General features: G+C 38.6%; 12 protein-coding genes across 12 annotated transcripts; 4 read left to right on the plus strand and 8 right to left on the minus strand.

Moving 5' to 3' along the window:
• Positions 1–3,301: 3,301 nt before the first annotated feature.
• Positions 3,302–6,147, plus strand: LOC131335746 (pentatricopeptide repeat-containing protein At3g62470, mitochondrial-like). The gene has a single exon (XM_058371242.1). The coding sequence runs from the start codon at positions 3,496–3,498 to the stop codon at positions 5,935–5,937; it is 2,442 nt and encodes an 813-aa protein (XP_058227225.1). The 5' UTR covers positions 3,302–3,495; the 3' UTR covers positions 5,938–6,147.
• A 1,033-nt stretch (positions 6,148–7,180) lies between these two features.
• Positions 7,181–8,308, minus strand: LOC131317349 (F-box protein At5g07610-like). Its single transcript, XM_058346910.1, has one exon. It carries the CDS (start codon positions 8,306–8,308, stop codon positions 7,181–7,183), a length of 1,128 nt encoding a protein of 375 aa, XP_058202893.1.
• A 2,534-nt stretch (positions 8,309–10,842) lies between these two features.
• Positions 10,843–13,028, minus strand: LOC131335767 (F-box protein At5g07610-like). Its single transcript, XM_058371272.1, has 2 exons — positions 11,657–13,028; positions 10,843–11,538 (listed from the first exon to the last, which is right to left on the minus strand). Exon 1 carries the CDS (start codon positions 12,974–12,976, stop codon positions 11,864–11,866), a length of 1,113 nt encoding a protein of 370 aa, XP_058227255.1. The 5' UTR covers positions 12,977–13,028; the 3' UTR covers positions 10,843–11,538; positions 11,657–11,863.
• Positions 13,029–16,182: 3,154 nt separating this feature from the next.
• Positions 16,183–17,370, minus strand: LOC131317363 (F-box protein At5g07610-like). Its single transcript, XM_058346920.1, has one exon. The coding sequence runs from the start codon at positions 17,368–17,370 to the stop codon at positions 16,183–16,185; it is 1,188 nt and encodes a 395-aa protein (XP_058202903.1).
• Positions 17,371–24,360: 6,990 nt separating this feature from the next.
• Positions 24,361–25,542, minus strand: LOC131317390 (F-box protein At5g07610-like). The gene has a single exon (XM_058346949.1). The coding sequence runs from the start codon at positions 25,540–25,542 to the stop codon at positions 24,361–24,363; it is 1,182 nt and encodes a 393-aa protein (XP_058202932.1).
• A 2,631-nt stretch (positions 25,543–28,173) lies between these two features.
• LOC131317398 (F-box protein At5g07610-like) lies at positions 28,174–29,337 on the minus strand. The gene has a single exon (XM_058346957.1). It carries the CDS (start codon positions 29,335–29,337, stop codon positions 28,174–28,176), a length of 1,164 nt encoding a protein of 387 aa, XP_058202940.1.
• Positions 29,338–47,415: 18,078 nt separating this feature from the next.
• Positions 47,416–48,716, minus strand: LOC131335586 (F-box protein At5g07610-like). The gene has a single exon (XM_058371020.1). It carries the CDS (start codon positions 48,650–48,652, stop codon positions 47,480–47,482), a length of 1,173 nt encoding a protein of 390 aa, XP_058227003.1. The 5' UTR covers positions 48,653–48,716; the 3' UTR covers positions 47,416–47,479.
• A 2,187-nt stretch (positions 48,717–50,903) lies between these two features.
• LOC131317405 (F-box protein At5g07610-like) lies at positions 50,904–52,852 on the minus strand. The gene is made up of 2 exons (XM_058346963.1): positions 51,650–52,852; positions 50,904–51,233 (listed from the first exon to the last, which is right to left on the minus strand). The coding sequence occupies exons 1-2, from the start codon at positions 52,850–52,852 to the stop codon at positions 50,904–50,906; spliced, it is 1,533 nt and encodes a 510-aa protein (XP_058202946.1).
• Positions 52,853–56,661: 3,809 nt separating this feature from the next.
• On the minus strand, positions 56,662–57,504 carry LOC131317413 (F-box protein At5g07610-like). Its single transcript, XM_058346971.1, has one exon. It carries the CDS (start codon positions 57,502–57,504, stop codon positions 56,662–56,664), a length of 843 nt encoding a protein of 280 aa, XP_058202954.1.
• A 379-nt stretch (positions 57,505–57,883) lies between these two features.
• On the plus strand, positions 57,884–82,074 carry LOC131317420 (ankyrin repeat-containing protein BDA1-like). Its single transcript, XM_058346978.1, has 3 exons — positions 57,884–58,035; positions 59,074–59,689; positions 81,288–82,074. Exons 1-3 carry the CDS (start codon positions 57,884–57,886, stop codon positions 82,032–82,034), a joined length of 1,515 nt encoding a protein of 504 aa, XP_058202961.1. The 3' UTR covers positions 82,035–82,074.
• A 7,939-nt stretch (positions 82,075–90,013) lies between these two features.
• Positions 90,014–91,706, plus strand: LOC131317428 (ankyrin repeat-containing protein BDA1-like). Its single transcript, XM_058346985.1, has 2 exons — positions 90,014–90,583; positions 91,227–91,706. Exons 1-2 carry the CDS (start codon positions 90,014–90,016, stop codon positions 91,704–91,706), a joined length of 1,050 nt encoding a protein of 349 aa, XP_058202968.1.
• Positions 91,707–94,066: 2,360 nt separating this feature from the next.
• On the plus strand, positions 94,067–98,820 carry LOC131317433 (ankyrin repeat-containing protein BDA1-like). The gene is made up of 5 exons (XM_058346990.1): positions 94,067–94,484; positions 95,390–95,478; positions 98,080–98,378; positions 98,474–98,535; positions 98,714–98,820. The coding sequence occupies exons 1-5, from the start codon at positions 94,067–94,069 to the stop codon at positions 98,818–98,820; spliced, it is 975 nt and encodes a 324-aa protein (XP_058202973.1).
• The last annotated feature ends 8,148 nt before the right edge of the window (positions 98,821–106,968 follow it).

Here is a 106,968-nt window from a genome sequence, read left to right on the forward strand (position 1 = left end):
CATAAATAGGAGGAAGCTATGGTACACAGGATATACCGTATGCCTAAATTATGACAATTTGTGATTTTCATTATGCCAATTTTTGGTTTTCTAATGCATATTTATGATTCTAGTTACGACTTGTACATTAAAATTTACCTATTGAACAGGTCATTAGCAGGTTACCCATAATTAAAAAATATTGTTATTATGTAACCATAATTATTCGTACCGAAATTCATAATACTTGTACCCTAACCAAATATATGCATACAATATCAAAAATTAAATAATGTTACCCACAAATGTTATAACAACACCACAAATTGGCATTATCTTACCACAATGAATCATACCAAATTTTTTTGACTCGGATGATATTCCGTAACAAAATCAAAATATGTCGTACCAAAATCAACAATTGTTATACCCGTGCCAAAAATATTTGTAAAATGCCACAAATTTTAGAAAATAACCACAATTATTATGACAACACCTAAAATTGTCATTTTCTTAACACAACGTGTCATATCAAAAGAAAACATATTTAAATACCACAAATTTTATAACAAACCATAATTGTTATGACAATACCATAAATTGACGTTTTCTTACCACAATGTGTCGTACCAAAGGAAATTAATTAAAATATTCCGTAATAACACATGTCTAAAATACAACAAATTTAGTAATATAACCAAATTTGTTATGACAACACCATAAATTGACGTTTTCATATCCACAACGTGTCGTATAAAAAAATTCAATCAGAATGGTCAATTAACGGGAGTTATAATCAACAAAATATCATACCTCAAATTCAGTAATATAACCAAATTTGTTATAACAACACCATAAATTAATGTTTTCATACCTACAACGTATCGTATAAAAAAATTCAATTGAAATGCTCAGTTAACGATAGTTATTATTAGCAAAATACCATACTGCAAATTCAGTAATATAACTAAATTTGTTATGACAACACCATAAATTGGCATTTTCATACCCACAACGTGTCGTATAAAAAAAATTCAATCGGAATGTTCAGTAAACGATAGTTATAATTGACAAAATACAATACCACTAATTATTTTCAATTCCCGCCACATTATTTTTTCAAATTTTAAAATTTTCACCATATTGTCTTAATTTTCGATTCCCTCTACACTAATTTTTCAAATTCTTATTTGTCCCTACACAATACCTCAATAATTTAAACTAAAAATGAACTTTTCGCACAAAAATTTCATCCAAGAAATTCACCAAAAAGTAAGTACTATACCCAAATTTTAGAATACAACTACAATTTCCTTTCAAAATATTAGTATAAATCAAATTCTTTTTCTACAAAATTTAATTCAAAAAATCACAATTCCTTTGTGGAAAAATGAGAGGTCACGAAAAAAATAATTATCCAACTGTCTCAAATGCATATACTTTCAACACTAAAATGGAGTACAAAAAAATAAGTGTGAATATCAAAAAATACAGTGTGAAAATTACTCTCCTTTTTGTAATTGGTGAAATTAATTATATTAATACCCAATCTTATCAATATTTAGGGCGATGCACTTAACAATTGGCACTATATATTTAACACATGAATCTGTGTCAAACCTTCACCCTATGCGTACCAATCCAAATTTAATGGTGGTCCTTTGAACTAGGTCGTGGAAGTAAAATCTAAATAATTTTGTAAATTTATTGTCATTGTACTTTCTTTCAATAAAAATTATTATAGTCGATATTTTGATTTACACCAATGACATAGCTATAATATGATCTACAAGTGCAGGCCCATCACTAGGACGGAGGCATTTGAGGCTTCTGTCTTCTCAAATTTTTAGCCTGAAAATAACGCCCTTACATACAAGAAAATATTATATAATTAATAGCCTTTAGAATTACAAATTCTCAATTGTGTACCATAGTGATAAGGTGTTGGAGTTTGGACATTTATCTAAAAGATCTGGGGTTCAAGTCTTAAACCCTTCGTTCCTTTTTTTTTTTTTAAAAGAATGTTATTATTTTTTAGAATAAATCACATAGTTAGTACTTGAAGTTTGATACTTCAACAAATCTCATCGTTCAATTTCAATACAACATTAAAATATAATAATGCACCATTTGAGCCCCACGTAAGGTGTTTATTTTATTTTATTTTTTATTTTATCAAAATCGTCTATCTTTTACATAATATTAATTAGGTCATTCGTATCAAGAATGAAATTGATGGCTTATAGCTAGACACTTAATTGGATGAAAAATATCATTCTATTATTCAATTTGCGTGCCGATGATGGAGCTTCTTAAACTTGATTGAGACAAAAAATTACGTAGGTGACTTAATCAACAAATATAAAAAATTCAACGGATTTGATCGTCATTATTGTGTCACAGTCGCATGACTACATTACATTCAACTACAATAGAGGACTAGGTTTCATACCAAATATAAATTGACTGTACAATCTAAATGTCATTAGTGAGTGTATTTTTAAAATGATCGATCAGGACTGTTAGAAGGTTAAGTTATACAATATTTAATTTGTGATATTTTAGACATGTATTTTGTTTGGGTATAATAATTATTGATTGTGCAACGATATATTTTGGTCTTGTATCTAGTATCTTTTGATCGATTTCTTTTGGTACGACACATTGTGGTAAGAAAGTGTCAATTTTTTGTGTTGTCATAACAATTGTGGTTATGTTATATAATTTGTAGTATTTTACACATGAGGGAGAGGGAGAGAAAGTCAATGAAAAGAGAACAACCTGTTACCTGCTAAGCCATTTTTTTATTTTATTAATTGGTTTAATAAATGGGTGGTCCGGATTATTTACTTTGAAATCCAAGAGTTTAAAATCATGATGCGTACGGTACACCCCTTAATAAGGGGTGTGTACCATAAGACTACCCTCATAAATATGCATTAGAAAACGAAAAATCGGTATAATGAAAATCACAAATTATCGTAATTTAAGCATACGGTATACCCTGTGTACCATAGCTTTTCCCAAAACTCATTGTTTAGATTGGAGTCAAGATACGAGTTGTTTGCACAAATTTCATTTTTCAGTAAAACAAGCAAAGATAAGTCCGAAAATTCTATCGTTCACAAGTGAGATTATTCAGTCGTTCTAGAACACTATCACAGCGTGGTGTTTCAAATCTCTTTTTCACCATACATTATTGTCGAATCCACACACTCTTTCCAAATCTCACAACAATGTTCGATGGAGAAGGGGTTTGCAGCGTCACGTGTCGGGTTACCGACCGAATAATTTTTCCTCGTTGACTAAGAAAATGTGTGATGTAAAAACCGAAAAATAAAAGTGTTGCGTCAACGTATCACCAGATCTTGTAAATGCTCCCAAGATCTCTCTCCCCGTTCTGATTATTTTGCCTATTTCTCTCCAAGATCTCTCCAAAGTCCAAACCACTTTCTCGTTGCCCAATTCCTCACATTTTGATTCTTCTCCTTCCCCAATTAATGGAGTTCACTTCAAATGGGTCTTAGCAATCTGAGAATACCGAACCTCAATGGCCAACTCTTCCACTTCTCCGCCGCCTCCGCCGCCGTTCTACGCCCTATCTATCACGGACAAACCACCGCCGGAAGAGGACAGCAAGTGCGCCGCTTGCTTTACGGTATCCCTCTGCCCTTGCCTCGTCTGCTTCATTTTACTCATGATTATAGTCTCCATGTTACTGGTATTCAAATTCCACATCTTTTGCCACACCCATCTCCACCCCCTCTCCTCCCTCCTCGACAAGAAACACTGCAAACCCTAGCCCCAAACTTCACTGCTAACAGAGATTTTTCTAGGGTTTCAAAGGGGTATTCAAATTCTGATGGTAATTCAACGTTTCAAACCCTAGCACCATACCCTGGTACTCGTAGTGGTTTTAGTTTCATTTCAAATGGGTATTTTGATTCTGATGGAAGTTCATCATTGGAACCCCTGGCCCCAAACTTTACTAGTAACAGAGATGTTTCTAGGGATTCAAATGGGTTTTCGAATTCCGATGGGTATTCGACGTTTCAAGCTCGAGCCCCAAACCCTGGTACGAGGAGTGGTGTTGGCAGCATTTCCAATTGGTATTTTGATTCTGATGGAAATTCATCAATGGACCCCCTAACCCCAAACTTTACTAGTAACAGAGATGTTTCTAGGGTTTCAAATGGGTATTCGTATTATGATGGGTATTCTACATTTGAAGCCCGAACCCCAAACCGCGGTACTAGTAGTGGTTTTGGTGGCATTTCAAATGGGTATTTTTATTCTGATGCAAATTCATCATTGCGATCCGTCACCCCAAACTTTACTACTGGAAGAGATTTTTGTAGAGTTCCATGTGGGTATTCAGTTTCCAATGGGTATTCAAAGTTTGAATCCCTAACCTCTAACTTTAGAACTAGGAGAGGTTTTTGCGTTGTTTCAAATGGGCGTTCAGATTCCGATGCCGATTCTGAGTCGGATACTGAGAATGTTGAGAAAATTGAGGCAGGAAATGTTGAATCTAAGGCAGATTTGAAAGAAGTGGAGAGGGTATGCAAGGTGATCGATGAATTGTTTGCTTTGGATCGGAACATGGAGGCGGTTTTGGACTCGTGTGGTGTCAATCTTACCCATGATTTGGTGGTGGAGGTATTGGAGCGGTTCCGCCATGCGAGGCGGCCGGCATTTCGGTTCTTCTGCTGGGCAGGGCAGAGGGCGGAATATTCTCATGATTCGAGGACTTACAACAAGATGATGTTTATACTCGGGAAGACTAGGCAATTTGAGACTATGGTGACAATACTTGAAGAAATGGGTGACAAAGGGTTACTCACAATTGAAACATTTGAGATTGCTATCAAGGCCTTTTGTGAAGCAAAAGAGAGGAGGAAAGCAGTTGGGATTTTCGAGTTGATGAAGAAATATAAGTTTAAAGTTGGAGTTGATACCATCAACTGTTTGCTTGATTCTCTTGGAAGAGCGAAACTTGGTAAGGAAGCTCAACTTATGTTTGACAAGTTAAAAGAGAGGTTTACTCCAAATTTGAGGACGTATACGGTTTTGCTAAATGGGTGGTGTAGAGTGAAGAATTTAATGGAGGCAGTGAGGGTGTGGAATGAGATGATTGATAAAGGTTTTAAGCCGGACATTATTGCCCATCATACAATGCTTGAAGGTTTGTTGAGGTGTAGAAAAAGGTCTGATGCTATCAAGCTGTTTGAGGTCATGAAGGCCAAAGGTCCAAAACCTAATGTTCGAAGCTATACAATCTTGATTCGGGACTTGTGCAAGCAAATGAAGATGAGAGAAGCTGTTGATTATTTTGAGGAGATGGCTAAATCTGGCTGTGATCCGGATGCTGCAGTTTACACTTGTTTGATTACAGGGTTTGGGAATAGAAAAGAGATGGACAAAGTTTATGGGCTGTTGACAGAGATGAAAGAAAAAGGGCTCCCACCAGATGTGCAGACTTACAATGCGTTGATAAAATTGATGACGAACAAGCGAATGCCTGACGATGCAGTGATGATTTACAAGAAGATGATTAAATGTGGTTTGGAACCAACAATCCACACTTACAATATGATGATGAGGTCCTATTTGGAGACGAGAAATTATGAGATGGGTTATGCAGTTTGGGAGGAGATGAATCGGAAGGGTTGTTGCCCTGATGATAGCTCTTACATTGTTTTAATTGGAGGGCTTATAAGGCAGGGAAGATCACAGGAGGCTTGTCAATATCTAGAGGAAATGATAGAGAAAGGAATGAAAGCTCCTCAACTTGATTACAACAAGTTTGCTGCTGATTTCTCTAGAGCTGGAAAACCTGATATATTAGAGGAGTTGGCCAGAAAGATGAAGTTTTCAGGAAAATTCGAGGCCTCCAATGTCTTCTCCAGGTGGGGTGAGATGATGAAGAAAAGAGTTACGAGAAGAGATCCTGTTTAAAGTGGTTCGCAATGTGCCGAATTACTGGCTTTGGCAATACGTGAGTGATGGACGTTGGAGATTGCCTTTGTTTCTTTATGCGTGTAAGCAGTTGTTTGTGTTGGATAAATTTGGTTGCATCCTCTCTTTAGGCATTGTAAGTCTTTATACGATTAAATTGTACTGCTGTTTTCTTGCAGCACATATCTCAATTTAATTGCTCGTTCTATAGATGTATCATTTGACTGCTGTCTTCTTGCAGTATATATATGTCACAGCTTTAAATGGATTCTACACTTGCTTTCTTCCTTCTTCTTGCTTTAGCTTCTCACGCCATCGAAGAAGCTGGTGGGTATTTCATGGTGAGTTTTGCCAAAGCCAGTAATACTTTCTTGCCATGAGCTGTGCACCACACGAAAGCAACCTTGGAAAAACAGGAATCATATAGTTCACCCATGGTGGTATTTCATGGTGAGTATTGCCAAAATAGCAATACTTGAGTACATTTCTCATGGATCATATAATCGATCCACGCTCTCATCAACCTCACCTAGGATCGCGATTTTACGAACCATTGCAGCTGTTCTTCGACTTCGAGGAAAAGACACCAAAGCTCTCCCAATATGCCCATGAAACCCAGATTTTCAGCAACTTTAATATAATCTGAATTAATGGTCCTCAGGCATCCTTCTGTGTTTGCCATAAACTCCCTCAAGAAATTTCCACGGATTGATATTTTGGCAAACGCCATTCATGGAAGAACGGAAATCCTATATCACACGCTCCGTCAAAGAATGTGTACCGTATGCAAATGCCTTGAAGTTAAGGAGTTTTGGTCATAAATCAAATTAGCGACCGTTATTACACAAGATACTGGTGTAACCAGGAGATTTCTTTCTGAACAAAATATCACATACCTCACCAATACTTGAGCAGAGGAAAGGGCGTCCATCAGTTCAAGAAATGAAAGATCAAGAGCAAATATATTCCTTACGTTGCGTAACTCCAAATGACAACATGGTACTAACCTATTCAATGTCTCCGGAATCAAGTTCATTAAAGGACACTGATTTTGGCGCTCCAAAAATGTATGCAGGCTCTTCACTTTGCATTGGATGTTACTGGTAACATGCAGTGCAAAGTGGAGCGCCTGCGTACAAAAATAGAGCGCGAAAATCAATTTCCTTCGTTAAAATGTTTAGTACAAGTTAAACAGGGAGAAATAACAAAAAAGAACTCCAACATGTATTCTGAATGACATTTCTCAAAGAGGGTATAGGGATTCAACATAGGGAAAAGCAGTATCACAAGAATCTAAAGGAGAAATTCGTTGACCTCGAGGCACATGAAGCACATTCCATGAATTCCATGAATTGCTCTTCAGATTATAGCAGATTGTCTTCTCCGGAAAAGTTAACACGAGTTCGAAATCAGTTTCCATCTCGCCCTTCAAAACATACAGAACATAATACTTGCAGTATTCGCTTTTCAACTGAGGGGATACAGATTGCAAGGGTCCAAGATGGACAAAACACTTCACAATCCAGCGACAATCGTCCTTGTCCATCTCAAGGATTTCGAATGCCATGGCACACCGGTTTGGAGTCTGAATAAGAATCAAACGGCCGCCACATTCTCCGAAGTACCTCACTTGCATGGGTCGAACTTCCAGAGGTTTTTTCATTTCTATCATCTTCTCCGAATCAACATCAAACCCCGACATAACAGTCTCATAACCGAACCAATAGATTACTCCGCGACAAAACACCGCTTGTAAAAGGCTTCTACAGGGTGCACGAATCTGTTTCCAAGATGCACTCTCCGAACAATAGATATCGATTTGAACATAGGAAGTTCCAACACGTTGATAACAATAACGCAGAAACACAACTTTATAGCGAGGCAACTTTGAAGGATCAAAAGCCAATAAAGCATGTACCCCAGATGAAAACACGCCGGGTCTGGGTTCATGAATTGCTGTATACTTCTGTGTAGTTGGATTGCAAACAAGGTAATGATCAATGTATACGTTAAAAACAGAACATAACAGCAGTCCGTTGGAAGAGCAAACAATCTTTATTCGGTATACAACTCCATTGCGGTGGAGGTAATCGAGTGAGGGCCCAGTCGGGTCGCCCTGAAGCGAGACACACTTGCAGCTTTGATTAGTATATTTCCAGCCCAAGAAAATGCCCGAAATCGAGGGCCGAGGGTTTCGGCAGTGGTGTTTGGCGGCGAATCGGGAGTCGGATACGAGAGATAGCCATTGCTTGGACACGGACTTGAATCGGATCAGGGATTTGGCCGGCAAAAATAGAAGGATCTGAGTAAGGAGATCAACGTTATTGGCGATTACTTCGGCCGTGGGTGGAAGGTCCGACAAAGCATCCATGGAATCGATGAATGGAAGTGACTACAGGAGGAGGGTTTTCAGTTTGATCGGTTGATCATTTTGGGGTTCATTTGATTTGATGTTAACGAAGCTGGTGAGCTTCATTGCTTTTCCCCCATTGACTTGCGCGGTTTCTTCGTCAAAGAGTTCATATGCATTTTATGGCATGGTTACCTATTGTGTTTGATTAGTAGCATGGTTACCTATTGTGTTTTTATGTATTTTAATGTTTTGACAATATGTATTCAATTATAATAAAATTAATTTTATTTCAATTTATTATTGTTCATTACAAGTTATTTTTATTATTCATTGTTAAGACTAATTAATTAACTAATTAAAATAATATAAATTTATTAAGTATAAAGTCAATTTTAATTGAAAATAGAATTTGAGTTAACCAAAAAAAAAAAAGAAGGGAGGTAAATGAGAAAAGAAACAAATAAAGAAAATAATTGAAAAATAAAAAAATAAAAAAAAGATTCAAAGTGGAAGGACATAAAAGGAAATAAAGAGAAAAAAAACGAAAAAAAAAATTCAGCAGAAAAGAAACAAAAGAAAATAAAGAAAAAAAAAAAAAGCAAATAAGCGGAAGGGGGAGCAGGAGACGGGGCGGGGGGGGGGGGGGGGGGGGGGGGGGGGGGGGTAACGCGCGCGGATGCAGGCCTCGCTGGTGAGCTTCATCGCTTTTCCCCCATTGACTTGCGCGGTTTCTTCGTCAAAGAGTTCATATGCATTTTATGGCTCTACGGAAAAAGTCTGACTTCTTCAATTTTCATGTAAAATTCATAGTTTTTTTTTTTAATTTCTTTTATTTTTCTAGTTGAAATGAACTCTATAACATAAAAGTTTAACACAAAACTAGCAAACGTGAATTTTTTGTGAATAAATACAAAATAAAAAAGCTGTAGAGCAGTTTATAACTTTTTGATTAGTGGAAACGCTCTTTAAGTAGATCGAGATTAAATTCTTTTCATCGGTAGTGGAAACGGTGGGTTTTCCATCACCACTGTTGTGACCCCACCATGCTTTTATTGTTATAATATGAACCGTTCATTTTTCAGGGCCCACAGATTAATCTAATCACGCAAAAAAATCAATTTGATCGGATATCGATAGATATAACCATTTAAAGCCTCGACATATATACTGCAAGAAGACAGCAGTAGTCAATGATACATGTACAGAACAAGCAAATTTTGAGATACATGCAGCAAGAAAACAGCAATCAGTAATACGCTAGTGTAATATGTCAAAAAGTTGGAGCGGTACGACTGATTTGATTAAGTTCATCAGAGTTTCTTACCCAGCGACTACCTTTTTAAGAACTAGTAAATGATGAGATAGTTGGCAGTTACTTTGGGACTTCGGGTTTGCTCTGCCTGAATGTTCCAATTTCGAGACCTCTTGGAGCTATCAACTCTTATGAGATCAAATTATACGAAACTTTGTTTCGGTTTCAATTGAGCCTTTCTATGTGGACAGTGAAATTAATCCTAAAATTAATCCATACGTGCATAAACTAGATCGAATACATAACTAGCTTCAAGATTGTTTTTAATCCACTCTTTTTGCCCGTTTAAAGAGGCAGAAATTGATGTACCGGTCTTTATAATGGATTCAGCTCCTCTCCAATTCCTTTTTTCAGTTGCTAAAATCTGAACTTTGCTATTGTGGTCTAGTGTAACAAGTCTTTTTCAAATTCGTTTTAATGATTGAAACCACTCTTTTTTTTAGAATTTGTTCAAAAAACTTCAACAATCTCAGATGGATCAGAGATTTTGTTTGTTGATTCCGTTGCTTGTACGTAGCCCCGTAGGCAAGTTCAATGGCAAGACCTTCCATCACAACACGGAATAGTGAAGGTATTTGCTTCGCATCTTAGGGAGTACAGAAACCAAGGGTCCAAGATTGAACCAAAACATCACAATCCAATGGCAGCAGTACTTGTCCATCTCAAGGATTCTGAACGTCACGGTAGAAGGAGGTGTATGGTTCTTAAGAAGAACCAAACGGCCGACTACATTCGCCAAAATACTTGTTCTTGTCCGCTGGCAAAAATTTCGAAGGGTTTGGCTTTTCTATCGTCTCCTCTGATTCAGCATCAAATCCCAATTTAACATCATCACTACTTAACCAATAGAGTACACTCACCTAAAATTATAGTTAAACATGTCCTCGTATATGAGGTTCACATCAAGTCCCACCTAGATAATAATCAAATCTAATTATATCATTCTTTCAACATTTCATGCAAAAGATCAGCTTAATTTGAGTAGATCAACAGCTGCGCGATTGAAAACCTTCTGTAAGGTGGTGTTTGACTCTCTCTATGTTGGCATCTCTTGTACATAAATTGAACTTTTTCGTCAAGCAGAAACATACGAACAAAGCTAGTAAAGCATGCAACGAATTAGCATTATTCCAAGGAGTTAGTAATATATCAACGTTTGACAAGAATGGCTGGTTAAAATTGAACGGCAGGAACTCGACTCTTAGTTTCATAGCTATGTTTGATAGTATATCATACAATAGGACACTAACCAATGCGATATCCTTGCACACGACCCTATCCGAATCCGTACGATCAAGGGAAAGAAACATTAAGGGAATGCCGCCCGTATGCACAAAGAGGGCCACGAACAAAAAGGATACACCACGGTATGATATGAAATGAAAAACTCAAACCATTCCAAAAATTGATCAAGAGAGGGACTGCATTCTCCCATGAACCGACTATACAAACTACTAACCACAAAACTTTGTATTCTAAACAAAGACTTTTCGACCCTCTTCAAGACATCTCGAATTTCTTTCACTCCATAGTCCACATCAAGCAAAGAGGTATCATGGCCCTAACACTCTTTCTTCTCTTGCCCACTCTAGCCCCGCTCCAAGCAATTAAAACTTCCATGACACTCCTAGACACGGCCCATTGAATCCCAAACCAAGAAAACACCACAGACCAAAGCTCTCATGCCATCGGGCAATGGATGAGGAGGTGATCCCTGTCTCGGCATTCCTTTTACACATACAACACCAATTAATAATGATTCTCCGCCTTCAGATCAAGTTAACTGTTGATAGTAAGGATCTTGCCTTGCACCACGCACCAAGCAAAAAAACTCCAACTTTCAAAGGCGTCACTATTTTCCAAATCGCTTGCCAACGAAATTAGGCATTTGCATTCCCACATAACGCTTGATGATAAGATTTCACCTGAAAGGATCCTGATTTGGACAGATTCCACTGCATTTGGTCATAAATCAAATTAGTGATCTTTATTGCATAAGAAGATAAGATATTGGTGTAACCAGGACATTTCTTTCTGAACAAAATATCATATACCTCACCAATACTTGAGCAGAGGAAAGGACGTCCATCAGTTCAGAAAAAAGATCAAGAACAAATATATTCCTTACGTTACGTAAATCCAAATAGCAACATGGTACTAACCTATTCAATGTCTCCAGAAGCAATCCTCCTTAATGTTTCGGACACGTTAAACAGGGGGGAAAAAACACGAGCTCCAACATGTATTCTGAATGGCAGTTCTCAAAGAGGGTATAGGGATTCAACGTAGGGAAAAGCACTATCACAAGAACCTAAAGCACTATCATCACGAAGCACATTCCATGAATTGCACTTCAGATTATAGTAGATTGTCTTCTCTGGAAAAGTTAACACGAGTGCAAAATCTTTTTCCGTCTCACCCTTCAAAACACACAGAACGGACTTGCAGTATTCGCTTTCCAACTGAGGGGATACAGATTGTAAGGGTCCAAGACTGACCCGACACTTCACAATCCAACAACAATAGTCGTTATCCGTCTCAAGGATATCGAATGCCATAGCAGACCTGTTTCGAGTCTGAAAAAGAATCAAACGGCCACCACATTCCCCGAAATACTTAATCCTGTCCACCGAATGAATTTTCAGAGGTTTCTTCATTTCTATCATCTTCGCTGAATCAACATCAAACCCCGATACAACATTCTCATAACCTAACCAATAGATTACTCCGCTACAAAACACCGGGTGTATAAGACTTCTACAGGGTGCACGAATCTGTTTCCAAGATGCACTCTCCGAACAATAGATATCTATTTGAACATACGGATTTTCAACATAGGGATAAAGACCCAGAAACACAACTTTATAGCGAGGCGATTTCAAAGGATCAAAAGCCAATAAAGCTATACACCCAGATGAAAACATGCCGGGTTCGGGTTCAGGAATTACTGTATACGTCCGCGTAGTTGGATTGCAAACAAGGTAACGATCGATGTATACATTACAAAGAACTTGACTATACTCACATAACAGCAATCCGTTGCAAGAGTGAACGATCTGTGATCGGTATACAAATCCAATGCGGTGGAGGTAATTGAGTGAGGGCCCAGTTGGGTCGCCCTGAAGCGAGACACACTTGCAGCTTTGATTAGCATATTTCCGGCCCAAGAAAAAGCCCGAAATCGAGGGCCGAGGGTTTCGGCAGCTGTGTTCGGTGGCGAATCGGGTGTCGGATAGGAGAGATAGCCATTGCTTGGACACGGACTTGAATCGTATAAGGGATTTTGCCGGCAAAAATAGAAGGATTTGAGTAATAAGATCGACGTTATTGGCAATTACTTCCGCCGCGGGTGGAAGGTCCGACAAAGCATCCATGGAATCGATGAATGGAAATGATTACAGGAGAAGTGTTTTCAGTTTGATCGGTTGATTTGATGTCAACGAAGCTGGGGGTTCACATGCATTTTATGCGGAAAGTCTACACACAGCAGATCTGTGCACAGATTGTGTTGTGGAGCCCACTACGGGTTCCATATAAATCATCCGAGCCGCTCATTAAACGTAAAACATTTTTTCAAGGGTCCCCGTAAAAAATAAGCTCAATCCGATACCTATAGATACTCGATCCAACCATATAACTTTTCATTATCCGGAGATCTAAATGAAAAGTTAGATAGTTGGATGAAACACTTATAGGTATCGGATTGAGCTTTTTTTTTTCAGGGGCCCTTACAAAAATGTTTTACATTTAATGAACGGCTCGGATAATTTGTGTGGGACCCGTGGTAGACCCCACAACGAAATCTGTGCATAATCTGTGCACAGATCTGCTGTGTGTAGCAGGGGGTCCTTTGTGGAAAAAAACTGAAAATTTTCTTGATATTTTTAAAAGTATTTGCGTAAAATTCATAATTTTTTATTTTTTATCCTTTCCGTCGAGACAAATCATATTAAATAAAAATTTGGCACTCCATTTTTGTATAATGACACTCCAAAATTTGTCTTTTAATGTGTAGTGTATCTTGTTATTTAGGAGTATAATTTTTGCACTAAAAGTAAAAAAATAGAGTGCCAAAATTATTTGCCCTATAACCTATAGCCTATAACAACATTGACAAAACATTAAAACGAGAACACAACAAACGAAAATCACAGAGCCATAGAGAGAGACGGACAAGCCTTCTCTGGCTTCAACAGAGCTAGTATATGATGAGATAGTTGGCGGTTACTTTGGGACTTCTGGTTTACTCTGCCTAACTGTCCCAATTTCGAGACCTCTAAGTGCTATCAACTCTTATGAGACCAAATTATACGGAACTTTGTTTTCGGTTTCAATTGAGCCTCTCCATGTGGACGGTGAGATTAATCTTAAAATTAGTCGATACGTGCATAAACTAGACCAAGTACTTAAGTTATCAAAAAGAAATTAACTTCAAGATTTTTTTAATCTTCTCTTTTTCCCCATTTAAAGAGGCAGATATTGATACAACAGTTGTTATAATGGGATCCAGCTCCTCACCAATTCCTTTTTCAGTTGCAAATCTAAACTTTGCTAGTGTGGTCTTTTGCAAGTCTTTTTCAAATTCCTTTTTAATGATTGAAGCTACTCATTTTTTAGAATTTGTTAAAAAACCCTTCAACAATCTCAGATTTTGATCAGAGATTGTGTTTGTTGATTCCCTTGCTTGTAGCCTTGTAGGCAAGTTCAATGGCAAAACATTCCGTAACCAAATTAGGAAATCTTTGCTTGGGCTGAAATGAGTCGCCATCTCTGGGAAATTTTTTTTTTTTTTCGCATGAGGTGTTTAATCGTTAGACGGAAACAATATTTCTCCATGATACAGTGGTAACACCGTTGTTCTTTCTCCTCAGCAAGGAAAAGATTAGTTCTAGATCAAAGAAAGGAAGAAGAAAAGAAATCAGTCCGGTGACTAGTTCCCAGTATCTGGTAGTTGAGCATTCAGCACAACCATTTGGTGCAGTTCACTTGTTTGAAGGAGAAAACACCCACCGGCCGCGCATTCTGAGATGAACATATTCAACGCTTCAGCCAATAATTGAAAGGTTTGGGCCAAGTTAAACAGGGGAAAAAAAAAAAACATGAGCTCCAACAAAGGAGAGAAGGGATCAAAGGTTTCGGCTCTTTTTCTGTTTGGGGTTCCCTTGTTGACTGGCATCGGGGTGTTCGGGTTATGGAGTTAACCTAGCTTTTCTACTTTCTCGGGTTTAGTCTCTCGCTAGGAACTATGAATTCTAGTTTCAAGGAATCTTCAAATTAGATCGAAATTGCCATCACATCTACTTCCCCCCCCCCCCCAAAAAAAAAAAAAACAAAAAGAGGAGGGGGAGGGGAGGATGATCATATGAAACTGATTAACCCGGAGCCAAATCACTAAGCATGTCTATGTCTTGTACTTCAGATTATACGATATTACTTTTCCTGGAATAGTTTTCTTTTGAAAGGCAAACAATTTATTAATCTTTGAAAACAAATTACAAAGAATAAAAGGATCCAAAACAGCTTCAAGCTGGAGAAGAGAAAACCCACAAAGGGAAACAACACCAGCAATCATAAGCCGACACGGACCCAAAGAAAGAGAATAACAAACCAAGGTTGGCAAGAAACCAACAAATAAACCACTCCCAAAGAGACACCTAAGACCCAACGCGAAACCCAAAAAGGACACACCCAACCAAGCAAACTTCACCCAAAACAAAGCCTAAAAAGTCAAAACCCCTGGAATAGTTAACAGGAGTGCAAAATCTTCTTCCTTGTTTGTTTGTTTGTTTTTTTTATGGAGAAATCCTCTTCCTTGTCCCCCTTCACAACACAACACGGAATAGTGAAGGTATTTGCTTCGCATCTTAGGGAGTACAGAAACTAAGGGTCCAAGATTGAACCAAAACATCACAATCCAATGGCAATAGTCCTCGTCCATCTCAAGGATTTTGTACGCCACGGTAGGAGGTGTATGAGTCTGAATAAGAATCAAACGGCCACTACATTCACCAAAATACTTTTTCTTGTCTGTTGGCAAAATTTTCGAAGGGTTTGGCTTTTCTATCATCTTCTCTGATTCAACATCAAATCTCAATTTAACATTATCATCACTTAACAATAGAGTACACTCACCTAAAATATAGGTAAACATGTCCTCGTATATGAGGTTCACAAGGATTGTAAGTACCATATCAAATGGTGTTTGATTCTGAGTGTTTAATATAGGTAAACACGTCTCCTCATGTAGTCCTTGTCCAACTGAAGGATTGTAAGTGCCATATCAAACGGTGTTTGATTCTGAATAAGGAGATTTCTTTGTAACTTGACGAGAGGAAAATTCTAAGGCTTTAACCAAGGGACATGTCACATACACAAGTTCAAAAAAGAGCATAGTCTTTTACATTATATAACTCGAAATAGCAACCATCTGGTAACAAAATGATAATATTGCAATCCACCTATTTGAAGGAAAAAGAGCATAGCCTCACTTAAAGTTGCCATCTGAGACATCAACATATTCAATGTTCTAAACAGGAAAAAACAAAACACGAGCTCCAACATGTATTGTGTTGGAAAATGCTCAAAGAGGAGATAGGCTTTCAATATACGGATATGCAGCTACATAAGAATTTCTATAAGAAATTGATTCACCTGGAACCGCATCATAAAGCACGTTCCATGTCTTGCACTCCAGATTATAGGATAGAATTGATTTCCCTGCGAAAGCTAACACAAGCTCAAAATCTTTTTCCTTGTCCCCCTTCACAACACACTGCACAGAACAGTCAGAGATGTTTCTTTCCTTCGAAAGTAAGGGTCGAAGTTTGACCCAAAACTTCATAACCCAGCCTCTATAATCCTTGTCCATCTCAAAAATTCTGAACATCTCAGGAGACCATGGATGATCCCGAATAAGAATCAAACGGCCACCACATTCTCCAAAGTACTTGATCTTGTCCACGGAAATAACTTCCAGAGGGTTTTCCGTTTCTATCATCATTTCTGAATCAACATCAAATCTCAATAAAACGTCCTCATCACTTAACCAATGCAAAACATCACCACACAACGCCACGTGTCCAAGCCTCAAACCGGGCGCACGAATCTGTTTCCAAGATGCTCTCTTTGAACAATAGACATCAATTTGAGAATAGAGTTTCTCAGAATCGGGATCAAGACTCATAAACACAACTTTATAGCGAGGCGATTTCGAAGGATCAAAAGCCAAGAAAGCACGTAACGCAATGGGAAAACCCAAAGATGAAAACGCAGGGGGGTCGGGAATTAATGCATGTGTCTTTGTTGTTGGGTTGCAAACGAGGTAATGATCTGATGAGTAGATACGATAACGAACAAGATAACGATACGTACACAACAGCAATCCGTTGCAAGAGTGAGCAATCTGTGCTTTCAATAGAACAAATCCAGCGCCGTCCAGAAAATCGAGCGTGGGTCGATTTGGGTAGCCCTGAAGCGAGACAGACTCGGTGTGCTCATGCTTATCAAACTTGCAGAACAAGAACAGACCCGAGGCCGGGGGGATAGGGTTCCGGCGGGAGTGTTTGGCGGCGAATCGGAAGTCCGAAATGTGAGATTCCCATTGTTTGGACACGGACTTGAATCGGATTAGGGATTTCGCCGGCAAAAGTAGTAGGATTTGTGCGAGGAGGTCGACGTTGTTGGCGATTACTTCAGCCGCCGGTGAGATCTTCGACGAAGCACGACTGATGATGGGGTTTGTTGTTACACTGGATCTGGATGCATCCATGGCCTCTCGAGTCTCGAGGTTTAGGTTACGAGGAGGGTTTTTTTTTTTTGAAAATGGGGGGAGAGATAAAGAAATTGGAAAATGAAATAGGAATAAAACTTGTACAGAGAAAGGTTTTGATTCTTCATAAACCAGTGTGCTCGTTCAGTGTTTTTGAACAATTCGAATTTAGAGAGAGAAAATGAAAGAAAAAAAGTTGGAGTGAGAGAAAATAAAGAATTTTAATCAGAATCGTTCAAAAGTATTGGACGACTCACATATACCGAGCAGATACTAGATATATATATCTATTTGGCACCGAAAAATTCCTCTCCAGAGCAAGCACAGTCCAGTTTATTTTCCTATTTATTTATGGAAAAATTACCAAGACCACAACCAAGGTTTCTAAAAACTCCGGATTGACGTTTGAAAATTTTACTCATTTGTTGTGATGGATCCGCTAGAAAACTCGACGTAATCAAACTGGCATCATCAACTTCTAATTACATTGTATCCTAATTACAAGAGACTACATTCACTCCTCTGCTGCCTTCCGCAAACTACAAATGTACATCCATTTTTATTTCTATGATCGGCTCCGTTCCGAAAACCTTCTTAAAAAATAAGTATTTATTTTGCCACTTCTAATTTAAAAATAAGAAGGGGCATTCCACAAAATCCTTCTTAAAAAGTTCATTTCACATTTTCAAACTCAAAAATAATATAAATGAAAAAAAAAATTCAATTTTTTTTGCACCGTATTAAAGATCTCAATGAGATCTATCAAACAAGATCCATAGTAGTAGGAAAATTATTTGCGTAAACACATGATTTTTGAGCTTGAAGTTGCCTTATACAAAAAAAAAGACTGTTGCTAAGATAATAGGCGCCGGCGGAAGGGAAATCGTACCGGCGGCAGCGCCGGGCTGTCTCCGACCACCGGACGACCGATCCGAGCCGTCCAAAAATTCTTAAAAAAAAAACCAAGCGGGCCTTATGCGGGAATCAATGGCATCCGAGGTGTGTAGGGTGCTTGATCCGAGCACCCCTTTTCCGTGTATATATGATGATTCATATATACACGGAAAAGGGGTGCTCGGATCAAGCACCCTACACACCTCGGATGACGTTGATTCTCACGAGAGCCCCCTTGGTTTTTTTTTAAGAATTTTTGGACGGCTCGGATCGGCCGTCCGGTGGCCGGAGACGGCCCGGCGCGGTCGCCGGTACAATTTCCCTCCCGCTGCCCATTGGTACCTATATAAATTCTACCAAAATAATTACCCTCCTTCTTATTTTCCAGAACAACCCTTCTTATTCAACAAAAAATAAGTTCTTTTTTTGTTTCTGGAACCCAGCTCTAATAATGTTGACAGATTTCGTCTAATTTTTTCCAGTGGCCACATTATGACAGGAGATAATTTGTAAATTTTCTAACATGAGGGTCAATTTATAATTTGCAAAAACCTTGAGGTGGTTTTGGTAAATTACCGTTGATTTATTGAAACTATAAGGAGTTGGCTCGTGGTAAGTGGTGAGATGTCTCTATTTCAAAACTCTACGGTGCTATTAATTCTTAAGACAAGTCTATACATAGGATTTTCAAATTTTGTTCCGAATTTTTTTTTTGTGTACATCCCGTAATGGACGGTTGTATTTATTTTAAAATATAATTGAGGTGCATGTGCATAAAATTGCTCGAACAACTTTAGTTATTGAACGAATTAGCTGCAGATTTTTTTCCCATAATTGATTTTCGTTCTCTTTTTCAAATTAAAGAGACAGAAGTTGTACATTGTAACAATCTTTATAATGGATCCATCTCCTCTCCAATTCCTTTTTCGTTATGTTTTCTATTTCTTTTCTTTTTTTGTTTTGCTATAAGCAATGGTAAATCTGTATATGTATGCAACCGGCATATGAAAACGACTCCAAATTAAATGAGATATACCACCTACACATCAAAAATCTTTAGCCAAATTCAAGAATTGTTTGAGGGACGGGTTTAACCAAGCTAGAGAACCAACTGCAGACGAATTCATACTAGCATTTCGATGTACAAAACCATGCCGAGCCACTCAAAGAGTAAGCCCTACCCACGTACGTGCCAAGAGGCATAATGAATGCAGCCTCAACCAGAGATCAACCTGCACCTTCGATTCTCGGCTCTGGAGAATGTACTTGAATGCCAAAAAGAAGGAACTTAATCTCTTCAAATCATGCATTGTGTTCGCCCCCATAGAATCCTCATCAAAGCTGGTGTAACGAACCTCCAAGCCTCCTTCTTCTGACTCTCGAAGAAGCTCCACCGCTTTCCAAGTAAAGTTCACTCAACATAAAACAATGAAGGTGACTCCAATCGACTTGCTCTCAAGCTGCCCCAACTAACATTTGTTTCCTACAAATCAAAATACCAACGGAAACAATCTTTCTTACCATGAGCTGCACACCACAAACAAAAAGAACCTTGGAACGGCCCTTACGGTGCTCAGCTCCCTTTTCCAAGGGAAAGAAAGCCTCCTATAATTCACCCAAGGTAGCTTTTTTTGGTAGTAAAATCATACATTTCTCATGGATAATGAGATCGATCCACCCTCTCACCAGTCCCACGTAGGATAGCAATTTAAACAACAACTACTGCTGTTGTTCTCGGAGGAAAAAGCTCTCTCCGAGAATGCTCATGACACCAAAATTTTCAGCGACTTCTCGTATGGATTAAGGGTCCTCATGTATCTTTCTTGTGCATTTTTACCATAAACTCCCTCCAGAAATTTTGACTCCTGATATTTTGGCAAACACAATACATGAAAGTGTATAGGGCCCTTTTGTCTCGTGGCCTTTTTGTATACGGGCGGCATTTCCTTAATGCCTTCGTCTACATAATTATTTACTTATCAAAAAAAAAAAAAATGAAAGAAAGGAAAATCCTATATCACATAATCCTTCAAAGAATGTGTACCATATGTAAATGCCAAGAACTCAAGGAGTTTTGGTCATAACAGGTAGTGTTCATTGTTATTTAAATGAATGATGTAACGGTGGTGTTTAGGATACAAAATGACTTGGTACCTGGTGGTATCTAGTCAAGAGATGAAATAGTGATGGTTAGGCGAGTAAAATCTTACTTTTAGTTAATAGTCTATATATTATCGCTTACTATAGACAAAATAGTATACTCCATGGATCCCTTTTTCCCCCGGTATGTGTACTTCCATTGAAAAACCCACACCCACATACAAAAGAAGCAAAAGTCATATGCCGTATGTCCTTGCATCAAAGATCCTTCAACATGTCCAAAAACCCAAAAATACCGACTGAAAATAGCAAACTACATCAATAGAAGACTAAAACACAGCTAATGAAAATTGCAAAGTGGTAGACTCAAGAATTTTTGGGTGTATGTGGATCTTGCTAAGACTAATGAACCTACCCCAACTCCAAATTTTGCCCGTAAATTTCATGGCTTGTAGGCAAGTCGATGGCAAGACCTTTCATAATTAAATTAGGATGCTTGCTCGGGCTGAAATGAGTTGACTCCAAATTTTGTCTGCAAATTTCATGGCTTGTGGGCAAGTCAATGGCAAAACCTTCCATAATCAAACTGAAATGAGAGATAGCCAATACTTGGACACGGACTTCAATCAGATTAGGATTTCGCCGGCAAACGTAGAAGGATCTGTGTGAGGAGATCAACGTTGTTGGCGATTAATTCCGCCGCCGGTGAGGGTTTCCGACGAAGCACAACCGACGATGGTGTTTCTTCGTTTACGGGATGCATCCATGGCCGCTCTGTGATGGAAGTAATTACAGGAGAATCCAGCTCCTCTGCAATTCCTTTCACTTGCTACAACTTGGTCTTGGTGCAAGGAACTCGATTCTCTCTGGACGGTCTAAGTTTCGGCCATTTTCGGGTTCATTTGGTCCCGTCCAGTTGCACAGGATAGAAAATAATAGGACTGTAACTTTCTGTGTGTTGAGTTATAAGAAAAATTGTAGGACTCATACCTTTTAACTTTTTCAACAGAAAACATTTTTCTTGCCAAAACGAATGATTTCTAGTCTTTCAGTGAGATTTTTTTTTCAACAGAACACATACAATAAATTAAATTTCATTTTTCTTTTTTACTTCACCTCACTTCGCTTTTTCCTAGAATGAATTTCCTACACAATATTTTCAACAATTGAACGGAGCCTTTATTGACCCAAATAGTTTCAAACATCGAGAATATTGAACACACTAGAAATCAGGATGGTTGAATGCCGGTTGATATTGTTTAGGAAAGCCCTTTATCTTGAAAAAAGAAAGTTTATAACACTGTGTAAAAATCCATTTAACTCATTCATCTCTTAATATATGTGTTTCAAAATCATCCATGGGTATCCGATCAATATGACTTTTGGCATGGTCTAGGAGAGGAGATCGTAAATGTTAACGGTTTCGATTATCAAAATGCATGAGGCTTGGTATAAGCCCAAAAACTAGATAGTTAGACGAGCCATTTAAGATTGGAGGTCACGGCGAGACGACCTATTTATCATTAGGATAACTGTCAAGTGGAAGATGGCCTTCAACAACAAAAAAGTGGAAGGTGGCAGTAATGTACGCAGCTGAGGCATTCGTTTTCATGTTCATGGATTGGCCAGAGCTGATTCCTTCTTGTAAAGTCTTTAATTTTTGGATTCAAACTACTCATTTTTTAGAGTTCGCCGAGAACATTAGGCATCTAAACGATTATTTTAGTAAGATGTTACACATAATTGCGATACATTTACAAATACGGGCTCATTTTTTTTCAAGAGAAAAATGTTTTGAAATTATAATTTTCAAAAGCTGAAGTGAATAATTTTTTGAATGTTGATATTCTTGACAAAATCTAAAGATGAATGATCGATCTTGATCGTTAAAGTAGACCCGAGAAGTGGACCCAGAAAGAGTGATATTTGGTTAATTGACTTAAAAATTAAGTAAGCCTGAGTCATTTTGTATGTTTCGCCTATATCAACTTCAGTTCCTTGTTTACCATGAGGTGTTCTATTGTTATTGTTAGATGGATATAATATATGTCAATGATAACGTGGAACCATGGTTGCTATTTTGCATAAGCAATTCAGATAAGAAGAGCCCCCTATGAAAAAAACACTTGATCTATGACAAATTAAGGGAGAAGATAAGGAGATTTCTTCACAACTTGAGCAGAGGAACATTCAAAGGCTTTCACCAAAGGGACATGTCACATAAGTTCAATAAAGAGCATAGTCTTTACATTATATAACTCGAAATAGCAAGATGGTCCTAACCATCTGGCCCGGAAACAAAAAGATAAATATTGCAATCAACCTTTAATCACTGGGATGTTTTGGCTCGGGCAACCAAATGGTATTTCACGGTACACATGATTAGTAGCCCGGTCCAGTCTTCGCATAGTATGGTTGGACGGGAGGAAACCCCGCCCCCCCCCCCCCCCCCCCCCACACCCACCCACTTGGTGTACTAATGATAAATACAGATGGAGCCGTTGACAGATTGGGAAACGCGGCAGCAGGGGGATTGATTCGGGATCATCTTGGTACAACATCATCATTATAACAGACGCAATAGTTGCTCTGAACTCTATTCAAGATACCCTTTTGCCGGGATCTCATCCCTTGAGTGCTCTAATCCTTGACTGCAGGTACCTTTTGGACAACATACCGAGAGTTACGATCAAGCATGACCACCGGGAAGCCAATATGTGTGCTGATATATTGGCAAAGGCCGCTCTCAATCAACCGCTTGGCTTTATTTCCTTTACAGTTGTTCCTCCTATTCTGCCTTTTATTTTTCATGAAGACTATGTAGGGGTTAAAGACCCCAGACTTAGGGCCTGTTTGATAAAACTGAAAACTGAAACTGAATGTTGAATTTTTTAAGCTGAAAAGCTGTTTGATAAACATATTAAGTATTGAATTAAAAAAAAAAATTAATTTTAGTTCCGATTCTCTTTTAAACTGCTCGTTTTAAGACTTTGCTAACTTTTCAACCATATCAAAATCATATAGATCTGATATCAATAAACATATAAAGTAAAACATTTATCTCGAGATCAAAAGGTTCTGATTTGGTGAATAAACCACAAGAAATTGCAAGTAAACTGAAAATAGCAAACTACAAGAAGAAGACTAAAACATAGCTAAAGAAAATTGCAAAGGGTAGACTCTAGAATTTGGTATATATGGACCTTGTTAAGACTCTGAACCTACCCGAGCTCCGAATTTTGTGTGTAAATTTGATGGATTGTAGCTAGGCAAGTCAATGGGAAGACCTTCCATAGTGAATTTCTTTCTTTCGATAACCAGATGTCCATGATAGCATGCATGCACCTCGAGTAATTCTGGAGCTTTATGATAATGACTGAGCATAACCCCTAATGACCCTAAGGTTTAGGATGGTTGGCATCCGTGAGATTTGAACATGCGACCTCATGGTCAAACACTTATTGTTTTCTCATGTCCACTTTCCCTAATTCTTGGAGTTTCACATTGAAATTAGGAACCTTCCTTGGGCGGATCAAATGATTTTACAATCACTAGGAGAAAAAGAAAATCATCTCATGAGGTGCTCTATTGTTAGATGGATATAATATATCTCAATGATAACGGGGACATTTCTTCATCCTAACTTGAGCAGAGGAAAATTCAAGGGCTTTCACCATGGGACATGTCACATAAGTTCAACAAAGAACATAGTCTTTACATTATACAACTTGAAATTGCAACATGGTCCTATATAACCATATGGTAACAAAAGGATAATATTTGCCTATCAAAAAAAACAAAAAAACAAAAGGATGATATTGCAATCCACCTTTTTGAAGTAAAAGAGCATAGCCTCACTGTAAAGTTGCTATCTGAGACATTGTTCATTTTGAGGTCTCAAAACTCTTGGACAAAGTTAGGGACATTGACACATTCAATGTATTAAGTAGGAAAAAACAAAACACGAGCTCCAACATGTATTGTGTAGGGCAATGCTCAAAGAGGGGATAGACTTTCAATATATGGATATGCGGCATATGCCAAACTATGAGAAACTGATTCACCAGGAGCCATATCGGTAAGCAGATTCCATATCTGGCACCTCAGATTATAGGATATTATGGTCCCTCCCCAATCTAACACTAGTTCAAAATCTTTTTCCTTCTTGTCCCCCTTCACAACACACAACACATGATAGCTGCAGAATTCGCTTCCCATCGAACGTAAGGGTTCAAGATCGACCTGAAACTTCACAATCCAACGACTGTTGTTGTCCTTGTCCATCTCGAGGATTTTGAGCTTCACAGTAGACCATATATGAGTTTGAATAAGAATCAAACGGCCATCACATTCCCCGAAATAGATGATCTGGGCCACACAAGGAATTTCTGTGTTTTCTATCATCTTCTCTGAATCAATATCGAATCCAAACACAACGCCCTCATCGGTTAGCCAATATATAACTCCACCACAAAACACCTCTCCACGGCAAAGCAACTCGTCTTGCCTTCTATCGGGGACACGAAACCGTTTCCAAGACGCCCTCTCCGAACAATAGACATGAATGTAAAACTTCTTAACTTTGGAAAAATATTCACACAGAAACACAACTTTATAGCCAGGGGATTTCGAAGGATCAAAAGCCAAGAAACCACCAGACGAACGGGGAACAAACCCAGGCGAAAAATCAGGGGGGTACTCGGGAATTAATGTATGTGTCTTTGTAGTTGGATTGCAAACAAGGTAATGACCTGACGAGGGAACAGAATAATGGTACTTACATAACAGTAATCCGTTGCAAGAGTGAGTAATCGTTGGTCGAAGCTGAGCGACTCCAACGCCGTCGAGGAAGGCGAGTGTGGGTCGATTTGCTTGGCCCTGAAGCGAGATGGACTTGGTGTGTTCAGTCCCGCAGTCCCGAAGGCGCAAGCATAAGAACAAACCCGAGATCGACGGCCTTGGGTTTCGGCGGGAGTGTTTGGCAGCGAATTGGGAATCCGAGATGAGGGAGAGCCAGCGCTTGGACACGGACTTGGATCGGATAAGGGATTTCGCCGGAAAACACAGGAGGATCTGTGTAAGGAGATCGACGTTGTTGGCAATTAATTCCGCCGACGGGGAGAGTTCCAACGAAGCAGAACCGATGATGGGGTTTCTTCCTACACCGGATACATCCATGGCCTCTCGCTGAATGGAAGTGATTGCGATTTTCCCAATCACTCTCTTATAGCATACTTGCACCGCCTTTAGGGTTTCCAATTTGCGTGGAAATTACCAAGACCACCTCCGAGGTTTCTGAAAACTATATATTGTCCACTCACGTTTGAGGAATCACAAAATATCCCATGTCAGCACACCGAATTACTCATTTGTCGTCTGTGTTCTAAAAATGGCTTGATGCTAGTTGAGCGAAAGAGGGGCGCCTTGATTTTCTGCTTGACCAAAAAAAAAGAAAGAGGGGCGCCTAGCTAGGGCCGACTATTCGATCGGTTGCCTGGACCGACTTTTCGAACTTGACGGAATATATCTGACATCGTCATTAGTTTCATTTATGGGATGGAAGATACATCATATGGATGTGAAGATAGCCTTCCTTTCAATGGACCCCCATTCAGTCCCTCTTAGGCCCCGTTCAATTGTCAGGAAACTACAGGAAAGGATGGGAAAATCAACTTTCCTTTAACTTTTGTAGTGTTTAGTTGCCAGAAAAGTAGTGGGAAACATGTTCTTAAGTTTTCCTGCAAGATTTACTTTCTTGCAAAAGTGATCCGGCCAAAAGTATAGGATTTTGCATCACGGGAAAGTTTTCTCCATTGTGGGGCCAAAATAATTAGTGGGTAAGAAAAAAGCGAATGATGCCAATACTAAAAAAATACGAATTAGGTTCTTAGAAAGGCACTTTGAGATTTACGTGAGCAACAACAATTTTGGCTACTGTGGTGGTTTCTGAAATTATTGTTGTGGAAAAAATTAATAATTGGTTTTTTTTGAAAGTATTTATTTATCTTGTCATTAGTCTTCAGTTTTGTTTTATACTTACTAATCATCAGTTTATCAATGAGTTTTTGTATAGGCAACTAATCAAGCATAGTTGTTTAACATTTATTTATTTAGTTATCACCTACTTATTTTTTAAGCTTCATTTTTTAAACTTCATGTTAAGGCTTTGCATTAAATAAAATACATTTTCCGGTATGTGTTAGCTCTCAAAGTTACTTTTAGCCAAGAGAAATAAAGAAGTTTTTCATAAGTGTCTTTTCCCGACAAATGAACCACTAAACTTTAGTTTTCCTGCAAAAAAATTTTTGTCAAATGAACACTCACAGGAAAATAGATTTCTTTTTCCTTTACTTCACTTTACTTGACTTTTCTTGAGAATAACTTTCCTGTACAACTTTCCTGATAACTGAAAGGAGCCTTAGTGTTCAGTTCCGGCCAGTCGGCCACTTTCAGGCTAACATTGGTTTTTGTTCAATGATCGGATCCGTTTATATCGTAAATCTCATCGAGACTCATAACCATATCAAAAATCATGTCCATCACATATCGTTCAATACACAATCATAACACATTTATTTTGGAATGTGTCTCCATGAGATGTACAATATGAACGAATCCGATCATTGAACAAAATCGACGTTAGCCGAAAAATGGTTGAATTGCCGAAACTGGGTAGTAAGGGGGCTGGGCGGGAGCCAGATCCGCATAAGGCTATTTTCTAATGGCTAGGTTACGACAGGGGATAATTTTGTCATGCAACAAGGGATAATTTATAATTTCTCAAACATGAGGAAGAACGTTTTCCTTCAAATCTTGTATTGTGTGCGCCCCATAGAATCCTCATCAAAGTTGGGGTAACGAAACTCCAAGCCTCCTTCTAACTCTCGAAGAAGTTCCACCGCTTTCCATATAAAGTTCACTCAATAGAAAAACAATGAAGAAGGTGTCAAAAATCGACTCTCTCACCATAAGCTGCACATGACACACAAAAGCAATCTTGGAAGCAGTGACGGAATTAAGATTTTGTAAACGTAGGGGCCAAACAATGCACAACAAGATTTTAAAATTTCAAGATTCAGGAATCTAATAGTTTGTTTGGTTTAGGTTTTTTTGTTAATGAGAGAGAGAGAGAGAGAGAGAGAGAGAGAGAGTGAAAAATGTGATTAATAATTGAAGAAACAACTTATGAAAAAGGAATTGGGTTTTGGGAACCCCAAATGATAACATTCTTAAAATTTTTAAATGTCTAAATAACATCCAGTATAAATAAAATACAATATTTAGGTGATTTTAACAAACAAAAAATAACTAATATTAACATTGAAATTTTAAATTAATAAATAAAAACAACCTGGGGGCCTCGGCCTCATACGCCCATGCATGTGTAGATCCGTCTCCGCGAGTGAAAGAAAGCCTCCTATAACTACCCAAGGTAGCTTTTTCATGGGCAGTAAAATCTTACATTTCTCAAGGATAATGCAATCGATCCACCCTCTCCAGTCCAACGCAATTTAATCAACCAATACTGTTGTTCTTTGAGGAAAAGACAAGAAAGCCCTCTCTGAGAATGCTCATGACAACCAAACACAATACACGAAAGATATATAGGAAAATCCTGTATGGCTATATCACTTATTCTTTCGAAGATCGAATGTGTACCGTAAGCGAATGTGAGAAATGGCTCTTGGTGGTATCTGGTCAAGCGACGAAATAGTGATGGTTAGGCGAGTAAAATCAAATAGGAACCATGGTTGTATTTTGCATTATGTCAATGATAATGTGGAACCTTGGTTGTATATATAACAATGCTTAAAGAGGGGATAGGCTTTCAATATATGGATTTGCCATATAAGAAACTGATTCACCTGGAGCCATATCATTAAGCACATTCCATGTCTGGTTCATCACATTATAGGATACAACTGTCCCTCCAAGATCGAGCACAAGTTGAAAATCTTTCTCCTTGTCCTCCTTCACAACACACAACACGCAATAGTAGGAGAATTTGCTTCCCATCGAACATAAGGGTTCAAGATTGACCAGAAACTTCACAATCCAACGACTGTTGTCCTTGTCCATCTCAAGGATTATGAACTCCAGAGCAGACGTTATATTTAATTGAACAAAAATCAAATGGCCGTCACATTCCCCGAAATACATCATCAAGGCCACACCAGGAATTTTCGGCGGGTTTGTACTCTTTTCTATCATCTTCTCCGAATCAATATCGAATCCCAACACAACGCCCTTATGACTTAACCAATATATAACTCCACCACAGAGCACCTCGTGTGTATGCCTTCCATCGGGGACACGAAACCGTTTCCAAGACGCACTCTTCGAACAATAGACACAAATGTATAAATTCGTAACGCTGTTGGAATAACACTCACCCAAAAACACGACTTTATAGCCAGGGGATTTCGAAGGATCAAAAGCCAAGAAAGCACGTGACGAACTGCGAACACTCCCGGACGAAAACTCAGGGGGGTCCGGAATTAATGTATGTGTCTTTGTAGTTGGATTGCAAACTAGGTAATGATCTGACGAGTGAGCAGAATAACGGCACTTACATAACAGTAATCCGTTGCTAGAGTGAGTAATCTTCGGTCGGACCAGAGCAACACCAACGCCGTCGAGAAAGGCGAGCGTGGGTCTATTTTCGTGGCCCTGAAGCGAGACAGACTTGGTGTACTTTTCAGTCTGGCAGTTCGGAAAGTGCCAGCTTAAGAACAGACCCGAGATCGACGGCCTTGGGTTTCGGCGGGAGTGCGTGGCAGCGAATTGGGAGTCCGAGATAAGGGAGAGCCAGTGCTTGGACACGGACTTGAATCGGATTAGGGATTTTGCCGGAAAAAACAGGAGGATCTGCGTAAGGAGATCGATGTTGTTGGCGATTACTTCTGCCATAGGTGGGAGATCCAACGAAGCAGAACCGATGATGGGGTTTCTTCTTACACTGGATGCATCCATGCCATCTCGGTGAATGAAAGTGATTAGGGTTTTCTCGATGTTCTCTCTTATACAATACTTGCACCGCCTCGCTTGCATGGAATCAACAGGTCTTTTTTCCTATTTAACTAATTATTTATGGGTAAATTACCAAGACCACCTCTGATATTTCTAAAAACTATAAATTGTCCTCTCACGTAAGAGGAATCACAAAATATTCCATGTCACATAACTCTTAAACTACTCATTTGTGGTCGGTAGTCTAAAATCCGCTTGGTGCTAGTCGGGCGGAAGAGGGGCACCTAGGGCTAACTATTCGACCGCCTAGACCGACTTTTAGAACTTGACAAAATATATCTGACATCATCATTAGTTTCATTCATGGGATGGAGGACACATCTGTGAAGATAGCCTTCCTTAATGGGATGATTGAGGAAGAAGTGTCAAGAATCCTAACTGCAATAGACCTTATTAGCTAGCTTGTTGTAGCTTCTAAAAGGCTATTTTCGCATTGTTCTAGCTTTTCACATACTACAAAAGCAAGTGTCAAATGGCCAATTCTTCCACTCCTCCGCCATCACCTTTCTACACGGCTGCATGCAACCTAAGAATTTGAGATAGAGCATTGGACATGAGATGATCCACTTGTTCGATATCGTGTAGAAATCATCATTACTTTATGCTCTCACCGTGATTATGTAAACCAAGTACTGTCAATCATAGGGAATGATTGAATGATGGATTGCGTAAACAATGTAAATTGGCATAAAACCGTAATGTGTGCTACTGCAGATCAAGTAGGGTAACAGAGGATCACATAACCGTAGATTTCACAAACATTGAAAATTGGTGTAAAATCTTATTCTAGCATTAGCACCAGTAGATCAGTACGATCACAAGTGGATTACCCAGGTTCGTGTAGAATATGTTTCCTGAGAAGATGTGTTTTCAAGTGCTATATTGCTCCCGCTGCTAGATGGTTTACTTCCATTGCTCTGCTGCGGTTGGTGATGAGGTCGTAATTTGGATATTTCAAGAAGTTCAGCTCCTTTGAGTGTGGCGATATGGTGGTTTCAAAGTCACTCCTTTTTGGTTTACAATGATGCTCCTGATGATGTATTTCGTTTATAGTTTTCGGTCACGGTCTTGTTGTGGTTGGCTTCGTTTATAGTTTTCGGTCACGGTCTTGTTGTGGTTGGCTCCTTGCCAACTCTTTTCTTTCTTTGGTAGCAGATGGCATATGATTGTCCTTAGCCTAGGCTCAACATAGTTGGGATGTAGATTTTTGGTTGCGATGCCTTTTTCTGTTAAATCTTTCTAACTTTCTGTTCCGAGATTAATAAAATTCTTTTGCCGATTTAGAAAAATAAATAAAACAATCTTTCTTACTATATAAGCTGCACATGACACACAAAAGCAACCTCGGAAGGGCCCTTACGGAACCCTACTCCCTTTTCCAAGTGAAAGAAAGTCTCACCTAAGGTAGACTTTAATTTCATTGGCAGTGAGATCCTACATTTCTCAAGGATAACAAAAAACCCAAAAATACCAACTGAAAATAGCAAAACTGCATCAATGGGTTGTAGGCAAGTCAATGGCAAGACCTTCCATAATCATCTCATGAGGTGTTTTTATAGTTAAATTGATATAATTTATGTACGACAATGATAATTTGGAACCATGGTTGTAGTTCGCAAAATGAATTCAGATACGAAGATTCCACTATGAAAAAAAAGTACAAGATCAAAATCATTTTCCTCGTCCTCCTTCACAACACACAACACATGACAGGAGCAAAATTTCTTTTCACCGAAAGTACGGGTTCAAGATCGACCCGAAACTTCACAATCCAACGACTATAGTCCTTGTCCATCTCAAGGATTCTGAACTTCACAGTAGACATTGTATGAGTTTGAATAAGAATCAAACGGCCATTGCATTCCCCGAAATACATGATCTCGGCGGCCACACAAGGAATTTTCGGAGGGTTTGCCTTTTCTATCATCTTCTCTGAATCAATATCGAATCCCAACACAACGTCCCCATCGCTTAACCAATATAAAACTCCACCACAAAAATCATGACAACCGAACACAAAAATCATGTATGGCTATATCACACGTTCCTTCAAACAATGTGTACCGTATACAAATGCGATTAGACCTTACAGGGAATCTAGAAAAACAAAAATACAAACTGAAAGTAGCAAACTCCATCAATGGCAAGAACTTCCATAGCCAAATAGGAAACCTCCATACATCTCATGAGTAGTTATATAGTTAGATGGATGTAATATATGTACGTCAATGATAATGTGCAACGATGCTCGTATTTAGCACTATGAATTCAGATACGAAGATTACACTACGAAAAAAAAAAGTACGAATGTATTAGAAAGGAAGAAGATCAGGAGATTTCTTTACAACTTGAGCAGAGGAAAATTCAAAGGCTTTTCACCAAGGGACATGTCACATACATAAGTTCAAAAAAGAGCATAGTCTTAAAATTATATAACTCGATATAGCAACATGGTTCTCACCATTCGGTAAAAAAAGAATAGTATTGCAATCCTCCTTTTTAAAGGAAAAGGAGCATACCCTCACTGCAAAGTTGTCATCCGAGACATTAAGATCCTGTTCTGTTTGAGTTTTGAGAAAATTTATTGGGGACCTCGCACAATAGTTTTGAGTATCCCAAACGAACAAGCCCTAACATTTTCAAAGTTTTAAATAGGAAAAAAACAAAACACGAGCTCCAACATATGTTGCGTAGGAGAATGCTCAAAGAGGGGATAGGCTTTCGATATATGGATAAGCAGTTGGAGAAGCATGACTATAAGAAGTTGATTCACCAGGAGCCATATCGATAAGCACATTCCATGTCTGGCACCTCAGATTATAGGATATTACTTTGCCTCCCAAATCTAACACAAGTTCAGAATCCTTTTCCTTGTCCCCCTTCACAACACACAACACATAATGGTCGCAGAGTTTGCTTTCCGTCGAAAGTAAGAGTTCGAGATCGACCCAAAACTTCACAATCCAACAACCGTAGTCCTTGTCCATCTCAAAGATTCTGAACTTCACTGCAGATATTGTGCGCGTTTGAATAAGAATCAAACGGCCATCACATTCCCCGAAAAACATGACGTTGTGCACACAAGTAGATTTTGGCGGGTATGTCTTTTTTATCATCTTCTCTGAATCAATATCGAATCCCAACACAACGCTCTCATCAGTTAACCAATACATAACTCCACCACAAAATGCCTCGTGTGTAAGCATTGTAGCGAGCGGATTTCGAAGGATCAAATTCCAAGAAGCCCTCTCCGAACAATAGACATAAACATAAAACTTCTCAACTTTGGAATAACAGTCACCCAGAAACACAACTTTGTAGCGAGGGGATTTCGAAGGATCAAAATACAAGAAAGCACGTGACGAACGGGGAACACACCAAGACGAAAGGGCAGGGGGGTCGGGAATTATTGTCTGTGTCTTTGTAGTTGGATTGCAAACAAGGTAATGATCTGAGGGGTACTTACATAACAGTAATCCGTTGCAAGAGTGAGTAATCTTCGGTCGGAACTGAGCAACTCCAATGCCGTCGAGGAAGGCGAGCGTGGGTCTATTTTCGTGGACAGACTCGGGGTTTTCAGTTTGCCTGTTGCACAAGAACAAACCCGAGATCGACGGCCTCAGGTTTCGGCGGGAGTGTTTGGCAGCGAATTGGGAGTCTGAGATAAGGGAGAGCCAGTGCTTCGACACGGACTTGAATCGGATTAGGGATTTCGCCGGAAAACACAGGAGGATCTGCGTAAGGAGATCGACGTTGTTGGCGATTATTTCTGCCGCCGGCGAGAGATCCAACAAAGCAGAACCGATGATAGGGTTTCTTCTTACACTGGATGCATCCATGGCCTCTCGCTGAATGTAAGCGATTTCGGTTTTCTCCATGTTCTCTCTGATAGCATACTTGCACCGCCTCGCTTGCATGGAATCAACAGGGTTTTTTTCCTATTTAATTATGGGTAAATTACCAAGACCACCTCCAAGATTTCTAAAAACTATAAATTGTCCTTTCACGTTTGAGGGATCACAAAATATCCCATGTCGCATAACAAACTACTCATTTGTCTTCGGTAGTCTAAAAATCGCTAAGTACTAGTCGGAAGGAAGAGTGGCACCTAGGGCCAACTATTCGAACGCCTTGACCGACTTTTAAAACTTGACGAAATATATCTGACATCATCATTAGTTTTATTTATGGGATCATCATTAGTTTTATTTATGGGATGGAGGATACATTAGATTGATGTGAAGATATCCTTCCTTAATGGAATCATTGAGGAAGAAGTGTCAAAACTCGTAATTACAGTGGACTTTTTTTTTAATATCTTTTTGTAGCCTTTAATTCTTATTTTTGCAGCCTTTCGCGTACTACAAAAGCATAGTGTGGTCCAGTGTAATTAGGATTTAATGATGTCGGACGGATATATTCCGACATGAGATAATTTCGTTACTATTAGATAGCGGATAATTTTGGATAAGATCTTTAGATTTTTTCCCCCCCCTTCTTTTGTGCTGTTGTATTTATTACTCGTCCACAAGGAAAAAAAAAAAAAACCCACACCATTTCTTTGAAAATTCATTTTTTAGTAGTACCAGTCCAATTGGAACAACCACAATGGCCAATTCTTCCACTCCTCCCTACCGCCTTTCTACACAGCCACGTGCAACCTGAGAACCTGAGATAGAGCATTGGACATAATCAGATGATCCAATTATTCTGTATCGTGAAGAAATCATCCTTACTCAATGCTCTCACCGTGATTATGTAAACCAAGTACGGTCAATCATAGAGAATGAATGAATGATGGATTGCGCAGACAATGTAAGTTGGCATAAAACCGTATTGTGTGCTACTGTAAATTATACAACCATAGATTTCGTAAATGATGAAAATTGGTGTAAAATCTTATTCTAGAAGTAGCACGAGTAGATCAGTACGATCACAAGGGGATTACCCAGGTTGGTGTAGAATAAGGCGGATCTTTGTACTCCGATTTTTCAAAAAAAAAATTTTGGCTGTAAGCAATGGTTATATGTATGGTGCCAAGGGAGTGCAACCAGCATATGAAAAAGGACCCCAAATTAAATGAGATGTACCATCTGCACATCAAAAGTCTTTGCAAACATCGTGGCCAAATTCAAGAACTGTTTGAGGGACGGGTTTAACCAAGCTAGAGAACCAACTGCTGACAAAATTCATACTTGAGCAAAGGAAAATTCAAAGGCTTTCACCAAGGGATATGTCCCCAAAGTTCGAAAAAGAGCATAGCCTTTACATTATATACCTCAAAATAGCAACATGGTCCTAACCAGTAACCATCTGGTAACAAAAGGATAATATTGCAATTCACCTTTTTTGAAGGAAAAAAAGCAAAGCCTCACTGCAAAGTTGCCATCTGAGACATTGACATATTCAATGTTTTAAATACTAGGAGAAAACAAAACACGAGCTCCAACGTGTATTGTGTGGGAATATGCTCAAAGAGGGGATGGGCTTTCAGCAAACGGATATGCAGTTACATAAGAATTTGATTCACCATAAGCAAAAGGAAGAGGAACTTGTATTGCATTTGGTAATCTGATTATTCATTTGCAAGGATAAATATATACAAATTGTTGGAGACAAACTAACAAATGAATACATTTGGTAGCTTTATGGAAATGTGTGTGTTGGTGTTCTTGAGATGCACAATATCTTTAACATCCCCCTCAAACTCAAGGTGGTAAAGCAGATACCAACTTGAGTTTACCACCTTGAGTTTGGAAACTAGGTCATAAATTTGTCCCGGTGGATGCGCTTTGGTAAAAATGTGAGCGGTCTGATCAAATGATGGAACAGAGACAAGACAGATAGTGCCATGAGTGACATGAGTCGAACAAAATGACAATCAATCCCTCATCTCTGTGTTTTGTGCCATCATGGAAAACATCATTATGAGCAGTCTGAATGGCACTACGGTTGTCACAATGAAGGGTAGTATCAGCAGAATGGACAACAAAATAGCAATAGCAGAAACAAAATAGCAATAGCAGAAACAAAATAGTAAATCCAACCTTGCAACCAGGAAACAACATACAAAACTAACCAGACCACAAATCACCGAAGTCCAAAGGATTGAAAAACAACGAAGCAGTAACAAAGTCTTAAAGGCCTCAATCACTTAGGAGACAGCTCCACCTATCTAGCGACAGACTTTTACCACAAAATGTTCCAATCCACAGATAACTTCCTATTCAAGGGACCTTCCTACTAGAACTTAGGTATCGTTTCGCATATATGTGGATTTCAAATGAAGGGTTAGTGTTCAATTTCTCCTATATTAGAGGTTTAGCTACAGGTGGCTCTTGAAACTAGAGAAGAGGACCTAAAAAAGGTAGAATTAATTTACTTTTTGGATCATGTATAACCATAATCCGTAACATGACGGATTTCATAATGTGATTAAATAGTTAGTTCGTATTCATAATGTGAAAGCTCTAAACCTCAACATCAACATGGAAAAAAACCAATTACAAAACAAGTATATATGATCCCACCAATGTTCACTATAAGGAAAATATAAATAACACTAAAACAAAGGAAGAAGGTAAAAAAATCATTGTTGTGACTCGTTCCCAATATCTGGTGTTCCCAATATCTGGTATTTGAGCATCTGAGCAGCAGCACAAGCATTTGATGGTGGACAGTTAAGTTAACAATTTGATAGTGGAAATAAAACCGATTATTATACCAAAGTATCCAATTCCACCTCATTTTGGGCGTGAAGTTTCATAAATCAAGCCAAACAATATACGAACAGAGAAGCAGAATTCAAACAGGGAGTAACCAAAGACCTCTCACAACTTGAACTCTAATACTATGTTACGTTGGCAGTTGTCTCAAAAGCTTAACCTATTAGGAAATACTAAATAGCCGAACAATATAAACAAGCTATTCAACAAAACATCCTCACCAATGAATAAAGGTAGGATGATAAAAAAAAAAAAAAAATATATATATATATATATATATATATATATATATAAAAAGGTAGGATGATAAAAAAAAAAAAAATATATATATATATATATATATATACAGTCAAGTTCCGGTAAGGGATCCCTTACTTTTTTAAAATGCGGGACTTTCCTTCCCGATTGAATTTCGATGATCCGAGCCGCTCAAAGTGATCAGAACGTGATTTTAAGGGTCCCCGCGAGAAATCAGCAAAAAAAAAGACCGGGAAGGGCTTCATCCGAGCAGTTTTCATTGAACGGTTCAAAAAAAACTGCTCGGATGAAGCCCTTCCCGGTCATTTTTTTTGCTGATTTCTCGCGGGGACCCTTAAAATCACGTTCTGCACACATTGAACGGTTCGGATTTTCAAAATTTGATCGGGAAATGAAAGTCCCTCATTTTAAAAAAATGAGGGATCCCTCACTTGATAATTTGTGTATATATATATATATATATATATATATATATATATATATGAATAAAGGCAGGAGTTTTCTTTTAAGAAATTCTCTTTTACCTCACAATACTTGAGCAGAGGAAATTCAAAAGCCTTCGCTAAGGGACATCTATCCATTAAAAATATATATATATATATATAGGGAAGCAAAACAAAGAGCATATAGCCCTTAAAAAATATATAACCATTTGGTAACAGAGATGTGTAGGACAATGCTCAAGGAGGAGATATGCTCGCAATATAGGGATAAGCACTTGCATAAGGGTGATGACAAGTAATTGATCCACGGGTACGAAGCACTTTCCATGTCTTGCACTCCGGTTTATAGGATATTACTTTCCCTGCAACAGAAAACACGAGTGCAAAATCTTCTTCCTTCTCACCCTTCAAAACACACAAAACGGAATATCGGTCACCGTATTTGTAACCCAACTGAGAGTATACACATTGTAAGGGTCCAAGATCGGCCGGACCCTTCACAATCCAATGACAATATTCCGCGTCCACCTCAAGGATCCTAAAGCCCTTATCAATCAATTCATGAGTCTGAATAAGAAACAAACTGCCACCGCATGCACCAAAATACTCGATCTTGTCCAGAGAAAGAATTCCCGGAGGCTTTGGCATTTCTATCGTCTTCTCTAAGTCAACATCAAATCCCAATACAACATTATCATCCCTTAACCAATAGATAACTCCACCACAAAACACCCCGAGTTTAAACCCTCTACCGGGTCTAGCATGAATCTGTCTCCAAGATGCACTCTCCGAACAATAGATATAAATTTTGAGATAGGGTGAGTTTAAATCAGGATCAGGACCCATAAACACAACTTTATAATGAGGCGATTTAGAAGGATCAAAAGCCAAGAAAACACGTAGTAATGCACGAGGAGTAAACTCAGCCGGTTGAGGAATTAATGTATATGTCTGCGTAGTTGGATTGCAAACAAGGTAATGACATGGTGAGTAAAAATTAGGGCCGGGTCGAGAATACTCACATAGCAGCAACCCGTTGCAAGAGTCAATAATCTCTGCTCGCAATCGAAAATTTCCAACGCCCTTGATGAAATCGAGGGTGGGTACTCGATTTGGGTCGCCATTAAGCGAGACAGACTTAGGGTCAACCTTATAGTTCCAGTACAAGAACAAACCTGAGATTGAGGGATTAGGGTTTCGGATGGAGTGTTTGGCGGCGAATTGGGAGTCGGATAGGAGAGATAACCAGTGCTTGGACACGGACTTGAATCGGATTAGAGTTTTCGCCGGCAAACATAGAAGGATCTGTGCAAGGAGATCAAAGTTGTTTGCAATGACTTCCGCCGCCGGTGAGACCTCCGACGAAGCATTCATGGCCTCGAGAAGGGTTTCCAATGTGACCGATTTATTTTCTCTTTTTTTCCCCATTCGAAGTAAGAAGAGAAAAATGTGAATAAGGGAAGGGTTTGTTTGGAACGAGAAATTTTTCAGTGTCAGGTGGGTATCAAGTGCTGTTCGTTCGGCATATCCGAGCCGTCTAATGCAATTTTGGACAACTTAAATTTGGAGAGAGGAAGAGGAGAGAGGAAGAGAAGGGGTGAGAGGAGAAAGAAGGTTCCAATTTGAACCGTCCAAAAGTGCATCGGATGTCTCGAGAGTCGGAAGTGCCGAACGGACACCACGTGGGATATACCAACTCGACATCCACAAATTTCTCATTTGGAACCCATGAAAAAGTAAGAAAGAAGCAAAATTAAATTCAAAGGGCGAACAAAATTAAATTCAGAAGTACTGAGACAAATAGCAAAACGTAGAATTAAGCACACTGAATTTTTCAATACAATTTTATAAAGGCTGCACAATAATAGACCCACAAAGAAACTACTAGACTTCTCGTTGAAGAAAATATTAGCCAAGTTAATTTCTGTATTGATCTCTCCACTGGTATAAATAGATTAGAATATAAAGATTACATTTGGTGTTTTATATCCTCGGTTACAACAAATAATTTGAACGTGTTGCTATGTTCATCTTCTGAAATCACTATCAATTTTAATTTCTCTTTTCGTTTAAGAGGGGATTTTTCTTTTTTTTTCTTTTTTTTTTTGGTACATAAGAGGGCCTAGATCCTAAGAAACAAAAACACTTGACGTAGTAGTTCGATGAACTCCAAGACCATCGCAGTCATTGCGCAAAGCCTCCGTCACTGTTGATGGGGTTTGATCAAACACTTGCTCTCCTCCATTTAATTGAAGACCCAACCTTGCTAGATCATGAGCGCAACCACTAACCTCTCTCCAACAAAATATCAACTCACACATGTCCAGCTCATATTACGTAGCTCATTGATCAACATAATCAGGTTGTAATTGGGATCAGAAGGATGCTGGCAAGGGCGGAGCCAAGGGTGGGCTGGCCTAGGCTATAGCCTAGGTGAACTTAAGAAAAAAAATTAAATTAAATGTAAAATTTTAGCTCATCAATTTTAGCCTACCTCACTTTCTTGTACATTCTATGATTATTTACATTGAAAGAGAATTTGTTAAAGATATCGACTCAGATTTGGATAATAAAATGATCTCTACTCATTAAAACATCGTAGGGCACAACGATGCTGGCAAGGGCGGAGCCAAGGGTGGGCTGGCCTAGGCTATAGCCTAGGTGAACTTAAGAAAAAAAATTAAATTAAATATAAAATTTTAGCTCATCAATTTTAGCCTACCTCACTTTCTTGTACATTCTATGATTATTTACATTGAAAGAGAATTTGTTAAAGATATCGACTCGGATTTGGATAATAAATGATCTCTACTCATTAAAACATCGTAGGGCATAACTTCAGTAGGGTGCAAATTCAATAGTGTACGATTTCTTGTATTTTTCTTTCATTCTTTTTGAACATTTACATATCTATATATATGTACAAGTTTGCTGGACATTAATTATAAAACTCTTCTTAGTTCATGTATATAAATTTTGTGTTAGCCCAGGAGAGATTAGATTTCTGGTTCCGCCATTGGATGCTGGTCCGAAATTGACCGGAGCGCCACTTGCCCCATATCTCATGCAAGTTTGAGACCTCTCCAAATACCCCCAAGTTCAGCCCTTTAAACATCCACATTACCAATTCTGCAAGCGAAACCGCTAATCCAATTCCCATCGCCATCCCGAACTACCCCTCCACCCGCAACCTGACTTGGACTTCCTGAAGTAGGACAAAAAATTTCAATTTTTGTATTTTATTTTTATTGTTTTAGAATAAGATTTTGACTAGGAATATTTTCGTTTAGGTTATAATTATTAATTTTTTGTATTTGAACAGTATACGGAAAATTATCAAACCGAATACAGAAAATTAATAATTCTAACCTAAACGAAAATATTCCTAGTCAAAATCTTATTCTAAAACAATAAAAATAAAATACAAAAAACTCTCAAATTTTGTCCTACATCACTTCCATTGGAGGCTCCATCGACATTGACTTTGAAAGCACCATTGGGCGGGGCTTGCCATTTCACAACTACCCTTTTAGTATTGAGAGATTGTTGAAAGGCTAGAGCATCAAACACTTCGGCCACTGAACGACGAATCTCCAATATTGGATCTCGGGGATATACAAACTCAAAATCCCACAATTGTTTATTCCGCCAGAACCATATTTTGTCCACCGCTGCTGCAAAAGTAGTGCCCCAACCCTCTTTTTCAGTTCTAGACCAAGGAGGGTTGGCAAGGTTCATATCCACCCATTGTTGCATGGGAAATGAGAAGAACAAGCCCCAAAACTTCACATCCACCACCATACCTTTCCACAAGCTTTTCGTGATTGAGCAATCTCTAACGGCATGGATTATTGATTCATCCTGCTGTCCACGGATATCACAAGTCCCATAATGAATACGGCCCCGTTTCACATTAAGCTGAACAATTCATCATCTAAGAATGTCGTACACCACAAAATCTGGCAACCACTACATCAACATGTGAAAGATTCGCACGATGGGGAAGAAACAAACAACTCATAGCAGTGACAAGCATTTTACATTTGAACCATCCTAACCTTAACAACATAGCTGCGATTATGTGGTTTTGAGATCCATAAATTCCATAATATTTCAAGTGATGTAAATCTAGACACAGAATACCAAGGAAAATGCAAATCAAATTAGTCTAGCACAACACCAATTTTGCTAATCCTCAACTATGGCATAAACTTGCGATCAAAGAAGAAAAGACGCCACAAATTTGCATAAGCTTACCATTTCAGAGATCCATTTTAGTTGAAAATCTAGCATCAATAAGCGCAGCATTTAAATGGTGAAGCATTCCGAGATCCATGACATTCATCCTGCGGATTATAGGAGCATTCATGTGCTATTTGAGAGGTGCACTTATTTTGTTCCCACCTAACGTTTTTTTTTTTGACAAGGCTACTTATTAGTATTCTGAGCATCTCATTTAGGTCCTTAAAAATTCCAACTTTGATTTCTTCAGTTCGTTAAGCCAAATTTGTAAAGCACTTATTTCTTTTAAGACAAAGAGTTGACCATACTCTCCTCTGGCAATCGGTAATCATACTCGAGTTAATGTGACAGAAGAAGTAGATTAAAAGCCTCACATATGAAGCAATGGACATTGGACAATGACGTACATAGGCCAGCTTCAAAATGAATGTCATGTCAGGAGTAGATATTTGCATTTGGGATCAACAACCTACCAAACACTTGAGCATAGGCAAACACTAGAAACAGTAGAAGGGAAACTTACACATCTGAGCTTTTGAGCATGAGCCGGCATCATGAGATAAATCGCAATTGATTGGGCACAATGGGCAGCCTTTGTATGGAGATGTACATATACTAGTCAATTAGTTGCAGTTAGCAACACAAAACAGGGATTGAAATAAAGAAACCTAGCTAAGCAGAAATCAATTCGGTAGAATACGATATCTGTATGTCAACTGAAGATATTAAACCAACATGTCCAACAAACACCACTATTGCAAAATTCACCTCTTCAACACCATTGAAACGTTGTAACACATGCTTCAACATGGAGGATATTTGTTCAGACAGGAAATAGGGTTTCAACAAATGGATAAGCACCACCATCATATGACGCACTTGGACATAGACCAGGAAGCACATCCCACGCCTTGCACCTCAGCTTATACGAAATAAACCTCCCTGGAATAGCTAACACTACAACAAAATCTTTTTCCTTCTCTCCCTTCAAAACATATAGCACTCTAAATCCGAAAAACCTATAGCCCAGCTTGTGCATCTCAGGGAATTCAGATCTTAAGCGCGTAAGATCGACCCGACACTTGACAGACCAACCAGAGTAGTCCTTGTCTAGCTCAAGTAATCCGAATGCCATGAGGAAGCCTGAACCGGACTGAGCAAGAACCAAACGCCCACCGCATTCTCCGAAATACAAAATGTTGCGAGAGGGAAGGATTTTCGGTTTCGTAGGGCTCGGTATTGCTATCATCTCCATCTCATCAACGTCGAATCTCAAGAGGCCATTCCCATCAGATAACCAATGGATTCCTCCATTCCAAAAGACCCCTTTGCTATTAAAACATTTATCTTCAACAAAAACATGGCCCCAAGATGCATCGTGCGAGGAGTAGACATCAACACAGTAAAGTGGGGAAGTGGACATACTTATCAAGACAACCTTGTAGCAAGGCGAATTGGAAGGATCGAAAGCCAAGTAAGCAAGATGAGGTGGTTTTGAAAAACAACCAGGTGGTAGTGTTTTGCATTTCTTTGTGGTGGGATTACAAACTATGTATGAAGTAGTTTCATCATCAAAGTGTCTAAGCAAAATCAATCCGTTGAGAGAGTGTAGAATCACGGGTTTAGAGTCATTATTACCTCTGAGGCCATCGAGGGAGATGAGAGAGGGGAGATTGTGGTGGCCGCGAAAGGAGACGGTGTTGAGTCTCTTACAGCCCCTTTGGATGGAGGGGTGAGAAAGGAGAAGAAAGGGAAGCCTTCTCCATTAATGGCGAGAAAGGAGAAGAGAGGAGAGTGATTTCTCACTGTGCAATCCAAACAACCGGGAGAAATCAAACCCTCTCCGGCGAGAAACTCTCTCCGGCGACCAATATCTGTAACTTCGGCGACCAAGATCTGTAAACTCCGACGACGAAGCTTTCTCCGGCGAGGATCTCGCAACACCGACGACGAGCTAGCACCTCCGGCGACGAGCGAGCAACTCCGGCGTGGCCCGCACGCGCGCCTTCCTTTCCTTTCTCACGGAATCGCGCCACATCCGGCGCGATTCAGAAATGGGGTCCTGTGAGGAAACGGTTTCTCTCCTTCCCCACCCCTTTCTCGCCTGATGGCTCTCCCAAACGTGGATGAGAGTCGGATTCCTCACCCTCTCCTTTCTTCTCTCTCGAATCCCCTCCAACCAAACGAACTGTTAGAGTTATCAGAAGTAGAAATTTCATAGGAATACAAGCCTGAGACTGAAGGGGTAGAGTTTCGGGAGGAGTGGGTGGTTGAGAAGTGGGAATCGGATATGAGAAAGATCCAGTGCTTGGACACGGACTCGAATTGGATTAGGCATTTGACCGGCAAACGTACGAGGATTTCGGAGAGGAGGTCGAGGTTGTTGGCGATTGTTTCCGCCGCCGGTGGTCGCCTTCGGTCTTTTGTTTGACGATGATGATTTCCTGGCCATTGTTGCAGCGAAGTGATTGCAGGGAAAATTTGGGGATTTAAATGTAGTCACGCCGAGTGGAGAGAAAGCCCACTTTCTCCTTTCAGTACTCGATTTGTAAAATTATCCAAGCTACTCAAAATCTGCTCGTGTGCGCTCGATTGAAGTTTGTTTGAGGCTCTATTGAGATGCAAAAAAATTTCGGTGCCGGATGGATATATATATTACATAGTATCTCCTCGGCACATCCGGATCATTCAATATGTTTTTGGATAGTTCAGATTGAAATCATTTCTCCTCTTATTCTAACACTTTCTCTTTCCTTTTTGTCTCTTCAAATCCGAGCCGTCCAAAAACTCAATGAACAATTCGGATGTGCCAAATGGGGGCACTGAAATTTTTTTCCATTGAGATGAGTTTGTTTCATAAACACTAGGGATGGCCATTTCAATTCCCGATCCGTTCTAAACACTAGGGATGGCCATTTCAATTCCCGCCCCCGAACGGATCGGCAATTTGGAGATCTGTTTGAAACTTTGGGGATTGGGTAGGATATGAGAATTTTTTTTGAAAATTTTCAGAGATCGAGTAGAATGCGGAGACAAACATATCCCTGTCCCGAATCAAACCCAAAATCCCTTTCCCCTTTTGCTCCCTACCCCATCCCCGATTTCCCAAGGTATATGTACACTTTTTAGACTCCTAAAAATAATGTAAATTTAATGAACGATTCGAATTATTTTTTTGGGACCTAGATTTGACCCCACATCACAATCTTCACATAATTTGTGCACAAAAAAATCTGTGCACATAGTCGGGTTGTCAATCAACACACTCATTAGTTGGAAGCTTCATCACTACCGAAATGCGCGCAAATAGTTTCTCTAAACAAGAGACTTACACAACAATCCAAACACAATCTATTACATATACGTGGGATCCACATAATAGTATGTATGATGCCCACATGTATGTGACAGATTGTGCTAGGATTATTGTATGAGTAGCAATTTTTGTTCTCCAAAACTGACCCTAAGTTTAAATTACATGGTGCACCCTGAAGTTTCTGATAAATACACTAGTCACACTTGTGGTCTAAGAAAATAGAGTAAAGGGAAATTAGGACAATAGCTTTTAAGTAAGGGAGATATCAAAGATTATAGAGGAGGTTTCTCAATTTTTCAAAAAATTTAAGGAAGATCGGTAAACTTACCCAGTTAGAATCTGCATGTATAAACACACATACCTAACTAAAGTCCAAAGGCGCTATCATTTTTGGCCTGTTTTTCAGATGGTTAAAAAAGATAGGACAAATGATGGTGATAGCAAGAATATGAGGCGTTTACGTGATAATAATGAGATTATATAGATTATGGGATTCGTCGAACTGTACTTATTAGTTAGAGTAAGATAAAGACGAAATAAAGGTGAAAATTATTTTTTACAGATAGACAATTAGCCTGCCTCGGGCTAATGTCCAAGCGGCGGCCATCTTAGGCCCCTAAAATAGTATAAAAATTAGAATCTTAACTATTTTTAACACCGAATATGTATTATGCTCAAACAAAAAAACTTAGTACCCACCTCATAAGCACAAAATGGAAAATTTAATGCTCCTCATTCCGAATTGGCTTTAGGGCTCCAAAATATCATGGCCGACTCTGAATTGGCCTTAGGGCTCCAAAATACAATATTGTATGCAACAATAAGCATCATTTCCCCCGCCTATGTAGCTTATAGCCACGTTAAGAAGATCCATAAGTTGCACTATAGGCACGACGAATAAAACGCTTTATAGTCTACCAATATAGGCAAAGAAAAAACATGATGCAGAACCTGAGTTTCACTACGGATTTTGCCAAGTTGAGGGAGAAATTTGATTTCAATTCCATACACAGGTAACACAGTAACTACGAGCCAATTCATTGCATTTTTCATTGAAGAGAAACAATGCTAGTCAATATGGCAATGATACAGTATCAACTTGCCAATCATTCTTACGTCTTCCCCTCTCCTTCGTAAAGCATCTAATGTCATTTCACGAAACTACTCCACAACAAGGATATAAGAGCTGAGTAGTTAACAAGATGAGTGCACCCACTCTAGTTAATGAGTGGCATCATAAAAGGCGCACATATGAAGCAACAGAAGTGACATTTTAGGCATGCTGAGGTACAGCCAAAGGGAAACAATGGCCATTCCCCAACAAAGATATAGGCCAAATTCTAAGAGCTTTTAAACATACAAAAGATGATATTAGAACTAGAAACCAATAACCTAATCAAACATTCAGCAAGAGGGATACTTAGAATCTGTTTTCATGGGCTGTAGACATTAGGAAAGAAAAAAGAGAAACTGCGGAGTGTGTTGTAATTTGAGATCCGTTAAATTCTTCATTGTATTGTGTTTGTTCCATGTCATTCTCATATTTAGGAGGTCCATAGTGAAAGAACTAGGCTAATAAGGAAAAAAACATGCCCTAAGCATGAGATTAGAATATATACAGTACATAAATTCAATGTGATAACAAAAGATGATGTAGTACCATGAAACTTTTAAAATGCTCAAAACGAGCACTTCCTCTATCTAATTACGTCACTTATAGTGCATGCACAAACTAAACTGTTCGCAAAGATATGTTTTGTTAGATTCATTGAAAGAAAAAAGCGTAAATATCCTGAATCTTGAATCATCGGGAAAGCCAACAAATCTGTTCCTAGCCTTAGCAACTGAAAAATAAAGTTATTTTAGCACAACATTTTGCCAATCCTTCACTGTATAAACTTACAATCGAAGAAGAAATGACACCACAAATTTCCATAATATCCCCAATTAAGAGAATCTACCTCACCCTGTAGCACCATTTGAGAAATCCATTTTTGTGGAAAATCTAGCATCAATAAACTCAGCATTTAAATGGTGGAGCATTCCAAGATTCATGACACTCATCCTAAGAAGCAATTCTGTGTAGGAGACGAACTAGTTCAAGAGTAAGAGCATGCTGCGGATTATAGGAGCATTCATGTGCTATTTGAGAGGTGCACTTCTTTTGTTCTCATTTGAGAGTAAGAGAATGCCGTGTTCTCATCTTACTAGTATTCTTATGCTTAAAAAGTTAAAAATTCCTACTTTACTTTCTTCACTTCATTAAGGCAAATTTTTAAAACACTAAGTTTTTCCATTTTTTAAGGACAACGAGTTGAACATACTGTCTTGGCAATCGGTACTCATACTCAGAGTTAATGTGAGAGTGCTAGACTAAAAGCCTCACATAAGAAGAAACAAAATTGTAATCACTGGCATCCTCCTCTAGTATAGCAGGGTGGGGAAGTGAAGCAATGGACATTGGACAATGAAGAATATAGGCGAGCTTCAAAGTGAATGTCATGTCAGAAGTTGAAATTAGCATTAGGGACCAACAACCTACCAAATACTTGAGCATAGGGAAACAGTAGGAGATAAATCGCAATTGATGTCGCAGCCTTTGCATGGTAATATGATAAAGTACATGAACTAGTCAATTAGTTGTAGTGAGTTACACAAAACAGACAATGAAATAAAGAAAGCTACCTAAGGGAAAATCAATTAGAATCTGGGAATGACGTAACGAAGGGGAGATAGAGAAGTTTGTCCTGATTCGAGTTTCCTTAGTTCAAGTTCTTCATGTTCTGAGACTTGGTAGAACGAACTTCAAAGCTTTTGATAATCTATTTTTCTGAAAACCATCCAATCTCCTTTCTTCTTTTACTTGTCTTCTTTGGTTCATCTAATGTATGCTAACGAAGATATATAACAGGCTTAACAGCTGCTGAGATGAAGGAAAATACTAGTATAATTATTGGTAGAAAATGACACCTGTATGCCAACTAAAGATATTAAACCAACATGTCCAACAAACTCCTACTATTGCAAAATTCACCTCTTCAACACTAAGGAACAGTATCATAGAAAAGTTGTAACACATGCTCCAACATGGAAGATAATGTTCAGACAGGAAATAGGGATTCAACAAATGGATAAGCACCACCATCATATGACTCACTTGGAAATAGACCAGGAAGCACATCCCACGTCCTGGACTTCAGCTTATACGAAATAATCCTCCCTGGAATAGCTAACACAACAACGAAATCTTTTTCCTTCTCTCCCTTCGAAACATACAGCACTCTAAATCCGGGAAACATATAGCTCACCTTATCCGTCTCAGGGAATTCATTTCTCAAGCGCCTTAGATTGACCCGACACTTGACAGACCAACCGGAGTAGTCCTTTTCTAGCTCAAGTATTCCGAATCCCATAGGGAAGCACGAAGGAGACTGAAGAAGAACCAGACGCCCACCACATTCTCCGAAGTACAAAATCTTATCATAGGCAAGGATCTTCGGATTCCTAGGGTTTGGCAGTGCTATCATCTCCCCTGCATCAACGTCAAATCTCAAGAGACCACTCTCATCACTTAACCAATGGATTGCTCCATTCCAAAAGACCCCATCGCTATAACAACATTTATCCTCAACGAAAACATAGTCCCAAGATGCATCATACGAGGAATAGACATCAACACAGTAAGGTCGGGAAGTGGACATACTAATCAAGACAACCTTGTAGTGAGGCGATTTAGAAGGGTCAAATGCCAAGAAACCATCATGAGGTGCTTTCGAAATCCAACCACGTGATAGTACTGTGCGTTTCTGTGTGGTGGGATTACAAACTATGTATGAAATAGTTTCACTTTCCTCATCCAAGTGACTAAACAATAGCAGTCCGTTGAGAGAGTGTTCAATCCTGGGTCTGGATCGAGTGCCTCCGGGGCCGTCAACGAAGGCGAGAGAGGGGAGATTCCCGGGGCCGTGAAGGGAGACGGTGTTGAGTCTCCTAGAGTAATCAGAAGTAGAAATTTCATAGGAATACAAGCCTGAGACAGAAGGGCTAGGGTTTCTGGAGGAGTGGGCGGTGGAGAATTGGGGGCGGGAGATGACAGAGAGCCAGTGCTTGGAAACGGACTCGAATCGGACAAGGGATTTCGCTGGCAAACGTAGTAGGATTTCTGTGAGGAGATCGACGTTGTTAGCGATTGATTCTGCCGCCGGTGAGATTTCCGACGAAGTAGCGCCGGGAATCTGCTTCGTTCGTTTACTGGATGTTGATTTCCTCGCCATGCTGCCTTGGTGTGGAGAAATGACTACGGGGACCGTGAAGTAATTTTGTGGGAGAACGCTGAAATTCCAAAGCCATTTCCATCTTCCAAGTTTTCAACAGCCAAAAAGATTATAAAAAAATAAAAAAATAAAACCGAGATGGCATCTGAACCGTTCATTACCAAATGCCAAATATATGAACGTTTCGGATGGGGCCAACACTTATGTTATCGAGGGTCTCCGGGTTCTTTTGAAATTGGGCCTAAATGAGTTTCGATCGTGTTTAATTTGGGTGAAAAGTTTTTTGAAAAATAGTAGGGGTAATAAGTGAAGAGAAATAGAAAGAGAAATGTTAGAAGTAAGAGGAATCAAGGAGGAATTTTTTGAAAAATTCTTTTTCAAAAAGCAAAAAGAATAAATTGTTTATTTTGTAGATTTTGTCGAGAAAATATCAATGTAGAATATGATTTACAATATAAACAAGTCGCGTTTGTGATGGGAAAGAAATCCAAAGGAGTATGATTTACAGCTTCAAGATTCTATTTTTGATTCGTTGTTGTACGAAAAAAGTTTGATTAAACCGATTTTCACCTCAAATATTTTATCAACGAGTTCTATAAAATGAACAATTGTGATAATATTTTTGGGCTTGGAACGGACCTAGAAGAACTGAAAACTTAACTAACGGCACTGGACACAAATTAAAGGGGAAAATGACGGCCTAAGACGTGTTTTGATAATTAATACCCGCCAAGGACAAGCTAAGAACATTTGTTAGTACTGAACATGTCATTAGCGGGTATTAATTATCAAAATACGTCATTGGCCGTCATTTTCCCCAAATTAAAGTGAACAACAGGAACTCATGATCTCCATCTAATAGTGAAGATGGTAGAAAGAGGAACAAAGAGAAAATACTGCTACCTGCGTCTTGAAATGTTTGTTCGGTTCACATAACGAGCACTTAAAACTAACACATTGTTTTCAAGAAAAAAAGAATTAAAATCTGCTAATGGTTGTTTTTTTTGAAAGTTCTCTTGAATTTTTATTTTTTTATTTTTTTATTTTTTTATTTTTAACGTTTGGGCGTACTTTTTGAGATAGAGGGAGTGAAAAACTAATTTTTCTCTTAGCAATTCGTTTAATCTCAAAAGTAAAAAACTTTTTGAGATTCACTTGTAAACTTGGTTCGTGCAAAAAAAGGAAGAGAAAGACTCGGATTGCTTACCCATTGACGCGGGCAAATTATTCGGTACTCCCGGAACGTGGTATTGCTAACAAATAGGAGATTGCCACCAGGCAATGCGGGTCAATCTTTGTTTCTCAACCAATCAACAATAGTAAAATACGTGTCCCTATCATAAAATTTACCGCTACGTAGATGATTGGGAGTGTCACATTAGATCATCCATTTCGAAAAAGGCAGCTTTTTTGTATCTCGAAGTAAACCAAACAAGGTTTTGTTGAAAATCTAGCATCAATAAGTGCAGCGTTTAAATGGTGAAGCATTCCGAGACCCATGACACTCATCCTACGGATTATAGAACCATTCATGTGCTATTTGAGAGGTGCACTTACTTTGTTCTCATCTTACGATTTTTGACAAGGCTACTTATTAGCATTCTGAGCATCGCGTTTAGGTCCTTAAAAATTCCTGCTTTATTTCCTTCGGTTCGTTAAGCCAAATTCGTAAACCACTTATTTCTTTTAAGACAACAAGTTGACCATACTCTCTCTGGCAAATTGGCAATCGGTAATCATACTCGAGTTAATGTGACAGAAGAAGTAGATTAAAAGCCTCACATATGAAGCAACAAAGGGAAGCAATGGACATTGGACAATGAAGTATATAGGCCAGCTTCAAAGTGAATCTCATGTCAGGAGTTGATATTAGCATTTGGGATCAACAAACCTACCAAGCATAGGGAAACAGTAGAATGTGCAGTGATGGGAGTCTTACTACAGGAAAGAAGAAGGAAACCTACACATGTGAGATTTTGAGCATGAGCCGGCATTATGAGATACTAAATCGCAATTGATGGGGCAGCCTTTGTGTGGTAACATGATTTAAGTACATGTACTAGTCAATTAGTTGCAGTTAGTTACACAAAACAGGGACCGAAATAAATAAAGCTAGCTAAGCGGAAATCGATTGGAATCGGTAGAAAATGATATCTATATGTCAACTAAAGATATTAAACCAACATGTCCAACAAACACTTATTACTGCGAAATTCACCTCTTCAACACTAAGTAACTGTAGGATATTTGTTCAGACAGGAAATAGGGTTCCAACAAATGGATAAGCACCACCAATATATGACCGAATCGGACGTAGACCAGGAAGCACATCCCACGTCCTGCACCTCAGGTTATACGAAATAATCCTACCAGGAATGGCTAAGAAGACAACAAAATCTTTTTCCTTCTCTCCCTTCAAAACATATAGCACTCTAAATCCGGGAAACTTATAGCCCACTGATGCCATCTCAGGGAATTCAGATCTTAAGCGCCTAAGATTTACCCAACACCTGATAGACCAACCGGAGTAGTCCTTGTCTAGCTCAAGTATTCCGAATCCCATAGGGAAACTCGAAGGGGACTAAACAAGAACCAAACCCCCACAACATTCTCCGAAATACAAATGTCTTGCACTTCAGATTGTAGGAAATGACTTTTCGGTACCAATTTTCCAATTGGTCAGAGACAAAATGATACGGATCAATTACGTTGTTTCAAGCTCTAGAGACATTAATTCAGAAAACATAAAACAAGTATAAAAAACAGACAAGAGATAGAGAAGTGCATTGTATTGTATGAGAAATTCATCAGTTCAGATTCTTAAGAAAATATCTGAGTCTAAGACTCTGATTGCAAGAGCTAGTAGAGCAACATGTGCAACAAAACACTTATAGCCAGGGAAATATTCAACTTCTCAACACTAAGATGTTAATAAGTTGAAAAGTTCTTAAGAAAACACAATTGCTCCGATGTGAAGGATACTTAATATATTCAAACAGGAGATAGAGTTTCCACAAAGGGATAGGCAAATCCAGTTTCACCATGATAGATTAATTCACCTGGCACCAGATCACCAAGCACATAAAATGTCCGGCGATTCAGATTGTAGGAAATGACCCTTCCTGGAATCGCCAACACCAGCGAGTAATCTTCTTTCTCCTCGCCCTCCAAAAAACACAGCACAGAATATTTGAAATCGTCTTCTATCTCAGGGAATGCAGATACTATGGTTCTAAGATCGACTCTGTACTTTAGAACCCAAGTTACCCACTGGCAGCTTTTGATATCCAACTCTAGGATTACGAGTTTCTTAGCAGGGATTAAAAGATTCTGTATTAGAATCAGACTGCCACCACATACTCCGATATACTTGAAAGTGTGTTCAGGTAGAATTATAGTCCCTTCAGGGAGTGGCAAAGTTAGCATCTTCTCGGTATGGACGTCAAATTTCAGCAGACTAGAACGATAACTCAACCAATAGATTGCTTCACCACAACTACAAGAAAAACTTCGCAGGAAAAAAATCTCTTTCCAATCGATACTCCCCAAATTGTAGACATCAATGTCGATATTTTTCCAACTACGAGTCTCCGAACTGTAGACATCAATTTCGAAAGATTCTTCTTCGTAGCGACTGACCACGACAACTTTGTAGTGAGGTGATTTCGAAGGATCAAAAACCAGGTAAGCGCCACGATAAAGGTAAGAAAATCGAGGTGAAAGTCTAGCTATGGGAAGTATTCTGTAGTTCTGCGTGGTCGGATTACAAACAATGTAGAGCGTCAATATGAAACCATAAGGATTTAAGTAACGAGTATCGAACAACATTAAACCGTTGCAGGAGTGTTGAATGGTAGTTGGGGAGTATTTGCCTTCAAGTCCTTCGAGGAAGCAGAGAGACGGGAGGAGATTCCGGTTGCCACGGAAGGAGACGGAGGTGAGCCGGAATTGGGTGTAGATATAGAGGCCTGAGATTGAAGGGCTACTAGGGTTTCGGGTGGAGTAGTTGGAGGCAAAAACTGGGTGGGAGATGAGAGAGAGCCAGTGTTTGGAGACGAACTTGAATCGGATCAGGAGTTTCAATGGCAAAAGTAGTAGGATTTCTGCGAGGAGGTCATCACTGTTGGCGATTTCTCGGCCCGCCGGCGAGCTTTTCGGCAGAGTGGAACCGGCGACGGCCTTTGCTGCTTTCCCGGACATTTCGGAAGGAGTATCTGAAGAACTGATCACAGATTCAGAGGGAAAAGGAAAAAGGTGAAATCGAAGGGAGCGTTATCAGAGTTCAGAACCAACGCTCCAATGAAAAAACGTCAGTGATGAACAGGCCTTAATAAAAGGCTTTACCCTAATTACGCCGACGGCGGACTTCCTATAGAGTTGTAATGCGACCGATTGGACGGCTTGGATTTTATTGCAAGAAAAAGACTCCTAAAACGTTTCAAACTCGAGAGGCGAAAAGTTTCAAGAGTGGGTATGATAGCCTAATTCAATACTTAAAACTAGGAGTGTGCAAAAAACCGAGTCCCGACGGACCCGACCCGACCCGAAGGGTTTCGGACGGGGCCGAATATATGGTTCGGTCGGGTACGGGTACACTTTTCTAAAAAAATCAGTTTTCAGTTCGGGGCTCGGGGTGCTGTTTTTCTTATCCGACCTGACCAAAAGACACAAATTCATATAGTTTACTTCGGTTTTGGTCGGACCCGACCCAACCAAAAAAATCGGTTACACGGACGGGTATCCCCCTCCTTCGGTTCGGGTCTCAAAAAAGTGATAACCGACTAGTCAGGGTTGGGTCGGGGCCGAACCCGACCCGCCCGACCCGTGCACACCCCTACTTAAAACTGAATAGGTTAAGTGAAAATAAAATAAATTGATTTGATAACCACAAAAGAGTCCATTGAACACGCTTAGTGGAAGTAAATAGTTAAGAGTAGAAAAATAAGTAGGTCCCCCCCACTTATCACTTATCGTTGAACACGTTCGGCGTGAGCCCGACGTGTTCAGCAAATTCCATACAGAGTACAAGGAAGGGGAGAATGTTACCAAAATATGCTTGCTATATGTGACTTTGATATGTTGTTTACATGTGTGTGGGCTGGTCGGGAAGGGGTAGCACATGACTCATGGGTACTAAGAGAAATTATGAGTGATCCAGCTAACAACTTTCTAATTCTTCCTCTAGGTTAGATGATTGTTTTGAATTATATGCTAATATTTCCTAACATAATTGTTATTCTACTGTGCAGGAAAATACTTTTTATGTGATGCAGCATATACTCATACACGTAGATTTATGGCACCATATCGGAATGTGCGATATTGGTTAGCTGATTTCCAAAATGGTTGGTGTCCTAGGATTAAAGAAGAGCGATTCAACCTCGCACATGCGAGGTTACAGAATGTGATTGAGCGTGCTTTTGGAGTTCTGAAGTCTCGTTTTCCAATATCATATCCTTTTGTAGTACAAAGAAATATGGTGATTTCTTGCACAACTATGCACAATTTTATTCGGAGGACTTGCATTTCAGATCAATTTCTTGATGAATTTAATGATCCAAATGCTTCTTACGGCAATGCTCAACATCATGTGGATAATTTCGAAGCAAGTGGAGGATCAACCCAAGCTGATCAGATTTTTATGCACACCTTACGAGAGCAAATTGCAATGCAATTGAATGCTATAAACTACTCTTGAGTGTTAAATTTGATTTTGCTACTTTAATATTTGATGAAGTTTCAATGATCAACAATATTTAGAATAGTTTTGAGTGTCTTTCTAATATTTTGTATATAATGTTATTATTTTGATAGCGGTATCTTTGTCTATATATATAATTGATTGTGATTTACTAGTCATGAATGTATGAAGGGTAAATTTGGAAAATTTATGACTTTCAGACTTTAGCTCACTGGACAGATCAAACAACTTATTTAATTTAGTGCTTAAAATTCAGTACATATCAAATAGCTTGTTAGCTTTAACAATTCAATATTCAATACTTATTTTTCAATTTTCAATTTTATCAAACAGAGGGGCTTACTATAAGAACAAGACTCCTATTACAAGAGGAACTCTTGTTCGTATTTGAGGGGTGCACTTCTTCTGTTCTCATATAACCAATATACATTTCGTCAAGGAGGCCAGGTACCAGCATTTCGAGCGTATTGGGAGGTCCTCTCAAATCACTGCTTTATTTACTTTCGATCGTCATACCAAATTTGTGGAGCAATTTTTTTTTTTTTTTCCCAACAACACACATCGCACCTCTTCTGGCGATTGGACATTATACTTGAGTTATCATGTGACAGCGGTCATGTAAAGTTCAAATTGTATTGCAGGGCATGCTTTCGCAGAGTGAAAATTTAAGCATGAGCTGCCGTTAGGAAGATGAATTGGAATTCATGATTTATATGGCAGCTTTTGTATGGTAAGATGATAAAATAAATGTACCACTTAGTATATGCAGGTCACCACACAAAACAGGGACTCAAGAAGGAAAGATAGCTGAGTGATATTCCATTATAACCTGAGAATTTGTATCCTTCATAAGTTACAAAAGAAAAGCATGGGCTCCAACATGTAGGATATTGTTCAAACAGGAAACAGGGTTTCCACAAACGGATCAGCATAACTGTTGAATGCGAAATTAACAATTTCGCCTGACGCCAAATCACGAAGAACCTTCCATGTCTTGCACCTCGGAGCATAGGAAACAATTTTCCCTGGAATGGCTGAAACCAACCTTTTTCATTATCTCCCTCCATTACACAAAGCACCTTAAGTCTATCAAAAGATTTTTTCCTTCCCATCTCAGGGAATTCAGAAAACAATGGTCTAGGATTGATCCGACACTTCACAATCCAACCACAATAGTTCTTGTCCAGCTCTAGGATTCTGCATTCGAGAGGATAGCATGAACGAAACTGAATAAGAATCAAATCGCCACCACATTCTCCAAAATACCGAATATCAGGTTGATGAAGAATCTTGGGCGTTCAAGATACCCAATGGATTGCTATCACCTCCCCTGCATTAACGTCGAATCTCAAGGGACCATTCTCGTCAGATACCCAATGGATTGCTCCCATTCCAAAAGACACCATCGCTATAACAACATTTACCTTCAACGAAAACATAGTCCCAAGATGCATCAATAAGGTCGGGAAGTGGACAGACTAACCAAGACAACCTTGTAGTGAGGCCGTTTGGAAATCCAACCAATTGATAATAGTGTGTATTTCTAAGTAGTCGGATTACAAACTATGTATGAAGTAGTTTCATCAAAGTGACGAAACAATAGTGATCCGTTGAAAGAGTGTTCATTCGTGGGTTGGAGATTGTGGTGGTCACGAAGGGAGACGGTGTTGGAAATACAAGCCTGAGATTGAAGGGTTAGGTTTTCGGCTGGAGCGGTTGGTCAAGAATTAGGAGGGGGAGATGAGAGAGAGCCAGTGCTTCAACACAAACTTAAATTGGATTAGGGGTTTCGCCTTCGTTCTTTTGCTAGATGCTTTCCTCATCATGATGCCTTGGCTTGGTGTAGAGGAGAAGTTCTCTTTGGTTTTCAAAAAGCATTTTTCAAAAAATATCCCTTAGATTTTTCTTATTTTCAACATTTCTCTCCCTATCTCTCTCCACTTATTACCCCTACTATTTTTCAAAAAAAATTTCAAAACCCAATCCAAACAGATCAGAAATTCAAAAAGCCTTTTCATCTTACAGGGAATGAGGATTTCTTCTCTGCTTTAGGTGGGAAGTGGGAGCAGAATAAAAACAGCGTCGTTTTATGGTTGAATGCAGAATCAAAACAGTTAACAAAAACATGGTTTCAAGCTCTAGAGATATTAAATCAGAAAACATAAAAACAGGTATAAAACAAAGAGAAGAGATCGAGAAGTGGGTTGTGATGAGAAATTCTACAGTTCAGATTCTTGTGATAATATCCTTCTACTTACAAGAGTTATCAGAGCAACATGTGCAACAAAACACATCACTAGGAAAATATTCACAACACTAAGGCGTCAGTAATAAGTTGAAAAGCTCTAAGATCGACTCGGTAGTTCTCAATCCAATGGATGTTGTCGCCTTCCAACTCTAGGATTCGGCATATCTCAATTGAGAGTAAATTTGTCTGAACTAAAATCAAACCGCCACCACATTCTCCTAAATAGCTTATATTGTTTTGAGGTAAAAGAGTAGGCCTTTGAGGAAGTGGAAATGTTAGCATCTTCTCGGCATCGATGTCAAACTTCAACACACTATTGTTACTACTCAACCAATGGATTGCTCCATTCCAAAAGACACCACGACCGCAAGAAGTCTTTCCCGGGAAAAAAATATTTATCCAATTCCGAGTTCCCAAACTGCGGACATCGATTTCGATATTTTTCCAATTCCTAGTCTCCGAATTGTAGACATCAATCTCGAAAGACTGCGTATGGTAGAGACTGACCACGACAACTTTGTAGTGAGGCGATTTCGAAGGATCAAAAGCCAAGTAAGGACCGCGGCGGCGACAAGCCAATCGAGACGAAAATCCAGTTTTAGGAAGCACTGTGTGTTTGTTCGTGGTCGGATTACAAACAATGTACAATGGTAATAAGTAACCATTACGATCTACGTAGCGAGTGTGGAACAACAGTAAGCCGTTGCAGGAATGTTGAATCGTGGCTGGGAAGTGTTTACCTTCAAGGCCATCGAGGAAGGAGAGAGACGGGAGGTTCCGGCGGCCGTGAAGGGAGACGGAGCTGAGTCGGCCGTTGGAGTAGAAATAGAAGCCTGAGATGGAAGGGGTAGGGTTTCGGGTGGATTGGTTGTCAAAATATTTGAGGGCGATTTCCTTGCCCATTCGAGTGACTCTAAATATCTGGGATTTTTGCGGGAACTAGTTCTAATTGCAATCTGATTGGAGAACAAGTTTCGGTACCTAAAAACATCTCCAGCCTTGACTCATTTTAAGACTCAAATTTAAAAATGGAGCAAAAATCACAAAAATCTCTCTTCAATTTTTGACCCAAACCCTTTCCATTTTGGGTTTTACCCATTTTTTTGCCCAAATTTGAAACAACTTTTGCCTTAACCAATTTCTCCAACGGCTAGTTAGAGAGGGAGAGAAAGAGGGAGATGTGTAAAATTTGGGTTTGATGGTTAGAGATGTGTCAATCCAAAATGGGATTTTACCTAAAATTTGACTCAAATTTAAAAAAAACTATGGGTGAAGGCTGAAGATGCTCGACGTTGCTCCTAATCTTCAATACCTTCAAAAGGAGAATACTATGCTGCGTAAGCGTAAAGTGCTAGCTGAGAAATCTGGGTCTACTTTGCCTCTTACTGTGGATAATGGATGGTTGAGAAATCTGGGTCTACTTTGCCTCTTACTGTGGATAATGGATGGTTGGGTTTATCGAGGAGTTGGTTGACAACTTTTGAAAACATTTTTTTCGCTTTCATTTGTTTTTATAACATGTTGACACAAACATATTTTTCGCTTTCACTTTTTTTTGAGAAAAATTAGAAATTAATTTCAGCAAATAGAAAATAAGAAACAGAAAAGTGGCAATGTTACCAAACAGAACCTAAATATTCAACCTATCAAAAAAAAACATATCATCGTTTATTATCAATAACTAGTGTTTGCTCGTGCGAATATTAATTATCAAAACACGTCATTGACTTTCATTTTCCCAAATCCAAAACTAACATCCCAATTGCATCCAGTGGCCGGCCCACATCGATCAACCAACCCACACAACAGTAAATGATGGCATTTGGACAATTTCACAAATGATGATCTTAACCATGAGCTTGCATGTCCAGAAGAGAGACAAAATTTCAGATCGGAAAGGAAAGTGCTGGAAGTGTATGGGGGCGTTATCACCTCAATGGTCGCAGCAAGTATTCTATTTATCTCAAGAAAATTACCACAGATTACGTTGAATTTACTTATGTAGAGGGTTTGTTACAATAAGTTGCGTACAGAGAGGAAAAAATTATCGAAGCCGGGGACGGACAAAGTGTGATTAGTTTTTTCAAGCGTAAACAAGTTGATTTCCTATGTTTTTCTACACAATTCAAGTGGATGGCAAATTTTTTTATCAAAGATTAAATGTACCGGCTCATTTATATATATATATATATATATATATATATATATATAAAACACATCGGTGTACAAAAACAATGAATAGTTACTCCCGGCTTTTGGGGACCCATCTTTGCCTTCAACATACGTTATTTCTTTTTGGATCATCGTCTTCAAAACCACATTGCAAGCAAATAATCTATTCCATATATTCTAAAAGAGTATATAGTTGACTGAAAGTAAGTAATTTATGCTCTCTCTTTCTCTTATACATTCTTTAACAATATTCCAAGCAAAGAATTTACCTTAATTAATTATCATCTCTTGTATGTGTAGAGCATTGAGCCCGTCTTGTGCAAACTTATTTTTAGAGAGCGAGAGAATGGAGGAATTGCTTTGTGATGCAGCTATGAGAGGGGATCTAGAGTCGCTACACAAAATAATTGCGAAGAATAATTACATTCTGGATAAAGTTTTGGTGGGATATTTCAAAGGAAAAAATCCGCTTCACCTAGCCATATCAATAGGGCAAGTGGAATTTGTTCAAAAACTTCTAGAAATCAAACCACAGCTTGCTGAAGTTGTAGATGCGGAACTAGGTGCGGCCCTTCACATAGCATCCGCTAATGGGGACTTAAAGATTGTGGAAGTTTTAGTGAAGCTTAGCCCTGGGATGTGCATGGCTCGTGATCGAGATGGAAATAACCCTCTTCATATCGCTGCAATGAAAGGTAAGGTCGACGTATTGAAAAAGTTGGTTAAAACTTGCCCCTGTGCAGCTCAAGTCATTGTAGATGGACGCAACACCATTTTGCACTTGTGTGTAAACTATAATCAGCTTGGGAGTCTGAAACTATTGCTAGAGATGATTAGAGATCCTGAATTTGTACAATCTAAGGATGCCAATGGCAATACCATATTACACGTAGCTGTTTTCGGAAAGCAATTTTTGGTACGTCCATATTCATACTTTTTGATTGGTAAATTCTAGGCTATTTTATTTTATTTTATTTTTTTGATAGCTAGGCATCATTACATGCGTAAAGAACCCAGCGACACATATCGATGAACCTAAAATACAAACATAAGAACAAACAACACTACAACAAAACATAAATAAATCAAGCTAGAGACAATAGTACAAGTCAATGATAGCCTAAAGTCAAATTAGAATTGCAAAATCTCATCCCAAAAAAAAAACCCGAACTCCCTAAGTATTGGCGCTGGCAATTTGTCTTTGGAACACCATCGCCACTACTGCACCACGCTCCCCAATCGATGGATATCCACCACGACTATTAAAAGCTTGAACAACACCTTGGTGATGAAAGATAAATCCAAAGAGAGGAAAAGAAGGGGAAAATGCAAATAGAGATAGAAAGAGAAGATCCCATGAAAAACCTATGAAATAAACTCGTACATCGGATCAAAAAAAAAAAAAAAAATCGTAGATCTGAGATTGAAAGAGAAGAGCCCTGACATTGGGAGAGAGGCCTTGGGCTGTTGGCAAATTAATTATTAACGTTATTTAGCTCAGGTTTTGACTAAAACAATTTTTTAATATACTATTATTTTTTAAAATTTTTTGTTAGTTTTGCTTCGAATTGTACATATTTCTGATTAGTCTTGAGGAGAGAATTTTAAGAGGTAAAAATTTATCATCAAAAGAAAAAAAAAAAAAAAAACGTTCACTAAGTTAAAATATATACCTTATTGACTTTGTCCTTTTTGTGTGTATCTATATCTTCTTTTGATTTTATCTAATCGTGAAACGAGATTTATACATATTTCAGATTATCGATCATGTATTGGCCAGTACTGAAATAGATGTGCATGCATTAAATGGATCTGGGTGGACGGCGATGGATATTTATTTCTTTGTGCAAAATCGTCCTCATTGGGAAGAAGTGGATCTTCATATCCACAAATTGCTACATTCAGTTGGGGCTAAGACACAAAAACAGATTTGCGTGGTGTCCACTCCAAGCCAGCAGAAACTACAGCAGATATTAATGGTTGTAGCATCATTGTTTGCGACAATGGCATTTCAAGTGGGAGTGAACCCTCCAGGCGGTGTTTGGCAAGACGATTTAAAACATCCACTAGCCAGAAAAGCTATACTTGCTTATAAATATCCGATATCATATTCGTGCTTCATGTGTTTCAACATGGTGGGATTCCTTATGTCTTTGGCTTTGATCTTATTGCTCCTAGTGATTGCTGTGCCATCAACAAGAAGTCCTTGGGGGCTGGTTCTACCTGTGATGTCGTTGTTGACGATCATGACCAAGGCGTTCGCTTATACATATTCCATAATGGTTGTCTCGCCGAAGCATATCATGGCCGTAGCCTACAGCATTTTGTTTTCTGTGGTCGTGTGGGCCTGCGTGATGTTACTTTTGTCCGCAATGATCGTGTCCGCCAAGAACCGTGGGAGACTAATGCAGGCGCCAAGGATTTTCAGATTATTATCGAGAGATATACGAAGGCGGGGACTTTTTAACAGCGGAGACTTTTTCCGAATGCATGCGGAGACTTTTTCCGAATGCATGCGGGGACTTTTTCAGAACCGTGGGAGACAAATCATACCCGTTGTTTGATCATTTTCATGCTCAAATATGTCAAGATGTAAAAACTATCATAGGGTAAAAAAAATCTTAAATATTAGTCGTGTACCATAGACACAATTATGTCATCATCCTAATTGGTTTGATTCATTATATAAGTTGTAATCCTGAAATTTTGAAGTTGGCTGAAATTTTTGGCTACTTCAAAAATATGATTGTATGCGAGAGTGTCAGAAAAGGCTTGTAATTATCATTTTAAGATTTAACTTATAAAAGCCAAACTTAATCAGGCGATTGTGATGTCGGTTCAATTACCTCAACGAAGAGGATTTTTATTTATAAAAGTATTGAAACGGCACGACGATATTCACTAGAAATTCAACAATCAACGAAGAACAAGATACATTGATCAATTCAAAACAACTTGCTTTCCAAATGATTCTCCAACTTCAAAATATCACGAATAGAACAGATTACAGTGTGATTATTACTACTATGAACTACTCTTAACTACTTCGAACTAAGTCTAAGCTCAAATTACTGCCTATGGACAAATCAAGCATAGCATAGCTGTTTGCTTGATGATTTGTCTGGGGGTTTTCCTTCTTTCATTTCTTCTATTTATTAGCAAACATTGAAGATGCACTGCAGAGTGAAATTCTGCCTACGGGAGAGTCCTCACAGAAAGCTAAGCCAGAGACCTATTCTAGAAATAGTTGTAACACCCATTTCGAGCATGCACGTGCATCGCATACGACATTTAACTTTATATTGCATAGGTCATGCTATTTGATACACGTGTTGTGTTATTATTCATTAATTGTTTAGCGATACATGATTTAATTTGAGGGTTTACTTAAGTTAATTTAAAAGGATTGGACTTGGTAGGTGGAATGAAAGGTAAAGATGAGTTTTGGCCCATTGAACCCATACACCCAACCTCATGGGATAACTTTTCCCTAATAAACCTTCTATGGTATTCTATACCGTTCTACCGTTCCCGTTTTTTTTTGTATCACGTAGAGAGAGAGAGAGAGAGAGAGAGAGAGAGAGTGTGAAGAAGAAGAAGAAGAAGACGAAGAAGACGGGAAAAAAATTGGGGAAATCTAATTGAAGAAGAAGAAGAAGAAGAAGAAGGGAAAAAAATTGGAGAAATCTAATTGAAGGTAAACTCTATCTTATACCTAATTTATGTTTTGGGTATTGATCAAACATGTATATTCCTGCATATTCATGTAGTTTAAACCCTAATCAGGTCATAGGAGAATGGATTTTGTGTAGTTAAAGTAGTTTAGAACAAAAATTGCTTGGTTTGGAATTCTGCATAATTGGAGAATTCATGTTTGCCTGATTTTTGGGAATTTTATTAAGATAGTTCGAAAGTTCTGAAATTTCTGAGAATTTTTGTGAGAGTTTTTTTATGAGTCTTCTATCTACAGTAAAAATTTCAGGATCTAGTTCAAAGTATTGAGCTCTATAGAAATTTTTAACCTAGCATCACTCAAATTCGGAACTGAGCAGTCTGCACCGACACAAGTTGGAAAAACAGTCATATCTTCTAGCTTGAGACTCGAAAACACATTCCGCTTGCTTTGCTGAAAACTAGACACGTAGAGCTTTCCAACGATGCAACCCGTGCCCTTTGGTTATGCCTGAGCAATAACAGATTTGCTGTTAAAGTTGACCCAAAATCTGTCTCTGCACCAATTTTAGTATTTGTTAAGTTATAATCGCGAGGCCGTAGTAAGGTTACCCGAACTCCGTTTTTTATGAATGACCTGTCGATTTGAAGAGGAAGAAGTTTACTTTCAATGGTTAAAGTGTCATTCTTCAAATCACGTTTATGTTTTGGATACGGTCAGAACAATACATGTTGGTTATGGTCTAAGTCTTATTCTTGGGAATTCTTGTATCAAATCTCATTGAATCATCTTTGGAGCATTGAAGCACATCACCCTTCATTTTTATTGCATTGGTCTCATGCAGTATCATACTAGGGATGGAGATTAAAAAGAAGATCACATGCTAGACTTATTGATGCATTTTACTTGCATTTTATCATGAGTTGGAGTATGAAATATACTAAGTATAGTGTCATCATATTCTAGGATCGGGGGACGAGTCTCCACCTCAAGGTTGAGAAGGAGGCTTTTCGCTTTTGTCTTTTGGATCTCTAAGGTGAGTGTGCTATTTCATTGAAGTGGCTAGCTAAAAATAAACTTATACTTTTTCTGCTAATGTTTGATGAATTTTTGACGGTTGTGGATATGGATCAAGTTGCTTGAAACATGATTTTATTTCAAGAGCATGCCGTAGCTGTATTGTTGGTTGGAATTGTTTTCTTCTTGATGTACACAAGAAGGGTATAAATTGTCTGTTTGCTGTACACAAACAGGGTATAAATTGTAGGAAGTACCATGTTCACAGGGTCACGGTACCGTCATAACTCCTGGTTACGAGGGAAGCAACCTTATGGTTTCTTGAAATATTGTTGCTTACTTAATGGTTTGAGAAAAATAGTATGTTTCTTGCTAAATATAATTAGAAGCATTACTCGATCCATGTTTGCTCGTGTAATTTTTTTTTTATGCTTTCCGCTTGAATGAAGTAGTAACACTCACAATCCTTTCAGGTAACTGAGGTAGAGTTTTGGTCCACTACTAGTCTGACAGGCTGTAGGAGTGGAGGTGAGGGGCGACTTGGTGTCCTTCTAGCGTAGTACATTTTATGATACAATTTTTTTGGGAAGTTGTTGTAGTTTTTGTGGATGTGAACTCATCTTGTATAGTTCTCTTGTAAATTTTATTTTGGAAGCCAGTTGTAATCTACTTAGTCGACATTGTCTTGCGTTTATAGAATGAATTTTATTAAGGTTGATATTTAGCTTTTATTGAGACAGATTATGTTAATCCTTTCTAGAGCGGGTCGTTACAATAGTAGTGCGTTGTTTGGTAACAGCAACTACTCCAATACAACTACAAGTCGAAGCGATGCTTCAGCTTTCAACTCCAATCGCATTGCCGATATCAATCAAGTTCAAAATGCTCAAAATATATAGCCGACTCCGAACCCAACCTCGGAACTTCTCTGCCTTTGAGGCTCCTTTGTCTGATGTGATGGTGTTTACACGATATTTCACCATCTGTCGATGATCGACTGAAAGGTGATAATTATGAGAATGCTTTATATTTTATTATTTCGTATTAATAATATAACTAGTTTTTATTTCCTTTATTTGCTTGTATTTTAATGAAATGCAGGACACTTGATTTGCTCCTATATATGTAGAAGTTAAAAGGACAATGCCTACACATTTGAAGGGAAGTGGAAAGTATTTTGACAAGTGGAAGCAAATGATTGAATGAAGACAAGTGGAGAAGTTAGGAAGTTATTTCCTACATTTGTTGTTTTCTATAAACAGTCTTTTAAGACTTCATTGTAATCTCTCTCCAACAAATCAAAATCTTAACTTTGTTCATAATTTTTGGCACTACAAACCCATTCTCGGGTTATAATTAAGAGTAGGAGTAGAATTTCATATTCTAAGCTTAACTTAGGATATTCGATGTGTCGCCCACGGCGATAGATCAATCGTTGAAGATTGATGGAAGAATCTCTTCCATTCGTCTTCTTTCTTATCACCAATCTCACATTTGACTCGACAGCCATTTCTCTTCGGTGAGTCCTGAAATATGGCGTGAAACCATGGATCCGTCCTGTGAAGACATAGCCGCATTCGCCCTTATTTTTGTTGTTGGCATTGTTTCCCGAAATCTCTGTCGATTTCGACTGAGGAAAAAATTGATAAACAGATGGAGAAGCTTTTCTAATCCGAGCATCGCAATTCTTTGACCCCAACTCCCTTACCCAAAGTTCTCCTTGCCAACTACAATGCCAACCACTTCTGTGTCTTCCATCAAATGCCTGGTCATATCACTGATAATTGCTTGCATCTCTTCCATGAGATACAAGATCTCATTGACTACAACACTGTTCAAGCTCTTACAAAGCCCAACATCATTTCCAACTCCTTGCCTCAACACAAGTCTGACCCTCTGGCCGGTTAGATATCTATCACCTCCACTGAAATCAACCTGAGCTCCACCATATTCAACCCTAGCCACTATATCGTCCCTCAAAATCGACCCAAACCAACTGTGGCTATCCCTTCTGAGCCCAAGGTTAGCATGATGGCCGTAGGTTGCAGAGTAGAAGATGAGACTGAAAGCTAGAAAACACTGGCCGATGATTTGATCGATCAAGTAAAGGAGCGGACTGACGGGTTGAGATCCATTGATCAAGGGAGCACCGAGTAAGTTTGGTCGAAGAAGCTGAGGAAGCCGAAGTGATGTTGCTTGGACCTGACATCCTCTAGATCCTAGGTTCCTAGTCCTAAAATAATGGGTTGCCCCAAGCGTAGAGCTGAAACCAACGTAGCACAATATCCGATAAGTCCAGAGTCAAATCCACAAAGACGATGATGTGTGCTGACTTAAAAACTCGGGTTGTTATAATTTAAACGGGCTCTTAGGTAGCCAGCCCTTATCGATTGATTGAGATTAACTAAAACCTAGAAATTGATTATACTTTCAAATAATTAAAAGAAAGGTACGATCGTGAGGTTCATAGCACTCACAACCGGTCCGAACTCATCTGCTCCAATTGGTGTTATTTAAAACGTTTGACTTTAGACTAAAAAAGATACTACACAAGATGCGAAGCCTTATGGTCGCCGTTTACCCATGCGCAGCGCATAATGAGTTTTGGACCACCATTCCCCCATTCACATGAGTTCCAACAATGCCCAGGTTTGTCTACATGAAGTATTTTACCAATCTAAAATTATTTTTTACTTTTTTTATTTCAAAATAGGAGCAGAACGCGTCCGAATCGGCCATGGTGTGCTAATCACCTCGCGACCCTACCTATACGACTACCCACTCATTATTAAGTAATAAGAAACAAAAGAAACCTTAGTTTGAAACATGCTTCTATTGCGCGGGATGAAAAGTAAACAAAAAATATCAACTAATGAAATACTAACGAATAACTTTTATTAAAAAATAGAAATTAAACTAATTACCGGAGTACGAATAATTAAACAAAACTTGAAAACTAAACAATATTGATGGCTGCCCCGTTCTTCATGTGCAGTCAGTAGCCCCCATTCTTCCTATTCTTCCGTCCGAAAAAACTTTCCACGACAGCAGCCTAAAAGCTGCTCAGTCAGTAGGGTAAAACATTGATTTGCTCAGTCAGTAGGCTAAAACATTGATTTTATAGGGATTGAAGGTATTAATCACATAGTGAGTTTGGTAGGTGAAATTACCATCTTGCCCTCTCTCCAAAAAAAAAAAGGTATTAATCACATAGTGGTCCTTTGGATTTTGTCTAATATTAAATTGACCATCTAAAATTCCAATGTACTTTGCACTTCAATCCAAAACTTTTGCTAACTTCCATCTTTACCCAAACATCATGAAAACCGAAATCGAGCAACCTGTAAACATAAAAACACATAATAAATGCCAATTAACAAATATAAAAGACTAGTAACTATAGATTGGAGGGCCAAAAGCACTTATCACCAAGGGTAATTAAAAGTTGCATTTTCAAATCGCGTCTATTTTGTATTGACACTTTTGAGTCTGAGTTTGACACCGAGTCTGTCAGGTTTGTCTAAGTCTAACTCTGAGTCGGAGTTTATGCCTCTTGGCCCTCCATGTCGTATCTATTATTTTCAATTCGAGTCTTTTGTTGTACTTGACAACCTCGAGGGGCTTTCTTTTTGAATGAAATATCTTGCTTCTAAGTACTTCACTGGTTTCTACATAAACTATGTCGACTCTTACGATAAAGGGATAGATTTCGACGGGGGCACTCCTAAGGAAATGTGTTCCCTCATCAAAAGGGAAGACAAAAGATATGCTCAGCCAGTAATTGAAATAGTAGTTTTAAATAAACTTGGAAGATGAGGGAGACCCTTGGAACTCTTTGACGAATTCAAATGCATCAATCCAACGGTCTACCGTCCACTGGCAAATGGGGCAGTCGAAGCAGCAAAAGCGCTCTAGACCCAACGTTATCAAAGCCATTCTATCTGGGGGTGCAGCCAAGATCCTCGATCGCGACAGCAATGAATTCTCTACTTTAGTTTTGACGAATTCAAATGCATCAATCCAACGGTCTACCGTCCACTGGCAAATGGGGCAGTCGAAGCAGCAAAAGCGCTCTAGACCCAACGTTATCAAAGCCATTCTATCTGGGGGTGCAGCCAAGATCCTCGATCGCGACAGCAATGAATTCTCTACTTTAGTCAACCTGGATCAACTCAAAACGTTACTATCCTTGAGAGAGATTAGAGCAAAGTTCTATATGGAGCTTCATTCTCAGGAATTGTTATAGGACATGTTTCTTTTTTCGTTATGCTGCGAATTTATGGTACTCACAGCCCGTTTGGATACGGGATAAAAATTGGAGGTATTAGTTAATAAAAGGGATAAGATAGTAGGGGGTATTATTAGTTAATAAGGGATGACGTAGGGGGTATTATTAGTTAATAAGGGATGACCCATATTGATGTGATCTTTATGAAGGGGGATTAAATAGTACGTTGTTGGAATGAAGTATTAGAGAATGGAGATTAAATAGTACTTTGTTTGGATGGAGAATTAATAGAGGGTATAGGGAAGAGTAGATGATGTAAAAAGATGTTAAATGACCTTTTTAATTACCCTTGTGCAGTCCCTAAATTAATTATGTATTACGTTTTATATATAATTGTAAATTTAATTATTCTTTCACAATTTAAGCCGTAATAATTTATTTTACTAATAAGTTAATTAATTTAATAAGTATCAAACTGCGCTTCTTCTTCTTCTTCCTTTCTTCTTCTTCCGTCGTTCTCTCTCTCTCTCTCTCTCTCTCTCTCTCTCTCTCTCTCTCTCTCTCTCTCTCTCTCTCTCTCTCTCTCTCTCTCTCTCTCCGACAGTAACAAGGAGATTAGGAGAGTAAAAAGGACTAGGAAAAATTATTCAGTGCATATGTGCCCATGCAACCCCACCCATCCATTGTGCTTAAAAAAACGAAATAATTGCTTGCTTTTGATCCAAAATAAACGAAATTATAAAATAAAACACTTTAAAAAAACAAATTATAATTCTCTCTCAATTTATTTTCCATTTTCCCCAATTTGGGTGTGCATGTGTGTGATAGAGAGGTCTACAAAAATGGGAGGTTGGGGATGAGGGAAGGGGGATAAAGAGGGGTAGAATCGTCACATTTTGAGGGGGCTTAGGGGGTATAACTTATGGACACTTCAAACCCTCGCCGAAAATAAGACCGCCCATTGCCCTGTTCTCTGGTCTTACACAAGGAAGGAGATAAACTAAGGTTCCGTTCCAGAAACCTTCTTAAAAAATAACTTATTTCACATTTTCAAACTCAAAAATAATATAAATAAAAAATATTTTTTTAATTTTTTTTGCATCGTATATAAAATCTCGATGAGATCTTTCAAACAAGATCCATATTGCATATTTTTAGATTTCAACAAGTCCATAATTTTTGAGTTTGAAATTACCTTCTTAAAAAATAAGGGCTTTTTTTCATTTCCGGAACGGAGCCTAAGAGCCCTTGTGCTTTCGCTTCCCAAACCAGGGCTTAGAGATGGGCCCATGTCTAAGAGAGGGGTGATAACTTATCCCCCTTCCTTCTCGGGCATCCAAACGACCCCCTCAGTGTCATGTATTTTTGTGATGCGTGTTATGAATGGAGATACAAGAGACATGTGTGATTCCTGTGATAATTGATGAGAATATGACTCCATTTGTTTGTATTTATAGTATAGTTTATTTAGATTACGTACTTTAAAAATATTAATGAATAATTACTTTAATTAATGTAATAGTGCTTATGTTTAGTAATTACCCACGCTTCTCCTATGAAAAATCCATACAAGAATATTTTTAACCCCACAAGACCTGGCAACCACGAGTACAGCTGTGCAAGGTCAATGCTTTTTGCAATTGCAATATTTAATTTATTACATTTTGTGGCATATTCTCCTATTATCTCCAGTTAGCTGTAGACCATAATGTTTAGTGAAACATAAGCTTCGAATTTTAGTACATGATAGAACACGACATCCAAAAATAACAAACAATGAACTGATTAAAAAACAAACCTAAAGTATATTTTGATTTTTAAGGGGAAAATATAAAGTTGTGGATGCCTAGTTGATTTTTCAGAGACACCAAATCCTAAACCAAGTCAATACCTAAAATGGGACGAACCATGTATTATGCTATTGGGGCAACTCGATCGACGCCATTGAGGCCAACAAACCGTGCCTTCGCAAAAAAATTGTCCCCCGTTATCTCAACTTTCGGAGTGCACATGGGTGCAAATGAGCAAGGTCATGAGTTTTACAGTGCCAAAAAGATACATTAACCGTAACGAACTAAAATTTTTGGTAGAGTTGGATCATTTAGACCAGATTAGTCTTCTTATCATGGCCAAATGGCCTTACAGTTGGGTGAATGCCAAGCACCTTCCATTGCAAAGCCATTCATTAGTGCCCAAAGTCCTTATACCTTACTGAAGCAATATCACTATCTAAAGGGAAAAACTACCTTTTGTTTCGTGCATATACTTTGAAAGAACATAATGAGAAAAACTTCTTTATGGAAGTTTCCGCAAAGAAAGTATACGGAAGGGAATCGCTGTCGTCCAAAAGTGTTTTGGCTGGTCCAGATTTTAATGAAACTTTTACAGGAAAAAGTTAATTATGACTGACTGGTCATAATTGAAAACAAATCTCAGCTATTGATTGCGCGAATGGACAGCTGAGTTTGTGCTGTTTTGTAAATGTAAATACCCTGTTGACGGAGTGGCTATGAAAAAGTCTATCTCAACGAAAATTACAAAGAAACAGCAGAGGAATTTTTAGTCCAGGCAACCAAAAGTTAGTTTTATGTATATTAAGCTAGGGGTGGGTATCGTGTCATGTTATCTAATGTTCGTTTTAGAATTCTTTCAATCCTAACCCGACCTATAGTAACTTCTTTAGTATTCATATTCTTCTTCTTCCTTTTTTTGAAAATCATACATATTCTTCTTCTTGTAAGATGAATACTGCTGCCGTTCGGGAAACAAAGAAGATGATGAATACTACAGTAATTACCCCACACACACACACACACACACAAAGAATTCTACAATATGTAGTAAATCCTGGTGATGCCTTCATTTTTGTAAGCAGAATATTACGGTACAATCCTTTTATTTGGTAGTGTCCCAAAAGAAAATTGTCCACCACATAGAACTTCAGGGATCTTCAATTAGTTGGAATCAAGAATCCACGAATAAGAACATGACGGAAAATATTCACAAACGCGTGGTGATTGGTTTTGTGATTTCTACCACATCAATTGACACATTGATTAGTGCCCAATTACGATTCTCCAATTATTTCAGACTCAACATCTCCTGGAATTTTGGATAAGAAGATCCTTGTCGGTGTCATTAATAAGGAAATCAAATATGATCAAATTAAAGAGATATGTGATAATAAGACACAGGAGGATAACAAACAAACATTGATAACTCCGTAATACATCATAAACACAACTGAAGCACACTTAAGAACGACAAATGCGACAAGTCAAGTCAAGGAAAGTGCTAAGCTGAAGAACAACCTCCAAATGTAACTTCACAAAAAACATAAGAACTTTGAATAGCAATGAAAGTGCATTCAACAATTTCCGCCTGAATTTCAGAACAGAATCCCAAAAAGTGAACCATCTCACACACAACCCCTAGCAATTCTGAATATTTACATGATAATTAGCCACAAGCCCATGAATCTGTACTATAGTCTATATATCCCTACTAAACCTCAGTACTAATGAAACTGTATTCACTGTATCGACGATTAGCCCAATAACAGAACACCAGAGAAAGAACCCATCCAGCAAGGGAGACAACTGCCAGGATAATGAACAACTTGTCCACCATCATGTCTTTCTGCCAAGAAGTAGCAGACCCCGAACTCGATGAAACTGCCTCGTCGACACCACTTTTGTTGATGCCATTCTTGTTGCTGTTGTTGTCGTCATACCACGGATACAGAAGGGTCTGAAACGCGGGATCAAAGACATCCTCCACCCCATGAACGATCACACGTCCATCGTTGTACATATCCCACTCCGTAACCTTTATTCCATTAATCAAAGCATGCCCGCTGTGGGGTGCAGTGGTAACCACAACAGGGTGTCCAGGAAGCAGAGTATCGATCTTGGACTCGTACCGAAGGGACGATTCGAGTGATTCTCTATCAATATTGGAAGGAACTATGTGGTATTGAATGAGAGTCAATGGGGGCTGTGGGTACTTGGGAGTGAAGAAAGCCTTATCAGGAGGGCAGAAGATGGCGAATGCGGAGGCGTTGAGGGTATTTTCGAAAGGGAGTAGTAGAGAAGAGAGTGCCTTCTAAAATTATAGACATGGCTATGTAGCCTTTATCGGATTGAGCACCGGAGATCTTGCCTATCTCCATCCCATGGACTTGATGATGGTTAGTGATAGTTTCTTGGGATGGTGTCGAAACAGAGGGTTGTGGGAGAACAACTGAGAGACAAACGAGAAGGAGAAAGGATTTGAGTGGAAGATTGGAAGCCATGAGAGAGGAAACAAAACTGGGTAATCTGCAGCAAAAAGGTTTGTTCAAGAAAGAGGGGTCAAAAGTTATGCAGAGGTTTGTGAATCCTAAGCACTGCTGCTGCTACTGCTACTTATATATATTGTCACCTTTTCGATCTATTTAGTTTCGGATTGAGAAAACCCAATTGGACCAGGATTTTATGAAGTTATGCACACGTTTAGTTCTCAAATCTAGGAAGTAATATAAACTACGTACAATGGATTGAGTTTTTCATTTTTGTTGAAGGGTAATAAATTCTAATCACGTTTGATAAAGGAGGCAAAGTGGCGGAGTATTCTATTTGGCTCCCACCGGTTACTTTGGTCACCAAGCTCCAATCCCGAGGTGCCATGTGGCATTTCTTGGCGGCCAAGACTTGTTAAAGCCAGCCTTGGCTGACAAGCGAAAATCGCGTTTGGGCGCCTGGCCGAAATGTTTCCTGTAAAAGTTCGATGTAAATTGGTTCATTACTACTTGGTTACTTGAGTTAGAAGCTTCATCACGAAGGTTGTGTGTTCAAGTAGTTTGTGAAAAATAAAATCCAAACACCAGTTACCTTGGCCACCAAGCTCCAATTATCCTGATGTGCCACATGGCATTTCTTGGCGGCCAAGACGTGTTGAAGCCAGCCTTGACTGCCAAGCGAAAATCGCGTTCGGGCACCCGGCTGAAACATTTCCTGGAAAAGTTTGATGTAAATTGGTTCATTACTTGGTTTCTTGAGTTAGAAGCTTCATCACGAAGGTAGTGTGTTCAAGTAGTTTGTGAAAAACAAAATCCAAACACCGGTTACCTTGGCCACCAAGCTCCAATCTTGAGGTGCCGCGTGGCATTTCTTGGCAGCCAAGACGTGTTGAAGCCAGCCTTGACTGCCAAGCAAAAATTGCGTTCAGGCGACCCGCCGAAACGTTTCCTGAAAAAGTTTGATGTAAATTGGTTCATTACTTGGTTACCTGAGTTAGAAGCTTCATCACAACGGTAGTGTGTCCAAGTCAAGTAGTTTGTGAAAAACAAAATCCAAACACCGGAATGCAAATATCACTATCTAATGGGAAAACTACCTTTTGTTTCTTGCATATAATTAATCTGAATTCTTATATTCAAAATTAAAAAGAAACAATACCGGAGTTTTTAGTCCAAACAAGCAAAAAAATAGTTCTATGCATATTAAGGCTCCGTTTGTTTTGATGTAAAATATTTTTTCAAAAAATAAATTTTAAACTATTATTTTCCGATGTTTGATTGAATTCCAGTAATTTTTTTACCAAAAAATAGACAATAGCCCATCTAATTGGCCTAGTATGTGAGTAGTTGATGTTTGGAGAAAGCTTTGGAGGGAGAGAATAGAAATTGGTGTGTGCATTGAGCAACAGATAATGGAGCGGTAAGTGTTAGGAATAGAAGGTGCTGGCCTCGTGGCTCATGGAATGGGAGAACAGAAAGGAAAACAACTTACCTGGTTTCCCATGGTAAAATGTAAAAGATTTTATCCAAAAAATCATTTTTCAGCAATTTTAACAACCAAACACCGGAGAATATGTAAATATTTTTGGCAAAAATATTTTATGTCCAAACAAACAGAGCCTAAGCATTGTTAAACACGCCCTATATCAAAGTTTTTTTTTTTTTTTTAAAGGATTATTTAACAACTTTCAAAGTTAACTTCAGAAAAACATATATACTTGAGGTAAAATACAATTAAAGTGCAATCAACTAATCTGTACAACAAACAAAAGATTAAAGGGGAGGAACGAAGCCTATCAAAAAAAAAAAAGAAGAGGGAGGAACGAGGATTCAACCCCAAGTGAGATGTTCCATATATTCTGTATCCTCAGTCCTCACACAGCTAGCTACCTATTCAAGGATTTTTTCATGCCTTAAAAACTCTATAACATTTGCTATCATTCGCAATACGACTCATATATACTAGTCAGGCTAAGAAGCACAAACATCTATATCCGTGTCAGACAGAGACTCATTCAGACGCTCTCCGGCCACGTGGTGGACACTGCAAAAACGTGTCCATGTTTTGATTATGTACTTCAGTTGGACACGTTGAGGATATCTTAGGAGGTCAGAATCACCCTGAAGAAATTGAAAGCACAGACGTCCATCAGGACAACGAAGTAGTAGGTAAGTAGGTTCAAGGATAGACTGATCACTCCAAGAGAACTCAGGCAACAACGAACATGGTTTGACATGAGGTTCCCCTTTCTTCACTTCTTTCACTACAAGGGAAGCATGCATGTCCTTATCAATTGAAGTGAAGTGGTTGAAGAACACCCCCCACCAAAAAAAAGCAGAAAAGCATTTTCAAGATGTAAAAGGTTCAAAATCGCCATAGATGTTGAGTTTCTTAATATTTATTGAGTGACTAACGTTCCTATATTAATGTTAATATATCTTTCTCTTTTTTTTTGCCCCTAATTTTGCTAGAATAGTACTAATAATTTTCTATTAGTTTTCTATTAATCTAAGTCCTATTGGTGTATTAATGAACTTGTCCCCTACGTGTCCGTGCAATGTGTCCCTATGTCCGTATCGTGCTGGGTTTGTGCCATTGTCTATCTCCGTGCTGGCTAGGCTCCGAGGCTCCATGCAAGAAAGAACGAGGCAAGTTAAAATTGATACAAGCACACGCCGGCCCTTCACTAACAATAGTACTTGGAAAGGTCAATCCATGACACAGATGCAAAAACTTAAGGGAATACATTTTGAAATTGGACCAAGGGCCAGAACAAGAGTAATTAACGAGATACTTCCCTCTAAAGAAAACATTCTCTCTAAAATCCCAGCTCCACTTAGAAAGAATACGCACTCCACGGGATAGATATACAAAGTCCACATAGCACAGATTGCCATTAGAAATCATCTTCCGGGATTGTCTTGGCACAAACTACTGTAAATAAGGACGTCAGACATTATACTGACAGTAGAGTTCCAATTCTTGTGAATTGTGACACTGAATTATACTAAATGTGTTACAATGGCCAGATCAGGGCTCACCCTTAAGCACCCAAAGTGTGATACATCATAAGGAGGCCCTCGTACAGAATGCAGAGGAAGTGAACTATCGCTCTTGGTGTGTCTAACATCAACATAAAAGAGAATGTCAACATGAAAAGATGATACTAGCATGTGAGACCAACAACTTAACAACAACGACAACAAAGAGAAAATTAGAACCTGTATTCATCAAAGTAAGAAGACAAAGTTATACAAGTGAGCTTCAGACCCTGAGTTGTCATATAATAAGATGATTTCGAATTTATCATTGGTATGGCAACATCTGTACGGTAAGATGATAAAGTAATTCTACTTATTAACCAGTTGCAGTTAGTTACGAAAAAACAGCTGAGTGGGAAATTTTACAATCTGCAAAATATCAAACCTTTCAACACTAAGAAAGCTCGCTACTAGTTGAAAAGTTCAACAAAAAGCACATCTGCTCCCGCATGTAGGGTGTTGTTCAAACAAGACATAAAGTTTCAACAAAGGGATAAGCATAACCATTCACACCTTCATTTATTTGTTCACCTAGGACCAGATCATGAAGCACACCCAGTGTATTCCTCTCCATATTATAGGTAATAACGTTTCCGGGAATGGCTAACACCAGTGTGTAGTCTTCTGTCTTCTCGCCCTTCACAACACAAAGTACATTAAACTTAAAGATATATTCTATCTCAGGAAATGCAGATCCTATGGTTTCAAGATTCATGCAGTGCTTCAGAATCCACCAGCAAGTGTCACTTTTCAACTCTAGGGTAAAAAGTTGCAGAGTAGAGGATGAACGAGTCTGAATGATAATCAAACCGTCGCAACATGCTCCAAAATACTTCATACTTTCTTTGGAAAGACTTCTACGACGGAGTGGCAATGCTGTCATCTCCTCGGCATCAACTTCGAATCTCATGAGAACATTTTTATAACTTACTAACCAATAAATTGCTCCACTCCAGAAGACACCACAACCACATGTATCTGGTGGAATAATCTTTTTCCAATTCCCACTCTCGGAATTGTACGTATCGATTTCAAAGTACCAAGGCCCGCGCTTACTACGAGGGTAATGACTACCCACGACGACTTTGTAGGGAGGCGATTTCGAAGGATCAAAAGCCATGTAGGCACCACGACGCATAGCTGATCGAGACGAAAGGCCACTAGGTTTAGGAAGTACTTTGTATTTCTGCGTGGTCAGATTACAGACAATGTACATCGGTTCGCGTGGAGAACCGGTATCGCACAACAGTAAGCCATTGCAGGAGTTTCGAATTCTGGGTTTAGAGTCCACACCTAAGACGCCATCGAGGAAGGAGAGAGACGGGAGATTCTGGAGGCCGGAAAGCGAGATGGAGTCGAGTCGGCCGTCGGAGTAGAAGTATAAGCCTGAGATTGAAGGGCTAGGGTTTCGGGAGGAGTGGTTGGTGGAGAATTGGGGGTGGGAGTTGAGAGAGAGCCAGTGCTTGGACAAGGACTTGAATTGGATTAGGGATTTCGCCGGAAAACGGAGGAAGATTTCTGTGAGGAGATCGACGTTTCCGGCTATTAATTCCGCCGCTGTTGAGATTCCCGACGGAGATCCTCCGCCGGTGATCGCCTTTCGTTTTCTGTTTGATGCTTTCCTGGCCATTGTTGCGTAGGGCTAGGTACAAACCCAGAAATGATACGGGGAAAATTTGTCCTGCTTTAAAAACATTAGAATAAAGAAATAAATATTCTTCCTATCCAAATAATAATAATAATAATAATAATAATAATAATATCATCGTTTTCTCTATAACAGGTGAAATGCTTACATTTATTCTATTACTTATTTAATGTTCCTCATTTTTTAAAGTATTCAAGTCATTAATAGTCACTAACCTGTTGGGTTTGAGTTTTGAGGGAGGTTTTAAGAGTAATGAGTGGAAAGAGATAAATAAGAATAAGGGAGACTTAAAAATCCATCATTATTCCTCATCAAACTTAAGTATTCATCTTTCACTTTTTGAACTGTTATGATTTCATCCTTATTTTAAAATAATCCCAAAACTACCCTTATATAATACTATATATATATATATATATATATACGAGTGATTTTTGGGATGAAATCATAAAATTTAGGGTCCTATCTGTTATTATGGGATATCAAATCCCTTAATCTACGCTTTCCATTCGATGTATATTGTTAAAATCCCTAAATTATAGCACTGCCTATTTATCACCATACCCACTCGATCAAATCATCCTTTCTGGCCTCCTAGGCGGAACCCTCAACGGCCTTGCCCTCACCACCCTGCTCTTCGTAATCTACAGTCTCGTCCTCATCTCTGCCGCGCTTACCCTCGCCTTGGCTGTTGCCGGCTTCCTTCCACCCTCCAAGCGGCTGTGCATGGATTGGCGGCAAGCAGCATGTAGTTGCAATATTTTGCATAACTCCTCTCGTCCTCGCGGTTAAACCAACAATTAGTCCCTCGATCGTTGATTTCGACTTCCAATCCCGAAAATCTCTTTGATCCTCATCTCCATTAGTAACAGAAACTCACTCCAGTGAACGACGCTCCGACAGTCCATTCCGGCAAGCTCAACCTAGTACAACCGATGCCACGACTCTGGTTTGAAAAAACAACCTAATCGGGTCAAAGATCAAGTACGTATTTGGGGGAGGAGTTCTATTAGTTGCAACGGAATGGGTCTTTCTCTAGGCTTACTCAGGCCCTCATTTTTTTACTGTATTTTTCTTTGTTGTCTGCCGAGGATTTTGGACATTACTGGTTCTCTTTTGTATATTAGACTGGTTTGACGTTACATTGGACTTTGACAATCCTCATCTCTTTACTTTGTCTTCATTTTGTTTCTCTGTTTATTTGTCGTATGCCGAGGATTGGGTTTTGTTTATATCATGGTAAATTATTTACTTCATTTACCATGAAACATGTTTGTCTATATTTTTAGCATTTCATGATTAATTATTTGAACCGTTTACCTTGAAACTAGTATGACGAAAATCCACCTCATGTATTTATTGTGTTCACGTTGTAATCGTCATGGGATATTTATCGTGTCTACATTGTAATTGTCATGGTAAATTAATCATATAATATTATGGTAATTTAACCATGTAACGGTTTGAGTATGTCATATTATTTTCTTTTTTTTATGATAATTTAGCCATGTTCCGTGTAATAAGATTAATGGAAAATATGACTTTTTATTGTTTGATCGGCCAACTCGAAGTTTTAAGAAAACATGCAAAGATGTGGTCAACTTATCATGTTATATTCCTAAAAAAAATCAATTCCACAAATACATTCCATGATTAAAAAAAAAAAGTAATCAATCATATTTAAATTTACCAAATCCCACTAAATTAGGAAAATAATCCAATTCAATCCCATTAAATTGGACAGTCGAATCCAATCCCACTAAATTAGGAAAGTATTATAACATAATATATGTATATCATAGTGAAGGGTAAGAAAGGTAATTCGCACACTAAAAGGATGAAAATATAAGTATGAAAAAAGGGCGGGATGAATTCTTACATGACAGTGATAAAGATGATAGATATTTAAATATTTCTAAGAATAATTGAGATTCCAAAACGAACAAGGCCGCTCGGATTTAATGGATGTCTTAGATTGCGTCACTGAGATTGAAGAAGCTACTTTTTTTCCTTTTTTTATAACCGGATGTCCTGGTAATTTGCGCGCACCTCGATTACTTTTTGAGACCCTAAGGTTGACAACGAGGCAAACTTTGACATCCACGAGAATGAAACATGTGAACTCATAGAAGAATACTACTGTACTTTCTTATAACCACTTGACAAAACCCCTTGATTTGACTAAAGAAGTTACTTTCGACGTGGGAATGAAAGTTTGTACTGAAGATGAACCTCAACAATGAATTTTTTTACAATAATTCTAGTGACACATCCAAACTCATACCCAAACAAATACTCCCATTAATTATACTAGTTAGTCTTTGAGATTAATGTGGAAAAGTTCTATAGTATCGTGCCTCAGGAAGGGTTTTTAGCATTCGTAATGAAATCATACTTGTGTTCACAAGTTGGGCACTCCACATTGGGAGTATTAATGAAGTGAAAGAATTTAAATGTAAAGCTAGAATTTTTTTTGATAGGCAAAGATAATTTTATTCATCACGACAAAAATGGGATACAAAATGAAATAAGTGCAATAGATTAGAAAAAGAAATGCATTGAGTAACATCTTTTCGCGAGATCTTAAACTACTTCTTCGCTCTAGATCTTGATTTTTAAGAACTGAAAGACACCCTGTTAGCAAGACGCCAACAAGACCCCCAATGGACCAAACCCAAACTACACCTAATATTTGAACCAATACCCAAAACACCCCAAACCCAAACTAGAATCCCAATTGCATCCAGTGGCCGGCCCACACCGATCAACCAACCCACACAACAGTTGATGATGGCATTTGGACAATTTCTCACTTGAATGATGATCATAACCATGAGCTTGCAAGTCCAAAAGAGAGACAAAATTTCAGATCCGAAAGGAAAGTGCTCGAAGCATTTGGGGATGTTATCACCTTAATGGTCGCAGCAAGTATTCAATTTATCTCAAGAAAATTACCACAGATTACGTTGAATTTACTTATGTAGAGAGTTTGTTACAATTAGTTGTGTACGGAGAGGAAAAAATTATTGAAGCAGGGGACGGACAAAGTGTGATTAGTTTTTTCAAGCAAAAACAAGTTGAGGGTTTATGTTATTTCTACACAATTCAAAAACAACCGAATGGCAAATAATATTTTGGAGGTATGGAAGATTAAATGTATATATAACACATCGTGACGGTGAACCAAAAGCAATGAATAGTTACTCCCGGCCTTTGGGGTACCCATCTTTGCCTTCAACATATGTTATTTCTTTTTGGATCATCGTCTTCAAACCATATTGCAAGCAAATAATCTATTCTATTATATTCTAAAAGAGTATATAGTTGACTGAAAGTAAGTAATTTATTCTCTCTCTTTCTCTCTTATACATTCTTTAACAATATTCCAAGCAAAGAATTCCATTTTCCCTTACCTTAATTAATTATCATCTCTAGTATGTGTAAAGCATTGAGCCCGTCTTGTGCAAACTTATTTTTGAAGAGAGAGAGAGAGAGAGAGAGAATGGAGGAATGGCTCTGTGATGCAGCTATGAGAGGGGATCTAGAGTCGCTACGCGAAATAATTGCGAAGGATAATTACATTATGGATAAAGTTTTGGTGGGATGTTTCAAAGGAAAAAATCCGCTTCACGTGGCTATATCAACAGGGCAAGTGGAATTTGTTAAAAAACTTCTGGAAATCAAACCACAGCTTGCTGAAGTTGTAGATGCGGAACTAGGTACTGCCCTTCACATAGCATCCGCTAATGGGAACTTAGAGATTGTGGAAGTTTTAGTGCAGCTTAACCCTGGGATGTGCATGGCTCGTGATCGAGATGGTAATAACCCTCTTCATATCGCTGCGATGAAAGGTAAGGTCGACGTATTGAAAAAATTAGTTCAAACTTGCCCCCACGCAGCTCAAGTTATTGTAGATCGAGGCAACACTATTTTGCACTTGTGTGTAAACTATAATCAACTTGAGAGTCTGCAACTATTGCTAAAGATGATTGGAGATGACGAATTTGCAGATTCTAAGGATGTCAACGGCAATACCATATTACACATAGCTGTTTTTGGTAGGCGTGCTGAGGTATGTCCATATTCGGACTTTTTGATTATTAAATTTTTGTCAATTTTTTGTTATCATTGAAAAAATCATACATTAATAAAGAACCCAGCAACACATATGGAGGATTAACACTTCCAAAAACAAAACATAAAAATCAAGATAAGAGACTATTGCCTATGATCAAGGATTCAAGATACAAGGCTTAAGCTCCCTGGCTATTTACCAAAAAAAAAAAAAAAACAAAGTCTTAAAGCTCCCTAACGGATATTAGAAGCAAATCTCGGAAATAAGTTTGGCAAATTATAACGTTATTTAGCTGATCATGTTTTGACTAGAACAATTTTTTAATGCACTATTATTGTTTCTAAATTTTTATTCATTTTGCGTCAAATTTTTACATGTTTCCGGTTAGTCTCTTGATGAGAAAAATTTAAGAAGTAATTGTTTTTGAACAAAAGCTAAAAAAATGTTCACGTTGTTTAAAATCTACCTTATTGATCGACCTTGTCCTTTTTTGTTTATCTATATATTCTTTGTTTTAATCTAATCGTGAGATCGGGTATATACGTATTTCAGATTGTCAAACATGTACTTGACAGTACTAAAATAAATGTCAATGCAATAAATGAAGCTGGGAGGACGGCGTTGGATATTTATTTCTTCGTGCTAAATCATCTACATATGGAAATGGATCAAGTGAATGTTCGTATCGGAAAATCCCTATATGGTGCTGGGGCTAAATTCCGGTTGGAGATGCCGGTGTCAAATCCGTCTCCAAGTGAGAGGAAATTAATGCAGACATTAATGGTTGTAGCATCGCTATTTGCTACAATGGCATTCCAGGTGGGGGTGAACCCTCCAGGCGGTGTTTGGCAAGACAATTCAGAAGCACACCTAGCCGGAAAAGCTATACTCGCTTATGAATATCCGAAATCATATTCGTGCTTCATCTATTTCAACACGGTAGGATTCCTTCTTTCTTCATATTTAATCATATCGCACCTACTGTCTGCTTTGCCACTGCGAAAAGATTTTTTGTGGTGGGTTGAACCAGTGATCTCGTTCTTGACAATTATGACCACGGTGTTCGCTTATACGTATTCCATCACTGTGGTCTCACCGAAGCATATGATGGCCGTAACCAAGACCATTTTGGTTTCTGTGATCGTGTGGGCCTTTTTCATGTTCGTTTTTGTCGTATGCATCTTGACTGCCCAGGAGCGTGCGAGACCAAAGAAGGCCAAGAAAAGTATTCTCATGATGGTTATAGGGGAAGCTACCAATAGGCTGAGGCTAAATTCCATAGCTCAAAGAACTTTTTGAAAGTTTTGTTCTTATTAAAAAAAAATATTGTATTCAATAGTTTGGTGCCAAAATTTTGGTAGATCATTGATGCGTCTTGACGAAAAGAATTGGAGAAGTAAAAAATTTTTACTTTTATCCAAATATTTTAAAAAATAACTACTTTTCAGAAGAAAAAAAAAGTCCTAGATGTTTACTCTCTTTTTTTCTTTTTTATCTTAAAATTGAATATTTTCAAAAATATTTGGATAAAAATAATTTTTTTTACTTTTCTGATTCTTCTCGTCAAGACGAATCAATAATCCATAAAAATTTGGCGCAAAACCAACGAACACGAATTTTTTTTTTTTTGACTAAGGACAAAACTTCCAAAAAGTACTAAAAGTTAAGCGGAACGGGGCATGAGACTTCTTCCAAATGCGGTTGGCAAGAACACCCGTCTAGTCCCACCAGCCACTTGCGGAGGTCTAGATCAAAGTCAGGACATAGCTCTATATGAAGCTTCGTTCTGGGGAAGTGCTATGGGACACGTTTCTTTTTGCGTGTATACGTTGTACGCGTACCTATTCGTACTTTGCGGTTATACTACGAATCTATGTAACTCAGTGTCATGTATTTATATTATGCGTGTTATGAATTGAATGGAGATACAAGAGATATGTGTGGTTCCTGTGATAATTGATGCGAATATTGTTGGGTGGAGGAGTATTGATCACACACTTATAATGTATGAAACTCACAAGAGAATTGCACAAACACACTCATATATATTGAACTCATTCAATCTGAAAAATAACATACAAAGAGGAGGAATTTCTCTCTCTGTAACTCTCTTATTCTCTTACTCCACTCACACATATTACATAATCAGAATACATTCTTTTATAGGCAAATTAAACAGACAAGTAGATAACTTTGCAAAGATCACAAATGAAATACGGAAGCTTAAATTCAATGCCCACGTTTTTGTTCTTGCTCTTCTTGCAGGCTTATTTGACCAACTTACCTTAGGCAATCATAGCCTCCAAAACAATAGTTCTTCTTGCAGGCTTATTTGACCAACTTACCTTAGGCAAAGCCTCCAAAACAATAGTTTCACACGTTCCAAATCAAGCTTACTGTTTATTTCAACATCCCCCCTTAAGCTTGATTCTCAGAGATTCTTCATTCCAAGCATTGTCTTCATTTTGACGAAAGCTTCATGTTTGAGGGGCTTCGTAAAGATATCTGCTGCTTGATCATATGTCCTGCAAGAAACTAACTCCACTTCCTTTGCTTTTACATGCTCTCTGATGAAGTGGTAGCGGGTATCGATGTGCTTGCTTCTTTCATGATGAGTCGGGTTCTTTGCAAGCGCAACTGCAGAGCGGTTGTCAACATAGATCTCTGTGGGCAATTTTTGCAGAAAGCCCAAGTGCTTCAGCACATTCCTTAACCATATAGCATGACAGACAGCTGAGTTAGCGGTAACATACTCAGCTTCACAAGATGACAATGTCACAATCGCTTGCTTCTTGGATGTCCAAGTGAAGGCAGTATCTCCAATGAAGAAAACGAACCCTGTTGTGCTCTTCCTTTCATCCAAGTCTCTTCCCCAATCGCTATCTGAATAGCCGGAAAGATTCAGGTCACCGCCTGACTGATAGAATAGTCCGTCATTATGAGTTCCTTTGATGTAGCGGAGAATCCGCTTTGCTGCGAACAAGTGTAACTGATCTGGCGTCTCCATGTATCGACTGACTAGCCCAACACCATAGAGTATGTCTGGCCTAGTACAGGTTAGATATCGCAGACTTCCAACCAAGCTTTTGAAATAGGTTGGATCAACATTCCCAGTATCACTTTTCTTCAGTTCCAGTCCACTGTCGACTGGAGTCGTCACAGGATTGCATGTCTCCATCCCGTACTTCTTCAGTATCTCCATGGCATACCTGCTTTGGGAGATAAAAATTCCTTCGTCACTTTGCGTCACTTCAATGCCTAGGAAGTGAGCCATAAGTCCGATGTCCGTCATTTCGAACTCTTGAAACATCGTCTTCTTGAATGCTTCAAACATGGCTGGATTGTTGCCTGTAAAAATCAAGTCATCAACATAGAGGCATGCATACAACTGGCTTCCATCAGTCTCCTTCTTCATATAGAGTGCATGTTCGTAAGGGCACTTCTCGAATCCATTCTCTTGGAAGTACTTATCAATTCTGGTATTCCATGCACGAGGCGCTTGCTTCAGCCCGTATAGCGCCTTCGTCAATTTGTACACTTTGTCTTCATGACCTTTCTTCACATATCCAAATGGCTGCTCAATATAGATTTCTTCTTCTAGAAATCCATTCAGGAATGCTGTCTTGACATCCAACTGGTAGATCTTCCATCTTTTCTGAGCAGCTAATGAGATTATTAGCCTGATTGTCTCCATCCTGGCAACAGGGGTGAATATTTCGCCATAGTCGATGCCTTCTCTTTGCTTGTATCCTTTTGCTACAAGCCTTGCCTTGTATCTCTGAACCTCTCCTTGAGCGTTCTTCTTAGCTTTGTAGATCCACTTTACTCCAATTGCCTTGTGACCTTTTGGGAGGCAGGTTAGCTCCCAAGTCTTGTTCTTCTCTATGGACTGAATCTCTTCATCCATAGCCTTCCTCCATTTTCCTTCTTGGGTAGCTTCCTCGAAACTAACTGGATCACAACTGATTTGCAGACAGAACATGGTAAAATCTGCATCCATCTGATCTGTATTCTGATACAGATCATTCAAGTTCCGAATTCCTCTGGGCCTCATGTCTGAAATTTCTCGTTCAACTGGTAAGGATGGTTCACCTTGTTGTGGTGAAGAGAAACCACGGGAAGATGCTGGTTGATCTTCTGGTCTACCAGGTACATCTCTGGTTTGTACCTGTTCTTCATCTTCAAGTGTTAGCTCCATATTCTTGGTAGCTTCTATTTGACCCCAGCTCCAGGATTCATTTTCCTCGAAAATGACATCTCTGCTGAAAATCACTTTCTGAGTGATGGGATTATACAACCTGTATCCCATCGTTCTGTCACCATATCCAACAAGGATACACTTAACTCCTTTGTCTTCGAGTTTGGTTCTGTTAGCCTCCGGAACTTTAGCATAGGCAATACAACCAAACACTCTGAGATGACCCACACCTGGCTTGTGAGTGGACCATGCTTCTTGTGGTGTCTTCGACTGCACATTCTTCGTAGGACACCTGTTCAGTAGATAAACTGCACACTGAACTGCTTCGGCCCAAAATCTCTTGGGCATGTCTTTATCTTTCAACATGCTTCTAGCCATGTTGAGAATGGTGCGATTCTTCCTTTCAGCTACACCGTTTAGTTGAGGAGTATAGGCAGGTGTGCACTGGTGTCTGATTCCTTGTTGCCTAAGGAATCCTCAAATTGATCTCCAGTGTACTCTCCTCCTTGGTCTGACCGCAATGTCTTAATGTGGTAGCCGCTTCCTTTCTCAACAAGAGCTTTGAACTCTTTGAACTGTTCAAATACTTCTGACTTCAATTTCAGAAAGTATACCCACGTCTTTCTGCTATAGTCGTCGATAAACGTGAGGAAGTATCTGTTCTGACCATTTGAGATTGGCTTTAATGGACCACAAACATCTGTGTGTACTAGCTCGAGAGGCATAGATGCTTTCCAATCAACTTGCTTTCCAAAGTTATTGCGGTGTTGTTTGCCAAGAATGCAGCTTTCGCATACCTCATTTGGATGTTGAATATGAGGTAAGCCCTTAACCATCTTCCTATTCGCCAACAGCTTCAAGCTTTCAAAGTTGAGGTGCCCATATCTGAGATGCCATATCCAATCTTTGTCATTGATAATGGCATTGAGGCACTTTGGCGTGTCATGAAGAACAGTTAGCGGAAACATCCTGTTCTTCGCCATCATTACTCGAGTTATCAGCTTCCCTCGAGCATCTGCAACCGTCAGCTGCATATCCTTCAGGCTAATTTGATAGCCTTTCTCAAGGAATTGTCCAAGACTAAGAATATTAGTCTTCATGTCTGGAACATAGTAGACGTTAGAGATGAATGCATGATCTCCATTCTTCCTTTTGATTATAATATCACCTCTCCCTCGAACTGGTACTTTAGAGAGGTCACCAAAAGAAATATCTCCCTGAACCTTTTCATCAAGTTCAGTAAAAAGCTGCCTTGAGCCAGTCATATGATTACTGGCTCCAGAATCAAGAAACCATGTACCTTGATCCTGCTCGATTGGGCTGTGTGCCATGAGACTCATTGAATCTCCTCCTGATGGCTCCTTGTCTGCATAGTTGGCTATTTCGCCAACTTGATCTGATGCTGATCTTCCCCGGCACTCATTGCTATAGTGGCCATACTTTTCGCAATTGTAACACTGAACGTTACTTTTGTCAACGTTCGAACGATTGTTGTAACTGCCTCTTCTGCCTTGTCCTCCTCCTCGTGGATTATGACCTTGTTGTCCTCGTCCACCTCCTCTTGGAGCATAATTTTGTTGTCCTCGACCACCTCCTCTTGGAGCATGATTTTGATTCCCTCCTCTGGAGAATCCTCTGCCACCTCTGCCTCTGGAATTTGAATTTCTAGAGCCTCTTCCATGGGAACCATAGCCTCGTCCCCTCTGAGATGTCCCCCCTTGCTCGTACCTTCCTTCATTGAGGGATAACTTCATTTGTAGAGCTTGTTCCGGGGCTCTATCATCGTCTCTGTGCAACTTCTGTTCGTGGGCTTGCAGCGAACCCACGAGCTCTTCAATAGACATGGTTGAAACGTCTTTAAGTTCTTCTAATGTAACAACGATGAAGTCGAATTTGCGATCCAAAGATCGCAAGATCTTTTCTATAACTCTCGTGTCGGTGAGAGTTTCGCCATTTCTCCTCATTTGATTTGAAACCACCATAATTCGAGCATAATACTCAGAAATAGATTCTGAGGATTTCATTCGCAAAGACTCGAATTCACCTCGTAGTGTTTGAAGGCGAATCCTCTTTACTTTGTCAGCACCTCTGTAGGTCTTCTGCAGCTTCTCCCAAATTTCTTTGGAAGTTTTGGCGGAAGCGATGATCTCGAATGTGGCTTCGTCAAGTCCTTGATAGATGATGGACTTGGCTTTGCAATCCTTCTTTCGCTCGGCACGAAGTGTGGTCTTCTGTTCCTCCTTTAAAGCTGTTTCAGCTTCTTTTGAGGCGGGTTCATCGTAACCTTCTTCTACCATCTCCATAACATCTTGAGCACCCAGCAGTGCTCTCATTTGGATGGACCAATTATCATAATTGTCCTTGGTGAGCTTTGGAATAACAGCTTGGGATGTTCCATTAGCCATCGAAACTAGAAATGATGGAATCTAGTTTACTGGGGTCAAAATGAAATCTTTGCAACTTTTGAACTTTGACTAGATAACTTCAAAAGTACAGGAGTTAGACTGCAATTGAACCTTCGGTGGACCAGCTTTTATGGAAAGTAGCTTGGTAGGAGGAATTGGATCAGACAACTTGTCTGGTGGTGAAATTAAATGTAATCTTTTGTTTTTTTAAAAAAAACAAAGACACCTGCTCCTTTCTTCTTTGATTTTGACGATGGAACCAAAGAAGAAAAAATTGCTTCTTCAATCTGGAACTACAGAGACACACTGTCCGTCTGGCTTCGGGTGTGACCACTCCGGTTTCGTCTCAATGATTCGGCTTGGTTCACCAGACTTGTGGAAGATGAATAGCTGCGCTTTCACCTCCAGTCGGACGGCTTCGATCTTGCCGGGACTGAACTCGTCGGCGTGAGACGATTCAGTTTATGGAATCGAAAAACTGAGTGTCGATCACTTCTGTTTTTCTGGTGGAAAAGACAGATGGTACTTTTTTTCGGCGCACTCAAAAATCTGGGCAGCACCAAAAAAAACTGATTTTGAGTCTGTTTGAAAAAAATAGCAGGGCGAAGGTATGTTTTGTGAGAGAGATTTTTTTTTTTTTTTTTCCGGGATTAGCCTAAGAGCTCTGATACCACTTTGTTGGGTGGAGGAGTATTGATCACACACTTATAATGTATGAAACTCACAAGAGAATTGCACAAACACACTCACATATATTGAACTCATTCAATCTGAAAAATAACATACAAAGAGGAGGAATTTCTCTCTCTGTAACTCTCTTATTCTCTTACTCCACTCACACATATTACATAATCAGAATACATTCTTTTATAGGCAAATTAAACAGACAAGTAGATAACTTTGCAAAGATCACAAATGAAATACGGAAGCTTAAATTCAATGCCCACGTTTTTGTTCTTGCTCTTCTTGCAGGCTTATTTGACCAACTTACCTTAGGCAATCATAGCCTCCAAAACAATAGTTCTTCTTGCAGGCTTATTTGACCAACTTACCTTAGGCAAAGCCTCCAAAACAATAGTTTCACACGTTCCAAATCAAGCTTACTGTTTATTTCAACAAATATGACCCCATTTGTTAGTATATATAGTTTAGTTTACTAGATATAAAGTTTAAAAATACTAATGAATGGTGTTTGGGTTTAGACACTTGCTGACCCGACGCATCCTTGAGAGCTAATACTAATTGGGCAATCTTGAAAAGCAACCGAAAATCATAGGCTATGTTTGGTAGCACATATGTTTTCTGTTTTTATTTTTAGAATTTTCAAAAAATAGGAATGAAAATATGTTCGGTGCACTACTTGCATTTCCAAATCATTTTAACATGTTTTTGTTTTTGTTTTTTTTTAAAAACAAGTTGACATAAACATGGTTTCCGCTTTTACTTTTTTCTTTTTAGAAAAAATAGAAACTGATTTCAACAAATAGAAAAATAGCAGTGTTACTAAACATAACCATAATAATATTCCACAGATAGTTCAAGAAATTGTTCGCAAACCACCATTTCGGTAATTCGTAGCGTCCGATGGCTTGAATGAGGAACCCACGGCCGGACCATCATAGAACGATTGTGTAAAATTAAACCATTGGCCTCCGGCCAAAGCCAAGAAGATATCCTCTTCTAATTGAAACTTGACACAATGAAATCCTTGACCCAAATCTGTAACTTGTAAACCAGCTTGTGTCTTCCATTAGTATTTCAACTTTCCCACCAAATTAATCTTGACGGGGCAACTTGAAAACCACCAAGTTAATGATCAAAGCCTTACGCCACGGCTCTCTGATTCTAAGCAATTCCATTTTGTCCACCAACAGCCGTGGTATGTACGAGCTTAGTTGCGGTTGTCGAATGGAATCGATTTCAAGGTTGGAGGCGGCAAACGAATCCAACCAAGAAAAAAAATAACAATGTTAGACTGGTGTTCGATCAACAATTTATTCCTGTATGTTGGCTGACTTTGGAACTGTAGGACTACCAAGGTCAGGAGGGGGCGGAGGGTGTTGGGCCCGAAGTATTCTATAGATTTGGTTACACAATGTCACTCATTGCAATCATTCTAAAAACAGACTTATAGGTGTCAAATGCCATAAAAGACTTAATTGAAGCTTTCGCTAACATCAATTGATTTTAGGAGAGATGATGAAAAAGTGGTCCGACAGAGGGACTCGGGGAGATGATGGTTGAGAGGCGTATGGGGGGAGGGAAATGCCGGACGGGGAGAATAGCTGAGAAAATAAACGGGTGTGGGCGAACGAGAGGGTCAGCCATGAGTTTGGGTTTCTTTACTGCTAGAAGATTTTGGGGACCCATCTTTGCCTTCAATCTATATGATTATTCTTTGGATCATCGTCTTCAAACCATTTTGCAAGTAAATAATCTATTCTATTCTATTCTAAAAGATTATATAGTCGACTGAAAGTAAGTAATTTATTCTCTCTCACTTTCTCTCTTATACATTCTTTAACCATATTCCAAGCAAAGAACTCCATTTGCCCTTCCCTTTATTATCATCGCATTCTTGTATGTGTAAAGCATTGAGCCCTTTAGCAAACTTATTCTTGAAAAACATACATTATTGAATCTGTTAGAGAGAGAGAGAGAAGGGGCGGGGAAGAATGGAGGAATTGCTCTGTGATGCAGCTATGAGAGGGGATCTAGAATCACTACACGAAATAATTGCAAAGGACAATTACATTCTGGATAAAGTTTTGGTGGGAAGTTTCAAAGGGAAAAATCCGCTTCATGTGTCTACATCAATCGGGCAACTAGAATTTGTTCTGAAACTTTTGGAAATTAAACCAAAGCTTGCTAAAGTTTTAGATACGGAACTAGGTGCAGCCCTTCACATAGCATCCGCTAATGGAGACGTCAAGATTGTGGAAGCTTTAGTGGGGCTTAGCCCTGAGATGTGCATGGCTCGTAATCGAGATGGTAATAACCCTCTTCATATCGCTGCGATGGAAGGCAAGGTCGACGTATTGAAAAAGTTGGTTGAAACCTGTCCCTTGGCAGCTCAAGTTATTTTAGATCGAGGCGACACCATTTTGCACTTGTGTGTAAAGTATAATCAGCTTGAGTGTCTCCAATTATTGCTAGAGATGATTAGAGATCCTGAATTTGTACAATCTAAGGATGCCAATGGCAATAGCATGTTACACATAGCTGTTTTCAGTAAGCGTTTTGAGGTATGTACAAATTCAAACTATTTTATTGTTAAATTTTTGGCAAATTTTTTTTATCAATTGAAAAATCATTACTTTCATGAAAAACCCAGCGACACATGTCGATGATTCTAACTTAAGATAGAAACATAAGAACAAATAATACTTCTAAGAGCATCCACTGTAGACTAATCAAAATCAAAATATTGCTAACGTTAGCAATAATGTTTGTTCAAAAAGAGCTCACATTGGAATAACCAAATTTAGCAATCTATTAACAACTAATTAAATTTTGGCCCTTGAATAATTAAAATATGGCTCATGTTTTGACTAGAACAATTTTTTAATACACTATTATTTTTTCTAAATTTTTTTGACTAGAACAACCTCTTAATAACTAATCATTTTATTGGCCCCTAAATAACCAAAATATGGCTCATGTTTTGGGTCACATTAATTTTTACATATTTCCGGTCACATTAATTTTTACATATTTCTTGTTAGTCTTGATGAGAGAAATTTGAGAAGTAAATTTTTTTGAACAAAAGCTAAAAGTACGTTCACTTATAGTTTAAAATATACCTTATTGACCTCTAGTCCTTTTTTTGTGTATCTATTTTTCTTTTGATTTCATCTAATCGTGAGATCGGGTATATATGTTTTTCAGATCGTCGAACATGTACTCAATAGTACTAGAATAGACGTGGATGCAACTAATGGAGCTGGGTGGACGGCAATGGATATTTATTTCTTTGTGCAAAATCGTTCAAATGGGCATGAAGTGGATGTGCGTATCGAAAAATTCCTACGTACAGCTAGGGCTAGAAGACGTAGAGAGATGTTGGTGTTCACGTCTCAAAGCCAGGAGAAATTAATGCAGACAGTAATGGTTGTGTCATCGTTGTTTGCAACAATGGCATTCCAAGTGGGAGTGAACCCTCCAGGTGGCGTTTGGCAAGACAATTTCAAAGAACACATAGCCGGAAAAGCTATGCTTGCTTATAAATATCCGAATTCATATGCGTGCTTCATGTTTTTCAACACGGTAGGATTCCTTCTGTCTTTGTTTTTAATCTTATCAATCCTAGCGACAGCCGTGCCAGTGACAAGAAATCCTCGGGGGTTGCTTCTACCTGTCATCTCGTGATTGACAATCATGACCACGGCATTTGCTTATACATATTCCATCGTTGTTGTCTCACCGAAGCATATGATGGCTGTAACCAATACCATTTTGGTTTCTGTCATCGTGTGGGCCTTTGTGATGATACTTTTAGCCGTAGAGGTCGTGGCTGCCTTTGAGCTTTCGAGATCAAAGAAGGACCGGGAAATGATGTCCAGATTAGCTAGAGTAAGGCCGAGGCTTCTTCCAAATGCAGTTGGCGAGAACGTGTCCAGTGTTTGATCTTTTTTACTCATGCTTGGACTCTCTCTCTCTCTCTCTCTCTCTCTCAAACTTACGTGTTCAGGCGAGACTAATGCCACCGCAAACTTGCGGATTGAAGGTCCTAAATAAAGTCAGACGGAAGGTTAAATATACGTAGCTTCATTCTCAGGAAGTACTATAGACATGTTTCTATTTGCGTGTATATGATATATGCGTACAATTGTACTTTGGGGTTACGCTGCGAATTATGGTACATACTGTCATGTACTATTATGTTATGGGTGTCTTGAATGGAGATACAAGAGACATGTGTGGTGGTTGTGATAATTGATGAGAACAATTATTATTCAACTACAGATACTTTTCACATACTCGTATGAGTGAGTTTGTCTAAATGTTTGTAGTTGTAGAATGATTGTGAATGAAAATATGACCCCATTTGTTAGTACTTATAGTCTAGTAGTTTGTTTTAGCTTACTCGAAAAATATTGATGAATATTGGTACGTGTTGGGATTTATTATGAATAACTTAGGCTCCTTTTCACTGAAGTTCTTATTTTTTAAGTACCTATCTCTCATTTTACGGAGCACATTATTCTCTTACAATACATTACCTTTAATAAAAAAAAGTACTTAACTTAATTATTTAAAAAATAAGTACTTTAGTCAGTGGAACACACCCTTAATTGCCAACAGGCTTGTAGCTCAATAGTACTTCCTCACCCTTAATTGCTGGAAGCACGATTGCTTAATTAATGTGGCGGTTGATGTCCTTTGGACTTACCTCACCAGTATGCCATTTAGCGGTACCCCTTCCCCATCCACTTAGGAGTAGGCTAAACATCTATCAAATAACAAAAAGAAAAAGAACACACCCTTAATTAAGGTAATAGTGCTTATTATGATCAATCCAGTGGGTTGTTTTTAGTATTTTACTTAAGTAATACAGTAATAACCAAAAGTGGTCGCTGGAGGTGTGTTTTGGCTTAATAACACAAAATCATTATTATTTTTGTCTTTGTTCCACACAAAAATTCTCCTTTGTTAGTTCTGTGTTAATTTTTTTAGTGAATAATTAGTTTGTCTCAATTAGAGAAATCTAATTTGTAAAAAGTTATAGTCAAAATATTAAAGAAGTTCAGACAAAAATTATCCACAAGAGACTGATTTTTAGGATTATTTGTCTTTTTTCTTTTTTGTCAATTTTTCATCATAATTTTATACTTGTAGATTCCTCTCGTCAAGAGAAATAGAACTCGAACTGAAACTAGGCGATTTTTTTTTGTCACCCATACCATTGCCGAACACGACGAGGACATACACTTTAGCCTTAAACATAATCCGGTTTTTACTTAATTTTAACGATGAAATTAACTTACCCAAAAACGATGCCATAAACTTTTTGAATTCTAATCAGAAAGTTAAGGGCACACTTAAACAAGTCGAGCTTAGCAAACCTGATTTAACGTAGTTTGGGTTAAAGTTTGAAGGGCAAAACTCAAGTAATTTTATTGAACATAAACCACCTATTCAATTGAGATGTTCCATTCTGAATCCTCACACCAACCTTTTCTATTTTTCATTTTTGGTGAACCCATCTATTCTGCCACTGCTTTGTTGGTTTCGCCCATTTATTTGGCATATAGTCTATACAGACCGTTTAGGAATTTAATCACATAGATGAAGTACTTTTTTTTTTATAAGTTCAGATAAACTTACACACACATCGATTACTTCCGAGGGTCCAATCACAGCGCCAGGAACGGATCCAGAAATATAGTCTAGTAGAGGCACCTATTAATCATAATGGCAAGAGTGTCAGTCATGACTTTGGGTTTCTTTACTGCTAGAAGATTTTGGGGACCCATCTTTGCCATTTTGCAAGCAAATAATCTATTCTATATATTCTAAAAGAGTATATAGTTGACTGAAAGTAGGTAATTTATTCTTTCTCTTTCTCTCTTATACATTCTTTAACCATATTCCAAGCAAAGAATTCCATTTGCCCTTCCCTTTATTATCATCGCATTCTTGTATGTGTAAAGCATTGAGCCCTTTTGCAAACTTATTCTTGAAAAACATACAGTACTGAATCTGTTATAGAGAGAGAGAGAGAGAGAATGGAGGAATTGCTCTGTGATGCAGCTATGAGAGGGGATCTAGAATCACTACATGAAATAATTGCAAAGGACAATTACATTCTGGATAAAGTTTTGGTGGGAAGTTTCAAAGGGAAAAATCCGCTTCATGTGGCTACATCAACCGGGCAACTAGAATTTGTTCTAAAACTTCTGGAAATTAAACCAAAGCTTGCTAAAGTTTTAGATACGGAACTAGGAGCAGCCCTTCACATAGCATCTGCTAATGGGGACGTCAAGATTGTGGAAGCTTTAGTGGAGCTTAGCCCTGAGATGTGCATGGCTCGTAATCAAGATGGTAATAACCCTCTTCATATCGCTGCGATGGAAGGCAAGGTCGACGTATTGAAAAAGTTGGTTGAAACATGCCCCCGTGCAGCACAAGTTATTTTGGATCGAGGTGACAGTATTTTGCACTTGTGAGTAAACTATAATCAGCTTGAGAGTTTGGAACTATGGAAGCGGGGGCTCTGCTGTGCCTCATGGCACAACACCCCCTACCCACACCCCCAAACACCCCCAAACGGTACCGTTTGGAATTAAAAAATATCTTAAGTTTTCAATTTGCAATCCTAAAGAGCAGAAACGTGATTATGAGAGCCTTAGAGATAAAATTTAATTATGCCTCTTTAGAATAATATGATCAGAATAATAAGATCTTCACACTGGTTCAAACTGATTGAAAATTGGAGCAGTAAATTTTTTAACTATATTTTTTAATATATAAACGGTCTAAAAAATTAAAAAATTAATTGTTCCAATTTTTAATCTGTTTGAACAAGTGCGAAGATCTTATTATTCTGAACATATAATTCTAAAGGATCGTAATTAACTTTTATCTCTAGAACTCTCATAATTAAGCATCTGCTCTTTATTTAGGATCTTGTGAAGCAAAAACGTGATTATTAGAGCCTTAAAGACAAAAGTTAATTATTCTTTTTTAGAATAATATAATCAGAATAATAAGATTTTCGCACTTGTTCAATAAATTAAAAATTAGAGGACTTAATTTTTTAATTTTTTAGACCGTTTATATATTAAAAAATATGGTTAAAAAATTTACTGCTCCAATTTTCAATCAGTTTGAACCAGTGTGAAGATCTTATTATTCTGATGATATTATTCTAAAGAGACATAATTAAATTTTATCTCTAAGGCTCTCATAATCACGTTTTTGCTCTTTAAGATTGCAAATTAAAAACTTAAGATTTTTTTTAATCCCAAACGGTACCGTTTGGGGGTGTAGGTAGGGGGCGCTGTGCCATGAGGCACAGCAGAGCCCCCGCTTCCTGGAACTATTGCTAGAGATAATTGGAGATCCCAAATTTGTACATTCTAAGGATGCCAATGGAAATACCATATTACACCTAGCTATTTTCGGTAAGCGTGTTGAGGTATGTCCAAATTCAAACTTTTTGATTGTTCAATTTTTGGCAGTTTTTTATCAGAAAATTGCTACTCCCCCCCCCCCCCCCCCCCCCCCTCTGTTTCCCGAACTACCCTCCCCTCTCTCTCTCTCTCTCTCTCTCTCTCTCTTTTCTTTCTTTCTTTCCTTACAGTTTCTTCTTCTTCTTTTTTCCCTTTTCTTTCTCTCCCTTTTCTTTCTTTCTTTCCTTACAGTTTTTTTTTCCCCTTTTCTTTTCAATTTGGTTTTTTTTTTTCTCTCTCTCTCTCCCTTTTCTTTCTTTCTTTCCTTACAGTTTCTTTTTTTTTTTCCCTTGTCTTTTCAGTTTGGTTTTTTTTTTTTCATTTTATTTCCTTTTCTTTCTTTCCGTTTTGATTTTTTTTTTCTCTTTAATAATAGGTTCAAGTCTAATTCTAGGCTTTGTAAAGTAATTAAGAAAAAAAAAGTATTTCAATTGATCATGTTTATACGACGGTTTTATTTTTATTTTTGTCCTTTATAGATTAAAAAATATAGTTACGAAAATAAGTGTTTCAATTTTCAATTCGTTTGAACCAGTGTAAAGATGTTATTTTTCTGATCATTTCATCCTAAATGGTTGTAATAAATTTTTGGCTCCAAAGCCTTTCAGTGGACACCCTAAGAGAGTCTTCAAACTAAATAATGAGTCTTTAGGCTAGGGTGTTTGTTGAAAGGCCTTAAACCAAAAAATTCATTATGACCATTTAAAATAAAATAATAAAAAAAACGATATTTGCTCTGATTTAACTGAATTGAAAATTAAAGCACTTAATTCTTGTGTATTTATAGAAATTAAATAAATAAGATATAAGTAATTAAATAAAAAAATAAATTAAAAATTAGGGAGCACCCGAGGGCTCTGCTGTTCCCATTGGCACAGTCGCCCCTACGAAGCCCCTGAAACGTTTCCGTTTAAGTTTAAAAAAAAAATAGAAACCAGCCATTTGCAATCCTATGGAGTAGAAACGTGATTTGAAACAACATACTACAGAATCAGTTAAGAGGATCTATGCTAAATAATGGTTAACAAATTTATTAAATTGTACTATAGTTAAAAAAAGTAATCCTAAATATAACATTTGTATTCTGAATTAGTACGTCGTTTGCAAAATACATTTCGTAATTAGTTTCCGAACACTAATTGTAATCTTAATGAATTTTTTTGCTTCACGGCCTTTCAACGAGCACCCTAAGACTCATTATTTAGTTTCAGAACTCTCTTAGGGTTAGGGTGTTCATTAAAAGGCCTTGGAGCCAAAAAATTATTACGACCATTTAGGATGAAATGATCAGAAAAATAACATCTTTGCACTGGTTCAAACGGATTGAAAATTGAAACACTTATTTTTGTAACTATATTTTTTAATCTATAAAGGACAAAAAAAGAAAAGGAAAACAGTCGTATAAACATGATCAATTGAAACATTTTTTTTCTCTTAATTACTTTACAAAGCCAAGAATTAGACTTGAACCTATTATTAAAGAGAAAAAAAAAATCAAACCGGAAAGAAAGAAAAGGAAATAAAATGAAAAAAAAAAAACTAAACTGAAAAGAAAAGGGAGAAAAAAGAGAAGAAACTGTAAGGAAAAAAAGAAAGAAAAGAGAGAGAGGGGGGGGGGGGGGGGGTTGTCGGGGGGGGAATAGCAGCCCTCTTTTTATCAACGGAAAAAAAACATTACATTTGTAAAGAACCCAGCGACACATCGAGGATTAATTCTAACCTAAAATACAAAGATAAGAACATATAACACTTCTAACAACAAAACATAAAAATCAAGATAAGACACTATTGTGTAATGATATAGATACAAGCCTAAAGCTCCCTAATGAAGCAAATCTCGGAAGGAAAATGTTATTATACATGAAAAAAGGTCAATGAAAGGAAAATCAATGACCTGAATCTGAGCCATTGAGTTTTTTTTCATAGACATTTTTCATGTATCTTATGATCAGCCCTCATCTCAGAAATAATTTTGGCAATAGTACAAGTCAATGATAAAGACTGGAAGCTCCAAAGTGTTGCCTAAATACAAATCAGAGTAGAAAAAATTGCAAAATCTCATCCGAAAAGGATATGTCTTTGGAACACCACCGCCGCTAGTCCACGCAATTGATGGGTATCCACCATCACCATGAAGCCTGAACAACACCTTGGTACGGTGATGAAGGATCGATAAGTCCAGAGAGTGGAAAAAGGAGGAAATACAAATAGAGATAGAAAGAGAAGATCCTATAAAAAAAAAAAAACTCAGAGATTTGAGATTGAAAGAGAATGGGAGAGAGGACTTGGGGGGTTGGCGTATTATTAACGTTATTTAGATCATGTTATAAAGAAAACTACTTTTGTAATATACTATTTTTTTTAAAAAAAAATTGTTAGTTTTGGATCAAATTTTTACATATTTCCAATTTTCCAATAGCCTTGATGAGAGAAATTTAATACGTAAAAATTTATGATCAAAAGCTTTTAAAAAAAAAAAATCTACCTTATTGACCTTGTCCTTTTCTGTGTATCTATATATTTTTTTATTTAATCTAATTGTGAGACCGGGTATATACTTATTTCAGATTGTCAAGCATATACTCGACAGAACTACAATAAAGGTGAATGAACTAAATGGAGCTGGGTGGACGGCGATGGATATTAATTATTTCTTCGTGCGAAATCATCCACTTCCGGAAGCAGTGGATCGTGGTATCCGAACTTTGCTACGCGCAGTTGGGGCGCAGATGGAGAGTCAAAAACTACTGGTGGTCTCTGAGATTACTCCAAGCGGGCAGAATGTAGTGCAGACATTTATGGTTGTATCATCGCTGTTTGCGACAATGGCATTTCAAGTGAGGGTGAACCCTCCAGGCGGTGTTTGGCAAGACGATTCAGAAGAACACGTAGCCGGAAAAGCTATACTTGCTTATAAATATCCGAAATCATATTCGTGCTTCATCTTTTTCAACACTGTAGGATTCCTTCTATATTTGTATTTTATTATCCAACTGCTCCTAGCGACAGCTACGCCACTAGCGGTAAGAAATCGTGGGGGGTTCTTTTCATCCATAATTCCGTTATTGACGATCATAATCTCGGCGTTCACTTATACATATTCCATCATTGCTGTCTAGCCGAAGCATCTGATGGCCGTAACCAATACCATTTTGGTTTCTGTGATTGTGTGGGCCTTTTTCCTGCTACTTTCTGTTGCAGTGCTCGCGGCTGCTATTTGGATGGCCAGGGAAATGGTTTGCAGATTAGCAAGGGATGGGCCGAGACTTCCAAGTGCAGTTGGCGAGAACGTGTCCAGTACTGTTTGATCTTTCGAAAATACTTGGTGCACAACCATCTAAACACAATACCAAACATGTGGGGTGCGGGGTCATTTTTGGTGTTGTGTTTGGATGGCTGTGGACGTAGCATGATTCCGAATTTATGTTACTTAGGTGTCATGTATTTATGTTATCCGTGTCATGAATGGAGGGAGATACAAGAGACATGTGTGGTTCCTGTGATTATTAATGAGAATATGACTCCATTTATAGTCTAGTTTATTTAGATTACTTTAAAAATATCAATGAATAGTGTTTGGGATTTATTATGAATAATTACTGATTGCTTTTTTTGGGATACTTTCGGGGTACATTTTCTTTGTGCCTATCACTCCTCTTACTTAATTAACGTAATAGTGCTTATGTTTAGTAATTATTGGGGTTAGTCCAGTGGCCTATTTTTAGTATTTTACTTAGGGGCGCATCACCTCAACCACTCCCCTCTCACATATGGGTCGCGTTCCAGTGGGACTCATCTGTATGTGAGAGGGTGTGGTTGAGGTGTGATTGAGATGATGTGCCTCTTGCATTTTTGTTTTACTTAAGTAACTAACCAAAAGATGTCGCTCAGGTGTACGTTTTTTGGCTTAATAACTCAAAAGGGGTTTTTTTTTTCTTTATTCCAAAAATTTTTGCATTTGTTATTTTTGGGTTAAATATTTATGGATTATTAGTTCATCTCAACAAGTAAAATCTAGTATGTATAAAATTATGGTCAAAATATTTGAAAAGTTCCGAAAAAAATAATCCAAATTAGACAGATTTTTTGGGATTATTTGTATTTCTTCTATTTTCTCAATTTTTTGCTATAACATTATACATATAGATTCCTCTCGTCGAGAGAAATTAATAATCGAAAAAATTAATTTTATACTAACAAATGCGGAAAAAAAAAGTAAAGACCAAAAAAAAATAATTCAAAAGGATTAGCCAAAACCTCTCTCTGTCCAACAAAAAAATCACATAGCCACGCTTCTCCTATGAAAAAATCATATAGTAATAATATCTTTAACCCCACAAGACCTGGCAAGCATGAGTGTACATCTGCAAGGTCAATATTTTTCTATTGAGTTTTACAATTTCAATATTTAATTTATTACATTTTGTTGCATATTCTCCTATTATCCACAGTTAGTTATTGACCATAAAGTTTAGTAAAACATAAGCTTCGAATTGTAGTACATGATAGAACTTTAAAGTATATTTTGATTATTAAGGGGAAAACAAAAAATTGTGAATGCTTGGTTGATTTTTCAAAGACACCAACTCGATGGCCGCCATTGAGGCCAACAAACCATGCCTTTGCAAAAATTGACCCCATGATCTCGAGTTTGAGTGTACATGGATGCAAACGAGCAAGCTCGATCTGAAGTTATACCGTGCCAGAAAGATACATTAATCGTAAATGAACTCAATTAAATTGAGACCAGATTAGTCTTCTTATCATGGCCAATTGGCCTTACAGTTACAACGCGCGTGCTGATATCGGTGAATGCCAAGCACTTTCCATTGCATAGCCATTTATTATAGTTGCCCAAAGTCCCTTATTATAGCTTACTGAAGCAATATCGCTATCTAAAGGCAAAACTACCTATTGTTTCGTGCATATAATTTAAGAGAGCAAAATTAAAATTAAAAAGAAACAATAGAGGAATTTTTAGTCCAAGGCAAGCCAAAAATTAGTTTTATGCATATTAACTAGGGATGGCAACGGGGCGGATCGGAGACAGATATTGATATATCTGAATCCGAACCTTCCACCCGACCTCCGAATCCACCCCGATCCCCGATCGGATATATTTTCGGTCCTCCATCCCCGCCCCGAACGGAGAACAGAGATCCGATCGGAGATTCGGATATCCGAATTTGAAAAAAAAAACCTGATTTTTTATAAAAAGAGTATTCGGGGATAGATCGGGGCGGATCGGAGGTGGATTTTTGATAAAAATAAATAAATTTTCGGATATTCGGGGGCAGATCAAGGATGGAGATCGGATTTGTGGCGGATCGGGGCAGGGACAGACTCACCTCCAATTCCAATCCGATCTCTGATTTTTTTTTGAAAAATAAATCCGAATCCGCCCTGTTATCTAAAAAATCCGATCCGTTCGGGATGGATAACGGATCGGATACAGACAGGTCGACCGAAATCCGTAATATTAAGCAGTGTGAATACTTCAGAGCCGTTTGGGAAAAAGAAGAAGAAGAAGATAAATACTACAGTAGTTACCGCACACACAAAGACACACAAAAGTGAAGTCTACAATATGTAATGCAAGTAAATCATATCAAATAATATCCGATTAACATGATTTTTGACGTGATCAATATTTTCGACGAGCTCTAAAAAGTAAACGATTTTGATCATTATTATGAGCCCGAAAAAGGCCCATAAATAATCCAAAACTGGACCGGACTACTTGAAAGTGCAAACTGGACGGGCCTCTCCAGCTTGATTCTGTGGCCTCAACATTTCCTTCACAATTATTTATGTGGTGATGTCATCCACATGACATCGCTTGTGTGATGTCACCATGATGTTTGCAATATGTCGCCACGTCTTCTTGATTTGATATGTGACAATAAGACAGGAGGATAACAAACAAACATTGATAACTCAGTAATCCCAATTTGTTTGTCCAATCGTCGAACTTCGTGTCTTTAAAAAATATACTTATATTTTACATTTTATAACATTTTTTATGATTTTGAAGATTTTGTATAATAAAACTAATTGAGATCTATCAAACAAGATCCATATTGCATATTAAAAACATTACGAATTGAAAAATATAGACAATTTTTTGAGAGGTCAAACGCTCTCAAAAAGTCAAAAATAGGACAAACAAACCGGGACGGAGGGAGTACATCATAAACACACTTGAAGCACACACAAGAACGACAAATGCGACAGGTCAAGTCAAGTTAAGAAAAGTGCTAAGCTAAAGAACAACTTCCGAAGGTAACTTCAAAAAACATAAGAACTTTGAATAGCATTGAAAGTGCATTCAACAATTCCCGTCTGAATTTCAGAACAGAATCCCAAAAGTGAACCGTCTCACACACAACCCCAAGCAATTCTGAACATTTACATGATAATTTGCCACAAGCCCATGAAGCTGTACTATATATCCCTACTAAACCTCAGTACTAATGAAACTGTATTCACTGTATTGACGATTAGCCCAGTAACAGAGCACCAGAGAAAGAACCGATCCAGCAAGGGAAACAACAGCCAGCATAATGAACAACTTGTCCACCGTCATGTCTTTCTGCCAAGAAGCAGCACACCCCGAACTCGACGAAACTGCCTCGTCGACACCACTTTTGTTGATGCCATTCTTCTTGTTGTTGTTGTTGTCGTACCACGGATAAAAAAGGGTCTGAAACGCGGGATCAAAGAAATCCTCCACCCCATGAACAATCACACGTCCATCGTTATACATAGCCCACTCCATAACCTTTATTCCATTAATCAAAGCATGCCCGCTGTGGGGTGCACTGGTAACCACAACAGGGTGTCCAGGAAGCAGAGTATCGATCTTGGACTCGTACCGAAGGGACAATTCGAGTGATTCTCTATCAATATTTCAAAATCGCCATAGATGTTGAGTTTCTTAATATTAATTGAGTGATTCCTATATCTTCCTAATGTTAATATATCTTTTTTTTTTTTGCCCCTAATTTTGCTAGAATAGTTGTAATAATTTTCTATAAATATAAATCCTATTGGTGTATTAATGAACTTGTCCCCTAAGTGTCTGTGCAACATGTTCCTGTGTCTGTATCATGCTGGGTTTGCGCCATTGTCTATCTCCGCGTTTGCTAGGATCCGAGGCTCTATGCAAGAAAGAATGAGGCAAGTTAAAATTGATACAAGCACACGCTGGCCCTTCACTAACAATAGTACTTGGAAAGGTCACTCCATGACACAGATGCAAAAACCTAAGGGAATAAATTTTGAAATTGCACCAAGGGCCAGAACAAGAGTAATTAACGAGATACTCCCTCTAAAGAAAACATTCCCTCCAAAATCCCAGCTCAACCTAGAAAGAATACGCACTCCACGGGATAGATATACAAAGTCCACACAGCACAGATTGCCATTAGAAATCATCTTCCGGAATTGTCTTGGCACAAACTACTGGAAATAAGGACATCGGACATTGTACTGACAGTCGAGTTCCAATTCTTGTGAATTGTGACACTGAATTATAAATGTGTTACAATGGCCAGATCAGGGCTCACCCTTAAGCACCCAAAGTGATAGTACATCATATGGAGGCCCTCATACAGAATGCAGAGGAAGTGAACTATCGCTCTTGGTGTGTCTAACATCAACATAAAAGAGAATGTCAACATGAAAAGATGATACTAGCATGTGAGACCAACAACAACAACTACAACAAAGAGAAAATTAGAACCTGTATTCATCAAAGTAAGAAGACAAAGTTATACGAGTGAGCTTCAGACCCTGAGCTGTCATATAATAAGATGATTTCGAATTTATCATTGGTATGGCAACATCTGTATGGTAAGATGATAAAGTAATTCTACTTATTAACCAGTTGCAGTTAGTTACGAAAAAACAGCTGAGTGGAAATCAATTACAATCCGCAAAATATCAAACCTTTCAACACTAGGAAGCTCGTTACTAGTTGAAAAGTTCTACAAAAAACACATCTGCTCCCGCATGTAGGGTGTTGTTCAAACAAGACATAGAATTTCAACAAAGGGATTAGCATAACCATTCACACCTTCATTTATTTGTTCACCTAGGACCAGATCATGAAGCACACCCAGTTTATTCCTCTCCATATTATAGGTAATAAAGTTTCCGGGAATGGCTAATACCAGTGCGTAGTCTGAATGATTTTAAGATTCAGACTAAAATGCAGATCCTATGGTTTTAAGATTCATGCAGTACTTCAAAATCCACCAGCAAGTGTCACTTTTCAACTCTAGGGTAAAAAGTTGCAAAGTAGAGGATGAACGAGTCTGAATGATAATCAAACCGTCGCAACATGCTCCAAAATACTTCATACTTTCTTTGGAAAGACTTCTGCGACGGAGTGGCAATGCTGTCATCTCCTCGGCATCAACTTCGAATCTCATGAGAACATTCTTATAACTTACTAACCAATAAATTGCTCCACTCCAGAAGACACCACAACCACAACATGTATCTGGTGGAATAATCTTTTTCCAATTCCCACTCTCGGAATTGTACGTATCGATTTCAAAGTATCAAGGCTCGCGCTTACTACGAGGGTAATGACTACCCACGACGACTTTGTAGTGAGGCGATTTCGAAGGATCAAAAGCCATGTAGGCACCACGACGCATAGCTGATCGAGACGAAAGGCCACTAGGTTTAGGAAGCACTTTGTATTTCTGCGTGGTCAGATTACAGACAATGTACATCGGTTCGCGTGGAGAACCGGTATCGTACAACAGTAAGCCATTGCAGGAGTTTAGAGTCCTTACCTTCGACGCCATCGAGGAAGAAGAGAGACGGGAGATTCTGGTGGCCGGAAAGCGAGACGGAGTCGAGTCGGCTGTCGGAGTAGAAGAATAAGCTTGAGATTGAAGGGCTAGGGTTTCGTGAGGAGTGGTTGGTGGAGAATTGGAGGTGGGAGATGAGAGAGAGCCAGTGCTTGGACACGGACTTGAATCGGATTAGGGATTTCGCCGGAAAACGTAGGAAGATTTCTGTGAGAAGATCGACGTCGCCGGCAATTAATTCCGCCGCTGGTGAGATTCCCGACGGAGATCCTCCGCCGGTGATCGCCTTTCGTTTTTTGTTTGATGCTTTCCTGGCCATTGTTGCAAACCGAGAAATGCTAGGTACTAACCGAGAAATGGTACAGGGGAATTTGTTCTGATAATCGTTTTTTACATTAGAATAAGAATCAAATATTAACTAAGCAAAAAAAAAAAAAAAAAAAAGGAATTAAATATTCTACCGATCAGAAAGATCATCGTTTTCTCTAAATAACAGGTGAAACGTTGGCACCGTTCGGTAACGGTCATCATTTGGCCCGAAGGCCCGCGGCCCGCCCGGTCCATCGGGCTTTTTACCCGGCCTGAGCCCGTGAAACGGGCGGGCCGGCCCGGCCCATAGTTTGTAATGGGCGAGCTCGGGCCTATAAATTTTTACTCGGCCCGCCCGTGGTACCCGTCCAAAAGCCCTCCCACGGGCCCACCCATTAGCCCCAAATCCCACAAAATCCTTTCTTTTTTTCCTTTTCCAAGGAAATTTAAGTCCGCCCGGTTTTTGGCCCGCTAGCCCGTCAATTGGGCTAGCCCGCGGGCTGGGCTTGGGCTTCAATTTATAGTAGGGAGCCCGGCCCGCCCAGCCCGCAAAAAAGAAAAAGCCTGATCGGCCCGGCCCGTGGGCGGGCTTGGGTAGTACATTGACGGGTTGGGCCGGCCCAGCCCGGCCCGATGATGACCCTTACTGTTCGGTTTGGATTATGAGAAGATTTTGAGAGTAATGAGTAGAGAGATAGATAAAATTTATTGAAGACCGTATTCAAGAGCTTACATTTTTTTAAAAAATCATTTATTCTACTTATTTAATGTTCCTCATTTTGGGTGAGGTTTGAGTAATGGTTTTCCCGTAACTTTCTTTTCTCTCTCTAAAATTGGGAGCACCTCTCTCAAAACATAAAATATCCGCCATACCTCTTCTTCTCCTTCCCTTCCTCCCTCGGGTTTGTATCCAAATTTGGGTGGCGAGAGGGGAGGGGTTAATTCCTGCTTACAGATTTGGTTTCTTCTTTCCCTTCTCCGCCAAAACCGGTTACTGTTTGCTGCTATGCCGCTTCTGAATTTGAAGCCGTGTGGTCGCCGGTGGCTTCTTGGGTTATTGGCTTGGGAGCTCAATCAGTAAGGTGCAAGGCAAGAGAAGAGCTGCTCAATGACGGAGGGAAGTGTATTTTTTGCTTCATTTCATTTTTGGTTTGTTGGTCATATGTTTGGTATTAGTTTTGTTTTTCGCGCACCTGATCTAGCTAGGCGAGTTTGAAAAATAGGGCTGAACATACTGTGCTCTGATTGCCCTCTCTAATGATTTGTCCGGTCTGTGAACGCTCATTTACCCCCATGGATTTCCTCTGATCCATTGTGTAGACTTTCGTCTTACAGATAAATACAAGTTCTACATTTGCCAAAAAAAAAAAATGTTCCTCTTCTTTTTAGCAATTTATTAATCACTAATCTGTTCAGTTTGAATTTTGAGGGAGGTTTTTGAAATTAATGAGTAAAGAGAGATAGATAAAAAAAAATTATTGGAACCCGTACCCAAGAGTTTTGAGAGCCCAAAATGAACAAGGCGGGTTTAATGGATGCCCCAGATTGTGAAACTGAAATTGAGACCGAAGAAGTTACTTTTTTTCATTTTCTTTTTTGTAACCGGATGTCCGGGTAATTTGCGCGCATCTCAACTACTTTCTGAGTCCCTAAAGTTAACGACTGGGCAAACTTAGCTTCTAGTAGCTCAAAAGTTTGAAATGTTTTGCATCTACGAGAATGAAACATGTAAACTCATAGAGGAACACTTATTGTTTCATTATAACCACTTGCCAAACTCCTTGAATTTGACCGAAGAAGTTACTTTAATGGCAAATTTGGAAGTGGGAATGAAAGTTTGTAATGAAGATGAACCTCTTCAATGAATATGCTTGAGGAAGGGTTTTAGCATTCGTAAAGAAAATAAGCGTCCATCTTTGAATAAAAACATACTTGTGTTCAAGAGTTGGGCATCTCGAAATTGGGAGTATTAGTGAAGTGAAAGGATTTAATTGTAAAGCTAGAATTCGCTTTACATTTACCGATTTACGGTTGATGATATCATTTGGACAATTTCTCACTTGAATGATGATCGTAGCCATGAGCTTCCAAGTCTAGAAGAGAGATAGAATTTCATATCCTAAAGAAAAGTGTTGAAAGCATATGGGGATGTTATCACCTCAATGGTCGCAGCAGGTATTCTATTTATCTAAAGAAATTAGGACAGATTGCGCTGTATTTACTTAGAGAGTTGGTTACATTTATTTGCATACAGAGAGGGAAAGAATTATTGAAGCTGGGGATGGACAAAGTGAGATTAATATTTTCAAGCTTAAACAAAGA

This window comes from Rhododendron vialii, chromosome 1a (genome assembly GCF_030253575.1).
Source record: "Rhododendron vialii isolate Sample 1 chromosome 1a, ASM3025357v1".
Taxonomy (NCBI): Eukaryota; Viridiplantae; Streptophyta; class Magnoliopsida; order Ericales; family Ericaceae; genus Rhododendron; species Rhododendron vialii.

What these genes read in the sequence shown, in the direction of transcription:
- LOC131317413 (XM_058346971.1), bottom strand. Translation starts at nt 57,504, where the DNA reads ATGGGCAAGGAAATCGCCCTCAAATATTTTGACAACCAATCCACCCGA.
- LOC131317398 (XM_058346957.1), bottom strand. Translation starts at nt 29,337, where the DNA reads ATGGATGCATCCAGTGTAAGAAGAAACCCCATCATCGGTTCTGCTTCG.
- LOC131335767 (XM_058371272.1), bottom strand. Translation starts at nt 12,976, where the DNA reads ATGGATGCTTTGTCGGACCTTCCACCCGCGGCGGAAGTAATTGCCAAT.
- LOC131317363 (XM_058346920.1), bottom strand. Translation starts at nt 17,370, where the DNA reads ATGGATGCATCCAGATCCAGTGTAACAACAAACCCCATCATCAGTCGT.
- LOC131335586 (XM_058371020.1), bottom strand. Translation starts at nt 48,652, where the DNA reads ATGGCGAGGAAATCAACATCCAGTAAACGAACGAAGCAGATTCCCGGC.
- LOC131317433 (XM_058346990.1), top strand. Translation starts at nt 94,067, where the DNA reads ATGGAGGAATTGCTCTGTGATGCAGCTATGAGAGGGGATCTAGAATCA. An exon ending in ACAAGTTATTTTGGATCGAG is followed by an intron (nt 94,485 to 95,389) that starts GTGACAGTATTT and finishes AACTATTGCTAG; the next exon opens with AGATAATTGGAGATCCCAAA. An exon ending in CGACAGCTACGCCACTAGCG is followed by an intron (nt 98,536 to 98,713) that starts GTAAGAAATCGT and finishes TTTCTGTTGCAG; the next exon opens with TGCTCGCGGCTGCTATTTGG.
- LOC131317405 (XM_058346963.1), bottom strand. Translation starts at nt 52,852, where the DNA reads ATGTCCGGGAAAGCAGCAAAGGCCGTCGCCGGTTCCACTCTGCCGAAA. An exon ending in TTGTGGAAACTCTATCTCCT is followed by an intron (nt 51,234 to 51,649) that starts GTTTGAATATAT and finishes GTTCTTGTTTAG; the next exon opens with TCCCCTTCGAGTTTCCCTAT.
- LOC131317390 (XM_058346949.1), bottom strand. Translation starts at nt 25,542, where the DNA reads ATGGATGTATCCGGTGTAGGAAGAAACCCCATCATCGGTTCTGCTTCG.
- LOC131317349 (XM_058346910.1), bottom strand. Translation starts at nt 8,308, where the DNA reads ATGGATGCTTTGTCGGACCTTCCACCCACGGCCGAAGTAATCGCCAAT.
- LOC131317420 (XM_058346978.1), top strand. Translation starts at nt 57,884, where the DNA reads ATGCTCGACGTTGCTCCTAATCTTCAATACCTTCAAAAGGAGAATACT. An exon ending in GGTCTACTTTGCCTCTTACT is followed by an intron (nt 58,036 to 59,073) that starts GTGGATAATGGA and finishes TTGTATGTGTAG; the next exon opens with AGCATTGAGCCCGTCTTGTG. An exon ending in TTTTCGGAAAGCAATTTTTG is followed by an intron (nt 59,690 to 81,287) that starts GTACGTCCATAT and finishes TACGTATTTCAG; the next exon opens with ATTGTCAAACATGTACTTGA.
- LOC131317428 (XM_058346985.1), top strand. Translation starts at nt 90,014, where the DNA reads ATGGAGGAATTGCTCTGTGATGCAGCTATGAGAGGGGATCTAGAATCA. An exon ending in TTTTCAGTAAGCGTTTTGAG is followed by an intron (nt 90,584 to 91,226) that starts GTATGTACAAAT and finishes TATGTTTTTCAG; the next exon opens with ATCGTCGAACATGTACTCAA.
- LOC131335746 (XM_058371242.1), top strand. Translation starts at nt 3,496, where the DNA reads ATGGGTCTTAGCAATCTGAGAATACCGAACCTCAATGGCCAACTCTTC.